At 29.5% G+C, this 121,040-nt stretch overlaps 14 protein-coding genes and 1 pseudogene across 19 annotated transcripts; 7 read left to right on the top strand and 8 right to left on the bottom strand.

Moving 5' to 3' along the window:
- Positions 1–661: 661 nt before the first annotated feature.
- LOC124945173 (basic leucine zipper 9-like) lies at positions 662–4,051 on the top strand. Its single transcript, XM_047485560.1, has 6 exons — positions 662–994; positions 2,601–2,691; positions 2,793–2,964; positions 3,062–3,137; positions 3,288–3,413; positions 3,492–4,051. The coding sequence occupies exons 1-6, from the start codon at positions 755–757 to the stop codon at positions 3,810–3,812; spliced, it is 1,026 nt and encodes a 341-aa protein (XP_047341516.1). The 5' UTR covers positions 662–754; the 3' UTR covers positions 3,813–4,051.
- An 892-nt stretch (positions 4,052–4,943) lies between these two features.
- On the bottom strand, positions 4,944–6,041 carry LOC124945732. Its single transcript, XM_047486219.1, has 2 exons — positions 5,844–6,041; positions 4,944–5,663 (listed from the first exon to the last, which is right to left on the bottom strand). Exons 1-2 carry the CDS (start codon positions 6,009–6,011, stop codon positions 5,094–5,096), a joined length of 738 nt encoding a protein of 245 aa, XP_047342175.1. The 5' UTR covers positions 6,012–6,041; the 3' UTR covers positions 4,944–5,093.
- Positions 6,042–10,623: 4,582 nt separating this feature from the next.
- Positions 10,624–16,172, top strand: LOC124944622 (eukaryotic translation initiation factor 3 subunit B-like). The gene is made up of 12 exons (XM_047484922.1): positions 10,624–10,765; positions 11,047–11,195; positions 11,297–11,534; positions 11,797–11,943; positions 13,056–13,184; positions 13,347–13,475; positions 13,571–13,654; positions 13,753–13,874; positions 13,965–14,163; positions 14,415–14,947; positions 15,323–15,431; positions 15,525–16,172. The coding sequence occupies exons 2-12, from the start codon at positions 11,074–11,076 to the stop codon at positions 15,858–15,860; spliced, it is 2,148 nt and encodes a 715-aa protein (XP_047340878.1). The 5' UTR covers positions 10,624–10,765; positions 11,047–11,073; the 3' UTR covers positions 15,861–16,172.
- A 383-nt stretch (positions 16,173–16,555) lies between these two features.
- Positions 16,556–37,071, bottom strand: LOC124945280 (gamma-glutamylcyclotransferase 2-2-like). Of its 2 annotated transcripts, none has more exons than XM_047485682.1 (9): positions 36,922–37,071; positions 18,122–18,244; positions 17,933–18,009; positions 17,677–17,733; positions 17,525–17,581; positions 17,395–17,438; positions 17,220–17,291; positions 17,060–17,139; positions 16,556–16,969 (listed from the first exon to the last, which is right to left on the bottom strand). In XM_047485682.1, exons 2-9 carry the CDS (start codon positions 18,228–18,230, stop codon positions 16,803–16,805), a joined length of 663 nt encoding a protein of 220 aa, XP_047341638.1. In that variant the 5' UTR covers positions 18,231–18,244; positions 36,922–37,071; the 3' UTR covers positions 16,556–16,802. The 2 variants fall into 2 exon arrangements, with proteins under 2 accessions (XP_047341638.1, XP_047341637.1); XM_047485681.1 differs by lacking the exon at positions 36,922–37,071 and adding an exon at positions 18,490–18,641.
- Positions 29,896–31,540, bottom strand: LOC124910082 (beta-amyrin 28-monooxygenase-like). The gene is made up of 3 exons (XM_047450704.1): positions 31,196–31,540; positions 30,503–31,109; positions 29,896–30,425 (listed from the first exon to the last, which is right to left on the bottom strand). The coding sequence occupies exons 1-3, from the start codon at positions 31,538–31,540 to the stop codon at positions 29,938–29,940; spliced, it is 1,440 nt and encodes a 479-aa protein (XP_047306660.1). The 3' UTR covers positions 29,896–29,937.
- A 13,125-nt stretch (positions 37,072–50,196) lies between the features above and the next one.
- On the bottom strand, positions 50,197–51,817 carry LOC124910083 (beta-amyrin 28-monooxygenase-like). Its single transcript, XM_047450705.1, has 3 exons — positions 51,470–51,817; positions 50,780–51,386; positions 50,197–50,702 (listed from the first exon to the last, which is right to left on the bottom strand). Exons 1-3 carry the CDS (start codon positions 51,815–51,817, stop codon positions 50,215–50,217), a joined length of 1,443 nt encoding a protein of 480 aa, XP_047306661.1. The 3' UTR covers positions 50,197–50,214.
- Positions 51,818–60,732: 8,915 nt separating this feature from the next.
- LOC124910560 lies at positions 60,733–62,183 on the top strand. The gene is made up of 5 exons (XM_047451226.1): positions 60,733–61,121; positions 61,195–61,288; positions 61,384–61,438; positions 61,543–61,684; positions 61,755–62,183. The coding sequence occupies exons 1-5, from the start codon at positions 60,966–60,968 to the stop codon at positions 61,830–61,832; spliced, it is 525 nt and encodes a 174-aa protein (XP_047307182.1). The 5' UTR covers positions 60,733–60,965; the 3' UTR covers positions 61,833–62,183.
- A 793-nt stretch (positions 62,184–62,976) lies between these two features.
- LOC124910557 lies at positions 62,977–69,199 on the top strand (annotated as a pseudogene).
- Positions 69,200–77,798: 8,599 nt separating this feature from the next.
- On the bottom strand, positions 77,799–79,256 carry LOC124910084 (putative pentatricopeptide repeat-containing protein At3g23330). Its single transcript, XM_047450707.1, has one exon. It carries the CDS (start codon positions 79,254–79,256, stop codon positions 77,799–77,801), a length of 1,458 nt encoding a protein of 485 aa, XP_047306663.1.
- Positions 79,257–80,340: 1,084 nt separating this feature from the next.
- Positions 80,341–84,225, bottom strand: LOC124944685. Of its 3 annotated transcripts, none has more exons than XM_047485011.1 (8): positions 84,069–84,225; positions 83,887–83,968; positions 83,236–83,473; positions 82,541–82,649; positions 82,093–82,138; positions 81,365–81,450; positions 81,017–81,075; positions 80,341–80,580 (listed from the first exon to the last, which is right to left on the bottom strand). In XM_047485011.1, exons 4-8 carry the CDS (start codon positions 82,562–82,564, stop codon positions 80,487–80,489), a joined length of 309 nt encoding a protein of 102 aa, XP_047340967.1. In that variant the 5' UTR covers positions 82,565–82,649; positions 83,236–83,473; positions 83,887–83,968; positions 84,069–84,225; the 3' UTR covers positions 80,341–80,486. The 3 variants fall into 3 exon arrangements, with proteins under 3 accessions (XP_047340967.1, XP_047340965.1, XP_047340966.1); XM_047485009.1 differs by having other exon boundaries at positions 83,236–83,483; XM_047485010.1 differs by having other exon boundaries at positions 82,541–82,678; positions 83,236–83,483.
- Positions 84,226–85,390: 1,165 nt separating this feature from the next.
- On the bottom strand, positions 85,391–90,656 carry LOC124944684 (cyclin-H1-1). 2 transcript variants are annotated; one of them, XM_047485008.1, is made up of 15 exons: positions 90,463–90,656; positions 90,219–90,361; positions 89,954–90,004; positions 89,187–89,265; positions 88,975–89,090; positions 88,821–88,894; positions 88,249–88,369; positions 88,106–88,174; positions 87,899–87,940; positions 87,295–87,372; positions 86,827–86,885; positions 86,653–86,737; positions 85,884–85,972; positions 85,744–85,798; positions 85,391–85,708 (listed from the first exon to the last, which is right to left on the bottom strand). In XM_047485008.1, exons 2-14 carry the CDS (start codon positions 90,276–90,278, stop codon positions 85,747–85,749), a joined length of 975 nt encoding a protein of 324 aa, XP_047340964.1. In that variant the 5' UTR covers positions 90,279–90,361; positions 90,463–90,656; the 3' UTR covers positions 85,391–85,708; positions 85,744–85,746. The 2 variants fall into 2 exon arrangements, with proteins under 2 accessions (XP_047340964.1, XP_047340963.1); XM_047485007.1 differs by having other exon boundaries at positions 85,391–85,798.
- Positions 90,657–93,565: 2,909 nt separating this feature from the next.
- On the top strand, positions 93,566–101,787 carry LOC124945894 (ATP-dependent DNA helicase Q-like 2). The gene is made up of 20 exons (XM_047486414.1): positions 93,566–93,797; positions 94,725–94,945; positions 95,340–95,486; positions 95,602–95,817; positions 96,356–96,460; positions 96,538–96,642; positions 96,722–96,844; positions 97,233–97,321; positions 98,319–98,355; positions 98,436–98,469; positions 98,832–98,884; positions 98,987–99,064; positions 99,139–99,204; positions 99,693–99,759; positions 99,857–99,910; positions 100,218–100,319; positions 100,591–100,655; positions 100,952–101,030; positions 101,153–101,376; positions 101,462–101,787. Exons 1-20 carry the CDS (start codon positions 93,731–93,733, stop codon positions 101,663–101,665), a joined length of 2,136 nt encoding a protein of 711 aa, XP_047342370.1. The 5' UTR covers positions 93,566–93,730; the 3' UTR covers positions 101,666–101,787.
- A 649-nt stretch (positions 101,788–102,436) lies between these two features.
- Positions 102,437–104,505, top strand: LOC124946129 (protein MOS2). Its single transcript, XM_047486695.1, has 2 exons — positions 102,437–104,014; positions 104,284–104,505. Exon 1 carries the CDS (start codon positions 102,513–102,515, stop codon positions 103,932–103,934), a length of 1,422 nt encoding a protein of 473 aa, XP_047342651.1. The 5' UTR covers positions 102,437–102,512; the 3' UTR covers positions 103,935–104,014; positions 104,284–104,505.
- A 5,580-nt stretch (positions 104,506–110,085) lies between these two features.
- LOC124945248 (F-box/kelch-repeat protein SKIP25) lies at positions 110,086–111,497 on the top strand. The gene is made up of 2 exons (XM_047485645.1): positions 110,086–111,106; positions 111,186–111,497. The coding sequence occupies exons 1-2, from the start codon at positions 110,202–110,204 to the stop codon at positions 111,409–111,411; spliced, it is 1,131 nt and encodes a 376-aa protein (XP_047341601.1). The 5' UTR covers positions 110,086–110,201; the 3' UTR covers positions 111,412–111,497.
- Positions 111,420–113,836, bottom strand: LOC124945249 (phytochrome-interacting ankyrin-repeat protein 2-like). 2 transcript variants are annotated; one of them, XM_047485647.1, is made up of 4 exons: positions 113,540–113,836; positions 113,203–113,459; positions 111,901–112,072; positions 111,420–111,826 (listed from the first exon to the last, which is right to left on the bottom strand). In XM_047485647.1, the coding sequence occupies exons 2-4, from the start codon at positions 113,323–113,325 to the stop codon at positions 111,612–111,614; spliced, it is 510 nt and encodes a 169-aa protein (XP_047341603.1). In that variant the 5' UTR covers positions 113,326–113,459; positions 113,540–113,836; the 3' UTR covers positions 111,420–111,611. The 2 variants fall into 2 exon arrangements, with proteins under 2 accessions (XP_047341603.1, XP_047341602.1); XM_047485646.1 differs by having other exon boundaries at positions 113,203–113,836.
- Positions 113,837–121,040: the final 7,204 nt, after the last annotated feature.

Genomic DNA, 121,040 nt, shown 5'->3' on the forward strand with positions numbered 1-121,040 from the left:
ATATTATATATATATTATATATTATATATATATATAGTTTGTAATTAAGTTTATATTCTTAAAGGTTGATTTATGTATAGACCATCAAAATAAGAGCACAAGTATCTCGCTCATTAATTATCTAGATCGTAGTTGTTCGATAAGGTCGATTAACTCCACGAGACGACTAAATACTTGTTCGATATGAGTTATTAATAATTCATTAACCAAAATATTAGAAGTCGACATTCTATTTTAAATTATTATTCTTTATTTTATTATTATATATTAATAAATTTTACGCGATGATTCGACTAGAATTATTTAAATAACTCAAACTAATCAAATATTATTTTGTTCTCCCCCTTATTCATCTAATTAAACAAAATATTAAATAATTGACATCTTAAACTTTAAGTCTATACCTCCTCGAAATCACGTAGATGGTTACTTTTTAAACCCGAATGTAAGTGGTAAATATATTTTCAAATAAATAAATTGTTATTTAGTGCATAAACAGAGATCCAAACCTAAAAAGAAAAAGGGTTTTGCATATGCTTTTTTGATTACTTTTATTTATTCTAAAGCTTTAACTCTAACGCACTTTGGCTTCTTTCTTTTATCTACTTTTGAACAGCACGCATCTCGCCTATAAAACAACACTTCCAGCTGTTATACTTCTTCCCTTTTCCTTCTCTCTCTCTCTCTAACTTAGTCCCTAAGCAAAGCGCAAGTACGTACATTTGATCTACCGCCGCCGTCGTCGTCGTCGATTATGGATCGGAAACCCAATCAAACGGCGGCCGGAGCCTCCTTGTTTTCTGCCGGAGCGATGAAACGCAGCGAATCACAGTTAGTTTTAGACGAACTTTACCATAGTAGAGATGGTATTGATAAGTTCCAAAGAGCCAGAGTTTTCTCCGACGGCCACGCTCTTATCGGTATCATCGATGAATCCTCCGATCCTTTTCTCGACGTCTGCTCCGGCGATCTCCCTTTTCACTTTGGAAAATCGGTTTGTTCTCTTAACCTACCTACCTAGCTAATTAATTCACTTATTAATTTTTGACAAAATAATAAATTATTTAATCTCTTGATATCAGTCCAGTTTTGGACCGACTGCATGTATCCAATTAATTATTCACCGTCTGATCAAAAGGCACTTCTGAAAAATATATATATTTTTTTAAGATGGGATGACATCAAATTATTTACTAATGATTATGTATTAGAGGCTTAGAGCTAATTAATGAAATGAAAAGATTGAGATAATGATGTAATTGAATTTGATTAAAAAAAGTTTAGGTGGAAATTTTGATTTTTTAATAACTTTGTAGATGAGTTTTAAAAAAATCATTTTTTTGTAATAAAAATAATTATAGCAAATAAGTGGACAGAATAAGTTTGAATCAAATTAACTAGCTAGTTAGCTTTGTTACATGTCCAGACCTTTGATTTGGGGTTAATTTAAGTTTTATTTGATTATTGAAAATATGGGTTATTTAGATAATTTTGAAAAAATTATAATTAAATAGTAAAAAAAAAAATAGATTAATTATGTGGTATTTTGTTGTTAAGATTATTCCTTTTTTTTTATAAAAAAAGAAGAAGTGATAGTTAAAGGATGAGATATTAAATAACCTGCATCAAACAAGGACTAAGTCTAATCAAGCTATGGTTGTTTTGGTGGAATTAATATGGCTTTTGTTATTTTTATTTGTTAGGTTACCCTATCTTAATTAAAATATAACTCAAAAATATTATATATATGTATATATTGAAAATATGATATCATAAACAACCGTTTCATCCGTCAACGGAAAATCAAACAGCCGTCTTTGTTTAGACAATCTTATTATGTATTTTTATGCTAAATTATTTTCAGAAATATGAATTCTTTATGCATAATTATTTTAAAAATATATCTTTTGGGAAAAGAATTATCATAAACACTGTTAATTAATATATGTAAAAAAATATAATATTTGTTTATCCTTATATTTAAGGAGGGTTCATAATTGATTTGTTAGCTTTGGTATGGGCCGGAATAAGCTGTAACTTTAAAAAAAATTATTATTATTAAATTAATATATATATATATATATTTAGTATAATCATTATTTATATGATTTTAAAGATCATTAGTAATCACTTAATTTTGGATGAAAACATTTAAATCAAGTGAAACTTTGGGGTATATATTAATTTTTTACACTAAAAGTAAATAAATAATTTGGATGAATAAATCTCTATTTAAAAAAGATGAAGATCATTAGAAATTTACAAGTACGAATTGAGTGACCACGTCAGCACCAGAAAGCGTGGTGTTTGTTTTGTCTTTTCTTGTATGACAAATAAGCTTTGGCCCCACTTGCATTTTAACTCAAAATTATTGTTCAGTGCAAACAAAATAAAATTACTTTTATGTTTTATTTTAATTTATTATAAACTTATAAAGTAATTATTTATAAGAACTATTTCCTATTTTTTGTGCTTATTTAATGGGGGGTTATTTTATAGGTGAAAGTGACGAGATAGATTATTGTCTTAAATATTACATTTATACAAATTTTAACATTGTCTTAAGTTAAAATTTGAAATGGATAATTATTTATTTATAGGAGACAATGCAATACTCTACATGGGTCAATGATTTCACCACCAATAGTTCATCCGTCTCACCAGCGGTCGATTCACCTTTGTCCGTATGTGGTAAGTACGACGTGGAAAACAGTATAAATATCGATGCGTTTAATTACTTTTGTATGCATAAAAAGCTCAATTTGTGAATTTGTTATTGTTGTTGTGTTCAGTGAGTAGCCTAAATTCTAACTCTGCTAAACCTAAAGGATGGGGAGGAAACAAAGCAACAACGGCTACTAGTGGTTCCTCGAGGGAACAATCCGAAGAAGACGAGGCTGAGCCCGAGGGTAATTGGCAGTGTGAAGAGAGTGCCGATCCCGCTAATGTTAGACGCAACAAAAGGTACGTACATTAATTGTTTCATAATTAACAAAAAAAAAAACATTCTAATGTTTTTGAAGATTGTATATAATTCATTAAAACCATTTTTTGTTTTCAGGAAGATGTCGAATCGGGATTCTGCTAGGCGATCGAGACAGAGAAAGCAAGCGCACCTGGCCGAACTCGAGCAACAGGTAAATGTAGCCAAGTTTGTGAGGTTATGAGTTAGAATCTATTCGTGACCATTTTAATATTTTTTAAAATCTATGGATTTTTGCATCTATTTTATCTTATATAATATAAATTCCACATTTTGATTATATTTTACTGATTTTCTTTTTTAGGTTGAACAAATTCGTGGAGAAAATGCGACTCTGTTTAAGCAACTCACAGACGCTAATCATCAATACAAAGATGCCACCACGAATAACCGTGTTCTTAAATCAGACGTGGAGGCACTGAGAGCAAATGTACAAAAGAAAAAATAAATGTTTTCTTCGATAACAAGTTTCTGTTTTCAAAATGTTTTTTTTGGTGTGTTTATGTAGGTGGAGCTGGCACGGGACAAGGTTGCTAGATTCTTGGGAACAACTAGCTTGAGTCATCTCCTAAAGAATCACTTGAACATTGTTGACGAGCCATTCTACATTCCCTACACATGTCCTATGGGGAACATTACCAACAACCATCGAGACCACGACGATTCGCCTCTAGGAGTCCCCACCCAAAGCTCGTCCATGGGACTCGATAACATTGAAAACTTCCATGGGAATTTCAACAACAATAATAGCATGATGAGTAGTACTGGTGTCAGCTCTATATCCGAGACTTGGCCATGGGAAGCTCGCCTCCCCGCATCGTCTGATTAGCTAGCTAGTCGCCCCTTTGGAGTTCAATTTCAGAGCGATGCCGGTCGTTAGTACTTAATGTCCTGGTTTGTAGCGGTTAAGTATATGTTGCTATTTGGTAGTGTCTATAAACACTACTTTTGGTTACACAACCTATATATGTTGCTATTTGTTTAAGGGTTTTATTTAAGTACTTTTAAAATATATGCTAATCTTTGTGGTTGTTTAATAATTAATCCAGGATATTATTATTTTGACAATAGCCCTAACTTGTTTATATATGTATATATATATTTTAAAGATAATGTGTGGGTGAGATGAAGCAAGCTTTTAGTTAATTCATGAAAATGGAAATTTTGTTATAGTATTACAATTTGTACTATATATTCAAAATAAATGAAGAAGTTGTATCAATTAGGTTGAGTAATATTGTACTAAATCAGGTATATAGTGTTTGGGAGGTTTACAACTTTTTCCAATTGAATTGACTATAATATTGCATAATAATATTCATAATTCAATGAGATCTTAATTAATATCTTATAATTTCAATCCTAGAAAATAATAAATAATCAAAAATATAATGGCCTTCTAGATTGATGGTGGACTATTATTATTACCTAATGACTTTATGAGTTAATTTACTAGTTCTTTTGTTTCTAATTGTTTATAAGTTAACTATAAAATGATTGTTTTTAAGAGGAAAAAAACACTTTTAAATCCTTTGTATGATTTGGTTTGTGTGACATTAAATTCATACTCAAAATAATAATATTATCAATATCCTTTTAAGGAATCACATAGAAGTGGTGTACATTTCATGATCACTAAAATACTTTCCAAGTTTAATGAAAGTGACAAGAGGTTGTCACCATATATACCTAATAAGTGCACCTCCTTAGATACATAGCTTTATTGTCTTTTTTGACAAACAATTATCTTTTATTATTATTTTTAATTAAGAAAATAAAATTTGTTATAAAATGAAGTAATTCTGGACCATTTTTTTAATTAAGAAAATAAAAGACCAATACGCCATTTAGACTTGTTTGGACTAGGCTAAAGGTTCGATCACGATCATGGTCCAAGACTTTCACAACACGGGTGAAGGCTCCCTTGTGATAGAATCAAAACCAAACCGGAATATAGATGTTGTTTCTTGTACTCTTGGTTTTATTCTCAAATCAAACTAAATTTTTACAAAATAAGGGAAGACAAAAGTAACTTCCAAAAGTTACTTTCAAACAAACTAATTACAATTTAGAAAAATACATATAGAGATTAGCTAGTTTCCTTAGTTAACTACACACGAGTTACGCCTTCTTCGCGATTTTCATTTCCTTGCATCTTTCCCTTGTAGTTACTATCAGCTAATTCATTTCCAAACACAACATCAAGATTATAAAGCACAGGCACAAGTGTAAGGGAACACAAGAACACAAGAGCCGGACCAAATATCCAAAGCAACACGGGCAAGGCTGCATAGAATATCCTATTCCCCACCGTATTCAAAGTGAACCCTCTCTCGAGCAGCTGCGACACATACTCCGGGCAGATTATAGGGTTGTGGACATTATCATCGGGAGGGCAGTTTATGAGGAAGTTCACCTGGTTGATGAACCGGATGGAGAGCGAGTGACACAAGAAAGAGAAGAGGAAAATGAGAAGTAGGGTTACGTATTTCAGTGCCACCATGAATTCTCCATGGGCACCATAAACGGAATCATTGAGCGGTTTCTTTAAGCTATAGGTGCTACTTATGACTGCGGCTAGACCACAACATAGGAGAATCGAGGTTGTGGCCATCAAAGTCGCTCCCATGATCGTGTTCCTCAATGTTTGCACCGCCAATATGTTCTTCTTATCGTTATCCTACATGTTATAATTATATATAAAGGTTTGGGTAGTAATTAAATAACCATGCATATGGGAGAATTTGGATCTTAAAAGGCCATGCATCTAGGGCTATTAATCATTTAAATTAGATTATATGAACTTGCACTTTTTTTTATAAATAATTTTCACTAGTATTGGCAAAAACCGAACCGATACCTTCATGATGGATGAAACCCACAAGCGACGACCGATGGCATTGGTTCCTATGACGGTGGAAAGGGGTTTGGTCCTAACCTTATTCCATAGCCACATATGATAAGCTAACATAACTGAGAGCCCTAGAGGAACCAATATCAAATCCAAGTAGCTTTTCTTCCATGCCATATTAAATTTGGCTTGGCTTCTAAGTATTAATTATTATTTACCCATTTTGGTTATGGGTATTATTTATAGTGGTGATGGGGAGAAATGTTCTTGGACTTGTTTCAATGCAAAATACAAAAGATGAAAGAAAAGGACAAGAGGTGAAAAAGATAATGACTCCACTTCCCATATAATGTGAGACTGTTGCTTGTTTTTTTCTTTAATACATTATTATTATTGTTACATAATAATAATAATAATGCATCTCCTTTATTCCTTTTTATTTACTAGATTAGCACGGCAATGGAATATGTTTGGTTATCTTTATGAATCCCTCATTTTATAATCTTTTAAGATTCTATTTTATTTTACTTTACTTTATGATGATCGATACACTTGTTTGGTTAAAGGCGGTGGGGGGCCTGGTCTAGTTCATTTGAGACCGTGTTTTTACTACTATTTTGAGGAAACTTAATTAAAGTTTCTCATCAAACAAACAAGACCTTGGAAATGATACTTGATAAATCACACATTTTCTTTTGGTGCTGTGCAACTTAATTATAGGGTGAGAAATAATATTGTAGTGGGGGAGGTTTAAGTGGAATCCTAAGCATTCTCCATTATTATCAGCTTCCTGACTCATCAATCATTTACTTAGTCTCTCATGTTTTGAATACAATTGTACATATATCTTAATTTTTAATATGGATATTGTTAAATTGCAATTAATTAGACAACACCAACTATTATAATATATAAGAAACTTATAATACGGATAGGGGTAAATGAGTTGAACCGCTCGGTCAAAATCTAATTCGAGCCAAGCTTGCTCTTTTAAGATTCAAGACAAATTCGAGTTTAAGTAAAACTTGTTTCATGACTCGTCGAGCTTTTTCAAGTCTAATAATATAATTTTTTTTATATATTTTACTTTTTAATCAAAATTTAAAACATACTCATAACTCATAAGACTATCTATGGACTTATTGCTTATGCGCCTCCTCAAAATCTAATTATCCAAATAACCCTATTTTGTATCTTGTTTTCCAAATTTCAAATTTTCAATACAACACATCATCGGCAGCAAACTGCGTCAGTAGCTCACTCCACTTTTCTTTCTCAATTTCTTGAGAAGATTCTCGACTTCCATTTGTATCTCACTCTACAGTCCACACAACACAACAATATTCCAATATGAATCCCGACTTCCACAACTATTTTATAAGAAGACCTCTATAGACTGTCCATTCATACTTCATCAACAAACTTAAATATAGATAGATGATTTTGTTTATATTAAATGAATTATAAATTTAGTTTTATATAAAAAAATGAAAAAATAACGTAATTTAATTAGACTTTAATCTTAATCATTAGATAACTCAATTAAGAAGAGTATTATTTAAGAGATCAAATGTGTCATGTTCACCATGACTTCAGTTGTATTAACTTTCTAAAATAAAAATAATAAATAATAAATAATAAATGGAATGTAACAAAATTATAATATGTCCTCAAACAAAAAGACATTACAATATACCGCTTCCTTGTCTCACTCAAGTTCTTGAATATGAGTTATGGAGCACGACTATATATTGAGTGACGAAAACTTTTTCTAAAACATGATTGTTTTTTTACATTACAACCATATAAATTATATATATACTAAACTAATCATAAATAATTACAAACTTATTCATTTCTCTATAACTTACACACACAAAGATAGATTAAAATTATATACAAAATAATATTTTATCACAATTTTTTTAAATAACCACAATCTACTTGAGAGTTATTTTATTATTTTATTTGATATAAAACTAATCGTTCTATTAGATCATAAGTACTATCCAATTTTCATAAGATACATATTTTTTTAAATAGGCCAAGTAAAACTTAAATTACTTAATTCAAGGACCTTCCATCTACAGAGCAATAAAATTCAATTGAGAATATAAATTTGAGTTCTAAACTCGCATACACTTTATAATAGGACCCTACTAATTTCAAATATTTAAACTTATTTACAAATATAATTTATATATTTTTTATTTAAAGGGAGTTTATTATTTAAAAAAAATAAAATGATCAATGCCTAAAAGACCAAAAATTAAAGTTAAATTTTCATTTAAGTTTAAGAAATAGTTATCTCTTCTTCTAACTTAGGGACCAAAATTGGTTCATATCCCTGGTCATCTTGAGTTTGAGAGCACAATATTGTTATCTATTAAAAAATATAACTTAATTTGAAATTAAAAAAATAGTTATTATCCCACTATATAAATTTAAAAGAATTTTTTTGGATAAGGGATATTCAAGATCATACATATAATTAATTAAGAAAACATTTACAGATCATGCACGGGGTCCATTAGATTGGATAATAGTAATAATAATAATAAGACTATTGATTGTAGAGGTCAATATATACTAACAACTAAAGTCACTTAAATACTAATAGTCAAATAAATATAATATATATATATATATATATATATATATATATATATATATATATATATATATATATATATATATATATATATATATATATTAGAATCTAGGTAGCCGCTGGAGGACCGGGGGTTGGACCGGTTAGCGGTTCTCACTCGGAGGGTGGTGATTAATCCGGTTAGAGATTAACACCGGGGTTTCAATACTACACAACCTGTCACAAACCCTTGAACTAGGTTCAAGCGCGGAAGAGGTTTGCTTTCAGGTTGAAGCGGTACGCTTGTATGATAGGCAGAACCGGTTTCGGATGATGAGAGTTTAGAAATTGATGGGTCGGTTTCGGTAACCTGGTGATTCGGCTTGGATAGAGTTAAGTTGGTTATAGTGGTACGGATCGGTTAGATAATGAAACCGGCAGGAAGTAAATGACAAAACAGATTTTATGGATGTTCGGAGATAAAACTCCTACGTCACCCTTTCCTCTCGAAACCGCGAGAAGGATATTCACTAAGGAATACAAGTACAATCCGATCGAGACTTATTTCCTGCTCGATGACACCCTTACAATTTATACCGGAATTGTAAGCTACACACACTAGCACTCAGGCTTTCTCTAGAACAACACAGTCTTATCACTTGTAGAATAAATGCTCTTAGAATTTCTCACTTGTCTCACTGTATGTTGCTTGTCTTTTGTATCACTTGTATGTCTTGTTTACTCTTCTTCAACTGCCCCTTTTATAGGTGAAATATGCCAACGGTCATATTTCACTACCTTGAATCTGATTGGCTGAGCAGGGGTGCAGAGGTTCAGTGATTCAGTGAGTCAGAGCCTGCGGTCATCTTTTCAGACCTGACGGTCAACCTCAGACCTGGCAGTCTGTTCTTCCGGTGTGTAAGACAAACCTGCTAGGTTTGTCTTTTACTCAATGTAGGCACTGTCTGTTTAGACACTTGTCTGTACTTGGAAGATCTCCTTTCTGACTTATCCCGAAGTGGAAAGATCCTGTAGGACTGTTTTCTGCAGCCTGCAGATTTTCCTCAGACTTGTATGAATATGGAAGTGTTCAGTCTGTTCCTTTGGTATCATTCTCAACAGATACCCGAAGTATATATATTAATGTTTAATTATTAATTATTGAACTGTTATCTTTATTTATTTGGTTTTAATATTAGTTTAAAATTTAAATATAAAGAATGTCAATATATTGATCAATACAATTCATATTTATTAATACATTATATACCAAATTGTAATTTAAATTAATAATATCGAGTAATTTAATTGTTAAATTTTTCATAATTGATGAATCTTTGAATTCTGTACAAACTAAAAAAATTATAAAAAAGTAGTTGTTATACAGAATAATCAGAAATTAATTAGTTTAATTTTTTACTTGTAATTTCTATATGTTTTAGATTTTATAAAGAGTATATGTAATTTAAAACAATTTAATTGAATGAAAGTTATAATTACATATTAGTTTAATTATTAATTTTATTTTATTTAAAAAAATATATTTTATATTTATTTATTATTTTAATTTAATTATAAATTATAATATAACAATGCAAACTTATTATATGATTTTTATAAAGTCCTAACTAATTTGATATATATATTTTTTTAACATTATATTATTAAATTTATTATTATTATAATCTTACTATTTTTTTTTAATATTTTAATTTTAAATAATTTAAATGTAATAATTAACAATTTATTATATATTGTTAAAATAAAGTATACTGATTAAATTTTAAGAATAGATTATTTTTTAGCGTAATATTAAATTAATTATATAATTATTTAAATAATATAATAATATACTTATTAATACACCTAAAAATTATATATGTGATAAAGTTTTTTCTTACAAAATTTAAAGTTAATCAAATGATAAAATGTTTTATTATTAAATATATTAATATAAGTAATATAATAATATCTTTTAAAAAGTAGTTACATAAAGAATTTTATATATCAATATATTATTATTTATTTGACCACATATTTAAAATATTAAAATAGATATAAAATTATATATAAATATATGGCTTATTTTACAAAATTATATAACTACATGTATTATAATAAAACGTGTTATTATTTATTGTGTTTTTTTTTTCAATGATCTTCATACCCATATGTTGTTGGATCACCCGACCCATAACCTGCTGGCCCATATTTTGCCCTAAATCCTAACCCTCTTAAGTAAATGTTGACATAGGAAAATCGGCTACTCCCCTTTAGGTTTTCTCTCTCAATCGGCCGAATCAATCAGTTTTCTCATCTTCCTTAGCAGAGCAGATCCCTGGTAAGACCGCCTCCCACCTATCTATCTATTCACTGTCTTTGGAGAAATTTGTTTCTACTCTTTATTTCAATTCCATTCATTTTTCTTTATCAGTTTATAAGCCGTGGATCCTTTGAATTGTTGTATCTCTATCTCCAGTTAGTAGTTGTAATCTTTTTTCATATGTTGGGGGTCGGATTAGCTAGCGAGTATTTTACAAATCGATTTACACTAGCTAGGTACACATGCGGGTTTACTCCATTGTCATTCATAATTCTTATTCTCATTGTTTCGACCTTCAGCTCTGTAACACATTCCTCTGACAATCAATGATGGGTGATATGGCACTGGAAGATATTACTTCCAGAGCTACTGCACTTGGGATTGATCTTTCTCAAGTTGATTGGTCCTCCATACGCCTTCCTCCAAATGAAGATTTTGGCATCATTAGGTAACTGATAATAAATAGAAATGATGTATTTGTGAATTCCAATGTTGAGCTTTTGTTGGTGAAATACAGTTTCATTGTTGATTTTTTCCACCTTGTTTCAGTGATGATGATGATATCAAGAATCAGGATGCTTTGGAGTTTGATGATGAGCTTAATAACATAATTGTTGTTGACAACCTTCCTATTGTTCCAAAGGAGAAATTTGATAAGCTTGAAGGTGTTATTCGTAAAATCTATGGTCAGATTGGTGTGATAAAGGAGAATGGGCTTTGGATGCCTATTGATCCTAATACCCAGAAAACACTTGGATACTGCTTCATTGAATATAACCTTCCTCAGGTAATATCTTTACAGTCAGTACACGTTCTCAATATGAACTAGAGTTACTCAGTCTTCTCTAATAAAACTCACATGTCATATATCTGGTATTGCATAATTCTGATTTTTACTATGATATTCTTGCATTGGTTACGATTCATTTATGGTAAAGATTTGCAGCAATTTGAGTTTAAGTATCTGATTGTGCTATGGGATTATATTCCAGTTAAGAGCTAATTCTACCTCACATACTAACATGTGTACCAATATGCTTTCATTATAGGAAGCTGAAGTTGCTAGGGAGAAGACAAATAACTACAAGTTGGACAGGTCACACATATTTGCTGTCAATATGTTTGATGACATTGAGAAGTTCATGAAGGTTCCAGATGAATGGGCCCCTCCTGAAAGCAAGCCATATGAACCTGGGGTGAGCATTTTGATTTCTCCGATGGATATATCCCTTTTCAACTCTTCCTTTTTCTTTATTTTCTGTGGATATGTTAAATATTTATGTGGTTATGTTTAGGATAGTATATACGGATAGTTGATTCCAAAGAAACAAATTTACTATTAATGACAAGATAACATAGAATGGATTGAAACCCATTTCTCATTGATTTTTGACTGGGTATCATTGCTCTGCTATAGTTAATTGCTGATTACTAGATATTTGGCTAACCTTAATTGATCTTTTGACTCTTGTAAATCTATTATTCTTCAAAAAGTTTTATTCTTGTTTACATGCTCATATATAAGTGTTTTTGCAATATACTTCTTGAAGTGCATTCTTTTTCATTTATGTTTTATTCATAGAATTTTAGGTTAGTGAGTGATAAAATTGCTTGTTTTTAATTAATGTGGATACAAGTTGGATGAATCGGGGCAGAATACTAAACAGAGTATAAGTGCAAAATACAATGGGATAAAAGCAAACACTATTATGGATACCTTTCTCCAACTATTTCCACTAGGTATACTTTAGACTTTAGTTAATTATTCATGACAGTTCCCAGCTCATTTGGTTGTAAATTCTGTTCTGGTTTTACTTTTCTCCTTGCCTCTGGTTTCAGAGGGTTTCGTTTGTATCAAAGAACAAGATATTATATACCCCCATGTAACTTACAGCTGTTAGAGAGAAAGAAACAAAACATTTGTTTACAAGGAATACAACTGCATTATGTATGGTAAAATGATTAAACTTTGATTTCCTGGACTAAAGTTTAGAATTCAACCTTGTCAATACCTTTACATTCATTTGGTAATCATCAAGGATGTTGATTCTAGTTTCTGTCAGGACCTGAGGCCCATTGAACTTTTGTACAAAGAATATTGGGAGTTGTAAAAAATATACTGCTAAGCGTTTTCATCTTTTTATTTTGTGTAGCTTCTACTTGTAGTTGCTAGACTTGAGATTTATTCTGTCTGGTTTAAGTCTAGGTCCAATCTACTGGTCTAACAAATATATATTTATACATATCATTTTTATGCCTACGAAGAATTTTTAAAATTCATAACTGTCACCTTCATTCATCTCTACAGGAAAATCTGCAACAGTGGCTTGCTGATGAAAAGGCGAGAGATCAATTTGTTATTCGTGCTGGCAATGATACTGAAGTTCTCTGGAATGATGCTAGACATATGAAGCCTGATCCTGTTTACAAACGCTCAGTTAGTTTTTATATTCCTCTTATTTTGTTTGTGTTAGTGGATAATTTTTATAATCCTTTCAAGTGCGTCATTGGATTTTTAAGGGAATATGTGATCTGACTCTGCCGTGTTGAATCTTTCTTTTTTAGTTGCTAGTCCCTAACAATTCAACCCTTTTTGCAGTTTTGGACTGAAAGTTTTGTTCAGTGGTCTTCACTTGGAACATACCTAGCAACTGTCCATAGGCAAGGTGCTGCTGTTTGGGGTGGTGCAAGTTCCTTTAATCGATTAATGCGTTATGCTCACCCACAAGTAAGTTCACTCCCCAGTATTTGTTTATAGTCTTTTGTATGTTTATTATAATTTGCTTCACCTGCATCATTCATTGTTTTTGGTATTAACTGCAGGTTAAACTGATTGACTTCTCCCCTGGTGAACGCTTTTTGGTCACTTACAGCAGCCATGAACCTAGCAATCCCCGTGACACACATGTGATAATTTCTTCTCTTTTTTATATTTTATTTTATTTTAGTTTCTTATTATAAAATGTAGATCATAATTATATCTATAACGTTACATTGTCTTTCAGAGGGTAGCTTTGAATATTTTTGATGTGAGAACTGGAAAAGTTATGAGAGATTTCAAAGGATCTGCTGATGAATTTGCAATTGGTGGGACAGGTGTTACTGGAGTTGTATGGCCTATTTTCAGGTGAATGCATCTTTTTGTATATAAAGGGTTCCTCTTTAAATTTGTCACTGTTTTCTCTTCTAATGCTTAATAATCTTATTAATGATTCAGATGGGCCGGCGGAAAAGATGACAAGTATTTTGCTAGGATTGGTAAAAATATTATATCGGTTTATGAGACAGAAACTTTTTCACTTGTTGACAAGAAGTCAATAAAGGTTGAAAATGTTGTGGACTTCAGTTGGTCACCAACAGATTCCATTCTTGCACTCTATGTTCCAGAACTTGGTGGCGGAAACCAACCTGCAAGAGTATGTCCAATGCTCTCTTGAAATAATGATATTACCATTTTCATTGAGCCTATTTGGAATCTAGTATTTTGTTACAATCTTCTATATCACAATCTCATTTTAAAATAGCCAAAGCTAAACTATAATGTTTTTTTTGTTGGTGAAATATATATTTTTTAGATTAATATGATTTTGGCAAACATAACAAAAAAACATATTTTTAACAGAGCCCATTATCACCAATTTTTATTTTGATGGCGCATTGATGACAGGTGAGCCTGATCCAGCTTCCTGGCAAAGAAGAGTTGAGGCAAAAAAACCTCTTTAGTGTTAGTGATTGCAAAATGTATTGGCAAAACAATGGGGAGTATCTTGCTGTTAAGGTTGATCGTTATACAAAAACAAAGAAGAGCACATACACTGGCTTTGAGTTGTTTAGGATCAAAGAACGGGACATACCCATTGAGGTTTTGGAACTTGAGAATAAGAATGATAAGATTATTGCATTTGCCTGGGAACCAAAGGGCCATCGATTTGCAGTTATCCATGGTGATGGCCCTAGGCCTGATGTAAGCTTCTATTCAATGCGAACTGCCCATAACACAGGACGGGTGTCAAAACTGACAACTTTGAAAGCAAAGCAAGCGAATGCTTTGTTTTGGTCACCAGCTGGTCGCTTTATCATACTTGCTGGTCTTAAGGGTTTCAATGGTCAACTGGAGTTCTTCAATGTTGATGATCTTGAAACCATGGCAACTGCTGAGCATTTCATGGCAACTGATATTGAATGGGACCCTACTGGAAGGTATTCTTTCTTTATTTCTTTTTCTAGAACATTAAGGGTTCCTTAGACCCAAATGTGGTCTCCCAAACTATGAAAACCGGATTTTAAATGTCTCAAAAATAAATGTCAGAACAAACCACATTATCTGAATATTATGTACTTGATATGTAAATTGATTTGATAAAATGGGGCTTAAATTCTACTTTACCCCCTTCTAGTAATGAAATTTGATTGATTTAAGGGGTTAACCTTTATCTTTTGTACCCTCTTACAATATGACATAATTTTTTTCTGAATTTAAATTATTAAATGATTTAGATAAAAATTATCAAATCATTAAGTGATTAGCTGAGTTATCAAACACTCTCCTTATTTATCAATTTAAATGTTAAACAGGTATGTAGCAACATCAGTGACATCTGTTCATGAGATGGAGAATGGGTTCAACATCTGGTCTTTCAATGGAAAGCTTCTATATAGGATACTTAAAGATCATTTCTTCCAAGTATGTTGTTTAAGTTAAATATGCTATTCAAATGGTTTAATTTTTTCTTCTTCTTCTTCTTCCTAACTAATATTTGTAATAATATTTTTGAAGTTCCTGTGGCGGCCAAGGCCTCCTTCTTTCTTATCTGCTGAGAAAGAAGAAGAGATTGCTAAAAACCTGAAAAAGTACACCAAGAAATATGAAGCCGAAGACCAGGATGTGTCTATGCTGTTGAGCGAGCAAGATAGAGAGAAGAGGAAGACATTGAAGGATGAATGGGATAGATGGGTTAATGAGTGGAAACGATACCACGAAGAGGAGAAGTTGGAGAGGCAGAAGCTGAGGGATGGTGAAGTTAGTGATGAAGAAGAGGAGTACGAGGCAAAGGTGGTTGAAGTCGAAGAACTGTTGAATGTTACTGAAGAGATAGTACCTGAACAAGACTAAACTTTTTTGATAAATATTCATATCAAATTTGAAGCTCCATCTTTCGTCATTCCCTGAACAAGACTAAAGTTGGAGAAAATAGAGGATCTGTTTCTTGGCGAGAAAGAAGAGTTGTGGGTCCAAGTTTTCTTTCTTTGCTTAAATTGCTTCTGCCCTTTCCCCGCCTTTCATTTCTGATTGAATTTGATTCTTCTATTTGTCTGTCAAGTAGAAGTTGTTCTTAGATTTATGTTTATGATCGATATATACTCGATGTTTGTAACTTTTGGGAGATTATCTATGATTTTGGATCAAATAATTCTGTTTGTTTTACTTTTGTTTTTGGTAAAAACAATTTATTTAATGCTTAAAGTTTTATCTCTTTTGGCAGAAGTAAAATTACTCAAAAGAAGACGTAACCATTCTTACCTTTTTTAAATTCATGCAAAGTGAATATTCACAAATCAAACCTACTAAAATATACTAGGGATTGGAAAGATAAATGATCCTGCAATAGTACAAGTGTTGGAATCAGCCTTGAAAAAGATAAATGATCCTTACTTTGTGGTTACAATAAATTAGGTTAAAGTTTTGAATCTCATTCATTATTGGTTGATTAATTTATGTTGATTGGGTTTACATTAAGTTATGTCAATTTAATCTTTTACAAAAAAAAAAAAATCAAGAAGAATAGTTGTATGTAACTATAATAGAACAACAGCAAAATCTTTCTGAATAACATTTTGATAGAATACCTTTTAAGTAAATAGAGATCTCTCTCTATTACAAAAAATAAGCATAACAATGATATGACAATTGCTTATAATAAGACAATTATCATACTTGCCTTCATCTACCCTCCTACTCTTCCTAGTCAGATAAATGGAAGATCAATAAGATCCCAATATTAAAAATAATGAAAGTTAGCCTCTTCTTCTGCTGATTCCTTGGTATTTTCCATTATCAGGAGTTCATGGAAATAGCTTCTACAAGTGGTAACAGTGGAATACTGTCCACACTCATCCTCATAGTCATGTTCTTCTCCATTGAAGAAGAAGAACCCACTTTCAAAGCAGCAAGGACCTTCCTCACTTCAGACGCCAGCTTTATCACAAAGTCATCTTCATGACCTACATTGTTTTATTTTCCACAAATCTAATCAGAACCCATGGTTATTATTGATACAATCTAAATCATTTTTTTTTTCAACAAAAACCTACCAATATTGAACAAGGCCTTCTCCAATAAGAAGATATAGTCTCTGTTATTGCCACAAGGACCATGAGCTGTAGCAATTTGCCTGGAATTTCAAAACAGCATAATATAAGAACCCAAAGATCAAGATTCCAAATGGAGTCAATAGAGAAGAATTTGAATTACCAAGCCATTTCCTCCAATGGAGCAGGGCCCAAGTAATACTTGTTTGATTCTTTATCAGGTGTGGATGTGAAACTGTAGAATGTTAATTAATAACAATTTGTCACTCATCCATATTTGAATCAATACATATATATATATGGTTTGAATAGTTTCCTATTTTAGTTCAAATACTTACACCATGACTCCTGTAACTGCAGCCCTTGTGTCATCATCCCCTTCCTATGAAAACAAGGAATGTGCAGTTAAAGTTAGATCATAATGATGGAAGAGACGAAACAACATTTCAAATAAAACCAAGAGATTACCTTATAAAAGTCCACATATGTCTTCTGATCATATTCACACTCCCTGCGCTCAAGATACTGCATGTGCAAAAAATAGACTTGTAATTTGTAACAATGTCATTTAATATCTAGTTTAGGAATATGGAAATTCAAACTTTTAACATTTAAAATACCTCCATTGCCTTTCTTTCCTCATCGGGAGATCCTCGCACACAAAAGGCTGCGCCCCACTGTCATTTCAAATTCACATATTAGAAACATATATAAATAATCCTATTTGGAATTCACAATCCAAATGATCAAACCCATGTTCAGTTGGAGATTCCAATATAGGCCCAGATTTCAAATATTGCAGATTCTGGTTTGAGTTTTTATGATTATCTGAGATATTGAGATTTGCAACATTTTGAAAAGCTAAAGGTCACATACACAGACAGATCCTTCGCTGAATTCCAAGGTGCAAGTTCTTGCAGGTCTTTCAGGTGTTCCCCTGTGATCGATGCAGGCTGAGAAATAGACAAAATGATGAGCAAATCAGACACAAACAAGATGAACAAATACAGAAATATGGAATCAGATGTGTTTCTCTCTTAAGTGGAAGCTCACTCACTCACTTACCAAGATCAAACACTCGCTTGTAGTCCTTGATGAAACCAATCACCTTCTCATCATAATCAAATCCAGGGTTCCACACCAATGAACCATAACCAAATACCCAAAAGACCATGTTTGAAAAGGTATCTGAACAAAGAACATAATGTTAGCAGATGCATTGATTTTCTTTTCTTCTTCTTTCTAAAGTGCACTTAGAAAGTTGAAACGTAAAAAGAATTCAAACAAAATTGAAGCAAATTGAACAGGGAAAGGCCATAAGAGGCGAACTGAAAAGCTGCGAAATCAAAAAATTAAAATGAAAACCTAAACAAAAACATACGATCAAATAACAATGGAAGAAGAAAAGAAAACAGAGATATGATCGAAATTACCTTGCAAAGATGCTAGTTCCCTGTTTGCGATGGCAATGTGTGTAATTGAAAGGAAAAACGTAACGGCTACCAGGGCTCAACTCGTTCTTTTGACTCGGAAACCCTAGAGCCCTGGAAATGAAATGAAAATTCTGAATGATGCAGATAAACTGAAATGGATAATCGATTTATATATAGAGAGGAAGAATGATGGATGCCGCGATTGCGTCCAGATTCGTAGACATGAATGTAAAATCGCAAAATATGCGTCAACATTCATGGGCCACCGACGCCCCTCATTATGGACTCTTAGATTCGACATTAAATCATCATTTTATTTATTTATTTATTAGTCAATACTGTTTTTAGTCCAAATTTAACTTTTAATAAAAAAATAAATAATAATTTTATTATCTATACTTGTAATATGGAAGAAAAAAATAATTAATGTGATATATGAAAAAGTAGTTATTTGATTTCACTTAATAAAAAACTATTGCTTTAATTATATTCCCACATTAGAAACTAGATGTAAAGATACTTAATTGGATTTGATACATCTAATATGTCCATGAACTTGGACATGTTTTTTTAAATGATGTACATCATTTAAAAAAAATACAAAAGTTATCAATGTCGTGATTGAATCAATTAATTCCGAGTTTGTGACCTGTTTAACTTGGTTAAGTAGCTTCAGTTTAAACATATTAAGGATTGTCCAACAAAACTCAGTTTTAAATCTATTATTACTCACAAGTCAACTGGTTGAACTCACTTCTAATATATTCATGTATTGTTATAAAAAAATCTTTTTTCAATTGATATAATGTTTTATTACTTGCACTTGAAAAAACTATTTTTAAAAACTGTTCACTTAAGTGAATGTAACCATAATTTGAGACGTCATTCATTATCATGAAGGGAGAGTATGTGTGAATTAAATACCACTATCAAAGTGGAAACGCATGTGAATGCAATATGATCAAACTTATTAAAAAAAAATACATTAATCCAGCTTAAAAGCGATTCAAAACTCATTATATTATCTTTGGTTTTCGTTTTCGATTAATTTGGGTCAATGGCTACCATAGTATAGGAAGATTAGTAATGATGACACAAGTTGGAAGAAAGTAAAATAAAAATAAGAATTTGAAGTACACATTTTTTTACAAGAAAAACATTAATCTGAATACTCATCTCTCAAAAATTCTTTTTTAAAACAACAAACAAGGCACTTAATTTTGGCTTTTGAGCAGCTTGCCTTTATTTACCTTTTTTTAATACAAACAAATTATTTAGACCTAGACTTGCAAGCCGAATTAAAACTGGGCCAGATTTCGAGCAAAACTAACTGGGCCGGATAACGAAGCCTTATAGCCTGTATTAGGTCTAAGGTCCGGATTTAGCGGTCTACTAATGTTTTGGCCCCTTAATTTTGGGTTGAGGCCTATGACTCGTATGACTTTGTAACCACTATTAATTCTACTTTATTTTCTACTTCATATAAAAAAATTACTTTTAAAATTTTTCAAAATAACAAGAGTTTAATTTATATAAATATTAGTTATATAATATTATTATTTATATATAATTAAGTATTTTATAGATTAATAATTTCAAAAAATATATAAAATTATTTATAAAAATTATATAATTAAGTAATGATATTATAAAAAAATATTTTATAAAGTTAATTATATTATTTAATTAATTAATTTATTTATTTTTAAATAAAATTGTATAAATCATAAAATTAAAATTATATATAAACTTGTAAAAGTTTAATATTATCCCTATAATATTAAATTTCAAAATTCAACAGGTTTTAAATTTATAAATTATATAATTAAGTAAATGATATTGTAAAAAAAAAATATTTTATAAAATTAACTATATTATTTAATTAATTTATTTTTAAATGAAATTGTATAAATTATAAAATTAAAATTATATATAAACTTGTAAAGTTTAATATCATCCCTATAATCTTAATTTTAAAATTAACAGGTTTTAAATTTATAAATTATATAATTAAGTAAATGATATTGTAAAAAAAATATTTTATAAAATTAATTATATTATTTAATTAATTTATTTATTTTTAAATAAAATTGTATAAATAATAAAATTAAAATTATAAATAAACTTGTAAAATTCAGGTTTTAAATTTATAAATTATATAATTAAGTAAATGATATTTTGAAAAAATTATTTTATAAAATTAATTATATTATTTAATTTATTTATTTTTAAATAAAATTATATAAATCATAAAATTAAAATTATATATAAACTTGTAAAATTCTATAATTTTAAGTTTAAAAAATTAACAGGTTTTAAATTTATAAATTATATAATTAAGTAAATGATATTGTAAAAAAAGAAAATATTTTATAAAATTAATTATATTATTTAATTTATTTATTTTTAAATAAAATTATATAAATCATAAAATTAAAATTATATATAAACTTTTAAAAGTTTAATATCATCCCTATAATCTTAAATTTCAAAATTCAACAGGTTTTAAATTTATAAATTATAAAATTAAGTAAATGATATTGTAAAAAAAAATTATTTAAAAAAATTAATTATATTATTTAATTTCTTTATTTTTAAATAAAATTGTATAAATCATAAAATTAAAATTATATATAAAATTGTAAAAGTTTAATATCATCCTATAATATTAAGTTTAAAAATTCAATTTATAAATTATATAATTATAGTATAGTTAAAATAATAATAATTGGGTGTTGTTTTTGTCATAGTATAGTACATTCAACCTCTTTAGGGGTTCATATGACTACAAATTTATTTAAAAAAAAAAACTGTTTTAAATTAAGTAGTATCATATAAATTAAATATATTTATTGAATATATATATAAAGAAAATTAATAAGCATTCTTAAACTAAAAAGATACCCATTCTCCATCTCATGAACAGATGTCACTGATGTTGCTACGATGTCACTGATGTTGCTACATACCTGTTTAACATTTAAATTGATAAATAAGGAGAGTGTTTGATAACTCAGCTAATCACTTAATGATTTGATAATTTTTATCTAAATCATTTAATAATTTAAATTCAGAAAAAAATTATGTCATATTGTAAAAAAAAATTTCAAACTTAACTGGTTAAAAAAATTTATGATAAAATTAATTATATATCAATTACTTATACATACTTATAATATAAATATTTTTAAGAAATATAATTATTGTATTTTATTATTTTTTAATTTTTATCAATATTATTTATTATTATAAATTTATGATAATTAAAAATAGGGTCCAAATGGGTTGGACTTAAGTAGGCTGAAAAAAGATATACAATCGTGTTATAGGAACTTTCAACTATGTAAAAAAGGAGTCTTTTTAATCTATTTTCTGAAAGATTCTGACTTTCGTGCTTTGGTGTGTTTTAGTAAATGATGCGGAGAAGAGTAGTGATATTGATCCGTATTTCAAATACTTCGTACAGTACCTAATAAATTATTAGATGTTCTTCCATCTCCAACCGTCCAAAGGTAAAAATCTTTGGAATATTCTGAACTACTCAGATATAAAAATGGCGACTAGGCTCCTCTCTTCTCGAGAATCCATACATCCCTTATCAGTGTATGGACAGCTATCTCTCGAGCACAGGTTTAGGTTCGGCCTCAATGGAAAAAAATGGATAATAAAAATGTATAGGATAAATAAAATTTAAACATATAAATAAATTATATATAAAAAACTAAATATAATAATTCACTTTAATTAAAAATGAAAGGACCAAATTAAATGTTTAAAATAAATTATATAAAATAAAGTTAAATATTCAAATTAAAACATGTTTAAATTTTAAGTACCTTTTTAATTTTTAATTAATATTATGGGTATGTGAAAATAAGACCCGCAAATATGCGTTTTTGGGAGGTAGAAAAGGGGAAAAACGCATAATGAGTTTGCTGATTGTAGTTGAAAATCCATTATGGGTATGAGAATGGTGTAGTGTTGGAGATAACCTAAGTAGCTACAAGTCAATTATAATTATTGATTTTAGGTTAGGCATAAAGAACATTTTGTAATCATTTATAATCAACAATTTATATTTTACCTATTTTATAAAATTAATTATATTATTTAATTTATTTATTTTTAAATAAAATTGTATAAATCATAAAATTAAAATTATATATAAACTATATTATTTATTTTATTTATTTTTAAATAAAATTGTATAAATCTTAAAGTTTAATATCATCCATATAATCTTAAGTTTCAAAATTCAACAGGTTATAAATTTATAAATTATATAATTAAGTAATTGATATTGTAAAAAATATATTTTATAAAATTAATTATATTATTTATTTTATTTATTTTTAAATAAAATTATATAAATCATAAAATTAAAATTATATATAAACTTGTAAAAGTTTAATATCATCACTATAATCTTAAGTTTCAAAATTCAACAGGTTTTAAATTTATAAATTATATAATTAAGTAAATGATATTGTAAAAAAAAATTATTTATAAAATTTATTATATTATTTAATTTATTTTTAAATAAAATTATATAAATCATAAAATTAAAATCATCACTATAATTTAAGTTTCAAAATTTAATGGGCAAATGACCCAAAATCTATTTAAAATCTATACCTGCCATAACCAAAATAAAGTATTTTGTTATTTTATATTTTGTGAAAATATCTATACTTTTGTAAATAAAAATTAAAAATAATATTTTTTTTTCTGTATCAAAGGTAAAGTTAGTAAACGCAATAAAAAAAATACTTTGAAAATTTATTAGAATAACTGAAAAGATATCTAATAAAATAAAATATAAGGTAAGGAGTCTGGACTTTGGAGTTACAATAAGAAGGGTTGGTTGTGGAATTTTAATAGTTTTTAAAATAAAATAAAATTTTCATTTAAAATTATAAATTTTTAAAGTTTTTATTAACATCTAGAAACAATAAACAAACACTCTTTTATTAATTATGAAACTTTATTTATAAATATTCAGCCGTGTATATTAATTGCTATATAAAAAATAACTCATATAAATAAATTTTTAATTTATACTATCTATTAACTCAATTTTATTACTTTTAGCAGTAAAATATATGAGAAGCTATAAAGGAGAGAATGAGGAGGGAAAATAGAAAAGTGGGAGGAAAGAAAGAAAAAAAAGAAATTATTTAATTTTTTCAACCAATCAAATTATATTCCTTTTCACCCAAACTCCCTTCCTAATTATTTCTCAAAATATATATATACACAACAATTATATATCTTTCAATAAAAAAAATATTTACTGTTTAGTTAATTTTTCTCTATCTTTTTTTCTTCCAAAAACTAAGATTTGTTTCATAGAATACACTTGTATGATTCCTTTTTATTTTTTCTTTCAACTCTGTGTTTAATATACATTTTTAACCATAATTTTTCCTTGCAATTTCTTATATCACATAATTTTATAAACAAGATAACAACAAAGTCATTATAGAAACATTAAATCAAATCCAATCAAAATAGAGGAGACTGACCAATCCTTATCTTTAATCTGTAATTCTGTATTTTACATATGAAAACTTAGTTTGAAAATTAGCATCCACTAAAGTTTATTATTTTAAAAAAAAATTAACACTATTCTCTATAGTCATGTCAATACAATCTAAAATCAACTTACCATAATAGATTAAATTTGAACGGAATTATGCACTCAATAAATGTTTAGAGGATTATCAGCATTTCCGAATTATAAATTACCATAACTCAACTAACAACTAACAACCGACCATTCACACTTCTTAATTGAGGCCTGAATTTTAGGTAATTTAATTAAGATTGATGTCGAGAAAGTATAGTACTGTCATCATCACTTTAATTAATATAACGAGAAATTTAAATAAATATGAATAGGGTGTGGCAGGTTAGACTTTTTGGACATGTTTAAGTCATAATTGACTTATATATATGGTCCAGTCAATTTAAAGTATACCTTACAAATTCATTTCATCCCCAAATTTTGTCAAACCTTTCTCAACCACATTCTTAGATGTTAGGTATTTAATTTTTTTTGATCCAAATGATAAAAAGATAATACTTTATGTATTAAATTACTTCTCCAATGCAAACTTTCATTTGTATATCCGCATCATATATATGAGATGCGATGAAATTGAGAAATTCTTAATATAATTGACAAGATCACAAATAAAGATAAACTTTGTTACGTCGAAAGAGTTATTGAAAGAGTGAGTAGAAGTAGAATTAGTACGAAATGAACTTATTTTGTGGAGTTTACTATAATGGAATGAAGTGAACAACTAATGCCCTTTTAGAGTACACTAACTTTGATTATCGAGTTCTTAATTATTGTGATGTTTTTATTTTTATTTTTTTGTCTTTCTATTAACTCAAGACAAAGTATGTTCAAACTTAAGTTGTTTTGATTTTTCTAATCATTTTCATACCATCACTAAAAAAATAATGTTAATTTTTCATCAACTAATAATTAAGATTGTTAGTTAGAGCTAGTTTGATGTCTGGATTTTAGTATTTTATTTAATACAAAAGACATTTATATTAAATCGCTATCTTTTTAACTTTGAAATCTCACTTTCAAAATGAAAATGACAAGAGTCCGTCCAACCAAGAGACTAAAAGTTACATATTTATTTCTCATTTGAAACATCTTAGGTAGAAGTTAGAGATAATAATTGTGTGATTTTACTAGTTTTCTTAAATTCCAAAAATAATACTCATTTGAATTTTGAACAACTAAATTAATCAATCAAAATACTAAAATATTTTTAATATATTTTTATTAAATTTTAAATTTAAATATTTAATATTCATTTTAGAAAAATTCAAAATTATATACTTTTTATATTAAATATTAAAAAAAAATACATACACAAAAAAAAAAAAAATCCCAAGATCAAACCTCTTAAAAGATGAGGAAGACTATAAGAATATGGTGGAAGAAAGTATGAAAAAAATATAGAGGAAATAAAATCTAAGATAGAAAGTATTATATATGTTACTTAATCAACTCAATAAAGTATAGATGTTTGGTGTAAATTGGCTGTAACAAGTAGTAAATTGAGTTTCATCTATATACTGTACGTTTTTTTTATATTTAATATTATATTTAAAGTTACATAAATTATTATATTATATTTGACTTATAAATTTTTATATAATATTATCATAATTTATAATATAATACTGTGATTTTACTTAAAAAAAATTTAATATATTAATTAGATATTAATTTAGATAATAATGTTATGATTTTTTTTAATTATGTATATATTAATAATTTTAATAATATTTGTTCGTTCAACTCTAACATCTCAATTCTATGTGTTTTCAAACATGACCAATATTATATTTTACGTATATATTATCTTATCTTATATTATAATACCACTAAAAACGTTTAATATTTAATTAGTGAGATAATTATGTTGACGAGAATATAGTAATTTTCTAAAATAAAATAAAAAAGTCATCTCAACAATTGTCCTAACTAGTTATATTTAGTTCTTTTTATTTATTTCAGCATCATTTGCTTATGATCTTCTAGACTAATGAAAAAACATTATAATAAAATTAAGTTATTACTGTCATTTAAATAAGTTGGATAGAAATGGGTTTAGATATTATAGTTTGATGTGTTCTCCCTAAATAATATATATAATTTTCTAATGAAAATATGATATTATATAATCTAACATAGAAATACTAAAAGATTGTTTGATGCAAATTATTAGTATTTTTACTCAAAATTTATATATATATTTAATTATTAAATCATTTAATTGATCACATAAGACAAATTAATAGATAAATTCTCATAGACTCTCATAAACTGTTTTTTTATGAGTTATATCGTTTAGTTGGGATTTTTATGATTAATTAAATTAATGAAATAAGTATCAACCTTAGGTTGGTTGAAACTAGGAAAGTACCAAAATATATTAATTCTCCACTTGCCAGTTAATTTATTGTTTCTTAACTGGTCAATAAGGGCATGCTATTAAAAAGTAGTTATTTTCCCAAAAGGCCATTATAGCTTTAGTTTGTCAAAAAAACCTCACTATTTTTTTTTATAGGAAGTTTCAATGAAACTTTCATCAATAACCCCTGTTTAGTTGCTCATGGTATTGTATGATCGATCGATCAATAATTTAGGATTTTGGGTGGTGGTTGACGCGTTATAAATAATCAATAGTTTTGATCAAGAACGGAACCAAAAATTAAAGTCAGAAGGAACTTGAACTTAATGTAAGACAAAATTTCAAAAAATATATGTCCCGGAGAAAATTAAACTCAAAACAAAGTACAATCAACTTTTTGATCAAATTGAGATTTTTCATTATCTATAAAATTATAGAAAATAAGATAGTTAAATTAGTCACATTCATCTTTTATTTATAAATTAATGTAGATAATAAGTTTACAGCGTTTGAAACTGTTAAGATAAAATCTAATACATCATCGTTATTATTATTAATATATATATATATATATATATATATATATATAAATTTGGCATGTAATAAAAAAATAGTTGGGTACGACATTCCTCACATAAATCAATTCTTAGTTCTATATTTATTTGCATCTAGTCTAATTAAATTTACTTGGTTTGCAAGAAAGAATAGTGTCTTTAATTAATTAATTAATTAATTAATTATATATAGTACTTTACTTACTTTGGTGTGATGGAAACAGAAATGTACTTACAAGATTGTGGAATGACTTGACTAATATAACATCTCCTTACAAAATAGTATATATGCTAATGAGAATACTAATGTTCCATATATAGACTTTGAAATATTGACCAGAAAATTAATCATCAACAACTTTATTTCTATTTTTATCAAAATTAACCATTTTTCCAATTTCCACGCCTTTTGTCTAAAATAATTACTAACTAATTACAAAATTCAATTTTATATTTAAAATTATATTATTTATGCCAAAATTATATTATAATGAAACGAAACTTTGTTAAAATAATAATAATTGGGTGTTGTTTGTGTCATAGTATAGTACAACCTCTTTCCTTATTGAGGTCATATGACAACAAATTTATTTAAAAAATTGTTTTAAATTAAGCAGTATCATATAAACTAAATATATATATATATATATATATATATATATATATATATATATATATATATATATATATATATATATATATATATATATATATATAAAGAAAACTAATGAGCATTTATTAGTAGAAGTCAGCCATTTAAATTTTAAACTAACAAGGGTTGACATTGTCAAGAAGCTACAAGTCAACAATAATGGGTTTTATTGGGTCTAGGGTTAGGTATAAAGCATATATGTAACTTAATTTGGAAGAACATTTTGTAATCATATTTCCCAATATAGTTTATATAATATTTTTTTTTTCAAAATTCACCGTTTCCAAAAATATCTGTTTCAAATTTAAATATACTAAACAATTGCTCTCAAACAAAATAATCTTACAAATAAACTCCACATAACAAGATTCCTACACTAACCCTAGATAAATGATTGGAATAGTTAATTTGGAGGAGGGTTAATTTGATTTGCACGAAAAAATAATAAATTTTTTTCTACTCTTTTTCTTTATATTTTTTCATTTTTATAGCCAATAATGTTTACCCTCCCAATTTTCCTCTCCTAATTATTTATCTATATTTTATTAGTTTGTTATTAAAACATATAAGTTGAAGTCATATATCATTATTGATTGGTGGTAATGGGTGTAAAATGTCTAGGCATGCTAGTTAACAAAAATAAAAAGACAACCATAAGAGATTTCAACACTAAAAATTCTACATTCCTGACTTTAATGGAAGTCTGAAATGTGTCAAATTTATAGTGTAACTCATCATCCTCTTGAATCAACTATCGATAATTGTCACCGGTAAGCTATTACATATAGTATCTAACTAATTAGACAATAGCCCATTAACATATTACAAAGTCAAATAAGACCTAATTAAATTAAGACCTAACCCAAGTAGAATGATTGACTCATCTTTGATGCTATGAACATTACCCGGGGACTAGGGCAATAATTCTGGTTGGTAAAGGATCACCCACATGAACTCGTCGGGACCATAACTCTCATAGTTACATTTGTAAAATCCATAAGTAAATCTCATTTTAAGAATTACCACCGGTTACAACTCTCGTCGGTACGTAACTTTGACAATTCCCTTCCAACCTTCTGTCACAATATTCAGGGACAGACCTAAAATTTATAGTTGGTGTGTTTGAAAAAAATTTAGGATTAACTTAAAAAAATAGTAAGAAAATTTTAGATTAAACGAGGTTATAAAAGTAAGTTTTACCATTTTTTTAATAATTAGAAAAAAAACATTGAATTATATTAAATTTTTTATTAAATTAGGGTGATGTCACGTTTCTATCGTAATATATATATATATATATATATTTATTCGGGATGGGTTTCAACCCAACTAACCCTACATAGATCCGTCCTTGCCAATATTAATTTATTGCATTAAATCTTTTAACTTATGATAAATCATGCTTTAAAGACAGTTAATTTTGTTGTTAAAGTATATTATTTTTTAGTAATCTTTCAAAAAAATCTCATTATTATTTAGAACTTAATAATAATTCAAAAGGGACAAACTATTATTATATTTTTTTTAAGTTTATTTTATCATAAAAGAATGCCTGATTTATCATTTTTTATAAATATGTTTTTTTGTATTATCTTAACATGTACACTAATTAACCCACCAATCTCTTATTTCAATCTGATTCTCAAATCATGTCATTTATTTGGAATTTACTCAATACCTTGACAAACTAAAATTATTCATTTACCTATTAATTTCTAACCAGAGATATCCATTCTTTCAATATATGCTATTAATATACAGGTATGTAAATTTAATAATTAAAAATTTTCTTTAGAATGATCGAGATGTGATCAGATAAACCGACCTGTACGTTAAGATCTTGTTGAAGAAATTAGAACGAATGAGTGAATTATTTACCATATATATACACTAATTTACTAATAGATTGAGTTGTGTACTTATAATAATAAAATGATGACTATAATAAATTACAAAAAATCATTCAAGCTCAATCATAAAATGTAAGAACTCAGTTCGAGCTAGTAGACTCTTACTGAACTTCTTTTACAATAATTATTAACTTTATTTAAAAATACATTTGGCCAGATTTCTAGTACATTTGCAAAAATTATTAGGATGATTACACTTACAAATTGAGGTAATATATTAAACTTAAAGTCTAAAACATTTTCAAAGAAACCAGTACATGCATGTTTATGACCACTATGTATATGAGTTTCAACAAACAAACTAAAGTGTTTATGACCATAGCGCATTCGAGTTTCAAGTAGATACGACTATGAGAACAACTCGAGAAACCATTACAATAGGCAATTTAGGCTTTTAGAGGATAAAGGCGAATTGGGAGGCCACCTTCTGGGACGGGCATAGGATCCACGATGATCTTATCATCGACAATAACTTTTTCCCACTTGTATCTCGTGACTAGGTTGTGCATGAAGGCGAGGATCTCCAACCTCGCGTACTCTTTACCGGGACACATCCGTGGCCCCCCTCCAAAGGGCACGTAAGTGTATGGTGCCGGTCCACTACCTTCGTACCTCAATGGGTTGAAAGTATCTGGCTCGGGGTAATATTTAGGGTTTCTATGAGTCGAGTGTGCGCTCCAATAGAGCTTCCATCTCTTTGGAATGGAGAAACCGGAGTAAGTGAAATCAACTATGGCTTGACGAAAAGCACCTTGAAGGGGAGGGTTAAGTCTCAACACCTCGCATGCCACATTCCATGAATATTTCATCTTTTGAATATCATCCCAATTCAATAGTTCTCCCGGTGCCTTAGATTTCGCTATCTCCATTTGTTCTGTTGAGTTAAAAATAATTCAATTTCAATCATTTAATAAACAACGTCGACATTTCTTTTAAGATTGATTGACTTACCTCTAATAACCTCGGCATAGACCTCGGGCAACTCGGCGAGATATTTTATGATGAAGGTTATTGTTATACTAGCGGTGTCGTGTCCTCCAACCAACAATCCCAAAATCTTATCGGCAACATCCATGTCATGCATGAAGTTTCCATCGTCGTCGGCCGTCAACAACATGTGCGACAATATGTCTTGAGTAGGAGACGCCTTGTTCTCGGCTAAGTCGATCTTCCTTTGCTTGATAACGGCTCTAAGATCCTTTCGAATTTGATTGGAGGCCTTAATGGCCTTGTTGAAAGGCGTCCCGTGGATGTGTATGGGGACAGAAAAGATCCCCGAGGCGAGGAGGTTGAAGGGCTCGGAGAACTTAGCGACTTGATCGGGATCCTCAACGCTGATGAAGAGGCGACACGCGAGCCAAAATGTGTACATCTTGGCAAGTGGAAACACGGTGACCTCATCGCGGTTAGCCCAGTCAGATTCAAGGTGGCGACGGGAGATGGAGTCCATTATTCCAATGTAACGGTGAAGGGCCTCCGCCCTTAGAACATGCGGGAGGAGCTTCCTCATTTTCTTCATCTCCTCGTTCGATGAAGTTTGAGTTGACGATGGAAATATCTGTATCAAAACAATTTATTTTATTAGATATAATCTGAATTCAAATGAAATATTATTAGTACTGATGAGTCGAGTAAATTATTAACCTTGTCAATAGACGTGGGCCACCAAGCGGTGACGAGTTTGTTCTCGTTCGAGAACATAAACTTATTGCCCGCAGCTCCACAAAGGACGATGGTATGCTCCCCGAAGAGGGAAGTTTTAAAGGCATGAGGGGAGAACATGGCCATTCTTTCTTGTATAAACTCTTGAGGGTTTCCATTCCATCCTTTCTTGAGATATTCCAAACTCTCGCCGAAGATCGGCCATCCGGTGGTCCCGGGTGGTAAGGAACCGGCATCAGACTTCGACCTCAAGAGCCTAACCGTGAGGGCTGTGGCTATGAGGACACATACTAGGGGGAGGACGTCCGAGAGGAGAGAAAATTCCATTGTTGGAACTTGATAAAGAAAGAAGAGTGTGTTTTGAAATGAATGGTTGATGGTCCATATATATAGCGGTTGTCAATTTTTAATAAATATGTACATACTATTGTCAGTGGCGGACCCAGAAATGTTTTCTCGGGGGGGCCGAATACATAGTAACGTAGCATTTTTTTGGCGATCAAATAAATGCATTTTTTAATTAAAATTTTACTTGATAATTACATAAAATACTAACAAACACAATTATAAAATACTAATAAGCACAATTACTAAATTATTCTTGTCCATGAGTCAGTACAAAAGAAGACAAATTTATTCTACGAGATTCCATTTGTTGAAAATATTGCAATATTGGCTCATTTTCAATTGTTGAGAAAATATCATTTTCAACATATACAACTAAACTATCATTCATCCATTCATCTTCCATTCGATTACGCAAATCAGTTTTCACGGTCTTCATTGCAGGAAAAACTCTTTCAACGGATACAGTTGCAACTAGTAAACTAAAACCAACTCCATCAATCGATAAATCAATGGAAAAACTATATGTTTTTTCTGTTATAACCAATTTCTGAGCAAAAATTTCCAAGTCTTCAATTGAAGAAAATTGAGGATCATCTCGCAAATTAAATAAGTAAGCCCGAAGTTGTTGTTCCAAAAATAAATAATCACTGCCTGTGAAATCTCCAGAATAAAGTTTGGCAAGACGAATGAGTTTACGAATATCAAATTTGGAGAATGAATTTCTGGGATGAAGACATGATATGCAATCAAGTAATTATGTATTAACTTCTGAAAAACGATTATTTATTTCTTGCATAATCAAGTCAACAACCTAGCATTAAATAATAAATAATAACTATTAATAGATAATATATAATAACTATTAATAGATAAGAAATAATATTTATTATACCTGACAAAAGATTTCCACACGATAATGATGAAGATTAGTGATGAGTTCTCCTTTTCCTCTTCGCCTACCATTGCTATCAATTATCATATGCTCATTCATATCAAGTATTGAGATCGATTGTAATTGACAAAAACTGTTAACTTGGTCCAAAATATCATGCCATCCATCTTCTCTAAATTTTTGTAATTGATTTTTCGAACTCGCAATCAATGACATGGCTTGAACTATATTTTGATCTCCTCTTTGTAGGCAAAGTGATAACTCACTTGTAATTCCCAATAAATTTTTAATCAAATATAACACAAAAACAAATTCATAAAAAACTAACTATATAAAAAATATGAAAATCTAATTTAATATGTTTCAGCCTAATTTTATGAGAATATAAAAAAAATAAAAAATATTAATAAAAATAAAAATACAAAAATAATGTAACTATTTTAACTTGTTTATTAATATTAATTAATATTTTATAAATATCATGCCATCCATCTTCTCTAAATTTTTGTAATTGATTTTTCGAACTCGCAATCAATGACATGGCTTGAACTATATTTTGATCTTCTCTTTGTAGGCAAAGTGATAACTCACTTGTAATTCCCAATAAATTTTTAATCAAATATAACACAAAAACAAATTCATAAAAAACTAACTATATAAAAAATATGAAAATCTAATTTAATATGTTTCAGCCTAATTTTATGAGAATATAAAAAAAATAAAAAATATTAATAAAAATAAAAATACAAAAATAATGTAACTATTTTAACTTGTTTATTAATATTAATTAATATTTTCTTATAAATTTTTGAAATAGTTTAAAATTAAGAAATATAAAAAACTATTATTATTTTAATTTTTATATTTTACCCTCATAAGTAATTTGTATTATTATATTGAAATAAATAAAAAATAATGTATAATTGTTATATAAATATAATTTTAAAATATAAGTAATTTGTATTATTATATTGAAATAAATAAAAAATAATGTATAATTATTATATAAATATTTTTTATACTTTATTTATATAAAATTATGAATTAGTTTATAGATAAATTATATTTTAAAATATGATAAATAAATTTAAGGTGAGGCAAGGTTCGAACACCTGACTTCAGGTTCACTGTTGAGCTACAAAGCCAACTAGACTAAGAGTTATTTGTTAAATATATATATATAAACAAATTATTGTAAGGTTGGGGGAGGCCCGGGCCCCCCAAAGCCCCCCTTGTAGGTCCGCCACTGACTATTGTTACATTTGAAAACGGGAAGAATGTCAATTTTACACACCAACTTGTAAAAAGGTGTCAAATTTACTTATTAAGTATCAAAATTCTATTTATAAATACTAACTTGTTAAAAAGTGTCAATTTCATTTAAAATAACGGAAATATTAAACACAGTCAATTTTTTTGCCATATGTAATATCCATTTTTTTTTAAAATTGACATTACTTTAATTATTTTTCAATTTAAATAAAACATTAAATCTTTCTTTATTCATTTTTTCTCTCTCTTTATCTCAAAATTATTCATTTTCTTTGAACTTTTCTCTTTCCATTTCCATTTCCATCTCCATCTATATAGGGATCGATTAATTATTTTTCCTAAAATGAAACTAATTAATGAAATTGAGGTTTATTGACCTCTATCTCTCTACACATCATATTATCATATTATCGTATATTATTTTATCCACTTTTAATTCAAATGGAAAGAGATAAACACAATCTCTTTATATTATAAACCAAAAATAAATTATATTAAGTTAAGTTTTATATCTAACCAAACCAAAAAATATATAAAATTAAGAATTGAACTACAACAGGTTCAACTAAAAGGAAATTACATGATTCAAAATTAATAGATTATATTAAATTCACAGTAAATTTTTGTCACACATAATTCATTTTGAATCATGTAATGTCATTTTAGTTGAATTTGTTGTAGTTCAATTATTAATTTTACAGTTTTTTTAGATAGTTATAAAGACTCAATTTAATAAAAATTATTTTTGATTTATAATATAAAGAGATTATGTTTATAACTCCATTTGAATTAAATTAGGGATAGAGGTTGAATGATCTTATTACAAAGATATGGCCTCAATTTCATTTTAGGAAGGTACTTATTTATGCATTCCCTATGCATATTAGAGAGGAGATGAAGAGGGAAGTTAAGAAAAAAAAATGGATAATTGTGGGATAAGAGAGAAAATGGATAAGGACAATTTTTAATGTTTTGTTTAAATGAAAAAATAATCAAAGTAATGACAATATAAAAATAAATAAAAAAATATGTGGATATTACATGTGGCAAAAATTTTGACGGTGTTTAATATTTCCGTTATTTCAAATAAATTTGACATTTTTTTACAAGTTAATAGGTATAAATAGAATTTTGATACTTAATAAATAAATTTGACACCTTCTTACAACTTGGTGTGTAAAATTGACATTCTTCCCATTTGAAAACACTTTTATTTTAGTTAGAAAAAAAAAGTTATTTATATTTATATATTTTAAAATAGTTTACCTATACAAAAAAAAAAAAAAAAAAAAAAAGAAGAAAAGAAAAGAAAAGAAAAGAAAAGAAAAGAAAAGAGGTGTTTCAAATTAAAAGGTCATTCCCATTTTTTACCTCAAAAAAATCCATTTTTATTTTTAACATTTTTTATAAAAATTTTCCTTTTTTACACTTATTAATCTTTTCCATTTTTTTTTCTTTTTCTTCTTCCTTTTCCCTCTTATCTCCCCTAGTGATCCTCTCCTGGTCCCCAATACCCAATCCCAGCCCTCCCCACTCACTCTTTCTTTCCCTTTTTCTTTACACTGCGACCCCATCACTCCTTCCCCAACTGCCAGCCACCCCGCGACGCCCTTCCCCCAACTGCCATCCACCGCGACTCCCCTTCGCCTAACTGCCAGTCACCGCGACTCCCTTTCCCACAACTGTCAGCCACCGACTGATGCTGAATCCAGCTGAGACCAATCGACCAGCATCAAAATGGGTACGTTTCTTTCATTTCCATTTCATTCCGTTTGAAATGATGTGTTCCCCAAAATGGGTACGTGTGGATGCTGAATCCAGCTGAGACCAATCGACCAACATCAAAATGGATACGTTTCTTTCATTCTCATTTCATTCCGTTTGAAATGATGTGTTCCCCAAAATGGGTACGTTTGAAATGCTGTCAAAATGATATGTTAATGTATGCTTCACACGTCCCACGATCCACGCCCAAGCCCCACGCCTCACGCCCAAGCCCCACGCCCCACGCTCAACCCCCACTCCCACGATCCATTTATGGTAGGTTTTGTTTACTACACTAACATTTAAATTTCTATCAATTGTAGATTCCAATTTATTTGTTAGCTGATTTGTTCTATATGATGGAGAGTGGCTGAAAAATGATGATGGTGTTAGTTCTTTTGAATCAAGTTCATTAGTAGGTGTACATCTATCTTGAAATACTAAATATGACGAATTAACTGAAATTGTCTATGATGCTATTCGTGTGGACAAAGTGAGATATGATTTAGTGTTGAAAGTGAAGTATAATTGTCTTTTTAAAAGAGCCCCTCTTGCTGTTATCCGATGTGATAAAGATGTGATGTTCTATGTACAACATATTTCGACTTCACTCCAAAGTTTCGCAATCCTCTTTGTGTATCTTTAGTAGAGAAGTCACTACCTTCACATCCAACTGATGAAATTCAAAGAGAGGAGGTTCCTGAATTCCCTATATTTGAGCATGATGATCCACGCCCCCAAAATGACATACATCATGCAGAAGATGAAGAACAACAAGTCTCATGTTTGCGTCTGAGTGAATTGGTTGCTAATACCCCTCCTTTTGAACCCCGGACAGCCATCAATTTCCTATGAGGAAAACATCCATCCATATTGAGGAACCAATCCAGGTTTAAACACATGCTCAATTAACCCTTGAAAACGGATTGGAAATGAATACGTTTTTTTTTAGAACAAAAAAGAACTTCAAATGAGGGTGCATAGATATACAAATCAGACACAAACAAGATGAAATGAAATCTGATGCGTTAATTCTCTCTTAAGTGAAAGCTCACTCACTCACTTACCAAGATCAAACACTCGCCTATAGTCCTTGATGAAACCAATCACCTTCTCATGATAATCAAATCCAGGGTTCCACACCAATGATCCATAACCAAATACCCAAAAGACCATGTTTGAAAGGTATCTGAACAAAGAACATAATGTTAGCAGATGCATTGATTTTCTTTCCTTTTTCTTTCTAAAGTGCACTTAGAAAGTTGAAACGTAAACAAATTTGAAGCAAATTGAACAAGGAAAGGCCATAAGAGGCAAACTGAAAAGCTGCGAAATCAAAAAATTAAAATGAAAACCTAAACAAAAACATACGATCAAATAACAATGGAAGAAAAAAAAAAAGGAAATGAAACGGAGATATGATCGAAATTACCTTGGAAAGATGCTAGTTCCCTGTTTGCGATGGCAATGTGTGTGTAATTGAAAGGAAAAAACGTAACGGCTACCAGGGCTCAACTCGTTCTTTTGACTCGGAAACCCTATAGCCCTGGAAATGAAATGAAATGAAAATTCTGAATGATGCAGATAAACTGAAAATGGATAATCGATTTTATATAGAGAGAGGAAGAATGATGGATGCCGCGATTGCGTCCAGATTCATAGACATGAATGTAAAATGTCTAAATATGCGTCAACATTCATGGGCCACCGACGCCCCCCATTATGGACTGTTAGATTCGACATTAAATCATCATTTTATTTATTTATTTATTAGTCAACACTGTTTTTAGTCCAAATTTAACTTTTAATAAAAGAGAAAAATAATAATTATGTACTTTTATTACCTATACTTGCAATATGGAAAGAAAAGAAAAACCTACATGTATGTAATATATGAAAAAGTAGTTATATGATTTAACTTATTAAACAATTATTGATTTAATTATATTCCCACATTAGAAATTAGAAACTAGATGTTAAAATAATTAATTGGATTTGATACACGTAATATGTCCATGAATTTGGACTCTTTTTTTTTCTTTCTAAATGATGTACATTATTTTAAAAAATAAAAAAGTTATCAACATTGTTTTTGAATCAATTAATTCCGAGTTCGTGGCCTGTTTAATTTCGTTAAACTCGGTTTTAAATCTATTATTACTTACAAAGTCAACTAGATGAAAATCGTCATTGACGATTGAAGGTTGAAACGTAATTTCTCGTTACTCAAGTGAGCATCTCACTTCTAAAAGATTCCTGTATTAAAAAAAAAAATAATCCATTTACATAATATTTCATTACTGAAACTTAACAAAACTATTTTAAAAAATTGGCCACCCAAGTGAAAGGGAGAGTATGTGTGGATTAAATAAATACCACATTATAAAAGTGGAAACGCATGTGGTTGCAATATGACCAAACTTATTAAAAAAAATTACATTAATCGAGTAAAAGCAACTCAAAACTCATTATATTATCTTCCGTTTTTGAGTAATTTGGGTCATTGACTACTCTAGTATATGAAGATTAGTAATGATGACAAAGTAGGAAGAAAATAAAATAAAAATAATAATTTGAAGTACACATCTTTTGACAAGAAAAACATACTCATTTCTCAAAAATGAATTTTTAAAACTTCTAAAAAAAACAAGGCAAAATTTTGGCTTTTGAGCAGCTTTATTTACCTTTTTTTTAATTCCAAAATTTTATTTAGATCTGGACTTGCAAGCTGAATTAAAAGTGGGCCAGATTTCTAGCAAAACTAACTGGGCCGGATAACTATAGCCTGAATGTATAAATAATAAATCCAGGTCTCCAGATTTCTAGCAAAACTAACCGCTAATGTTTTGGCCCATTAATTTTGGGTTGAGGCCTATCACTCGTATGATTTTTTAACTACTATTAATTATATTTAATTTTTTACTTAAATATAAAAAATTAACTTGTACTTAAAAATTAGTTATATATGATTAATATATAATTAAGTATTTTATATTTTAACAATTTTAAAAAATATATAAAATTATTTAAAAAAATTATATAATTAAGTAAATGATATTGTACAAAAATAAAATAAAATTTTATATTAATTAATTTATTTATTTGAATAAATAATATATATTTTTAATTTATAAATATAAAATTATTTTTTTAAATAAAATTGTATAAATCGTAAACTTAAAATTATTTATAAACTTATAAAATCATACAAATTTAATATCAACTTAGGTTTTAAATTGGTCAACTGGCCCAAAATCTTTAAATTGGCCAACTGGCCCAAAATCTATATAAAAGTCTAGTCCATAAGCCTTTTGTGTTTCTTATACAGTGTGTACGAGGGAGTGAGAATTAGGGTTGTGCAAAAAAACCGGAAACCGGTAACCCAACTGAATCGATAGTTAACCGATTTCATTTTAACGGTTTATTGATTAATCGGTTCTAGCGGTTCTGGTCAACCGAATTTTTACCGGTTAAACGGTTCGATTTCGATTTACCTATTTTTCTAACGGTTTAACCGGTAAACCGGTAATAATTTAATTATATATTATTATATTTTATGATTTGTATTAGTTATTTTATAAATAATATTTAATAATTTATAAAAAAAAATTAATTTTTTATAAAATTATTTAAAAAAAAAAATTAATTTATATAAAATTTTACAAAAATAAATATAAAAAAAACTAAAATAATTTTTTTAGATAACCATTATTTTATTATAACTTATCGATTTTACTTCCCGTTTTATTGGTTGAGAAGGAGATTTAATCATATTTGTTTAACATAATGAATTTGAATTTTCTTAATAAATATATAAAAATTTTAAAAAATTAAAATTATATATTATAACATAATCCTAAATATATCATTACAACATATTATGATAATATAATATATTATAATAGAGACAAGAAAGTATAGAGAATAGTATAATAGGAAAGTGTAAACAATAATTTTAAAAAATCATTTCATAAATTTATTATTTAAATTAAAAAATCGAATTATCAGTGCAGGGTTAAACCCGGTTAACTGACCGAAACCGACCGAAACCGGTAGAACCAGAACCGGTAAAACCGATACCATTAACGGTTGATTAACCGGTTTATAAAATAAAAGGTAAAACCGGTCTTAACCGGAACAGTTTAACCGATTTACCGGTTAACCGGCCGATTGAACACCATATGCTGGAGTGGCCATGTAACCAACCTAAAGTATTTTGTTATTTTATATTTTGTGAAAATATCTATATTTTGGAAATAAAAATAAAATTTTCTTTGTTTGTATGAAATGGCTGTATGTATGTGAGTTTAAAAGTTACATCTTTGTAAACAGTAAGAGCAATAAAAAAATCACTTTGAAAATTTATTAGAATAATTCAAAAGATACCTAATAAAATAATAATATATGGTCAGGAGTCTGGACTTTGGAGTTCCATTAAGGTTGTGGAATTTTAATAGTTTTTAAAATATATAAAAAATCCATTTTAAATTATAAATAATATAAAATTTCTATCAATCAAAGGTTCCTTCTTTGAAACAAACACTCTTTTATTAATTATGAAAATTTATTTATAGATATTCAGCGTGTATATTAATTGCTTTTAGAAAAGAAACTCATATAAATAAAAATTTAATTTATACTATCTTTTAACTCAATTCTATTACTATTAGCAATAAAATACATACACAACAATTATGTATTTTTCAATAAAAAAATATTTACACTATCTAGTTACTTTTCTCTATTTTTATTTTTTTTTCTAAACAAATTAAGATTTGTTTCATAGAATAGACTTGTATGACTCCTACTTATTTTTTCTTCCAACTCTGTATTTAATATACATTTTTAACCATAATTTTTCCTTGCAATTTCTTATATCACATAATTTTATAAACAAGATAACAACAAGGTCATTATAGAAACACTAAATCAAATCAAATTAAATCAAAATAGAGGAGACCGACCAATCCTTATCATTAATCTGTATTTTACATAGGAAAAACTTTATTTCTTGTAATTAAATATTACTTAGTTTGAAAATTAGCATCCACTAAAATTTATTATTTAAAAAAATTAACACGACTCTTTATAGTCACGTCAATACAACTTAAAATTAATTTACCATAATAGATTAAATTTGAATGGAATTATGCACTCAATAAATGCTCGAAGAAATATCTATCGATGTCGTTCTCTACATTTCAGAATTAGAAATTACCGTAACTCAACTAACAACTAACAACTAACAACGGACCATTCACTCTTCTTAATTGAGCATGGATTTTAGGTAATTCTAATTAAGATTGATGTCGAGAAAGAATAATATTGTCATTGTCACTTTAATATGATGAGAGATTTACATAAATATGAATAAGGTATGCCAGGTTAGACTTTTTGGACATGTTTAAATCATAATTGACTTATATGGTTCAGTCAATCTAAAGTATACCTTACAAATTCATTTCATCCCGGCCCACATTTTGTCAAACCTTTCTCAACCACATTCTTAATTAGAAGTCAGGTATTTAAATTTTTTTGATCGAAATGAATCATAATAAAATGTTAACACTTTATGTATTAAATTACTTCTCCTTATACATAATGCAAACTTACATTTGTATATCCGCAACATATACATGAGATGTGATGAAATTGGTAATATATAGATATATAATTATATGGTTTAATCTCATTCATATAATATTTCACATTTTATACTAAATGAAAATTTGTTTGTTTTTTCAATAAAATAACATTTTTTAGAATGAGACCTAACCTAAACTAGCTAATACTAAAATTGTTTTTAGTACTTTTGTAATTGAGAAGTTCTTAATATAATTGGCAAGATCAAAAATCAGGACAATCTCCGTTTTGTCGAAAGTTATAAAAAGAATGAGCAAAATAGAGATCAAGTTATTACGAAAAGTGAACAACTAAGAGTGAACAACTTGTGGAGGAGTGAACTATAATGGAATGAAGTGAACAACTAATGCCCTTTTAGAGTACACTAAGAGTATGTTTGATGAGGGGAATTGGAATTGGAATTGACATTGAATTCTAATTCCAATTCCATGAGAATTGGCATTGAATTACAATTCAATTCCTATGTTTGGAAAAATTATAGAATTGTAATTCAATTCCAATTCCCATGTTTGGGAAGATGATAGAATTATAATTCAATTCAAATTCCTATGTTTGTAAAATAAAATATCGGTTCAAAATGTTATCATTTTAAATATGTTTTCATGTTTTTGACACGTTTAATACGTTTTTGATATGTTTAACACGTTTTTGACATGTTTAACACATTTTTACACGTTTTTGACACGTTTAAACACGTTTTTGACATGTTTAACACATTTTCCCACTTAAAACACATTTTCACACGTTTAACATGTTTTTCACGTTTTTAGTATGTTTAACACGTTTTTGACATTTTTAATACGTTTAACATGTTTTTCACATGTTTTAACAAGTTTAACACGTTTTTAACATGTTTAATATGTTTTTCACACATTTAACATGTTTTTCACGTTTTTCACACGTTTAACACGTTTTTGGCATGTCTAATATGTTTTGCACATTTTTAACACATTTAACACGTTTTTTCACGTTTGGGAACGTTTAACACATTTTCACACGTTTTTCACATTTAACACATTTTTCACACGTTTAACATGTTTTCACGTTTTTGGTACGTTAAACACATTTTTGGCATGTCTAACACTTTTTCACACGTTTTACACATTTGACACGTTATTCACGTTTTGGCACATTTAACACGTTTTTTAGATTTTTCACACGTTTTTCACGTTTTACACACGTTTTTCATGTTTTTCACACTTTATTCACGTTTTCACACGTTTTTCACGTTTTTTCACGTTTTTCATAAGTTTTAACATGTTTTTCACATTTTACACACATTATTCACGTTTTTGACACATTTAACACATTTTTGATATTCTTAATACGTTTAACATGTTTTTCATACGTTTTGATAGGTTTAAAACGTGTTGCGTTACACGTATCAAACATGTGTTAAACGTGCCAAATAAATGATAAACTTGTTAAACGTGCCAAAACGTGAAAACGTGTTAAACGTGTTAAAAACGTGTTAAATGTGTTAAAAATGTGTCAAACGTGTCAAAAATGTAAAAAACATGTGAAACATGTCAACAACATATTAAACGTGTTTAATGTGTTAGAAACGTTTTAAACATGTTAAAAACATGAAAACGTGTCAAAAACGTATTAAAGTGAAAAACTTGTTAAACATGTCAAACGTGAAAAATGTGTTAAACATGTCAAAATGAGGTAAACGTGTCAAAAACATAAAAAAAAATGTGTTAATAGTGTCAAAAACGTGAAAACGTGTTAAACGTGTCAAAAACGTGTTAAATATGTGAAAAACTTGTTAAACGTGACAAAACGTGCAAAATCTGCCAAAATGTAAAAAAATATGAAAACGTGTCAAAAACGTGTTAAACGTTCCAAACATGTGAAAAACTTGTTAAACGTGCCAAAACATGTTATACGTGTCAAAAATGTGGTAGACATGTCAAAAACGTAAACAAATGTGTTAAATGTGTCAAAAACGTGAAAACGTGTTAAAAGTGTCAAAAACGTAAAAAACGTGTTAAATGTTTCAAAAATGTGAAAACATGTTAAACGTGTTAAATATGTGAAAAACTTGTTAAACGTGCCAAAACGTGAAAAATATGTCAAAATGTAAAAAACATTAAATCGTGTTAAACGTTCTAAATATGTGAAAAACTTGTTAAACGTGCCAAAACGTGAAAAACGTGTTAAACGTGTCAAAAACGTAAACAAATGTGTTACATGTGTCAAAAACGTGAAAACGTGTTAAACGTGTCAAAAATGTAAAAAACGTGTCAAATGTGTCAAAAACGTGAAAACGTGTTAAACATATCAAAAATGTGTTAAATATGTGAAAAACTTGTTACACATGCCAAAACGTGCAAAATGTGCCAAAATGTAAAAAACGTGTTAAATGTGTCAAAAACGTGTTAAAAACATGAAGATCATGTTAAACTTGTTAAAAACGTGTTAAACGTGTCAAGGACGTGTTAAATGTGTCAAGGACGTGTTAAATGTGTCAAGGACGTGAAAAACGTGTTACATGTGTCAAAAACGTATTGAACGTGTCAAGGACGTGAAAACGTGTTAAATGTGTCAAAACGTGTTAAACATGTCAAAAACGTGATAGACGTGCCAAAAACGTGTTAAACGTGTTAAAAACGTGAAAATCATGTTAAATGTGTCAAAATGTGTTAAACGTGTCAATGACGTGAAAAATGTGTTAAATGTGTCAAAAACGTGTTAAACGTGCCAAAAACGTGTTAAACGTGCCAAAATATGTTAAACGTGTCAAAAACGTTAAAAAACGTGTTAAATGTGTCAAAAACGTGAAAACGTGTTAAATGTATCAAAAACGTGTTAAAATATGAAAAATTTGTTAAACGTGCCAAAACGTGCAAAATGTTCCAAAATGTAAAAAACGTGTTAAACGTGTCAAAAATGTGTTAAAAACGTAAAAATCATGTTAAACGTGTCAAAAATGTGTTAAACGTTTCAAGGACGTGTTAAACATGTCAAAGACGTGAAAAACGTGTTGAATGTGTCAAAACGTGTTAAACGTGCCAAAAACGTGTCAAAAACGTGTTAAACGTGTTACAAATGTGAAAATCATGTTAAACGTGTCAAAACGTGTTAAACGTGCCAAAAATGTGTTAAACGTGTCAAAAAATGTTAAACGTGACAAAATATGAAAATATGTTAAACGTGTTAAAAACATGTTAAACTTATTAAAAACGTGTTAAACGTGTTTAATGTGTAAAATACGTGTTAAACATGTCAAATATATGAAAAACGTGTTAATTTTAGGATTATAATTCCGACCTAAAAAAATTGGAATTGAGAATTACACTATATTAAATTTTATTGGAATTTTAATTCTAATTTCAATTCTTAATATTAAAGTGTCTAACAAACATAAGAATTGAAATTGGACAATTTTAATGCCAATTTCAAGGTTATCAAACACACTTAAGGTAAATAGTTATATATTTTAGTCTAATTGAGAGTTGTCAAAACTTTGATTATTGAGTTCTTAATTATTGTGATGTTATTATTATTTTTATTTTTTATTTTTTTATTTTTTTGTCTTTCTATATTAACTCAAGACAAAGACAAAGAATGTTCCAACTTTAAGTTGTTTTGATTTTTTCTACATACCATCACTAAAATAATAATGTTATTTTTTCATCAACTAATTAAGATTGTTAGTTAGAACTAGTTTGATCATGTCTGGATTTTAGATTTTTTTTTGATAATTTTTTTTATATTAAATTATTATCATTTTAACTTTGAAATCACTTTTAAAACGAAAATATCAAAAGTCTGTCTAACTAAAAGTTAAAAGTCACATATTTCTTCATCATTTAAAACCTCAACATAGGTAGACGTTAGAGATAATAATGGTGTGATCTCTATATATATAATGATGCTTAATTTTTAAAGTGTCCGGATTGCCGGGTCGAGAGCTGTGGTTAATTTAGATATATGTGAGAGTAAATGGATACTTGGGTCGGATTGTGGGTTGACTCGCTCATAAACTTAAAACGGTTAAAAATAAAATTAAAAATGTTATAGATATGGTTCGAACTTACAACCTAACAGAACAAGTACAACTTTTTAACCACCTAGGCTAATAACACTTTATATTTTAAATTCAACCAAAAATTTGATAAACGCGTGACATTTTAACAATATAAGTTCAACTTTTTAACTAACTAATCTCTATATATATAATGATGCTTAATTTTTAAAGTTTCCGGATTGCCGAGTCGAGAGCTGTGGTTAATTTGGATATATGTGAAAGTAAATGGATACTTGGGTCGGATTGTGGGTTGACCCGCCCATAAAATTTTTACCGTAATATTTTTTTCACAATTTTTTATATTATTATTCGTGCAAATGCACGAGATACATGCTAGTTTAACTAATTTCCTTCCATTCCAAAGATAATACCCATTTTAACTTTTGATTAATCAGTCAAAATACTAAAATACTTAATATATTTTTATTAATTTGAAAATTTAAATATTTAATATTTATTTTAGAAAATTCAAAATTATCTATATACTTTTTATAGTAAATATTTAAAAAATAAATACATAAAAAAATCCCAAGATCAAACCTCTTAGAAGATGAGGAAGACTACAAGAATATGGTGAAAAAATGTATGAAAAAATATTGAAGAAATAAAACATAAGAAAGAAAGAATTATGTTACTTAATCAACTCTAAAAAGTATAAATATTTGTTGTAAATTAGCTTGTAACAAGTAGTAAATTGAGTTTGAGTTGTTTTGTAACGTTTTTATTATATTATATGATTGACAACTTAAATTTAATTAGGTTAAAACGTTCAAATTCGACCCACTTTTTAAAATAACGAGAAATTGTATTAAATATTATATTTAGAGTTACATAAGTTATTATATATATATTATATTATATTCTACTTAATTATAAGAAAATTAATAAAATCAAACAACAATTATCCTAACTAATTATATTTAGTTCTTTTTATTTATTTCAGCATCATTTGCTAATTATGATCTTCTAGACTAATGAAAAAAATGATATTAAAATTAAATTATTACTGTCATTTAAATAAGTTGGATAGAAATGGTTTGATGTGTTCTCCCTCAAATATAAATATACTTTTCTAATGAAAGTTTGATATTATTCTAACATAGACGTACTAAAAGATTGTTTGATGTGAATTATTAGCATTTTTACTCAAAAATCTATATATATATATATATATATATATATATATATATATATATATATATATATATATATATATATATATATATATATATATATATATATATATATATTCAATTATTAAATCATTTAATTTATCATATAAGATAAATTAATAGATAAATTCTTATAGACTCTCATGACTCACCGGAGAGTCCTTTGTAAGTATAATGAGATAGTTTTTTTTACTTCACTAAGGTATCCCCGGTGGTAAGAGTCGACTTAAGAGACCAAAATGTCACGGGTTTAATTTCATCTAGAAGCACTTTGAGTTTAAGCGGGGACATGATTGTGGGGTGCCATGCTATTTCTCCTTTATTTCCAAAAAAATAAAATGAGTTAGTTTTTTTTATCACAAATATTGATAATCTTTTTAAAGATGTTTACATTAACTATTTTTTTTTATGAGTTATATCGTTTATTTTCGATTTTTATGATTAATTAAATTAATGAAATAAGTATCATCATGCTAAAAAGAAGAAAAAAAAACAAAAACTATAACCAACATAAAAGTAACCCTAAACTCTCCACGAAGAAATTAGTAACGACAGATATGAAGGTTGAAACTAAGAAAGTACCAAAATATATTAATTCTCCACTTGCCAATTCAATTTATTGTTTTTTAACTGGTCAATAAGGGCATGCTATTGAAAAGTAGGTATTTTCCCAAAAGGCCATTTATAGCTTTAGTTTGTTAAACAAACCTCACTATTTTTTTTATAGGAAGTTTCAATGAAACTTTCATCAATAACCCCTTGCTTAATTAGTTGCTCATGGTATTGTATGATCGATTTCCTATACGTGATCATGATTAATTCAATGATTTAGGTTTGGGTGGTGGTTGACGTGTTACACATAATCAATAGTTTCAATCAGGAACGGAGCAAAAAAATTAAAGTTAAAAGGAACTTGAACTTTATGTAAGACAAAATTTCAAAAAAATATATGCCATGGAGAAAATTAAACTCAAAACAAAGTACTCCATTTATCTTAGACATTCATATTTTAAATTCCACAATTTAGAGCTCTTTATTGTTAATGTTATAAATAATGAGATAGTTAAATTAATGACATTGATATTTTATTATTTATTTATAAATGTAATATAAATTGTAAATTTACGATGTTTGAAATCGTTAACACAAAATCTCGTTTGGTATAACTTTAACAATAAGAAACGAACAAGGATAAAATCTCGGCCCCAAATAAGGAGCTCAAATTGCACCATTCGATAATTTATCTTACAAACCACTGTACCAACTAATACATAATTGTTATTATTTTTAATATATATATAAATTTGGTATGTAATAAAAAAAATTAGCTGGGCACATTCCTCAAATAAATCAGTTCTTAGTTCTATATTTGCATCTAGCCTAATTAAATTTACTTGGTTTGCAAGAATGAATAGGTGTGTTTAATTAATTAATTATATATATTTGACTTTTGTGTGATGGGAACAGAAATGTACTTGAAAGATTGTGGAATGACTTAGACTAATATAATATCTCTTCTCCTTTACAAAATAGTATATATGCTAATGAAAATACTATTTCACATGTAATGTTCCATAATATAGACTTTGAAATATTGACCAGGAAATTAATCATCAACAAATTCATTTCTATTTTTATCAAAATTAACCATTTTTCCAATTTCCACGCGTTTTGTCTAAAATAATTACTAACTAGTTACAAAATTCAACTTTATATTATTTATGCCAAAATTATATTACAATGAAACGAAACTTAATTTGTTAAAATAATTATAATTTGGTGTTATTTGTGTCATAATCTAATATTTTAGCTACTAAAATATTTTTATTGAAAAAATATATATTAATTAAGAAAACTATTAGCATTAATTTAGTAGAAGTAAACAATTTAAATTTCAAACTAACAAGAGTTGACACTGTCAAGGAGCTACAAGTCAACAATAATAGGTTTTAATATTGGGTCTAGGGTTAGGTATAAAGAACATATGTACCTTAAATTGGAAGAACATTCTGTAATTATGTTTCCCAATATAGTTTATATAATATTTTTTTTTTTCAAAATTCTCAGTTTCCACGATTCTCTATTTCAAATTTAAATGTACTAAACAATTGCTCTCAAACAAAATAATCCTACAAATAAACCCCACATGACAAGATGCCTACACTAACCTAAATAAGGTTAAATATTGTATTAGATTATTATTGATCAAAAACATACAAATTGAAGTGATATATCATTATTGATTAGTGTTAATGGGTGTAAAATGACTAGGCATACTAGTTAACAAAATAAAAAGACAACCCTAAGAGATTTCAACACTAAAAATGGCAGCACGTTCATTCGTCAAACATTTTGCTTAGTGAAAATTCTACATTCCTGACTTTATTAGTGGAAGTCTGAAATGTTTCAAAATTCTCATCATCCTCTTGAATCAGCTATTGATAATTGTCCCCGGTAAGCAGTATCTAGTTAACTAATTAGACAATAGCCCATTAACATATTACTAAGTCAAATAAGCTAGACCTAACCAAAGTAGAATGATTGACTCATCTTTGATGCTATATATGAACATTACCTAGGACTAGGGCAATAATTCTGATTGGTAAAGGCTCACCCACATGAACGTCGGGATCATATCTCACATCGTTAAATTTGTAAAATCCATAAGTAAACCTCATTTTAAGAATTACCACGGGTTACAACTCCGTCGGTATGTATCTTTTCTAATTCCCTTCCAAACTTCTAATGAGGTGCGACAATATTCAAGGACGGACCTAGAATTTATAGTTAGAGTGCGCTTGAAAAAGTTTTAAGGTAAACTTTAAAAAATAACGAGAAAAATTTAGATAAAAGTAAGTTTAACATTTTTTTAATAATTATATAAATAAATAGTGAATTATATTAAAATTTTAAAAAAATTTAGAGGGTGATTTCACATTTTTATAGAAATACAGAAATAAAATAAAATAATTTTAGTTTTTAATTTTGTTGAGGTGGACTATAAACAATATTAATTTATTGCATTAAATCTTTAACTTATGGTAAATCAGGTTTTAATGACAGTTAATTTCTTGTTAAAGTAATTTTTTTTTAGTCATTTTCCAAAAAAAATCTCATTATTATTTAGAACTTAACAGTAATTCAAAAGGGACACAACCTATTATTATTTTTTTTTAAAGTTTATTTTATCATAGAAGAATGTCTGATTTATCATTTTTTTTAAATATGCTTAATTATTATCTTAACATGTACACTAATTAACCCACCAATCTCTTATTTCAATCTGATTCTTAAATCATGTCATTTATTTGGAAATTTACTCAATACCTTAAAAAACTAATTATTCAATTACCTATTAATTTCTAACCAAAGATATCCATTCTTTCAATATATGCTATTAATATGCAGGTATTCAAATTTAATAATTAAAAATAATTTGCAAGATGATCCACTCAATAAAACTGATTCAAAATTCTCTTTAGATTGATCGAGGTGGGATCAGGCTAATAGAGTTGTGTTTATTATAAAAAGATTACTAGTATAATAAATTACAATGAAAAATCATTCAAGCTCAATCATAAAATGTAAGAACTCATCTTTTACAATAATTATTGACTTTATTTAAAAATACACTTGGCCAGATTTCTAGTACATTTGCAAAAATTATTAGAATGATTACACTTACAAATTGAGGTAATATATTAGACTTAAATAGTCTAAAACATTTTCAAAGAAACCAGTACATGCATGTTTATGACCACTATGTATATGAGTTTCAACAAACAAACTAAAGTGTTTATGACCATAGCGCATTCGAGTTTCAAGTAGATACGACAATATGAGAACAACTCGAGAAACCATTACAATAGGCAATTTAGGCTTTTAGAGGATAAAGACGAATTGGGAGGCCACCTTCTGGGACGGGCATAGGATCCACGATGATCTTATCATCGACAATAACTTTTTCCCACTTGTATCTCGTGACTAGGTTGTGCATGAAGGCGAGGATCTCCAACCTCGCGTACTCTTTACCGGGACACATCCGTGGCCCCCCTCCAAAGGGCACGTAAGTGTATGGTGTCGGTCCACTACCTTCGTACCTCAATGGGTTGAAAGTATCTGGCTCGGGGTAATATTTAGGGTTTCTATGAGTCGAGTGTGCACTCCAATAGAGCTTCCATCCCTTTGGAATGGAGAAACCGGAGTAAGTGAAATCAACTATGGCTTGACGGAAAGCACCTTGAAGGGGAGGGTTAAGTCTCAACACCTCGCATGCCACATTCCATGAATATTTCATCTTTTGAATATCATCCCAATTCAACAGTTCTCCCGGTGCCTTAGATTTCGCTATCTCCATTTGTTCTGTTGAGTTAAAAATAATTCAATTTCAATCATTTAACAAACAATCGTAGACATTTATTTAAGATTGATTGATTTACCTCTAAAAACCTCGGTATAGACCTCGGGCAACTCAGCGAGATATTTTATGATGAAGGTTATTGTTATACTAGCGGTGTCGTGTCCTCCAACCAACAATCCCAAAATCTTATCGGCAACATCCATCTCTTGCATGAAGTTTCCATCGTCGTCGGCCGTCAACAACATGTGCGACAATATGTCTTGAGTAGGTGACGCCTTGTTCTCGGCTAAGTCGATCTTCCTTTGCTTGATAACGGCTCTAAGATCCCTTCGAATTTGATTGGAGGCCTTAATGGCCTTGTTGAAAGGCGTCCCGGGGATGTCTATGGGGACAGAAAAGATCCCCGAGGCGAGGAGGTTGAAGGGCTCAGAGAACTTAGCGACTTGATCGGGATCCTCAACGCTGATGAATAGGCGACACGCGAGCCAAAATGTGTACATCTTGGCAAGTGGAAACACGGTGACCTCATCGCGGTTAGCCCAGTCAGATTCAAGGTGGCGACGGGAGATGGAGTCCATTATTCCAATGTAACGGTGGAGGGCCTCCGCCCTTAGAACATGCGGGAGGAGCTTCCTCATTTTCTTCATCTCCTCGTTCGACGAAGTTTGAGTTGACGATGGAAATATCTATACGAAAACCATTTATTTTATTAGATATAATCCGAATTCAAATGAAATATTATTAGTGATTAGTCAAGTTAATTATTAACCTTGTCAATAGACGCGGGCCACCAAGCGGTGACGAGTTTGTTCTCATTCGAGAACATAAACTTATTGCCCGCAGCTCCACAAAGGACGACGGTATGCGCCCCGAAGAGTGAAGTTTTAAAGGCATGAGGGGAGAACTTTGCCATTCTCTCTTGTATAAACTCTTGAGGGTTTCCATTCCATCCTTTCTTGAGATATTCCAAACTCTCGCCAAAGATTGGCCATCCGGTGGTCCCGGGTGGTAAGGAACCGGCATCGGACTTCGACCTCATGAAGAGCCTAACCGTAAGGGCGGTGGCTATGAGGACACATACTAGGGGGAGGACGTCGGAGAGGAGAGAAAATTCCATTGTTGGAACTTGATGAATTAAGAAAGAAGAGTGTGTGTTTTGAAATGAATGGTTGATGGTCCATATATATAGTGGTTGTCAATTTTTAATAAATATGTAGCTAGATACTATTGTTACATTTGAAAACCCTTTTATTTTAGTTAGAAAAAAAGCTATTTATATTTATGTATTTTAAAATAGTTTACCTATACAAAAAGAAAAAGAAAAAGAAAAAAAAAAAAGTGTTTCAAATTAAAGGGTCATACACACATGAATATGAATATATGATACCCACCTACTATTGATGCCTTTCATAAATGAATAAAGACCAGAGGACTATTGATATTTTAAACTTACTCTTCAACTTCCCTGCACCTAATGTCAGTTTGAACCCTAATTAAATAACCTAGACACTAGATACTTATCATATAAGAAATAAAACAAGTTTAAGTTATGACAAAATAAATACTATTTAAAATGGTACAAATGTTTTTTATAAAGAAAAAAAGGTTCATAAAATAAAAAACAGTTAGACGGAAAAATGTCTTACTAAGAATAGAAAAGGTAATTTTTTATGTTTTTAAAAAGTTCTGAAAATAATCTTTTAATACGGCAGACGAAATGATTAACAATTAGATATTTTTACACTTCTGTCATTAGGGGTCAATAATAAAATAATGGCAACACAATTTTTTTTGGGTAGATATTTGTTAATTGGTATTGCCCAAATTTTGTTGATCGGCATTAAATTGGTCATTTTTTATTTTATTTTTTATAAACAGAAACAAAACTATTCAGAGGATGCAACGGGTTATTAATTCCTCCTCTTGAAAAGAATATCATAAATAAGCTCAAATATATTCGGAAATATTCTATTTAGACATAAATTTGTCAAAATATGTCCTATTTATCGAATTAACGATAAAATTAACATTATTAAATTTTGATTTATTATTATTATTACCACCTAAACTCAAACAAAAAAGTTGACCCTAGAACCGCCGTATGAAGACATTACATAAATCACAAAATATGGATACAACAATTTATCTGTATGAATAAATAAATTGAGTAACAGGCTAAAATTGTTCTTAAAATAGCTTATAAGAAGTAGAAGAGTAACAAACTGGTACACTAATCTAGTTAGACAGAAGGAACACCATTAAATTTTGATTTAGATGTATTTAATATATTTTAACTTAATCATATAATTCACATTTTAATTATAATTAAAAATAAAGAAAATTGAAGTTACCAAAAATGATATCAAGGGACACTAATCATTGAAAAACTTTTTTGAGTCCGAACATAATATAGCTCTTTTATCTGATATGTACCAAAATGTTATTTTATTGATGTATTTGAGAATTACAAATTAAGAAGCAAATGTAAGAAAAAATAAAACAGAAACATATATAGGAGAAAATGAAAACAAAACAAAAACATGTAGCTACCAAGATAATAACATCGACTTCAAATTTATGGTAGGTACGTAAACTAAAACAATTTGAATGGTTGTTTTTTATCACAAAAAATACGATTGATAAGCAAAACAATTTATTGGTTAAACATTAATCATTAAAATATTAATTTATAGTATAATTACAAAATCTTTCCACTAATTGAATAGGGAGAACAAAAAACTTAAGATAAGCTTTATACGTACAAATCAATAAGGAATAAACAAACAAAACTGCAAGCAACTCAATTTTATATTTCATTTTTAATATGAAAATCTCTTAAATTTATCTTATGAATAATAGTATAAATCGTTTTGAACTTATTTTGGATAATGTGAAATCAATATTCAAGTTTGTTGTTCTCTTTTGAAAACAAAAAAAAAATGGTCCAAGTAAGAGTGCAGATTTTATATATATAACTATTTATGAAATAACTTGCGACCAAAATTGAACTAAAAAGTTATTAGTAGGGACGACCCAAGATTTAAGTTTGAGTGGGTTTGAAAAAATTTCAGAGTGAGTTTAAAAAAATAACGAGAAAATTTTGATTATAACGAGTGGATAAAGGTAAGTTTTAATATTTTCTTAATAATTATATAAACAAACAGTTAATTATATTGAAATTTTTTAAGAAATTAGTGGGTATTGTCAAATTTGAACCGTAAATTTTGTTTTTCGGAGTAGACAAAACTCTAGTTACTAGACAAATACAATTTGAAATAAACCCCAAGCAATGCCCATAAAGTCTTATGTCTTTCTGTACCAATTCAATCGGCGATTAAAGACCATTCTTTCTGTAATACTTAAAATTTAACAAAAAGATAAATGGAATTTTAATATAGCAAAAATCCGAAACTTTTTAATTGTTTGACAATAAAAGATTGTAAGTAGTGATAATTTTGAAAGGTTGATCCTCAATTTCCTTTTGGAGATAAAAACAAATGAATTCACTCTATGTGTAGATATATTAATCTTTTTTACAAACTCAATAATTCAATTATTTTAATTTAATTATAATAACATGTACCAATAGGCGGTAAAGACTCGGAACTAAATGATAAATTACCAAAATTTATAACTCAAAGTCATTCTAACATAAATATATAATATCAATTAATTAAAATATTTTCTCTCCCTCCAATCAAAAATAAATCTAAAAAAAAATTGATAAGTCATTTCTCCTAGACCCTTGGATCATTGTTTTTTTTTTCATCACTCACATGTGTGGTTGGTGTTGCATTTTCTTCTTAACATTACTTTTTAGTCGGATTATTTTTTATTATTATTTTGGAGTCTAAAACAAATTTTTAATCGTTGGTGGGTCGTTTATTGTTCATACAATTCGATTAAGATGATGGTAATCATTTCACAAGCAAATACTCGTCATTCTCTTAGAGGCAAAGAAGACAAAAATAATTAAATTTGAAGTTTTTTTTATTAATTTTTTAATAAGAAGTTATTGGATTTAATATTACATATAGAGACACTCTTACAAGTATTCTTTTAAAATTTGTATAAATTTTTCATTATTTGAATCATATGTGTAGATGATCTATTATAATTTGGCATAACCTTTTTCGGTGATGTTTACCAACAATTGGCTAAATTTTAACTGTCGCTCAAACTATTTAGTAGAGATTCTTATTTTCGATATTATTCAATTAATTCGTTCGGTTTTGCTTTACTTCATAAGTCACCATTCAAAACTCAATAGAAGTTGTCTGGCATGTAATTCTCAACAAATTGCACGATTGTTGTTGAATATTTTTTATTATAAATTGTTCATACAATTAGATATCTAGATTATCAATTGTTTATCTTATTTTGTATTATTTATTAAATGATTTTTTATTTGTAACTTTAAATTAAATTTAATGAAAATTAATTTTTTATAAAAAAAATCTAATTAAAATAAATAATAAAACAATATTTATAATTCTCTATATAAAAATTAGTAATAATTTACGCGGACACGCGTATTGACGAACATAATTTGAAATTCTCACAAACAATATCGAATATGAATGAATAAATCAGCAAAGACAATTCTTTCTTCCAAACCGGTCCCACCAAGGCCACCACATTTGACTTGAAGACTTGAAGTTTGCACATTCTCAAAGTAGAAAAACACCTAAGGGCAATGTTCGAATTTAAGTTTTTTTTTTAAAAAATGGTAATATTGACAATGATTTTGAAGAACAATATTTGTTTTTTTAATAAAAATGTTCGTATTTTAGTATTTTAGTTAATAATTGAGGAATATGATGAATAAAATAAATAGTGAAATTATATTTAATTAGTTTGTGTTATTTAAATAATTCGAACTGAACTCAGTGTTTTTTCAATTCATGTTAATTATTAAAGAAAATTTAATAGTGTTAATATAAAATGATAAAATAGAAAAAGTTATTTTAAAATAAAATGGAGAGTGAAATGATGTTGTTTGATTATGTTAGTTGCTTAAATAACCCAACCAAACAAAAAAACTCTTAAATGGACAATAACATGAAAATGACCAATCTGCCATCCATGTTCTTCACTAACACAATTTTTAAAAATCGTGAAAAATTATTATTAGATCTCATTATTTTCTTAAACGTCAAATTAATTAACATTTTTTAATTATTTAATTAATTACCATTAGTTGTAAATTGAAATAGTAAAAACAAAACTTGTATTATTGATTCATGGGTTGAGTGCGGTTGTTTAAGCTTAAAATTAAAAGTCAAAAAGTGGGTTTTCTTTAGTACAAAAGAAAATAAAAGAAAATAAAAAGGAAAAATAAAGAAAAAAAAACGATGAAGTGTATAATATGGAGTCCACACAGTTAAAGGGTAACTTTTAGATGGGTCATGTAGACATTATTGGAAGTCAATGAATTAAGAAGACTTCTTAAGTTTGAATAATAAGTTTTCAAGTATATATATTTCACGGAAGAAATTTGAAAATTAAATTAATCAATGAAATAAGTTATATATCTTACTAAAATATGTGTGAATTTGTTTGATTTTTAATGATTTTTTTTATAATAAATAATAATTTAAATTCCAAAAACATATAAGGGAAATTAAACTATTTAGTATAATTAATATAATAAATTAAACATTTATCTTCATAAGGGGTTGTGTACTTACTAGTAGAAAAAGAGGTATCAGTGAGGACGAAAACCGTTACTGAAAATATCGTTACTGATAAGTACTGTATCGAAAATTTTAATAAAAAAAAATTATAACTTTACCATATATATACAATTATTTCAGTAACATAGATAATTGAGTAACATACCAAATATAAATAATATATCACAGTTTTGGTATGACATCCTATATACAAAATAATATTCAAGTTAAAATAATTATATTAATTTTTAAAAGTTAAGCTTTTCTAGTTAAATTAAAATCGAATATGTTTAAAGAATAAAATAATTTATTAAAATTATAGAGAAATAATATATACTTTTAAAGTTGAATTTTAATTTTTTAGAAAATAAAATAAATTTATTAAGATTTAGAATTGGTTGTGAGTTTAATTAATATATATATATATATATATATATATATATATATATATATTTAGTTTATAAATACTATACCGAAATCGATATTTTCAATATTTTACGATAAAGTATTTTTAATATACCGAAAATATTAAAAATTTTCCTACTCTAATACAAATAGTTGGCTCTCAAAATGCAATTAACTAACATTATATTATTCAAATAAGTATATAATTAAATTTAATATTAAACTAAAATAATGATTAATCTTTCAAATTTATGCATGATACTTTATTTTTAATAATATATAGTTAACTTAGAAATTGTTACAATTAAATTATTTAAAATTAAAATATTATAGTAAGGAAAATATATTAATAATAGTCCATGCAAACAAAAATTATGTCAAATGTCTATTCTGAAAATTTATCAAAATATTATTAATATTGTATAAATTAAAATTTATCATATATTATTTCACCTACATTTAAATTCAAGTAATAAAAAAATCTGACTTAAATCTAATTTTGTGAAGTTACCATTCAATTGTCATATGATTTAGAACAGGGATTATGAAAGAAAACATAGTTGTTATTCTTTTATAAATAATTCAATGACACAAGTGAATATTTTAGTTTTTTTTTTTTTTTTTATATTTGAGGAGATGACCCTCAAAAATGTCTTAAATGCGGAAAGTGCAGAGTTTAAAAAAAAAACCCGCTGGTGACCCCTTTTACTGTTTTTGGACGAAAATGCCTTTTATTTTTTTATTTTTCAAAAAATTTTAATTATGAATTTTTTTTGGACGAAAATGCCCCAGTTGCGTCACGTAATCGCGAGACGAAAAAAATTGAAAAAAAAGAATTTCGGTTGCGTCACGCAACTTCAGTTGCGTTACGCAAGGATATAATTGTTATTAAAAAAAGATGGTCACCAACGCTATTTAATTTATGCTCCTACACTATCAGTTATTAGGCCTATCAGTGGGGTCGTTTCCCCAAATTTCCCGTTTAAGGAAATGCCTCATGCTATTTTTTTTTTTGAAATAATATTATTTTTATCCTTAAAAAATGATTTACATTTTTTCTAAAATTTGTTTACATAGAAATGATATATATTTTATTCTAACATTTTGAAAGGTTAATTTGTATTATGTTTATATTGATTATTGATCTTTTGACTACTAATATTGACAATTAATAATAGTTGTTGTGACCTACATTTTCTATCTGTTTCCTATACTTTTCTTATTCATTGCATTGCCACTTCCATAATGCCCCACTAACCTTTAATGTCAACCAATTGTAGCATTATGTCTTTTATGATATTATTTGTGTAGAACGAGAGATATATCATCATGATGCCAATTTTGGGCATTAGTTATGACGTTATAATGATAATTATCACTAGTTGGATAATCTATATATTGCGTCATTGGTTAAGATTTAATGGGATTGACTAAACGAGGTCTTTGAGTTATGATTCTCAATTGTTGTAAATAAATTTGTTTACAAAAATTAATATTTGTTATGATTTTTTTTTAAAATATATAACTCTTGAGTTAGTTTAAATGTTAAGAATTGTAAAAAAAAAACCTAAAAATTACAAGTTTGATTTACATCCAAATTGTGTTCATTTAAAATTGGAATAACTAGGGGAGTGAAAAATTGTAGGGGCAGCAAAATGATGTGAAAATTGACATGTCATTATAGAAACTAGCATTTAGCCAGTGCATTTGCACGAATAATAATATAAAAACCGTGAAAAAAATTACGGATAACATTTTTTATTTTATTTTTAACCGTTTTAAGTTTATGGGTGAGTCAACCCAGAATCCGACACAAGTATTCATTTACTCAACATCATTATATATTAGTTATTTAAAAAGTTGAACTTATATTAATATTAAAACGTTCCGCGTTTACCAAATTTGGTGTTAAATTTAAAATATAAAGTCTTTGTAGCCTAGTTGGTTAAAGAGTTGTACTTGTTTTGTTAGGTTGCAAATTCGAAACATACCTCTAGCAATTTTAATTTTATTTTTAACCGTTTTAAATTTAAAAACGGGTCAACCCACAATCCGACCCAAGTATCCAAATTAACCACAGCTCTCGACCCGGCAATCCGGACACTTTAAAAATTAAGCATCATTATATATATAGAGATTAGTTAGTTAAAAAGTTGAACTTATATAAATATTAAAACGCCCCGCGTTTATCAAATTTGGTGTTGATTTTAAAATATAAAGTCTTTGTAGCTTAGTTGGTTAAAGAGTTGTACTTGTTTTTGTTAGGTTGCAAGTTCGAAACATACCTCTAGCATTTTTAATTTTATTTTTAACCGTTTTAAATTTAAAAACGGGTCAACCCACAATCCGACCCAGGTATCCAAATTAACCACAGCTCTCGACCCGGCAATCCGGACACTTTAAAAATTAAGCATCATTATATATATATAGATATGATGCTTATTATTTTCTCTTTCTTTAATTTTAAATTGTACATGTCACTTAAAATATTTTATAATTTTTCTTTTAAACTTTCTTTTATTTTAAAAAAATATTTAATAATTTTTTTCTCTTTAATTTTTTTATTATTATAAATATTTACTTAATTTGCTTTAACTTTTTTATTATAAAATTATTATAAATTTTTATTTAATTTGAAATTGAATCATTAAAAGATAAATTATTCAAACTTAAACTAGAAACTAAATGTAACTCAAATTACTAATATTCAACCTATATAAAAAGAAAAATCCTATAAGTTATAATATTATGGGTGGGTTGAATTGAATTTTTAATAAATCTTAAAAAAAATATGAAATAAAAAAAATGAATAAAATTTAAAAAAGAAATAAGATAGAGAATTTTTTAAAAAAATAACAGTTTAATATATATATATATATATATATATATATATATATATATATATATAATTCTACTTATTATTACTTAATAATTTTTTATATTTATCTTCTTATTCTCTCTTATATTTATATTTATTGATTTATTATTTTTTTAATTATTACTCTTAAAAATATATAAATTAATTAATTCAAATATATAAATATATAATTACAAATTAATAAATAAAAAATATATATATATAAAACAAATTCTTCGTAAATATTCTCATTTTGTTTCTGTCTCTACTATAGAATTTATTTAAAATAAATAAAAAATAATAAATTATTGAGAGAAAGAAATAATTAAAACGTACTTATAGTGGCATATATAATAATTTAAAAAAAATATATTTATAATAATAAAAAATTAAAGATAAAAATTATGAAGTGTTTTTTAATAAAAAAAATATTAAATACTCCGTATTTAAGAAGAAAGTGAAAATGTAAATATTAAGAAAAGAGAAATTATTAATTGAGATAAAAGAGAAAAAAAAATATATATACTTAGTCAACAAGTTTAATGATTACTTTTTGTTACAAATATTTGGCTCCTTATCATTACTTTACTTTACTAGGTAAGTATGTGTTATCTTTTAAAAAAAAATTAAAACATATATAAATGTTTAAAAATAATAAAATTATGGGTTTTTTTATTAGGTTTCAATTAATTAAAATTTCTGAACATTTTCTTTTTATCTTATTGGGTTTTTTATTCTTAAATAAATAAATAAAATATTAATGTCTCAAATTTAACTATCGAATTAAACGATTATCACGGGGAGATGATTTAAAATTCGATAGATAAAACTTATGATAAATATGAATATTTTATTTATTTATAAATAGCACCTAAATAATAAATTAATTACATATAATTTGAACTGAAACCAAATTATAAGTCTGAAAAGATGGACTCAATTAACCCAATATTGAACTTAAAAAAATAATAAAATAAAATATCAAAACGAGACATAAATATCAGAAGATATTAAATACACAACTTAAACTTTATTTAGTTCCAAAATGAGAATTAAACTTTCAAAATCATTAAATCCAAAAAGGTTAAAGTATAATCCGCCTCCGTCTTCCTTCGGCAGCTCTTCACTGCCGCCTCGCCTCCGTTTCCGTCTCTCCTACTTCCGTCTCCCATCGCCTCTGGATTTGATCCCGACAAAGTCCCCATCCTTCCCTCAATCCATAGAAGAAAAATCGATTCCAAATTTGCAGAAACCTCTTTCGATTTGGAAAATCATCAAAGTTCGTAGATAGATCGAGAGATGGGGCGAGATCAATAACCCCCTTGAAAATGGATACGCGATTCCGGTACGTAGTAGATGATCCATACTCTGATGCCGTAGACATCCACCACGTCGAAGTTCGTAAGAGTAGTAATGGTAGATTCTTCAATGCTGCAGTATTTCTCGCTGCAGCATCTTCTGTTGCCTTCCACCTTCCGACAATGGTAAATTCTTTAATCGCTTTCTGGATTTTTACTTCCCTTTACTAGATTTTGTGTTAATTTGTTGATTTCACAGGTAAATGAGAGATTGATTCCTCAATCTCTGTACTGGGTCTTCCTATTTACTGCTATTTTCATTCTTAAATGGGTTCGTCCTAAGGTTGTTAAAGGTAAACATATGAAGAACAAAACCAGTCTCTTAATTAACCAAGATTGTAGTAGCTGCTTTACTTGTTTGATTCATTTTGTCAATCAATGCCTATAGAATCTGTTGTGATAATGCCAGCTTTTGGAATCCAACTAGAAACACATTACACCAGGTATATCATATCATATCATATCCAACTACTAAAAATGAATACTTTTGTTCAATTCACAATTTCAAGATTCTTTTAACAACTTGTGATCTATTTTCTCTGGGTAGGGGAAGAACCAACCGTCGATTCATTCCCATGCACAAGATTCTAAAACCTGTTCTTGCTGAATGTTTAACACCAATGACATGTTATTGGACATTGTCTCTGCTTATGCATGGGAGGGAGGAAGAGCTTATTCTGGTTTTTAAGGTAAACTGATGATGTTATTTCTAATGAACATTCTTCTTCCATTCTCATGTTTTCCATTCACATTATCTAGGACCTACGGCCCCCAGTGGGAATTTTAGTGCCGGTTTGGAAGGCTTTATGTGCAGCAGCCACAGATACATGTCGATGAACTAGTGTCCTATTAACCTCCATCAATCTGACATTCCTTGTTTGAAAAAGATAGTCATTTGCCCAAAACCTAACAACAAACAATGATATTGTATAGAGACAGGAATATCTTAGGATGGCAGCACGATTTCAGCCTGTACAAGAGTGATTTTGAGTGACTTCCAAAATGTAAATTAGTCTACATACAAACCTTTATATTGAATCATTGTATTGTTCATCTAATTGTGGGTGCGCATTGTTATCTTGAATCAAGTTCATTTCCTGGATAATTGTGGGTTATTCTGATCAAGAATCTGCTTTCTTTTGCTGAACAAATGATGGGTTGTAACTCAGTAAGTAGTACATTATGCTAATGGTGTATCTTTGTAAATTACCATTCCTTTATGAGAAAGATTTGTTACACAGCTTGGATTATTTGATCTTCTATTTGATCTGAAAAACACTAATTTGTCTTAAGAAGCATCCATGTTTAGTTAAATTTATTGAGAATTTAGACATTTTCTTTTGAAACCTTACAATTTAGAGCTCTTTAGAACGAGGTCAAAATGACACGCACAATAAGTTAATCGCGTTTGAAATCGTTAAGACTTTGTTTTGTATAACCTTAAATATAAGTTACCCAAATTATAAAATTTGAAAAAAATTTAAAATCTCAATTGACCATAAACCAATTTTGTCATCAAGGATAAATTTTTGTTTTGTTTATGGAAGCACATTCAAATTTGAGGTTGAATTAATGCTATTATATTGACTATAATAAAAATTACAATGACCTTTAAAATAATTTAGACAATAATTTGAAAAATATTATATTATAATCTAGATTATGATTCATAAAATATTTTTACAAATATCATGTCAGCCATTGTTTGGTTTTAAACAAGAGTTTATTCTTGTGACTTTTAATTTAATTTATAAAAAATAGTTAATTATAATTATGATTCATGTCATTAGTTAATTAAATAAGAAAATAACAATAACTGACCTAAAAAAAACTCCTTACTCAATATTCTCATCATTATTATTAATTTAATTTATTTTATTTGATACGTTTCAGATATATAAAATGAAAATAATTAATAAAATTTTCTAATAATTTCATAGAGTGAGAGCATTTTGCTAAGGAAGGGAATTGGCTAATATTGACTAATCTGGACCGGAATATCTAGACCGGCGTTTCAAACTAGTTTCCGATTCGAATGAAAGACTCATCTTAGTCTAGACTGCTTGAGAGAAAGGCTTCGATCGATCTCCAATGATTCAATTTCTGTAAAACGCTAAATTCGTCGTCGTTTCGTCGGTGAGTCTGTTCTTCCTTCTTCCACCAGTTATTACTTATTTAGATTTGTATATACCTCTGCATCTGCGGTTTATGCTTAACGGTTTGATGTATTCAACTCATGTATCGTATCCTTGTTTCACTTTTCTTTTCCATTATTATGTATATTGTTTTAGAGTGACGGAATCGGACTCTCCTTGTGTAGGTTGTGATTGAAAAACATCTAAGTTCAGAATTATGAATGTTCATGTTACGAAATCAATATTGGATTCTGAAAGTCTTGATTTTCTTTTATTGCAGAGTAATTTCAGTACTGGAGTTTAATCTACTTGTAAATGTATGATTTTTTTGTAAATTATGTATGTATTGACAGATGGTAATCATTTTTGAGTTAGACCTTACTAATATAACCATTTTGTTTTTGTTCAATAACTTAGTTGTGCAAGCATTTTCACAGTGGACTGCATATTAGATATGGAAGTAGAACCGATAATATGATTGATAGTTATGTCATTTGCTTGTATGTGGCCTATATAGCGATTAGCTAGTGCAATTTATCCTTTACTTACAAGATGCAGGTGTCAATTGTAAGCACTTGTAAATGTATCTTTTGTACCCCGGCTTAAAAAAAAGATGTACTTTTAGTGTAATTGTGATGTAAAACTCTTGAATCTCATAGGTTTTTCTTTACTTCATTATAAAGATGTATTTTATATTTTACGGCTTAATTTTTTTAAAGCTGACATAAGACATACAAGTAGTTCTTTGTTTTAAGTTGTGTTTCCCTTAACCTTTGAAATGATGTAGTTACTGTTTGTTTCTGTATCTTGTTTTAGGTTCAAGTGTGAATTGTCATCTTTGAAGCATTGCAAGCTGCTAGAGAATCACAATCATTAGAAAGATGGGTGTGAAACAAGCAATAAAAAGCATTGATGCATTTCCGCGTGCAGAAGATCATCTTTTGCAGAAAACCTCGTCAGGAGCACTTGGTACTGTTTTTGTGTATTTTAACTTATTTTGTTGATGCAGTTATACAAATTTATGTTTCTCTTGTGATTTGTTAAATTCTATAAGCCTATTGAGGTTGATAATGGTCATTTATTAATTTGCGCGTTTATATTCTGAATAAGATTTTCTAGTCAACTATGGTTGATGCATTCTCCAATGAGTCCTTCACAATTTCACATTTCTATAGAACAAGCAGTTGCAACTTATTTTTCTGTTATGGTATGCCTTCTAGTATGATGATCCTGGGTGTATCTTATGATCTGATAATCGCTAAATAGTAAGAAGTTAGATTTATAAAACTAATGAAGAAAATGGAAATAACTTATGTTTTTTTATTGAAAAGGGAAACATCAATGAAACTTACCCTTGGGAACCCATAGTCATACAGTATCTCACATAACCTAGACAATGGTTGTTAAGACAGTAACACAATTCGAAATCATTGAACAATGAGCATCATAACATCATTTGCAAACCCTTAAGCTTGTTTACACTTTCTGCTATCGATATGATCAAGAAAAAATCCTAACCTTCACCTACAAGACACTTAAAGCATACTCTAACCAAAATATTCTCTAATATGTTCCATAATTATACACCAAGGAAAACTGAGTAGCATGGTTAGGTTTATTCCTGGACTATTGCATTATGGAAAATATGTTATTGTTTAGGGAAAGGGACGATGGGACACTGCGTGTAAGAAGATGGCAAGAGAAGCTTATCGTACCTTGAATGTGGAATAGAAGGGACAATATTATTTTATTTTTATTTCTTGCTGTGCTTTTCCCTCCCCTTTGTAATGTTTGAACGCATCTTGCGTTTTTTTTTAATAAAAGGTTGACATTTTTCAAAAAAAAAATCAAACTATACATACTGATTAACACATGTTTTTATAACCATATGTTAGGATTGCAGCTATATATTGTTAAAGCAACTCCTTACCGAGCAAAAACGATGTTGGTTTATTGTGATTATTCTAATGTAGAATAGCTGTTAAGTTTGTTTGTTATTCCTTCTTTTGAGTGGTTTGATTCTTATGAGTTGTTTTTGTCAGCTGATAGCTGACTGATACTGTAACATCAGACATTGGATTAAGACCCTCTGATGATGAACAGTATGTGGAACACTTGAGCAAACTTTTTGTGTAGTCTGTACAGTACGGGGTTTTGTAGACTCTCCAGGTTCATTATCTGGGCCTGTCGACATTTGTGCTTTTGGAAAAAATATTTCTGTCGTGTTCACTGAAATAAGAGAACAATATATCTATGTTGACTGAGTTACCCGTCTTATTCATATTGTTTCAGATTCTTGATTATCTAAATTAACTATAGTTATTTATTGTGGACATAGTCTCAATCTTGGGCCTCGGAATAATGGCGACCTTATTTTTCCATGAGCTGGGATATTATCTCACCACAAATACAGTGCACCAGGTTTGTGAATTTCTTTCATGTCATATTTCCATAAATTACAATTATATAGCCAATATGCTTTTGGATATGAGATCTCTAATCTTAAGAATTAAAAAATGGCAGATGGCTGTTGATTTGAAACGTGGAGAGACTCTTCCAATCCATATTAACGTGACATTTCCCTCTTTACCTTGTGATGGTTGGTTGTTCAGCTATTTTATAATTGCTAGACTTATATATTGATACACATTCCAAGTCTTTAAAACATATTTTAAGCCCTCAAGTATTTGTTTTCTGCATGTGAAATTTTTGCAGACATTATGATTTGTTCATATTTTACTTGCAGTGCTAAGTGTTGATGCTATTGACATGTCTGGAAAGCATGAGGTTGATCTAAGTACAAATATATGGAAAGTAAGAATTGCTCTTACTTCTTTCTGTATACCTTTTTTTCTCTTGAGTTATCTATGCAGTTTAATATATCATATTATTGGCATTTTAAAAGAAGAGTATGGATTTGTACTGGTTATCCTCCTATGCATGAATCACTTACACTTGTTTTGATTTTTTTAATTGTTATTTTGATTACTGCATTATAATTTCTACTAGTATATTACTATCCCTTTATGGGATCGTAGTACTCGCTTCAAGTTGATATACAATAATGCATTAGTTACAAATATTACCTATTTCAGTTTGTATGCTTGTTTTTCTTGTCTGTTCAACATTTGAAACTTATCTTTGTGTGTTTTCTTCCTTGACAATATGTTCCATCTCATGAATTTCCTATCGTGCAGCTCCGCATGAGTCGTGATGGGCACATTTTAGATGCTGAATACTTGTCGGACCTTGTGGAGAAGGAACACTCTTCCCATACACATGGTAATGCTAACAAAGCCTAACATTTAACACACAATTCATCTTTTGATTGAGAAAAGGCTGATATATCTTTTATTTTAAACTCTAGTTGGACAGAGCAGTTTAGTCATCCTTTTATCTTAAGGCTCTGGATATTATTTAGGAGCAAGAAATTACTTATAATCTAGAAAACAAGATTTGATGAACTGAGGCAAATGTAGTTTTCTTTAGCCTAGCAGAAGTGTTCACAAAAACAAGCTTGTTCTACTTAATAGAGTGACTTAAAACACATTTACAGCTGTTTCCTTTTGATATATCAAACTGAAAATCTGTTGAATCTGAAGGAATTCCTCTTAGTTTACTGTTAAGCTACTCGTCTCATTTTTATCAGAAAAACTCTCACATTATCTTCTCAGGAGAGGATGGTAAAGATCACAAGGATGATTCAGAGCACAAAGATCAGCATACACATGGTTTTGATGAAGATGCTGATAAAATGATGAAGAAGGTGAAACAAGCTCTGGCTAATGGAGAAGGGTGTCGGGTATGGGTCTAATCCTTGTTTGAGGTGGAAATAAACTCATAAAGATGATAACATAAATTAGTGTAATGTGGCTTGCAGGTATATGGAGTTCTAGATGTCCAGAGAGTTGCGGGGAACTTCCATATTTCTGTTCATGGTTTAAACATTTTTGTTGCTCAAATGGTTAGTTTATCTTGAACGAATGTCCACATAACATGTTTCTAGATTAGGTGTTGTCCATTTAACATGTTTCTGTTATTATGAGAACTATACGTATACAATATAAAATCTAGGTTTGACAGTACCTTAGTAACTGCCGATAAGATGTGCCGATAAGATGAGAGATTAGAGGAATAGAGAATGAGAATAATTGCAGATCTGCAATTGATAGGAAGAAGAGATTGAATTAGAAGAAGAGATTAGACGATATGTAGAATGGGAATAGGAAGAGTTAATCAGGTTACCTGAAGAGTCAATTCATCAGTCGTTTCTATTCCAGTTCCGCAAGTATTTAAGGCAGAATCATTCACCCTTTACATGACTCTCTAACTGCCTTTGCCAGCTGGCAAGGCCAGCTGTTACTGCCCATTATAACTAATGCAGTTGCTCAACTGTTAGAAGACCTTTCATATGCTGTGTAACAGCTTATTCCAAACTAAAAACCTGCTGTGTGAATACAGCTTATTAACAACGAAATTACCGAAATTACCGAACTTGCCGACTTCGTTAACAATCCGTCGACTTATTAAGGGTTAGAAAACCTAACCCTAAAATCCTCTCGTAACAGTTTCATGTCAGGATATGTGTATTTTAATTATGTCTTGGACCTATATCATTTTCACTGAGCGTCAGACAAAGTAGTAGTAAGACTAGGAGAGAAGTGATGAACATAAATAGCTGGGAATAAATTGCATGAGTATGCTAGTCGATGTGTCACAAAAATCATTCTTTTGGTGTGTGATCTGTAACAGCTGGAATTACCCAAAATTCATTTTGTTAATGTTAGTTCAGTAACTATTTAGAATATAAGTTAATTCATATTGACGTCAAAATCTTCCGTGAGGCATAATACAAGATCTAGGGTATAGTCAGTTGGAATTCATATTGATCTTATTTACTAGAATATGTTGTCTTCAGTCTTCACCCATTCCCTTTCTTTATCAATTATGATATCATGTTTCCAGACTTTTGAGATTCTTTGCTTGTTATGTTTTTTTTTTCCGATTCTTAGCAATTTGTGATTCTTAGCAATTTGTACTTAAATCTTTCTGGTTCCATTTTAGTTAAGATACGATAATTGATGGTTTTTAGAAGCATTCTGACAGATATTCGGAGGGGCTATCAACGTGAATGTGAGTCACGTTGTTCATGATTTGTCATTTGGGCCAAAATATCCAGGAATTCACAACCCACTAGATGGGACAGAACGGATACTACACGGAGCAAGTGGCACATTCAAATACTATATAAAGGTCAATTATTTTGTTAATTAATAATATGTTCAACAAATATTCTAGGACAAGAATTATATTGAAACTGGTCAAATAAAAAGTGTACATATATAAACAAATGTGGTTAATTTCTGCAGATTGTTCCAACTGAGTACAGATACCTATCAAAGGAAGTTGTACCAACTAATCAATTTTCTGTCACGGAATATTTCTCTCCCATGAACGAGCATGACAGGACTTGGCCAGGTATCTTCAATCGTCAAGCTTACAGTTTCTGGCTCGAAATTCACACGATTCTTCAATCTTCTGTATATGTTACTTACTATGTTCGTTATTATTACTCTGGTTGTGTACATACAGCTGTCTACTTCTTGTATGATCTTCCCCAATTACTGTTACGATCAAAGAGGAACGTCGTAGTTTCCTCCATTTCATTACTCGGTTATGTGCTGTCTTGGGCGGAACATTTGCCTTGACAGGTTTGAGAACATCTTTTCACTTCCATTAGCATAACATTTCACCGTTATAAATGAATCAACTTATGGACCTCACATTCTCTCAACTTTTTTCTGTTTCGCAGGATTGCTAGATCGATGGATGTTTAGATTCTTGGAGGCAATCATGAAACCAAACCACAAAACTGGTATGAAGTGAACATTAGCATTAGACATTTTGATAGATTTTTCTTCCTTCTTCACATTGTTTGAGATTTGAGATGATGTTTTGGATTAAAAAAAAATATTTATAGAATGTACTTTAATGATCTTTAATGTTATATGTCACTGCACCGAATGATCACCTTGATATATATAATTATTAAATCTAATAGAGTATTCAATTAGAGAGAACCAAACAATACCACTCAAAACCTAAAAACGAAATAAGTGTTTATATGGGCATAAAATCAATATTAAGTATACTTGAAAAGATAGTTTAATTCCATCCATCAGAGGACCTACCTTAGGGTCCCAGAATAATTTTTAAAAAATTCAAAATTCTCTTTTTCATTCATAATTTTTCCCTATAGATATCATTAAAAAGTTCATCTTAACTATAGTTTTAAATAATTAAATTTTTCTTTCAAAAAATAATTAAACAAAATATGAATACAAATATTATTTATCTATAAATATTTAGATAAAATTAATAATATTCAATTTAATTAATTTTAAAATTGGTTTAGTTAGTAAAAATTAAGAATTTAAACTTAATGTTAATCTATATTTTATTCTTTCGGCACATACACGTAACTCCTCAATTGGACCCTCATCTGCGACTCACACTTTTTCATATGCCTCTTTTATTCTCTCGATAAATTACTCACCCAAAACTAATCGACCTCAATTGATGACATACCACTTATCTCTCGTCAAACTTAATCATAACCCCCAATGACCATCATATTGTGACTCACACTTTTTTATATATATCTTTATTCTCTCGGCAAAGCACTCACTAACCCTAATATTGTGACTCACATTTTTTTCCATACATCTCTATATTCTCTCGACAAATCAACTTCACCGATCTTAGTCAATATCTCTTTACTTCTCACTTCAACAAATCAACAATCAATTCTCAATTGACCACACCTCTTTATCCATCATTCAAAATTAACCACTAACCCAATTGGACCCTCAATCTTGGACTTCACACTTTTTCATATGTCTCGTTCATCTCTCGGTACCGACAAACCACCCACCACCTGACCATCTATTCTCGTGACCTCACCATTTTAATACTCGTAAAATCAACCACTAATTTCGATCTCCACCCCACTCGACAAATCAACCACACCCGATCTCAATCTCGTGACCTTCATACTTTTTAAATGTTCACCAAACACTAACACTAATTTCGACCTTATACTTTCAGATGACTCGGTTTGCATTTGTTTTGGGAAGATAACATAATTAAGAAGAAAAAATTAATTATTATGTATTTAACCCATTATTAAACATACTTTATTATATTATACTATAATTACTATATATATATATATATATTATAATGTTATTATATATATAATTATATATAAGACAATATATTTTATTTGATTAGTAAGAGAAAAATATATAAGATAGAATATATTTATATAAAATATATATAATACTTATTATATATATTATTTAGGCGCCCTTTAAATCCTTAAATTATTTCAATTTTAGAATCATTATCTATGACCCGTCAACTTTTTAGTTAAACATAACGGGTTTAAGCTTAAATATTATTTTTTATATATTATCTTTAATTATTATTTTTTATATTTATATATATAATTATTAAATCTTTTGTATAATATATAAATAAAATAAATATTTATTATTATTTTTATATACATATCTATATCTATATAAAATAAATTTTAAAATAATTATATAATATATATACATATATAATTTATATATTATCTTTAATCATTAATTTATATATAATATTTATATAATATATATTTTAAAAAATAATTTGAGGGTTAAAATAATTGAGTAGTTGGGATGTCACCATTATTTTAAACCTCAAATTATTTTTTAAATATATAATATAAATTTTTATATATATATATATATATATATATATATATATAAATTAATGATTAAAAATAATATATAAAAATTATTTTTAAACTTTGTTTTATAAATAAATATATATATAAGTATAATATTATATATATATATATATATAAGAGATTTAATAATTATATAAATATAAAAATTAACCATAAAAAAGATATATATATATATATATAATATTATATATATAAGCGATTTAATAATTATATATAAATATAAGAAATAAGATTAAAGATAATATATTAAAAATATATTTTAAGTTTAAACCGTTATATTTAACCAAAAATTTGACGGAAGTGTAATCGATGACATTTTTAAAAATTGAAGTGACGATTTGTTTTAAATATTTATTTGAAAACTAAAAATAAGTGATCATAATAATTAGAGGGTCACCGAGATAATTTGTCCTATAATATATATATTATTTCATCCTATATTTATATTTATAATATTACATATTATTTTATTTATATATATTACAATTTTAAGCATCATATCATATTATAGAAAAGGAATCGAATTAGCAAGCAAATATCTATATATATTCGGTAACATTCATTAAGACATAAATTAGAAGAATATATAGGTGTAAAAGTAAAAAATTTGTTTGATCCGAAGAATATGGATCGATTAAGCGAATTGCCGGAAAGTCTGATCGTGAACATCCTCTCTCGACTCCCAACCAATGAAGCTGCAAAAACAAGGTTCTATCCAAACAAAACAATGTGACTAAACTACTACTGGACTCACACATGTAACAATATCGAATTGACCATTAATCCCAATTACGACAACCTGGCCCATCACAATCAATCATTCGAAACCTTGAAGAGATTCGTGACAAACTCCTCCTCATCCCCATGACTTTGAAGGAAAACCATCAAACACAATTAACAAGCTAACTTTCAACAATATGTTTTTGAGAATATTGATTTTTAATCATTTTTTTCTTGTTCAAATTATAGTTTAAGAAGATGATAGTCCACTTGGACAACTTGAATCATTTTCGAGTATAGAGAATCTTGAACTTCATATGCACCCTACTAACTCTATTTCCGTCGGATTGTATTATCTCCAATAATTACCTCGGATAACTAAATTGGTAGTGAATTTGGTGAGTGATTAATTTTTTTTTTTTTGTAATGGAATTATGTTGTTATTTGTCTAACTTGTATTTATGATTTTCAGAACAAGTGTTTTGAAGAAAAACTACTCTAGAGATGGTAAATGTAGAATCAACCCAATATTGGCTCATCTAAAAGAGGTGCAGTTGTGCAGATTTACTGGTTACAAATAAAGAGATGAATTTGACGAAAATAATAGCGGAAAAATGCAACTTCTATTACTAAATTGATTATTAAATTTGAGATTGAATACGACAGAAGGAGAAAGAAATGTATCCAAAGGAAGATTCACGAGTTTACCTTGGAATTTAAGGGTGAATCCAAATTATTTTCATGGAGATTTAATAGCTAGCTTACTAATATTATATGATTTTTGTGTTGATTAAACATTTTTTTTAATCGTTTTTCGTTATACATGTTCATTTTGTTTTAACATAGTTTATTCTCTTCTTACCTATAATAAACTTATTTTGTTTTACTTGATTTTTATTTTTGATGTCATATATATACTTTTTGTCTATCATAATTTCCATTAAAATAATTTCCATTAAAAGTACAATTTTTTCATTCTAAATAACTAAGATACACATTTTTATGTTTAAAAACATAATAATTTTATTTTAAAATCTAATTTGTTTATTAAATGGTTGTCTAAGACTTGCCCAAGATAAATAAATATATATATATATATATATATATATATATATATATTTTATTTTACCAATTAATTAATAATATTAAGTTTAATTCCCTCTAATTCCAACCGATACTCTTTTGGGCCTTATTTGAGGAAGTGGTTATTGACTTTTCTTTCTTTTTATTTTATCCTAAATCTAATATAGACTACTTCAATCATCTAATTAATATCTTTATATATTAAAATATTAAAAAAATAATATAAATTAATTATTAAATAAAAATTAGAGAGAGAAAGGATGATTTTGTAAAAAATTAAAAAAAAAACTTTTAAAAATAAATTTTCATTTATTTAAAAAATAAAATCATTCATGATTTTGATTTAAATGAATATCCACCTAACAAACACAATATTAGCAAGAAAATACATTTTTTAATTAATTAATAATAACTTGGAGTAGTTATAAAAAAAAATGGAGAAAAATTGGCACGATTTTAGATAATAGTTAACTAAATTTCCTATATTTACGAGGTTTAATATTAATTTTTTTAAGTGCTATCTAAATTTTTTTTAAATTTTTTCTATATCTTACCATTTCAAGTCGCTTTAAAATAACAAAATACTATTTTATTTTTATTAAATTTAAAATTTAAATATTATTAAAATATTGTAATAATTTATCTTAAACAAATTTTAAATAACCAAGTCTTTCTTTTTAATTAATAAAATTAATAAAAATCTTTAAAATACCAAAATTGATAATATATGCATTATAAAATAAAATCTTTAAAATAACAACTACCATATTTATTTGGGATTTAAGCAACTATATATATATATATATTCATTCAAACATAATATTTTCTTTCATATGAAGAACAATATGGATCGATTAAGCAAATTGCCAGAAGATATAATCATGAAGATCTTATCATTCCTCCCAACCAATGAAGTTGCAAAAACAAGTGTTCTATCGAAACAATGGACGAATTACTGGACAGAGATGCCCGACATTGAATTATCAAATCACAACAGCAGTACTCTCATGTGCAGAAATCCGATCACTTACAATCAATCATTAGAAACTTTGAAGAGATTAGTTGATAAACTCCTCATCCCCATTGAAGGAAAACCATCAACCACAATTAACAAGCTAAGTTTCGACTGTATAGAAGGAATCTGCCTTCCTCATTGTCATGGAAACTTACTCTTGATTGTCTTCTCCAATGGATAGATGGTTAGAAGCTGCATTATCAAGAGGATTAACCGAACTCCATATTAACTCTTATCCATTTTTATTTCCTCTCATGTCAAATGTTGTTTTTACAGCCAAGAATCTTCGGATTTTACATCTGGGTAAATTGTTTCAGTTGTTCGTGAATGCCATGCCTAAGTTTGATCTCCCTAATCTCACATTCCTTTCAATGGAAATCCTAAACCCTTATTCCAGTACCATTGAACAACTCTTCACCCCGGAGAACTTTCCTGCCTTGCAAATCTTGCACTTAAAGATCGTCTTTTTGAATTGTGGCAAACTTATTTACAGTTTAATGGTTACTTCTCCTACTCTTATGAACTTAAACTTGTGGTGCAAAAGTATAATGCACATCATCATAGGGTTGTTCTTGATACACCTGTTTTGCGAAAACTTACCCTTTTGGTTGATTCTGATCACTTGTGTCTACATGCCAAACCTATGCCTGAGTTGAACATGGTATCAACAAACACATGTTTTTCTTACCAAATCCCTGTAAGTCATGAATTTTCTGTTTTTCTTTTGTTTTTTTTTTACTGTTTTTAATCAGTTTTTATTGTTGAATTTGTAGTTTAAGAGGGATCGTCCACTTGGACCACTTCACTTATTTTCGAGTACAGAGAATCTTGTACTTAATATACACCCAACTAGGTGTATTGCCACGGGATTGTATTATCTCAAATATTTACCTCGGTTAACTAAATTAGTAGTGAATTTTGGTAAGTAATTTTTATATATATTCAATTTTCCTTATGAACTATTGTTTTTTATTTGTTTAACTTGTGTTTATGGTTTATGATTTTCAGAATGAGTATTTGAATAAAAATCTTAATATAGACCGTAGATGTAAAATCAAAACTTTCTTACCGAATCTAAAAGAGGTGGAATTGTGCAAATTTTCTGGGTCGGTCAAAGAGATGGATTTGATGGACGATAATAGCGGACATATGCAACATCTATTACTAAATTGATTATTAATTTGAAGTTGAATTCGACAAAAGGGAAAAGAAATGTATTCAAAGAAGATTCGACAGTTACCATGGAATTTAAGGATGAATCCGGGAGTTATTTTCGCGCAACTATAATAGCTAGCATGCTAATATATGACTTAACATGTGCTCGATTAACAATTTTTTTTCAACCTTTTTTTGCTAGTTAAATTTTTTCTTGTGTTAGTATATGCATGGTCATTTTGTTTAAACATGATTCATTCTCTTCTTACATCTAATAAACTTTTATTTTATTTTTACTTGTTATATATATAATAAAAGTAATGATAGTGAAAAATTTTGTGTAAGGAATATATTGTGAGTAAACTTGAAATATAATGGAGAAAATTTTAATTTTTTAAGTCCACTCAGGTGTCAGATTCCAACCCGGTTAACCGCGACACCAAATTCATGCTCATATACTATTTCTACTTGTTGACAACAAAATTGTACTAATTTTTTCAATTAATCATCTTAATTAAATTATATGATAAAACTTTATCTCTTTTAAATTGAATATAAACAAATCAAATAAATTTATTAATATTTTTTATTCTAAACTTTTTATCTTTTATTATAAGATGTTAGCGTGAATTCATAATGAATCGTAATATTGTATCTTTTAAAAACTACTCTACACTTGAGTTACCTAATTAAATTATTTTTTAATCTAAACTTACATTCACATGTCATACAATTGAATTATTTGAACATAAATGATTTCCAACTATGAAACTAGGGATTAAAGTTGTGGGGATTTGTGAATGAGGTCCTTTTTTTGTCATTTTTTAAAATTAAAAAAGCAGATAAAGAATTAAATTGAAGAAACATATAATAAAAAAAATTAAGCCATGTTACATTTAATCATTATAATGTATAAACAAAAATAAAAACTTTTTCCTTAATTGATCCGTAGTCTCTGTTGATATGTGAGCTGGATATAATTATTTGTATTGTTCGTTAATAATTAAGATTAGGATCAAGATAATTTGTAGCAATAATAAATTAATAAAATTGAGAGTTTTGTAATAAATAAATAAATAAATAAATAAACATTTTAATATCTTTTTCAATAAATAAACACGGAACTCTCTGAGTACTCTCCACGCCGCTACAAAGAAGAGGTCACCGTTGAACTCCAAATTCTAAATCACACTTTGAAGAAGCGGTTGGTTGATTTGATTTGATTTGATTTTCCGATAATGGAATCCAAGTTCCTCTGCTCAAGTTCGTCGTTCTCCTTCTCTTGGCGACTCCTTTAATTGCTTCTGCTGTTCTTGATGATACTGATATCAGATACTGCAGTAAGTTCATTTTCCGTCTTTGTTTCCTTGAAAATAGATCTCATGATGAAGTTACGGAAAGATGAATGTCGAATTTAATTGATTCACTAGATTTTCTATAATTTCGTGTGTTCCGATGATGATGAGATGAATCGCTTGGTAGAGTTGATACTTAACTAGTTGATTACTTTGCATGATGCGATTGACGATTCTTTCATAGATTTACATAATTGAGATTTTTACTGTGTTATTTGTTCATAACTCAGCTAAGAAGGCATATCCAGTTAAGGTTGATGATGTGATTATAACTCCTTATCCAGTAAAGACAGGGGCATCCTACTACTTTCACAATCAAGGCTTCTACTGGTAAGTTCTTACTTAAATCAAGGCTTCATCCATGCATAGTCTATTTTATTAACTGTTCTGATTATGACCTAATTTTCTTGTCATTTTTGGTTTCTTCTGGTATTGTATGATTAATCAAACTTTGTACTCTTATAATGTCAGAATCAGATCTATTCTATGACAGTAATCTCAACATTACGTTCATCTAATAATTGATTACAGATGAAGGCCTAATTGGTGGCAACTTGATTCTTGAAGTTACTTATTTTGGAGTGAAAGTCCACTCAGAAACTGATGACATTTGCGATAAAACATCTTGCCCTATTCCAGCGGGAAAATTCGATCTATCTCACACACAAACGCTGCCTATAGTCACACCACCTGTAACATCTCTTTCATTATTTGAGTGTTTAATTGTTCAATGCATTTTGACATGCTTTTATGCAAGTCCTGGATTTTAATTGATTGAAGTAATGGTGTTTTGTTCAGGGTAAATACACTCTTACAATGAGGTTATCAGACCACAAAGGTTCTCAGCTGACTTGCATTAAGTTCACCTTCATCATTGGATTTGGTTCACCTGCTGTAACCGACATTTGAGGAGAAACTCGAAACTCTCCCCCGAATCCAGTTTGGTGGGGATTTATGCATATGTAAGTAATAAGAGACCATTTCTTGTGTTTTTTTTTTTTTTTATAATCTATTTCCCTGTTAAAATTGTAAACCACCCTTTAGTTTGTAATCAGTGTCCACGACTAATTTTAAGCTTTTATCGGAATAAGTAAATGTGTTTGTTTATGTCATTACTATGTATTCCATTTTCTATATGATATAAAAGATGTGGTTTGTACTACAAACCCACCTTGTAGACCAAAAGTCTCGTATTCGATTTTCAAAAATTGGTCATGACTGAGGTCACCCAGGGCCACAAAACAAAGTGGTCAATTGGATATATCAAAGTTTTATTTTTCATATTTGTAGTGTAAGACCAAGTTCAAATATATAGTGTTTCCAAATAGGATCCATCTTTCTAGTAAGAACTGGTTGATTTGTTATACTATCTAGAAAAGTCTATATTTGATCTTGAAAATAATTTCTATAGATCATGATTTAAAAATGAATGTGCATAATGAATAAACCAACAAATTTAGAAAAATCTTATATTTTGACTATTTTGAGTGAGATCAAAATTGTGACAAAATAAGAGTTTCTTGCTCAATAGTTTAGTTTATTTCAAGTAGCAACCCATGATCTAGCTAGTTGTTTATTAAGGCCTCTTTCTTTCATAAGATCCCTCGTCTTGGATACTTCCTCCCATCTATTATTATTGGCGAAATTGTTCGACAAAATCACACAAGGTTGTTCAAGTTCCACAAGTTTCTCCGAAACCCATTTCGCCATCTCAACATCTTTGTGAACCAAAGAAGAAGACAAACACGAACGCAATATGATGCCAAGACCCAACAAAGAATTTCGCTCCACAAAATCCTTCATCTCCCTAAACCTTCCGGCTCGACCAAAGAGATCCACCATACACATATAATGATCAACACACGGCTTGAACCCATAAACTTCTTCCATTAATCTAAAGTACTGACAACCTTCTTCCAACAGACCCGCATGACTACACCCAGTCAAAACCCCAAGAAAACTCACCTCGTTTGGCTTAATTCCCCGACAAAGCATCTCCTCGAAAAGTCCAACCGCCTTCCTCCCATCTCCATGAGAAGCACAACTAGACAACATTGAAGTCCATAGCACAAGATTCCGACTATTCTCGAGCTCAAAAACCGACCAAGAAACATCCAACTGTCCATTTTTGGCGTACATATCAATCATCGACGAACGCAAGAACAAATCCATCATATGCCCGTTTTTCACAATATCTGAATGAATCTGTAAACCAAAATCCAATAGCCCCGCGTTTGCACAAGCAGAGACTACGCTCGCGAGAGTGAACTCATTTATCTCGACCCGTTCTCTAAACATGTTAATAAAAAGTTTTAAACCTTCTCCCAACAAACCATTCTGAAGATACCCTATAACCATTGAACCGCACAAGTTTCCGTTAGTAGCTAAAGAAGCCTTATCCATCTTCCCGCATTTGGAGTACATGTCGACAAGAGAATTCCTTAAAAACCCGTCGAAATATGTTCCGATTCTCAGCATTCTAGCATGAATTTGAAGACCTAATTGAAGAATAGACATTGATGAAGCCAAAAGTAAAGCAATTGAGAATGTCATAGTATTGAAACTCGATCCAACTTGTACCATTTGATAGAGAAGATCTAATGATGTTTTCCCAAACCCATTTTGTAGATGCCCACTAATAACTGTATTCCAAGTTGCAGTATCTTTAACATTCAATCTTCTAAACAAATCCATAGATTTTTCCATGTCTCCAGATTGAAGATATACACCAATCATTATGTTCCATGAAACTGTATCTTTAACAGACATTGAATCAAACACCTTCTCCGCATATTCAAATGCAGAACATTTGACATAGAAAGCAAGGAGAGAGTTCTCCAAGACAGTATCGAAAGCGACATCGAAACGTAGAATCCGGGCATGAATTGTCTTGCCAATGGGAAGTGGATTGGACATAGAACAACAAGATTTTAAGATGGTTGCAAATGTCAAGTTATTAGGATGAGATCCTTGAGCTTGCATGTTGGTGAAGAAATCCATTGCTTTTGTTGAAGAGCCATTAGCAGTAAAGCTGAAATCATGATGGTCCAAGTTTGTACATCTCTTGAGGCGTTTCATCAAACAGTTTCTGTGCATGATACACATTAGAGGTTGTGTATAGAGAAAGAACATGGTGCACACCTCGTAGATGTAGAAAAGAAGCGTTCTTGAGAAACTTGGCATGGATTGTCTCGGCATAATAAAACTCTTTCCTCTTCTTCCTCAAATCAAAATGGGATTTCTTATGATCATCTGTAAAGAAGGATGAAAACCTTTGAGGGCTTACATTTGTGAAGGTGTTCTTCTTAACGAGAGGAGGACGTAGAGATGGAATGTCAAAAGGTTTCCAGCTTCTTCGCATCAGAGCAAAAGGCGACTATCATATACTTCAATTACGTACCATTTATTTATTTAGCAAGATTTGTAGCCTATGTTCATACGAATGTATTCATCCCATTTATTTTAAAAAAAAAAGAAATTATTAGATTGGTTAGATTATTTAAATTTAAATTTATATAAAATTTAAATTAATGTGTTTTGATTTTCGAGTTCACTCGTTTTAGTTTGAAATTGTATTTGTTGAACAATAATTTTTTTTTTTATAATTTATAAAGTTAAAAGGTAAATCGATATTAATTAATATTTTAAAATGATATATATATATTTTTTTTAATTTAAAAGTTAATATTATTTAAATTATATTTTTTTAATTTACCAAATATGTTAGGTCAACAAATATCATAATATATATTTAAATTTATTATTATATATTTTTTCTAAATAGAAAAGGTTTAAATTATAATCCTATATCAATTCTTTAGAATTAGAATTTCACTCCTTCAAACATACTTTAAAATGCAACAAAATTCTAAAACACTTTTAATTGCATTTATTTTTAATAAAAAAAAATTGTAATAAGTTAAAATTAAACTTTTATCATGTCATAATTCAAACCCACTTGGTAAGATTAGACAATAGTTTGAGTAAGCAATTGAAATGCCTATTTTCATAATTGTTCTGAACGCGACGTAACATCATCTTTAACTAATCTTCATAGGTGCGACATCTAAATATTGATATATGCTTACTAAAAGAAAGACTTGCTTTCGCATCAAGAGATTTGTAAACTTTTTACAATTTTCTATACGTATACACTCATATTATATATGCTTAGCATTTTCTTTGACAAATACAATTAGGGTACTACAGCCCCTGAATATAGAACAAAGTCTAATGTAATTGTTGCTTAATCCATTTGTCATAATCCTGTAGAAGTTGTCGAAGTAGTAAAGGCACAAGCCTATCAAGTAGAGCTTGCATCATTCTGCACCATCATCAAGTCAATTCATTCTAATTTTATTGCCTTAACAACAAACAAGCACCAGTAGCAGTTTCTCAAGTAACACATAAAAATAATTGCAATCTTCTAATAGCTTGAGCCCTAAATATTATACAATATTCTATTTATTGTTTGATTGATTGAAGAGACATAAACTCTACAAGTGTGTTATAAGAATGTATTATATAAAACACTTTTTTTATTTGATTGGTGTATTATCTTTTAATTATAGTAGTAGTAATAATAGTCAATGGTATAATTAGAAATTGGGAGGTATCTTGTATTATTATGTACAAGTTCATATACATGAGATATAAATTGAGATAAATAGATGAAATTGATTTTTTTTGCTAAAGTTTTATAATAAACCTTGTAAAACAAGTAAGAAGTAAATATTCAGCTTTAAGTCAAAATTACTCACAAATTGCCAGGTCCCTCAACAGCTGAAACTGGAAGCATGGTAAATGGCAGTGTATGGATCTGCAGGCCATTAGCAAAGGCTAAACAACAAACTAAACCACAGAAAATAACACAAATACAGTGTTTTCTAATGTTTAAATAAATCACAAAATTTCTAGCCAAAAGATATTGGTTTATGAATGAAGACCATGCAAAGTGTTAAGATTCTTGCTAAGAAAGAATCTTTTATTTGCATAAACAATCAGAAGTGTGTTAAGGAGATCATCTAAGAAACCAATTTGGCAACAATAAGTTGCATCAGTAAAACATGAAAACAACAATATTTAAACCTTTATTATAGAACATATACCTCAAGAGAAAGATTCAGCTTCACATCGACATCCAGAAATTCTCCAGAATCATTTGTATCCCATGTTATGTGATTTATTAAAGAAGCTGCAGTTCAAAGTAGTCAAACAAACAAATGGATAGGGTGGTTGTGGTGGGATGATTCTTCATTATCAATGAGTACAAACATTTTTTATAGAATAAAAAAGGGTGATTATATGAGCTTCGATTAGGTCACCTATTTATGGCCCAATAATTTTCATATGAAAACTGCAATTTTGCGCTCTTTCTTAGTACATAAAAATAACATGTCTACGGCCAGGTATTAATTTTCATTTATCTCTCATTGTTTTAAAGGGTGGGGAACCTCTGGTTGGGAGGTGTTTAACATCGTTGATGAAATCATCAAGAATTTTTTTTTTATGTTGGTTTCAGCCTACTTTATGTTTGTTTTTGGTTTTTTTTATGATTTTTGTTTATGTTATTTCACAGACACATTTTGATTTTTTTTTTTTATGTTTTCTTTAGGCATGAGAATAGCCTATTTTTTGTCCTCTTTCTAAGGCATGTGTAGTCTCTTTGTGCATACTTTAAGAAAAACAAGGAATATAGGAGTTTCTTGATGGAGTTACTTTCCTCTTTCAAACACGGTGAGAGAAAAAGCTGAATCTACAACTTTACTAACCACAAACCAACAATCGCTGACTATTATAAATTATAAATAGAGTTTTAGCCCATTTGACCACATACCTGAAAATCTTTCATTTTGGCGTTCCATAGTTTTTGATCCCTCAAACTGCAATAATCTTCAGTATATAAGTATAATGATATATGCCATATATCAAATTATGAATAACATTAAGTATATATTAAAATCCTAAGAGTTGTCTTACACTTCATGTTGTATTTTGTAGGAAGAAGATTTTCATGATATTACTGAATCTTTCTAGCTTCTTTACAAGGAGATCTCAATGTATAGATGATACAAGATAAAGTAATACATGAGAAATTATTTTGTGTATTAAAAAAAGGACAAGATAGCTCATAGGACAACAAATATTTGTAAAACAATAACAAAAGCTTTCAACTGGAAAAAAATGAAAAAACTTATTCAGAATTTAGAATATACCAAAGCCATAAGATAGAAAATGAATAATGACTCAAAGCAGCATCTATCAACATAAAACTATAATCTCACCTTGCATGATATCAACTCAACCATACAATCGCAATCGGTTGGAATTATTCGCAAGTCCACTACAGGGGCCACTTCAAAGTCCAGAAACCGAATTTTAGGAAGCTTACACCTGAGGATCCATTTTGGTTGGGTCCATATCTTTAGATAGAAAATATGTGGACATCAAAAGTTATGACTAACATAAAAACAGAATCAGATAGTAGATGGTATTTTGTACAATAGCCATAGCTTTTCAAGCATTCATAATTAAGCTTATATCTGATGTAAGCTTACATGATTCTGCATCAATAGAAAAATACAACAATATGGAACTCTTCTATCCGCAAAAGTAGAATGTACAAAATTTAATTAGGAGGAGCATTCAACCTTGGGTCATTTTTCTTAGTGCCATTCATAAGTTTCAGTTAAAATCCCTTACAAATGAAATCTGCACGAGCCTTTGCCTTATTGTCTAAGAATTTCAATTCAATATGCCCCAGAAGTCGACTTATAGAGATTTGCACTTGTATAATATTTGTGAAGTTCGACAAAACGGTTCCTCCCTTGGAAATACAAAGTATCAGTGATACCCACAGTTCAGAATTTCTTAACATGCATATGAACTATGAAGTAGTCCAGATTTACACAAATATTTGGAACGAAATCATCCAGAATTAGAAACAACTTAATTGAGATGATGAAAGGAGAAGATTAACCTGAAAGTATTAGAATTAAGAGGCTGGTAACTTTGTAAAGCGTCTTTATTCAAGATAGATTCAATTCCCGATGAATGGTTCAAGAAGTCTCTAATATGATATACTTTATTGTTCCCAAGTATATCAGTGTAATTTGGAAGACTTAACCTATCCCTCTTTTTTTGCAGCTAATTTAGCTCTTTTGAAACCAGATTGAGATGGATATGCTTCATTCACAACAGTGAGACAATTTCTTCTCCTGAAACAAACTTTAAAAGAAGTTGTATCATAGCAGATAAAGCAACAGCCTCTATCTATCATAGAAGGAAGACGATAATATGGAAAAAAGAAATACTAAAAACTCTTCCTTTCTTTTAGTTTTCAAATAATATTTCAAATAGAGACAATAATAGATCAGCATCCAGGAAATTCAATAGCCTTATTAGGTTGGAAGTTAAAATTGAAGGAATATGAAATTAAGCAACTGCATCATAAACATATAATATGGCTTCTTTATTATTGTTTACTCCATTTGACCTATTATACATCACTATTTATTACTCCTTTTAGCTTTTAAGTCAATCAATTAATTAAAGGAGTATCAAATGAGCTAATAGACTGCGATAATGATTTTTATCTCAAATTAAACATAGTGTTATACTATTATTATACCTTCTGGAGGGCAGAATAACAATAGAGGAGATCCATATTTTAGCATAACCTCCATTGTATATGAAGCTAATGTTGTGCAATTCTGCGAAGATTATATCAATCAATCAATCAAAAAGGGGAAATTAAACAACAAAATGAAGTAGCAGAGTTACTTGTATGGCATTGCTTGTAGAAGAGCTTACATCTCATAAATAGTGTCTGCTAATGGTAAGGAATCAATCTGTAGTATGTATGTATGTATTCATAACATCTCATTCCTCAACATGAATTTGGCGAGCGTCGGATTCTTCGGACCAGAAAATGCAATTATTACTAAAAACTTCATCGCAGAGAATTATGGGTTAGGATCCTAACATGTCAGTCGAGTGGTTCTCCTTTTTACCAGAAAATAATGATAAATGTATACCCTCAAGTTCTCTGTGTTCTTCAAATATATCTCTACTACTTTTCTTTTCGGATTATTCCCTCCCAACTTCTCAATATTTAAATTTGTCATTTTTTCTCTTTTCAATTTTTCAATTTAAATCGTTTGTTTGTATCTTTTAAGGCACAATTATTCTTGTTTTCCAACTTAATAATTTTGTATCGAATGAGTACTATTATAATTTTAGAAATTTAAAGTGTATTTTACAAATGATTAAACGAATGTCTTCCTACTTTTACTTTAACATAATAGTTTATTTTTTTTAATTAATTTTTTTTTCAACCCGTATTCGACGATTTTGAACACTACACAATGTTACGTGGTTAGAAGTTATTTAAAAAATAAATAGAAAATCTATTTTTATTAAAAAAAAAATCAAATCTTTTATTAGATTACACATTTTGTAGTCATTAAAACTATTAACAAATTAGAATGCGAAAATCTCGAAAATAATACAATTTTAAAAATACTTTCAAAACGTTTCTAAATATCATTTTCTTTTAACTTGACAAATTAATTAGAAAAACATAAATGATACTTATAAGAAAACAACACAATTTGTCTATTTAAAACAATCCTAGAATAGTTCGATCTCAAATGTCACAATTCAAAGTTAATGCAACATTTAATAAAAACGAAAAGTTAAAACCTTATGAGTTAAATAAGATCTTTTATCGTTAAGAAAACATGAAAAAATCTATCAAATCATGGCTACAACACAAAAAATGGTATAGGATTACTAAATTTATTGTAGTGCTTGTATTTTATTTTATTTTTAAAACCAAAATTCATTCTTGAGAAGAAACTATCACTATTTTCAATAAATTCCAACTTTAACCTGCTTATCTATTTTTTTCAGTGAGGCGAACACAAAGCAAACACAAAGCAATCGACCAAAAACGCTACAGAAATATTAACATCAATATGATACTATGCCTTTATCAGTCCTAGCCTATTCACAAAATCATTGGCTTTCACGATCCTTGTGTTGCTTGTCTTCTTTGCTTTTTATGTTTACTCTGTAACACTCTTTATAAGAAGAAGAAGAAAAAGGTGGTCTTTCATGGTTTCATATATAGGTTTACAAGGCATTGAAACCCATATTTGGAGAATCTCATCAATCATACTTGAATCAATGTTAGAACTAATTTTATTCAACTAGTTAGTACTAGAAACAGTAGAAGAAGCTTAATGCATAAGTATAAAACAGGTGAAAATTAAAAAGAAGAGTTTTTTCAATGTTGCCTAATACTGTCTAATCCAATACTTCCAACATTAACAACAAGCTCTATAATAATCCACAAATTCCTCGCATTTGGTCATTTTATGAGACATCGTTAGAAAAAAAGGCATAAGAGACTCTTGATACGACCCTTGGGCATATTCCAAGGAAGGATCATATATATACCTTGGTTGGAATCAATGACTAACATTTATCAATGCAAATCACTTGATCCCTCTTTTGATCTGTGCTTCCTTTTTTTACTCCTGAGCAAAGAAATCATTCATAATAAGAGGAAGAGAAAGAGTGCACGCATAGAAGATAAAGAGTGCATATATATATAGATCGTACTTGTCATGTGAACTTCGTTCCTGACATGATCTAAGCTTTCTATTGATGTGTTTCATGTCCGCATCTGTAAGATTCTTGATATTATTCACCTGGATAAACAATTAGCAACAAGCTCAGGAGAATAAGTCGATATTAACTTGCTTACATAACAGATGCATTCTAGGAGATGAATGTATTCACTATAAGTACATTTGTATGTATTATGGAACTTAAATTGCACATGTAGTATTGAATTATTTAATAAAACAAAAATCTAGAGACCAATGTTCTAATTCCTCCTTTCTCCCAAAGTTACGCAGCTATTTTGTTGTAGAGATGGAAGTTAACCCTTCTGTTCTTTTTGAAAACACTTTTTCAGGATGAGAATCCAGATCCATATGAGAAATTGTCAATAAATTTATAAATTTGTGTGCAACTAAGTTTTGTTTCCAAGCGTGATCTCATATGCATCCACATCTTGATGAGATACCTGTTTAGAATAAAAAGTGTTTCCAAATATATTTCTGATTTGATTTTATGCCTGATTCAGCAAATTAAGGGTTCACTGATATGTAAAGATGATAACTCAGAAAATTAATTGTTCATTATTAAGTAAAGATGAACTAAGTCTTTTTCAAAAAAAAATGTAAAGATGAACTAAGTGATGATAAGTGGAGTTAACAAGCATAGCTAGTTTTTACTTTCAAAGACTGATTTTTTTTCATACTAAAGGCATTTACATCATTAGCAAATGAAATTTTAGACACATTTGAATAATGACTCCATTTACCAAAGTGTCTATGACATTTAATTTATTGGTCAACTCAGATAAAGTGTCTGAAAGAGACTGGCGGGACAAGAGACTCTCAAGATATCTGCACAAGATACAAGATATAAGAAATTGTTATATTTAGAAACATATGAAGATGGTGAACCAAAGAAAATTCGGAGAAAAGCTTCAAACCCCTCAAAGGAAAAAAATCCATGCATCTCATTTGACCTGCGCAAAACAGCCAAAGCCAGCTGCACCATTAATAGATAAACGACTTGTTAAATACTATTCAACAATAATTTCATATAAAGAGTTCAAGATGATTAAAACAATAACATAAACAACCAATGATTTGCTCCACATTATTCTTTCCAATTAGATTGGTTACTCTCTATTTTTTTCCAAATCATTTAGAACATATCAGCAAAGAGATACTACTAACAAGCTTCAAAAGAGATACTCTGATAATTGCTTAACAAAGTTTTGTGCTAAACCCACTAAAGCATGCAAAAATGTGCATAGACTTGATGACATTTTTACAGTTGCAATTTTGGTTCAGATTGTAACACAATGATAATTCATGAAAGTCTTCGTTAGTTTCTCTCAATAGCATAAACAAATTATACTGATTCTACTGGATGCTTTTCAATACATCAGTACCTGTCCAGGAGGAAAGAGAAGTGGTGCATCAGTGAGCATGATCTTATCTGCTTCCATATTTGCTGTTTCCATAATAACCTGGTAGGGAAAAGATATCCGATGAGCATCAATCTGATTAGGCACATATTCTCTTTTTGGTGAGTTGTTGCAAATCTTTTAAACAATAAAATATTGTACAGAAAAATAAAAAAGTCCATCCCTTATTTTAGAAATGAAAACATTTAAAATTGGTTAAGAAATCTTGTTGGCCATATATTTCAATTGATAGAAACTATACACAGCCAAGTAAACCAGCTTTACATCTGCTCTATTTTAAATAACAAATTTTGGCCACTTCAAAGGCAATTTTTTTACTCAATCTGCATCTGTATATAAAAATATGGTAGATAAAAGATTGGATGATAAACTAGAATTGGTAAACAAAAAACATGATAAATTGAATAAAAATAGACATGGCTAGAAGGTTAAGATGGGTGGGCAGCAGTAAAAATATTGTTGAAAAAGTTGAACTATTTATATTAAAAAGAAAGCGCCAATAGAAATACAACAAAGAAGAATTGCAATCATTCAAGCTCAGTTTCTGAAATTGGAAAGTTAACATTACCTTCAGAACTTGAATCTCCTCATCAGTTGCATGGAGAAACTCCTTAATGACAATAAAGAATCTCATCAGTCATGACATATGAAACAGAAAATGTTAACCATCCAGTAGTCAACTGTTAAATAGAACTGAATTAACAGTTCCTCTGCTGAAGGAGTTGTCCAAAGTTTTGAAAAGGATCGGGAAAGACGTATAGGTCACTAAACTAACCTCCAGATCAGTAACAAAACCTTGAAGTGCCCGATATGGTGCATAAACGATAAGGTCAAATCCTAGACTCTGCACATGAGAATAAAAGTTTGAATACATGGGAACAGAAGCAAGCTTCAAAATACAGGGTAGCAAGTTCATGCCTGATAAACAAGCATCTCATTGTTGAGGATTATTTGATGATCTTGTTCAATGCCCTTACCTAGCTCCTCTGCCGAAACATGGTTTTCTTCAGCCTTACAGGCAGCATATATGCAAGTTAACCTGCACATACAGTGATATATCTGATTCTATAGTTTCCATTAATCAAATTGCTTTCACATGCGATGATTCATGGACCTTATACATGTCTATGAATCAAATCAGTGAGGATATAATTGAATATATGCAGTAACATAAAGAAAACAATGGATCCCTTCTGTTAGCCTAGCGGCAAAAAGAGGTGGATATCTCCAGCTTCTCTAAGGACCTGGGTTCGAGCCCGTCAGGCGGCAAGTTCCGCTCACATAGATAATTGGTTAAATGTGTTAGCGGTCTATGTGTTTAACCCGCGAGGATTAGTCGCACTCCGAAGGAGATCAGAAATCAGAGTTCTAAAAGAAAAACGATAGAGTATTTCCTACCAGGATTTCTATAGCTATTTTGAGTAATATGACAACAAATATGCATCAGCTATTGATAAGGATAAAACAAATTAGATCATAATCATTCTTACATGATTTGTTTTGGGTGATGCTCCATAACAGACCATTGCAGATAAAACCTTTTGAAGTATATAAGAGCTGTTGCCTGCAGAGGAATCACATTTTCAATAATGCCACTTCAACTCCTATCAAGACCAAGAGCGATAAAGACAACAGGGAAATAACCTGAATTTTACGAGGAAATTTGAAGGCATCACAGACATCTTGGATTTTGAACTCATAAAATGCCCTCAGAAGTTGTTCTTCCTCAGGCTTTAATGCTTTTGGACGAGAATGTTTATCTATAATGCAAAGAGAAAACAACATAATGTTATTTTCCGACTAAGGCAAACTACAAAAAAAAATGAAGAGTCTTGTGCAGAAAAAAATGTATTTACCATTATCTTTAACATCTACTTGAGGTTCAGGATATGACCATGATCCATCAACATCTACATCCAGTTTGGTCGATCCATACTTCCAAGATGAAAAGTGTGAGCATTGTTAAACAAATATTGGTAAAATAGCTAGTGTCTTTTGGTCCATATGTACCTAATGTAAATCTAGATAGATAGATTATTGAAAGTGAATACATGTGTATACTATCATCTTACTTGGATAGATATCATGGGGTGTATCATGTATGTCATGAGAACAGGCATATTAATGCTTCAAATTTTCAAATAGTAAATAATCATCTTTAGGAGATTGCAAGATTTTTTTATGCATAAAAAAACTATTATTTTTAACAAGATCTGGCTCAAGCAATTGAGCAAAGTCTCCTATTGAATTGCTCATAATTCTTCTTTAAAATGTTGTTGAGCATTGAAACAGAGAAAAATGGCTAGAGGTGACATTGATTTTCTAACTGTTTGCCTTCACATTGGAGGCCTAATTTACATCTTTACAAACATCATACACCAGAAATGCAAAATATGGAATAATAGATCTCAGTCTGATAAGATATATATCCATGCCCTCAAGTGAAGTAAGGCAATACAGAAGTAGTTTTGAATTGAGAATAAGAGCAAGATAACCCATTAAAAATACTTAACATGTCACCATCTATGTGAAACCAAAAACAAGAAAATTATCTATCAATAGGTAAAGGCAAGCAAAACAACATCATATACAAGAATGAATAAAGAATTAGTTTCTTGTATACCTTCTCAAGCGACAGTTTAGCTCTTTGGTTGGCAACTTTACACTTGTCCTTCTACACAGAAAGAACATTTAACACCATTGATGGTCAGTGGAACAAAAAATATCATCAGACCTACTTCTCTAACCACTTCTAAGCTGTTTATTTCACTTTCAAATATAATGATCCATGTGCATTGCTTTTTATATAGAAAAAAAAAGCATCAAGAAATTGGATGTTTAAAAAACACAAGAAGAATAGAGATTGAAATGAAGGTGGGGATTCTTACCAGGTCGTGAGGAGTGAATAGCCACTTGGCTCGGTGGGTCGAAGTGAGAAAATTAGCCATACTTGTAAATTCAAACCCGTCTTTCTTTATGTTCCTGGGTTTAACTAACTAAAGTTAAATCTCAAGATTCCTTCGACATAAATCTGCAACATATTATCATCAAAAGCTTAAAGTAGGCATATGAATTAGAACCAAAGGTTGCAAAGTATATTTTTTTGATTTTCTTGAAGGAGAGAAAGAGTACCGGCAGAAATGCAGTCGGCAAGGGAAGGAAGAAGACGGGTCTTCGATGATCTTCCCGAAAGCGAAGGGCAACCGTGCCTTGAGGGTCTGTTTGGAACTCTTAAAAGCTCAATTCTTTTATATTTACTGCAGAGGATCGACCAAAGCGGCGGAGGAAAGAAGAAGGCAAGAGCCAAAAAGTCTAGATGGCTCTTGGGTTTCTTGGGTTTCTGTTCCTCTTGCCTTACTATAAAATGGATTTAGGGAGAATTATGATTTTGAATTAATTAAATATAAATATTAGTATTTAGATGTTTTAAATAGTTTTATAACTATTTGATGCAATAATAAATTAATAATTACTATAAAAAATACTCTTAAAAATGTTTTGAAGATATGAAAATTTATTTTTACTTAAAACGGTATAATATTAATAGTAATGGAACAAATTTGAAGACTTTGCATTGTCTCTAATCCATATTGGAGAATTCCCTTTAGATAGTTTTGTGCTTTTTAGGCTAATTTTGAACCATTGGACTAAATACTTATATTTTTTTAAAATATTAAATTTAATTAATAGGAGGGAAATTGACAAAAAAAAAATAAAATAAAATAATAGGTCATCATCATTTAGCTTTAAGAGAAAGTGAGGAGAAATAAAAGAGATATTTTTAAATTTTCTAATCAATTAAATTGTAGTTATGACACAAATATCATTATGCATAATTTACGTCAACTACATATTAAGTCGTGAAAATTACTAAATGTAAAACATATTATAATGGTTATTTTTAGCTTAAGTTGAATTAAGAGTTTATTATAAAATCGTGTTAGTTTTTTAAATTAAAAAATAAAACTTAAAAGTTTAAATTTTTGTTTAACCCAATTAAAATAAACTTTTAAGTTACTAGGTATAAACCAGAAAAGGAAACCCAATTAGGTTTAGAGAAATTGTAATGCAACTATAAATTTTAATTACTGGCGTGTAGACGTTTGATGTGTAGACACGGGTTGCGTTTCAAGTTGTTTAGCATTTTACCTCTTTGCGTAATGCATTATATAATTCATGGGATACATTATACATATTCGCATGACTAACTCAGTATTATTTTTACAAACATTATTAAACATGATTTATTTTTAAAATTTCACCTCTTATTTATCACTTTTTACTGTTTTACATCTCTTGCTTTATTATTATTTCTAAATAATAATTATACCCTATTATAATAATATTGTTTACCCTCTCTTATGCCACACATACTTTTATGTCCCTATGTAAAATATTTGACCATTTGAAAAATTACCCTGAGACATTTACCTAGTTTTGTGCTCATAGGTATAGTTCTGTACTTATGGTAGAAGAAAAATAAGGATAGAGGAAATTCGCAAGAAGTCAATGTAATTTAGTTTTCAAATAATCCATATTCAACAACTTTTTTCAATATTTTCATCTAAAAAAAATATTGATTATATGAGAATATAATTTTATAGGAATAAAAAGTTCTTAAAATAGTAGTTATTAATAGTCTAATTACAACTTATTATAACATAAACATTGATTATATATTAATAAATTATTTACACTCTACACAACCCAAAATGCTAGAAACTTGGAACAGTGTTGTGTTAGGACATGACAACCTTAATAATGTAATTAGTGTATATTTCATTTTTTAAAAACAGTTTAATTTTTAAAAATATAATAAAAAATAATAATTGAGTATAAAACTACTATTTTAATCCTATTTAATAAGAGTTTTAATAATTGAGATAAAATAATAAAAATATTTCTAAAAATAACTTTCAGGGCGAGTATTTACTTAAGAAGATCGATATCTTGTAAAGCTGGGGAGGAAAGAAGAAGACAACAAGTCTAGATGACTCTTGGGGCAAGTATTTTGTGTTTGTGTTCCTCTTGTCTTACTATAAAATGGATTTAAGGAAAATAATGATTTTGAATGGATTAAATATAAATATAAATATAAATATAAATATAAATATAAATATAAATATAAATATAAATATAAATATAAATATAAATATAAATATAAATATAAATATAAATATAAATATAAATATAAATATAAATATAAATATTTAGATGTTTTAATTTTTAAATAATTTTATATTTTTTTTTGTGATAATAAATTAATAATTATATTAGATGAAATTTAAAATTATTATAAAAAATACTCTTAAAATGTGTGGAAGATATGAAAATTTATTCACTTTAAACGTTTTAAATATGTATATTAATGGAATGAAATCAAAAAATTCATTTGTATTTTTCGCCTCTATTAATTTCGAAGTATTCTCATTTTGAGCTGATTATACAAAAAATCGGGCCTTAATTTTGAGTTTTGTTATAATTATGTTACCCAAATAATTTCTTTTTTAAATTTATAAAATTTAATTAAATATCTTAATTCTCAATTAAATTGACAGCCAACGGGAATTGGTTTTCCTCGATAGGATTTGGTTTATCATAAAATTTGATAAATATATATTTTTTATAATATATTATATTATATTAAAAATTAATATTATTAATAAAATATATATAATAAATAAACATAATAATAATGTTTGATTTAGTTGTTACACAAATATTATGTAACATTATACCGTGAACTACATATGGAAGTTGTGGAAATTGCTTTAAATTGGACAGTTTATATACATATTATAATTATCATCTTTTAGATTAAGTTAAAGTAAAACTAAAGATTATGAGATGCATATCATTTTTCATCCATCTATCATTTATTTATTTATTTTTTAAATAAAAAATTATATAAACGAAATTTGTAATATAACCATATATTAAAATTTGTATGATTTTTATATAAAATATAATGAATAAATAAATATATTAGTGATTTAATATATTTAATTATGTTTATAGTGTTTGGGATGAAATTAGGACAGGCTGAGGTTTGAGACACAAATATCATCTTCGTCTCATTCCGTTCGATTTTAGAAAAAAAATGTCCCAAATATAGTAGTTCGGTTGAGTTGATATGCGGAACGGTTTCAAAGGGTCATTCTTACCTTTAAAAAAAAAAATAACTTCAAATTTTAAATTTTTGTTTAACACAATTCAAATAAGCTTTTAGGTTTTTAGGGAGAAAGCGAGAGAAGGAACCCAAATAGATTATTAAGAGTGGGGACTTAGAGCAATATACGAGAAAAAGAAACAATGGATGAATGAGATTACCAGATAGAGAGGAGACATAAAGCTGATAAAATACTCGCAAGTGGCAAGTAAATAAGGTCAGCCTTCTCCCATGGGGACAACTGACGCAATCTTAGAGGAGTTGCTTAATGTCGAGGTCGAGCTGCAAGATGTCCAGGGTTGGGCCTCCCTCTCTCTTCCTCTCTCTCTGTTTCTGTGAAATATATGCATATATTGCAATCATGGTTGCTACGCAATGGCAAAAGGAGATTCCTTAACTTGTTCATGGGTCTTCTAATGAATATGAATGTCACTTGTATTGATATTGTATCCTAAATAAAGGACGAAAATGTGTGAAAATGACAGATTAATGTTGTGAGCATTGTTAATTCTCTTCTATTTTGACAGAAAAGCTTCCCCTGTTTCTATTTCAACACATTGCTTTAATGTGTGATCAATGTCAGGGAAATTAGGAGGTTTCAAAAGTTTAATTTTTGTAACTTTTCTTGATTTGACATTGTAAACTTTCTGAACCAGCTTACACTGAGTAGAACTACTGTAAGCACAAAGATTTTGCAGATGGGTTTTGGGGCAATCAAATTGCATATTTTCAAATGATTTTGTTTTGCCTTGATTTCATTATTTAGAACCATGTAACTTTCTTACTGCGGGTAGGAATTTAACCACCTTTAGCCTAAGTTGCAGATTATGGTTCCATTATTATTAAATATGTATCAATATTTCAATTGTAAGAATGACATTTTTAGGAAAAGATGGATACATTTTAATTGGATCGTTATTCTTAAGTGCATTATATTTTTGTTTCCAAAACATCCATGCATAGATGGATATTTGGAACTTGTTGGAATGGCTCGGCGTCAACTTATCTTGGGAGGTAGAGTGATGATATTTTTAGGATCATGGAGGCACAGATGTGTTGAGGAAAATCATGTCAATAGGAGATATTGTCTGTTGATTCAAGAATTTTGACTCCTATGATTACTTTTCCTCTCCTTTTATAGTTGACTATGTGTTCATGGATACTATAGTATTTGATCACTAATCTATTATTGGATATCATCTGATCTTCGTATATTCCCCCTCAGATCAAATAAAAGTATTGCTTAATAAGCAAGACAAGCTGTACGATAGACAAACTGAATTGAAGACTTTGCTCGAAGGCTGTGAAGATGCCAGAAGTGTTCGTGATGAAGACACCAGTACTCCTGTGGAGGATTGGTCACATTCATTTGCTTGGGATTCTAATGCTGATGATGTTAGATTTAATGTTTTTGGCATAACCAAATATCGGTCAAATCAGAGAGAGGTTGGTAAAATCACTTTCAGCATGTTCAGTAGCACCCTTATTGTCTCAATTTAAACTATATTATTACTGCAAAGTTTACCCCTTTTCAAAAAAAAGTATCTCTCTTATTGTCCAACCTCTATTTTTCCGTTTACTTTGATTCCTCTAAATTGTTCTTATCTGTTAGAGGTTTGCCCGTTTGATTGTTTCTGCCGCCTAAATTCAAATACATATTTAACTGGCACAAGATCCTGCTTATATGCTGTCAATTTAGGCATATGCAGCGTATTTTCTAAGTAGTTAAGTTGGTTTGGGAATTGGGATGTTGTATTCTTGTTTAGTGTTCTCTTCTTTTTGAGTCACCCATCTTCTAAGTATGTACATGAATGTCCAAATGGACCTTCTGTTGTGGCAGATTATAAATGCAATCATGTCTGGGAGGGATGTTCTTGTGATTATGGCGGCTGGTGGTGGCAAAAGTCTTTGCTACCAGCTTCCAGCTATTCTAAAGGATGGAGTTGCCCTTGTAGTCAGTCCACTGCTTTCTTTGATCCAGGATCAGGTAAGTCTTCTTCTGTCATCAAGATTTTTAATGCACTTACTTACATGTACTATTCTCTTTCTTCAAACATCAGTTCAAGTAAATAGTTTTTTCTAAAGAATAACTCTTATATCAGGTGATGGGTTTGGCTGCTTTGGGCATCAAAGCATTCATGCTATCATCAATCACCAGCAAGGAAGATGAGAAGTTCATATACAAAGCACTTGAGAAAGGTGAAGGAGAAATGAAGATATTGTATGTAACACCTGAAAAAATATCAAAGAGCAAGAGGTTTATGTCAAAGCTTGAAAAATGCCACCATGCTAGTCGTCTTTCTCTAATTGCAATCGATGTGCGTGGTAAAGTAACTAGATAACCTGGTGTTATGCTTTCATGTCTCATTTGCAACTTTTATGCAGTTAGTGAAGCCAATAGCAAAAAAGTCAGTTGTTCTTTGGTCCAGCTATGCCCACATGAAATTAGCAGGATTATTGTATTGTGTATGGGAAAATCATGGTCTTAGGTTATAAGAAAGTGTAGCATTCAGCTTCACACTCATATTATGTGTTTATCTTTTGATATATGTAAAGACTATCCATAATCATAAAAGCAAGCCATATACTGTTAAGTCCTTCAAAATGCCAAAAGCAGGTCAAAGTAAAGAAAGAAACCAATAATGTGAACAGCCTACATTTTGAAAAAGCCATATGAATGGAAACTCTCAACTAAAATCTGTATTTTTTATTTAGAATTTGCACTTTAAATTTGTAATTGGCTATGTAAGAGATGTTGTCATCATCATCATCATATATATATATTCTTTGAGCAATCAATTGAACATCCTTTTTGTTTCAAAGTTCAAGTTGCATTCTGGTTTGTTAACTTTGTAGGAGGCGCATTGTTGCAGCCAGTGGGGTCATGATTTTCGACCAGACTACAAAAACCTTGGTATCTTGAAGACTCAGTTTCCGAACGTTCCAGTAGTTGCACTGACTGTATGGCCCCTTTAATTTTTGATATATTCAGATATGATATGTCGTGAAACTGTAATGCCGTGGTTATCTCATCTCAGGCAACAGCTACTGAGAAGGTCCAAAAAGATTTGATGGAGATGCTACGTATTCCAAAATGTGTCAAGTTTTTCAGTACTGTTAATAGGCCAAACCTATTTTACATGGTAAGCATTCTCTATTAAAATTTTCAATTTCTACTTGTTTATGTTTCTTACACCTATCACCATCTTACTGATGTCACAGGTAAGGGAGAAGTCATCAGTTGGAAAGGTGGCTATTGATGAAATTGCAGAATACATACAAAGTACATATCCAAACAAGGAATCTGGGATAGTATACTGCTTCTCCAGAAAGGAATGTGAACAGGTACATCTGAATGTAAAATTTGTTAATGTTTTCAGTTTTGGTGTTGTCTATTTTCTTAAGAACAGGGCAAGAATATTCAAGCATCTTAGATGCAAGAGTGTTGCATACCAGCCTAGAATTCTAGGGTGTATAAATGTAGATGAGAAGAAGAATGACCTAAGCCCCTGAGATGAGTAAACAGATTCATATAATTTCATTCATAACACACTGCTACAATACAATCCTCTACTATTTATATCTACTTATACTTTCCCCTAGTACATAACAATGATCTAGAAGTCCATTTATGCTAGATAAGGGTATGCTTTGTGACTGTTGTACCTAGGCATGTTGCCTGCTAGTTTATTCTTCTGGATTTTGGTCAATCTAATAAAATCATAAGATACAGGTTGCTCAGGAACTTCGGGATAGAGGAATTTCAGCAGATTATTATCATGCATATATGGATGCGGATCATCGAGAGAGAGTTCATAACCGGTATATTCTCTCTTTGTTTTTTCAACTGCGCATGTTAACATGTCTAAAGTAATGCATGACATATGCTCTTATTACATATATATTTATATTTAACTGACATCTAACAAAGTATATAATATGAAAAGAAGGCAAACCATAAATGGATGAAAACCATGAAGAAAAAGAAATTGTGCATAAAATATCAATTCAAGCTACCTCAAGGGAAATAATATCTCAATTCCATAGAGCTTACATTTTCTTAAACTGCTACGAATGTCAAATTTTATCTTTTGAATAGAAACAAAGGGGAATTATCATATATTTTCCTTCTACGCATTGTGTGTACTAAAATGAATTGCTTACACATGTCTGTAGAGGAAGTGAATTCATTTTCAATATGATTATTGCATTAGCTTCCTCACATAAGCATATATTCCTACTATCTTCCTTCCCAACAGACATGGAAAAGCTGATTCGTACCTTTTGGAAGTCTTTAATTAGTATTCACCGCATGTCCTGCCTTTGAAATCATTTCAGAAAGTCTCTTCACTTTGTAAAATCTTTCATCAGTTCACACTCCAAAAGGTCATTACCATTATTGTTTGAACAATTTCCAACATGATTTCAACATATTCTAGATCTAAGTAGAAAGAATATGAGAAAAGTTATTTTTAGAAATCAAAGACCCACTTCTAATATTCTCCTCATTGTTGTAAAAAGCATCATAGTCATGGTTGGCATGCTTACCACGAAGTTCTTCAGATCATCTGCTCAGACTATTAGTTAAACTAGGACGTCAGCCTTTGCATCTCATGCATAATCACCTCCTTGATATTCTTTGAACTGGACAGTTCTTGTTCCCTCTTCTATTATCCTCCTGACACAGATTTAACTATTTAACCATAACACATTTCTGATTTAAAGTACTTCTTATGTGAGACTCACTTCTATAAATTGCTGCTTCCAACATGCTAAGGATTCCTCTGTAATCTGAGGTTTATTTTTGCTCTATACACAGGTGGAGCAATAGCAAGTTGCAGGTGATAGTTGGCACTGTACGTATCAATCATGTCATATTGATTCACTTGGGAAAGTTAATGTAGGAGTTCATTAGTAACCATGATAACCTTTGCAGGTGGCATTTGGAATGGGTATCAACAAACCAGATGGTTAGTGCTGGTTACATCTCATTTTAGTATCTGGAACTTGTTGCTTTTTATTTGGCCATGCAACTCAAGTTGCAGATGTTTGTGATCCATATGGGTCCTTTATGCAAGGTTCTTTTGTTGTGGATCTGTCCGTCCTATAACAGTTGTTTGAATAAACTGTATGAAATACAGCTCAAAGTATTTTTTTTAAAGTGTAGTTTTGGGTTAAGTGCTTCACATATACCCTCTTTGGTTATGATTGTACACTCGAGTGCACAATCACACACAAAGAAAAGATGAGAAGGAAAGACAAAAAAACTAAAAACGAAGTGCTAATACTCGTGTTCTTCAATGTATCTATATGACGTTAAAATCTCCTGCAGTTAGGTTTGTCATCCATCACAGCCTCAGCAAATCAATGGAGACATATTATCAGGTCTCTCTCTTTCTCTCTCCCTATATGCACCTCATCTCATGTCTCATATGTACATATAACTACCACTAATTCCCTTCAGATTTAATAGCTTCCTCCTTGCAGGAAAGTGGCCGTGCTGGAAGAGATGGCCTTCCATCTGAATGCCTACTATACTTTAGGCCAGGTGATGTACCCAGGCAGGTAAACCTTTTCTTCAGTTCTGTAATTGTTATTTCTCTGACATTGTTTCTTAAGATCATAATGTGTTTGAACAGAGTTCAATGGTCTTCTATGAAAATGCTGGACTACAGAATCTGTATGATATTGTTCGATACTGTCAGGTAGTATATAGCCTTATTTGGTTGTTTGTCAATTCAACAAGTTGTATACACAATTTATACCCCAAGTTTTCATGCATTGATGATTTAAACATACTTACTTATACTGATTTCAGATTTATTAAGCTGCATTTTGTTGCTTGAGTTCTTCTCTTAAAAAGTTATTATGTAAGTCTGTGGGAATGGAATCTCATGGTACATGAGGAAAACATGTCCTTGTCTCACTTTTACGATAATGGACAAATGGAGCTGTATCAACCCCTGTAATAGAAAATACTATGGTTATTTGACCTTGTAACGAAATAAATAAATAAATGGAACTTCATAGTTACTGCCCAACTTAATTTCCCTAGACAGGGATTTCAGTTTGTCTATTGCAACAATCAAACTAAAAACTGGTATTGCTCTATAGTGGATTCTCCACAGAGTGTATTTTACAACTGATAACTGCTTCTGCCCATGACTAACAATGAGATACCATTTTGTTTCAGTCTAAAAGAGAATGCCACAGAAATGCTTTCTTCCGACACTTTAATGAGTCATTACAAGATTGCAATGGTACTGCTATCTGCTCCAAGACTCTGGAATTATTTGTTTGTTGTTTTTCCTATTGGCCTTGTATAAAATTCTAAAGCATAATGTTGAACTGATTCAGGGATGTGCGACAACTGCACAATCTCAAACGAGGTCAAGGAGATTGATGTCTCTGGTAATTTCCATGTCTGAGAATACTTCATTCTTTGTGCATCATGATGTTTTTCAATTGATTTTCATTTTTAATATCATACTTGTTCACCCCTCATAATCTCTTGTATTTATATTTGATATTGTTCACTTTCATTCATAATTGTGCATTGTATGATCCTCTCATCTAGTCCTGATCTTGTCTGCCTTATTATGCAATAATATCATAGTACCTATACCTGCCACTGAAATTTAACCCTGTATTTCCATGTTTTATACATTTGATTTTAGTCCCTTTCACCCGTGTCTAAGTGGATGGTGCAAGTTTGCAGGGTATGTGAAGGTTATCATAAACTTACTTCAAGAAATCCAGGAGAGTGACCAGAGAATAACCATGTTGCAGTTGGTGGACAAGATGAAGATCAAACAAAAAGGTACCTATTACTATATGATTTCAACTTCGCTCCTATAAATGGATTCAAGCCTTAAAAACATGTTTCATATGGGTCATCATCATGTCCATAATACAAGCCCTCCCATCCAGCAATGTGAAACTGAAGAAAATGAATGATATTCTATTTGCAAGACAAAGCTAGCTCATCCTTAAATTCTTTATGAATCTTAAATTTTTATCATTTTGTTTGCTGATTAATATCAAAACTCTTGTGAAAAAGGCCATATTTACCGATCATTCTGATTCTTCAGGTTCTGAACTAAAGCGCGATGAAGCAGAGCAACTTGTGATTAAACTCATCATAGATCACATTTTGGTGAGGGCACAAAACTCATAATTCAATATATACTTATTAATTTCTTGACTTTGTGCCATTTGTCTGGAATTTTGCCTTTGCCTCATTTTTAGGCCTTTAGTCTTGTAATTACTTTATTTCGTTGTATAAATGTATTAATGTTTAGACTTGTAAATAACTTTTTTTATAGTAATATAGGTGTTTTTTATAGTAATATAGGTGAAATAGTTGATAGACAAGAAAATATATAAAAAATGTAAAATGCAAAATATATATTTTTGTGCATCTGTTCTTTCATTTGAACTGTTGACTTTCAGAAAGAAGAATTTCAGCATACAGCATATACCACCAATGCTTATGTAACCCTAGGACCTTTGGCAATGCAAGTATTGCATGGTATGCATCTTTTTTCTTTATTTTTTAAGGGATTCTCGTTTATACTGAAATAATAATTGCAGTTGGTTAGTTGGTTGTTCTGCACTCACAAGTTTCGGATACATTATAATGATGATGAACAGGAAAGAGGGAAATTAAGCTTGAGGTTTTCAGTGAACAGAAGAAGAGTATGGGTAGTATAATGAAGTCATCCAAACATAGCCTAACATCGTCAGGATTGGAGTATAAGCTCGATGAACTTCGAAAAGAGCTCTCTTCTAATGATGGAGGCATATTTCCTCATTCAGTGTTATCCACTCAGCAGATCACCATGATAGCTGCACAGAGACCAAACTCAAAAGAACAGGTGCTTTCCTTAATTACAAATTCTACTAAAACTGTTTTTTTCTTTCTTTCTAATGTATAGTTTGCAAAATTGTATGGTTTTGCAGCTGGAGAAGATTATAGGAAAATTGAAGACAGATAAGTATGGTTCGAGGATACTTGAAGAGATTGAGAAAAATGAATCCGATCCCCCACCCGAGAGTTCATTGGCGTGTGAAGGAGACAAAGATGGTGGCAGAAAGAGACCCGCAAAGAGGCTGAAAACCAAAAAGACTGTCGTCGTAGTTGAAAGTAGTGAAGATGATTTTTGACCACCTCAGTTTAATGCGCATCTTTTAATCTTATTAAAGATTTTGACATTTCAAAGCTGTTTATTTTTTTTTTATTTGAAACTATTAATAGTATTAAAAAAAATTGTCCCAAGAGTGAGCAAGTAGGCCACAATTCAAAGTTAATTTAAAATTTGAGCTTAAAGAAAATCAACCCAAAGATATGTTTTGTTATTGCATCATTTGAAAAAAAAAAAATTATACTCAAATATAGAATGAAATAATTTTTTTTTATGGATGATGAGATCTATTTTTTAAACAGGTTGAATGTATTTTCTTTTCTATTGATTAAAATTAATTGTTTAATTAAATTGAATTGATTTTTTTTTTAATATTTAAATGAATGGACAAAATTAATTAAAATTTGTGGTGATTATTTGTAATTTTTAAAAATAGTTCTAGCAGATATGTAGGGTGTTAACTGTTAGTTTTTGAGTTTCTCAAGTTGGATTTTTCGAATTTTTATTATTTTAAATCAATTTAAAAACAGTAATGAATTTTAATAAAATCGAATCAATTCAAATTTAATTTTCGGTTCTAATTCAAAAAAATTTGAATATTGAACACCGAATAATTTGATTTTTTTTATTTAATTTTGAATTATCTAAACTAAAAAAATATATATTTGAATTCTAATTAATTCAAAATTTTGATTGGAAAACCAAAAATAAAATTCACTGTTTTGTCCAAAAATCTAAAAAATGGAACTTATTATTTAAAAATATTAGAATGTGTTTATAATATTCAGCGCATAGTTTTTGACTCTCTCCTGTTAAAAGAGAAACCTTTGCCCTGATCTCTCTCTCGGTCGCTGCTCTGTGGATTGACCATGAAGCTTTCCTTCACCAAGTCGTCTTCAAAGCCCAAGCATCAACAGAATGCTTTCAACGGCGGTAGCACCGTAAACCATGATGCATCATCGGCGGCTACAGAGAAACAGTTCGTCACAGAGTTCGACCCTTCTAAAACCCTAGCATCCAATCAACGTTCACACAGACTCGTGATCCCTCCTAAGGAAAACGAATGGAGACCCCTCAAGAAGATGAAGAATCTCGAATTACCTCTAGGATCTACCGACGACGACGGAATCGCTCTCCAATTCGAGGTGGCCACCGACACGATTGGGAACGGCGAGGGTTCCAATATGTCGTTTGGTCTCAATCTTCGCAATTCGTCCAAGGATGATGCGGATGTTGTCGCCGTTGGACAGTCGAAACCTTCCTCAATTGAGACGCTGATGATGCAGAAATTCAAGGAGGATATGAGTAATTTGCCCGATTCTGTTATGGAGGATTATGACGAGATGCCGGTTGAGGGTTTTGGAGCCGCGTTACTTGCTGGATATGGATGGTTTGAAGGTAGAGGTATTGGAAAAAATGCTAAGGGAGATGTGGATATTGTGGAGTATAAACGATGGACAGGGAAAGAGGGGTTAGGGTTTCAATCAGCTGAACATGTGAATAAAAGGGAGAAACAAGATGGTGTGGAATACAAAGTAGGTCAAGAAATCAGAATCATTGAGGGTAGAGATGCTGGAACGATAGGTAAGGTTGTAGAGATAGCTAATGATGGTAAATCTGTTGTTTTGAGGCTTCCTAAAATCAACGAGGAGGTGAAGATGCAGATAGTGGGTATTGCTCACTTGGGTTCTGCTGAAGAAGACAAATGTTTGAAGAAGCTGAAGGAATCGAAAGATGAAAATGGTGCAAGTTACAAAGAAAGTAGTAATATTAGTAGGGAAGAGAAAACTCGTGTTGATGATAAGAAGCAATCGAGAAGGAATGGAGAAGGGGAAGAAAGAAGAAGAAGAAGTAGTAGTTATCAACGAGAAGAAGAACCAAAGAAGAAGCCCTCTTCTTCTTCTTCTTCCCCTCATCGTTCCCCCTCTTGGCTTACCAGTCATATTAGGGTAAGAGTGATTAGCAAGAAGTTGAAAGGAGGTAGGGTATACTTAAAAAAAGGTAAAGTATTGGATGTTGTTGGTCCAACAACATGTGATATATCCATGGATGAGACTGGAGAGATACTTCAAGGTGTGGACCAGGTGGTTCTTGAAACTGCACTTCCTCGAAGGGGTGGTCAAGTTCTGGTTCTATATGGAAAACACAAGGGAGTTTACGGAAGCTTAATAGAGAAGGATAGCGAGAATGAAAGGGGTGTGGTTAGAGATGCTGATAACCATGGTCTTGTTAATGTTCGGCTTGAACAGATTGCTGAGTTTATTGGAGACCCTGAATCTTTAGGATACTAATTTTGTGCTGTAGAAGGAAGGAAAGAAGGAAGGAATTCAGCATTTTTAAGAAGATTCAAAGCCCTGTCTATTTCCCAAAGGTAATTAATTTCACCTTTTTGATTGTTATTGGAATTAAAACTTATTGTGTTTGTTTTTATCAATGATCAAGGAATTTTCAAGTTATTTGAATTAAGTGTTTTTAAAGGTTTTAAAACATTCAATGAGATGGTGATTATGTTCTTGTTAGTGTGCTTGATTGATTGATTATTAGCATGTATAAGTTGAACATTGTGAAAGTTGTGTTTTGAAATTCTCAATGAGATGATTTTCTTGATTACAATGGAAATTACATACGACCTATTTGCAGGCTTGCTGATTGATAGATAGATACCATTTGTGGCCCGGTGTTTTTTTCTCTTCGACGACAAGGTAATATGTATCAAAATCAAATTAAATGGCGTTTCCAATTGTTAGAAGAAGATTGTAACATCATTATTTGCTAATACGAAACTGTGTAACTGTTGTAAGATTGAACCTTTGGAATTTTCATGATTTCACTTGTGCTGCAAGAGTTGGTCATTTATTTATATATGTGGGCAAAATCTCTAGGTAAAAATAAAAGTTATATGAGGCAATACATACTTGGAATTAGACATGGCAATTTAGCCCTGACGGGTTGGGTACACGAAGGAACTGAAAGATCGGTTTGGGTAATTTATTTGCTTTTCGGTTCGGGTAATTTTGTGTCGAACCGATCGGTTCGGTTCTGGGTACCCTAAAGAAATTTCAATAATTAATTTTTTTTTTTTTTTTGGGTTCTCACTACTGTTCCGTGAGCCTTTCTCCTTTGCATTTCAGTAGAGATTTTTTTTAATGTATATTTTTTAAAATATTATTTATTTTTATATTATATAATATAGAACAGTTGGTTTTATTTTATTAATATAATATTTATAATTGTTTTTATTAAATTAAAACTTAAAACATGTTAATTAGTAATGTATCATGGAATATATTAAAATTTTATTCAATTTCATCCCAATAATGTTTAAAACGTAGGTAAAAATTAAAAATATATTAACTTGTTAGGTAAAAAATAAATTGTTTAAAAAAACTGAGTCGGGTCTGGTATCCATCAGTTAGCTATGTTGTTTTATGTTCAATAGATCATCAAAATACACTCTTATTTGTAAAACAATATTTGTTTACAAAATAAATCTCTTATAAAAAAACTATAATAATATTTTAATCATTTCAACTAAATAATGATAAGTTTGAATGGCTTATTTAGAATTTTTCTTCTGTTTATTTTAGAAATAGAAAAAATAAACGGATGAATTTAAAGATATTTATGTATTGTCAAATTTCTGCAGAGTAATGAGAGATTTACTCTCTTTAATTATTAAATTTTAAAGATATTTATTTATTTTTTAAACCTGAATTTTAGAGATATTTAATTGGCTGGTCACATGAATTTTTTTTTCTATTTTTAAGAGGCTAATACATATATAAATCCTTTAAAATGTGAATTTATTGAATTTCTTCCTTAAGAGTAGATATAAATCCTATAAAATATGAATTTATAGAACTCTTCTTTAAAGTAGTTTTGAAATAAACATTTTTTTCAAACAAATAAATTTAATTATTATTCAATATGTAATATTTTTAAATAAATTATTCCTCTTTAAATTATTTAGAATTTTTTTAATTTTCGTTCTTTCATAATTTCTATATATATGTTTTCTTTTCAATTTTTCTGTATTTATAGCTATTTTTTTATATTATATTTTATAATCTTTTATTTTTTTTTATGTATTTTCTAGAAAACTTATCTTATTTGGTAATTATTTTATTGTAACCTGAAAACAAATAAAGACAAAGAAATTGGAAATTTTATTTTAAAATATTATTGAAAGATTTTTTTATTTGATAATATATTTTATTTAAAAAAATAATGTCTCTTTAGTTAAAAATTAATAAACAAATATTTGTTTTGAATTAATTTTTTTGACATTATATTACAACAAAACTTTCTATAATCATCTAAACTTGAATCTAATAACAGTAAAACAAAACTTTCTATAATCATCTAAACTTGAATCTAATAACAGTAAATTAATAATATAGTTCATTTACTTACTAATAATAAGAATAAATTAATAATATAATTCAAATTAAGATAAAAAACACTTAAACAATGCATCATCATCAGATTAGTAGTTAAATAAAAAATTAAGATAATTATAATTTAAGAAAAATATATAAGTGTAAAATATGAAATGAGTAATGAAATCTTTAAGAAAGGATAAATAATAATAAAAAAATTATATATGGTGTAAATAAGAGAAAGAATGGGGATATTTAAAAAATATTAAAGAGAAATAAAAAAAAAGTGATAACTAATTTTATTTTGTTAAATTGTGACATAGAATATTATTTACACATCATCTAAAGTGTCAAATTTAAGTTTGATATATATATATATATATATATATATATTAACTAATTTCTAAATAATGAAACATATCTTCCAATATTTTTAAATCAAATATTTTGTCATTTTATCACTTAATTCATCCACTAAAATATTAAAAAAAATAAACTAATAATATTATTTTCAAAATAAAACAAATTAAAGGTGACCTAATCCTAAACAGGCCTAACTTAATGTGTATGTATGTGAACCCATGCTCCTCCTTAAGGACAGCCAGCCTCATAAATACATAAAGACGCGTTTGGTTTTTTCATTCAAGGGACCACCCCAAAAAAAATTATATTATTATATTTGAAATCTAAAGAGAACAATAATCTCAGTTGTTTTATCAAATATTATTATTAATTTAATCATACTTTTCAAAATCATTAATGTTAACAATCCATCATTAATTTCTTATAGTTATTATTAGTTTGCTATCAAATCATAATTGAAGGCAAAGATGAAACGTGACAGGTATGCATGCAAAGGTAAACGACAAGAAATCAACTTTTTAGGTGCATAAAAAATAAAAAGCAAACATTAATTTTATTTGACCCCACTTACTTTTATATTATATATATATATATCTCACAGGCATGCAATCCGAGACCACCAAAACTATAGGAATATTACCTTTTAGATAGACGAATCTACTACTTTTTATATAATATTATTTTTTTAATAAATATTTAAGACAAACAATTTTTATATAATTATTTATTTATTTATTTTCATTGAACGCGGACAGACATAAAGCAAATAGGGAAAGGGGGAAGAATCTACTCGCAAGAGAGACAAGTCCCTTAGGCGTACAAAACAGGCAACATTTATTATTATTATATTTAAACAATTTTAGAAGACCCACTCATAATTAAATAATATATATATTTTCAAAGTCATATATATATATATTGATGAAGAATGAAATTAAAAAATAAAAATATGAAAATAATACAGACAGGTTATGGAATTCATAAATATTTAATAAGAAACTACGTACTAATAACAAAAACATTTTTTTTTAATATTTTAAGTTAAAATGTTATTAATATCATTGTTTGAGATTACATTTAGAACTTGTTTGAATAGGACTTTTTAAAATAATTTTAAATTATTTAAAAAATACTCAAAAATCCTAATTAAACATCATTTAATAACCTTTTTTATTCATTACATCGTTCATAAATGTGGCCATAATAGTTTAAACATATTGTCCAAAATAACCTAATCATTTAACCATGCACATTACCCACAAATACACGTAAAAATACACGTAATCATTTAATCATGCGCAGAATTTATCGTCTCAATACTCGAACCTAAGACTTCTCAAGAAGACTTGAGATATTCATCTCTTGTTACCGTTGGACTAGAAAAGAGATTAAAAATGTGATCATAAGGGGTTAAACACATCGCTTGCAAACACACTTAACCATTTAATTGAGCGCATCATTACGGTCTCAAACTCATAACCTTTCAAGGAGGACGACGATATTCAATTTATTACTCAAAATACTAAAATATCATTTATTTTATGTTTTTTAATTAAAAAAAAACTAATAGACCGCAGCGTCGTGAACCCGTTTTAACTAAAGTAACATTAAGATGGAATGAAACCTATAACATTTTTAGTCTCTTAAAAAAAATAAAAAATATTTTATTATTATATATTAATATTTTAAAAATATTTTATAAAAGTATTATTTTATTTAAAATCAACTTTACTCAATATTATTTCAATAATCTATATTTATTATAATAAATTCATATTGAACAAATACACCGTATTAATATAAAATAATGTCTTAAATTGTATTAATATATAAATGATAAAATAATAATTTTTTAAAATATAAAATATTTTAATTAATATTTCAGAGTTATAATGAATAGAGTGAATGAAATTAATTTTAAAAAATATATAACAAACTCTAATATATTCAAAGATAATAAATTTCAATTTAAATAAAATTAAAAAAATCAATACATCAAACAAATATGTAAACAAATATAAATGGTTTGATTTAACTTAAATATGTTTATTTGTAGTTATATATATGAACTGGTCATACAAACTTCTCCCTATCATGCATACGCTTAATCTGGATCAAGCACCAGCTGTCACAAGTGATGACAATATAAAATAGACAAACAAAAACCTTTTATGTTTTATTGTTTTTTATTATTATATTAATGTATCACATGCTTATGCTTTTGCGATGCCACGTCTCCCTTCCTTTAATTTATACCAAAATAATAATAATAATTGTATTTACATTGAATTATAGCGCAAATAATAAATGTAATTGAAAATATAATTCATACAAACAAGCAATATTATAGTTAATTTTTTAGAATACTTTGAAGTAAAGACTTTTTCTCTATTAAAAAAACAAAATAAAAAAAATTGTTTTTTATGTGAAATGACGGTGTTAGTGGGTTTGTTGTGATTGAAAACAAAAAGAACCTAAATTTATGGAGTATGACTTAAGACTTGTTTGGATTGTAGCAACCTTCCCCTTACTTTACTCATCCACTTTTTAACTAATCATATATATTAATATATATATTATATTGGATGCTGTGGACTTTATTTTATAAGGTGAACATTTAATTTTCCAGTCTAGATGCATCACCTTTTTATACATAATTATTATAATTGAAATTTTATGTGGTTATAAAGAATTTGATTATATGATTTGTTTTAAGAATATTTAAAAAGTAAAAGGAATTAAAGAAGAGAGAGGGATCACATGGGATAAGCACTTGCATATTTGCATGGTCCAAAAAACACCTTTTTTGAAAGGGTGGTTGAATCTTTATTATCCGAATCAAGGCAACTTGCATTGCTATTATTAGATATCAACACCTTGTTTTAAGGGATTGTTGATTTTTTTTTTTTTTTATCATTATTATGGTTTTCTCGTGCCTTATTTGAATTGGGATTTAGAAAAAAAATAATGATGGTTAATGATTTTGAGGAGGTAATGATTATTTTTGATAAAAATATCTAAAATGTATGACTATATATAAAAACAATATGTATTTTAATATTTTGGTTAATGATTTGAGTGGTGTAATGGACGAGATAAAAGTAAGATGATATTTAATTTTGTTTGGATTTAAAAAACCCAAACTGACAAATGTTCTTAATATAAAAAATTACACTTAACTTTTATTTAAGACGTTTTAATTGAGAATCAAATAATGACATTTGATTTTTTAGTAACAATTTTTTTTAGGTGTTCAATAGAAATTGCGTCGTTTTTTTTGCACAATAATTGATACCGCAAATCTCTGCCCAAAGTTAGTATATTCGAACTAAGTTAGTTCAATCTCTATAAATAAAAAGTTATTTAGATAAAAATATATAATTTAACAATTTTACACTATTAAGATGGTCTTTTTAGATTTAAGAGACTAAAATATTATGGGTTCAATTTTACTTTAATGAATATTAAAACGAAGTAAATGTAGAGTGTCAGTTAGTTATGAGTTAGTTCTCCATAGTAAAAAAATAAAAAATAATTTTATGTGACTTGTAATGGTTTGATTGATATTCATTATCCAAGACTAAACAAGATTTTTTTTTTCAAATTGTATATTAATATTAATATTATTATTACTACTTCACATTGGTGATAGGTCAAGTTGGATTTGTATTATAAGATATTAAAAGCTTTCACTCTTAATTACATAAAGCTGACAATTCAGTCCCAATCCAACCACTCTCTCTCTCTATAACCTCCATCTTCTTCTTCCTCCTCCTCCATATACCTCTCTCTCTCTCTATCTACAGTCTTCCTTCAATGGAAGACTTGACCTCTGGTTCGAAGCGACGCCGTTTAGTCGACTCCATGAACGACCAAAGCCAACAGCAATCTCTTCTTACAGGCCTACCAGATGACGTTGCACAGCTTTGTCTAGCTAGGGTTCATCCATCAAATCTCTACTCCGTCTGCCGTTCATGGCGCCGGCTAATCTACTCACCTTCTTTCCCTCCATTCCTATCTCTATACGCCGTTATGCGTTCCACTTCCAACTCCGATCCAACTCAATTTCACGATTCCATCGATTTCTTCTCTTTTGATCCGATCTCTTCTCATTGGCAAACCCTGCCATCTCCTCCACCTATCCATTTCGTCCTCCGTCATCCCTCCTTCATTTCACGTAACCTTCCAATCCAATCAGTCACCGTATCAGGCCGTCTCGTACTAATCGCCGCCACAGCCCATCAATTCCTCCCCGCTCTTCCCAATCCGATCGTCTTCGACCCGTTAACTCAAACCTGGGATTTCGGCCCGCCGCTGACCGCACCTCGTCGGTGGTGCGCCACCGGAGTGTCCGGCGGCGCTGTGTATGTAGCGAGTGGTATAGGATCTCACTATAACTCTGAAATTGCTAGGTCAGTCGAGAAGTGGGACTTGCAAAACGGGAAGAATCGTGGGCGGCGTGGATTGAATTGGGAGAAATTGGGGATTCTTAAAGATGGGAAGTTTAGTAGAGAAGCTATTGATGCTGTTGGATGGAGAAAGAAGCTTTATATGGTGAACGTGAAAGGAATCGCAGCTAAAGAAGGAGTTGTTTATGACGTTGAAAATGATCGATGGGAAGAGATGCCTGATGGGATGATCTGTGGATGGAGAGGGCCGGCTGCCGCCATGGATGAAGAAACAATCTTTGTAGTGGACGAGGCAAAGGGAATACTAAGGAGGTAAAAACTATAAAATAATAATTCCTTATACTTTGATTCAAATGTCAAATAGCCACTTAAACTTTGAGAAATTTGACAGATATGAAGGGGAAAGTGATTCGTGGGCAGATGTATATTTAGACGAGAGACTAAAGCAAGCCGAACAAATGACTGCAGCCAGCGGGAGAGTTTGTGTGGTTTGCGGGGACGGTGGGATTTTGGTTGTGGATGTGTTGGAAAGCCCGGTTACCTCGTGGATTGTCGAATCTCCTGTTGGTTATCAACCAGTGTCCCTTCATATACTGCCGAGGATGAGTAATATTTGATATCTTATATTCATTGTAATGAGATTAAATTGCTCACAAAATAGCGTTTTACAATCATTATTCAATACACAATCATATTAAAGCAAGCACTGATCAGTTTAGTTTGGAAACATAGATGTTCAAAATACACACTGAAAAACTCAAATAGGTTTAAAATCCAATCCATTGAAAACATATCAGACATTCGTGGAGAGGTTCAGCTAATCGGAACTGTAAGAACAGTCTTCACTTGAAGATGAATTCATGCGGTGGATGCGCTTCTTTTCCTCATAAGCCCATTCGAGACCGTGGCAGTAATGAACCGGAGGATTGAACCTAATGTCATTTATGTCGTCGGGTAAAAACGCACCATTTTCCACCAGGAATTTCACTGCAAGCTTCTTCTTCTCTTTAGCTGCGATATGGAGTGGAGTCCCTGCAATATATTTTTGTGCATTAAAATACAAATTTATTTGATCAGACTCAATAAAATTATATAAAAATACTCACAGCCACAAGAACCCTTTGTTCTTGCATCAATATTTGCTCCACGTTCGAGTAATTCGTCCATAACTTTGAGGTGACCACCTTCCGCAGCAAGATGAAGAGGAGTCATGCCTTGTGATTTATTGCCAGAAACAAGCACGTTCACATCCATTCCTTCATTAAGGAGACGTCTCACCTACCAGACACAATATTTACAATCAGAAGTTGCATTCTTTGACCATAAATAGAAGAAGAAACAATCATCTATTTAAAAGAAGACCTAAAGAAAGAGCGACTATAAAACATGTCACTATGAGAAATGTCAATTAAAAAATAATCTTTGGTTAAGAAGCTATCTCACTTACAACCAAAAACCCATTTATTTAGCAAGGAAAGAAGACACAACAAACTACTTTAACATTGCTTGATATCATTCACATAGGAGAAGCTTCTGTAAAGATTTGTTTCAGCCAGAAAATTTTGATTTTCTCCAGATTGTATAGTAAACAGAGATAGAAAATTGCAGTTATCAAAAACAAAACACAATTGATTATAACCACAGACAGTTTGATAACATTGGCATAGATATGGCTTTTAACAAGCCAGGAATAGATATATAAATGCACAACTTACACGAAAGTGTTTTATGAAAGTATATATCTTCACATATACTGTTACAATTTTGATTCCAAGAAAACCCATTTTACGGGATACCAAAGTGTCATAACATCTTTGGTCTACATTGCAACACACAAACCATAAGGATCAGGAATAGTAATACAGTGTGTATCTTCCAATAAAATGCTAAGTACTGAGGTAGTGATATAAAGTTTAATTCACAAACCATGAAGATCATGAATAATTAACTCAAGATACAAACAACTACCTTATTAGAGGTGACTAACAAATGAAATCTTGCAAGTACAATGCCATAGTACTTAATTATGTAGGAAATGACTAGTGAGTAGCAGATAAGGAAAAACAAAAGAAGATTTAGGTCAGTTTGGTTAGCCAAGATTCATGCATTTCAGTACTCAATGCTAGTCCTACCACAACCTAGTTAAGTTTCCTATTGCAATCCATTCAGAAATACGTTTTAATCTATATAAATTTGACTAACTTCATGTCTTTGATAGAAAATTGAAAGAAAAAAAAATCAATCTATTATAATTGACACACCAAATCAGCAGCATATATTAAACCCCTATCACCATCATACGAATTAACCAGCTTACTTCACTAACTACCCCTACTAATGTAAATAAAAACAACCCTTAACCAGTACAGTTTAGAGCAAATAGTATAACCCTTGGCAAGAAAACAAACCTCTCTCAGATCACCCTTTTTGGCACCTACATGAAGAGGAGTCCAACCCCTATCATCTCTATCACCAGCAGACTTACTCCTGCGCAGGCTTCGCCGATAATCATTCAACAAATTCAGCGGCATTTTATTAAACTCCTTATTGAACAGAAAATCACTCCAAGACCAAAATAGTTCCAAGCAATAATAGATTATCAAGAAAAACGTCAGCAGCTATATAGAGTCTTCACAAACACAAGATTGATCTTCTCCCCGAACTACTGCAGAATACTGGATACTAAATGAGTCGGACAAGATATCGAAATCGGAATATGAATATGAAACTTAACAGAAATTTTACATGATCTAGATGAACACTAACGAAAAGAATTAACGAGAGGAATGATTTGCAATGTTGTATGGAGCAAACGGATTCAATCCAGGGCCAAAGACACGGAGATTTAGATGTTTTCCAGCGAGCGATGAGAAGGACACCAAAGATATAATCATAATTTTGAGCGACGATCTCGAGTTTCAGAGTTTTATTAGCAAGAGAAGAACTAGTCCGATCAAATCAAACAAGAACTCAGACAAATCCGGACATAATCGCTGGAGGTCGCATACGCGAATTGAAACCCTAGATGGAAGCGAAAGGAGGATAACACAAATAATACAACGCCGTAGTATTTATATGTGGAAAAATATAAACGCGTTTAAATGGCAATTTTGTAATTATTATATTTAGATAATTAATAAGTTTTTAATTTAACATATAATATTATTATTTATTTCAATAAAATAAAATATACTTTTTTTTCTGAATGTATTATTTTTAATTTAGGACGTTATAAATTTATATATAAATATTTATTGTTATTATTTAGTTAGATTATAGTAAATACTTATTATTATTATTATTATTATGAACTAATATAATTTTATTAATAATTAATATAAAACATAAAAAATTATATAATTATATTACAATATATATTTAAATATATACTAATATTAAAATTAAATGTAAAAATATATGTAAGGAGTTAGGACTCAAGAGTAGATTTGTAAGTTTGTTTTCATTAAATAATATATTTTAAAGACTTAATATCCTAAAGAAGGTAGTCATCACATTTTATCTATACTGTTTTTAATGGATAAATATCTAAATCAAACATAGTTTTTGATTTATAAGGAAATGTTTTTAAAAAAATTATTTTTTGCTATAGAACAATATACCTAGGTCACATCTTATGGATATGCACTTTGAAATAATTGGAGTAATGCAAATATATATTATAATATATCTTATCAAATAGTAGATGATTAATATAAGATTATTATTATTTAAAAAAAAAAATTATGATAAATACAAATTTTGATTGGTCATATTTTATTTTCTAAGTTGGGCTTAAGTTTAATATAATTCATATACAGATCTGTTCATGTCTTTGTTTCTAATGATATTGGTTGAAGAAAAAAAAAAGGAAAAAATAAATTATCTCTAAAATTTGTGTTAAAGTGTTTTTCTTTTTATTATTAAAATAAATATAAATTATGTTCACATAGGAATGCATATGTTTTGATTGAGTCTGTACACATGGGAATGCCTATGTAAGAATTGTAATAAGTTATATAAGATAGCTTGTTGATTAGGGTAAAATAGTTTTAATTATAAAGTTAGTTTTATTTGTGTTATTATATCAATAGTTTAAGGACTATTTTTGTAAGAGGTATATTGTATAAGTTAATAAGATCGGGAGATGGCCCGTAGGATCCATTACGTTTTTCATTTCTTGTTCTCATATTCAAAAGCATTACACAATCTTCTCTATTTGATTCTGAAAGTTAACATGGTATCAGAGCAGGATGAAGTTTCTTCTGATTCTGATTCTTCGTCTAGGTCTTCTTCTAGTTCATCAGATACTATGATGGATTCGGAAGAAGAAGTCACTCAACAGCTACAATCGGACAAAGATCAAGATCCGTAAGAAAAGCTATTAGGCAAGACGGAAGAAGATAAGAAGAAGAAACATGATTCAAAGGAAAAACAAAAAGTAAAGAGAAAGAAGAAGAAAAGAAGTCGAGCCAAGAAAGCTGAAGAAGAATTTCTTTATGTGGAAAGCAACGATCAACCAGGTATGGCAATTGTGACTGCACATTTTACAGGACAAAACTATCTTAGTTGGAGCAGAAGTGTTGGAATTGCGCTTACTGCTAAATCCAAACAAGGGTTTATCGATGGTTCGATTTCTTGTCCAAATAATGATGATGATCGATACAAATGGAACAAAGCAGATTCACTTGTTCTCTCTTGGATTTTAAACTCACTACGTGCAGACATTAAGGAGGATTTTATTCACACTGAGACCACCATGGAGCTATGGGAGAAACTTAAGAGACGATATCAAGTCAAGAATGAACAAAATTCATTCCAGTTACAGAAAGACATAAACTCACTAAAGCAAGGTGATTCTCCTCTTGAAAAATAATTTTCTACTATGAATAGATGGTGGGATGAGTATCGTTGTATTAATCCACTTCCAAGATGCGACTGTAAGATCAGGGTTAACAAATGTTGCCAAGTTTCTGATCAAATTGAGAAGGAAGAAACAAAAAGAAGACTCTCTCAGTTTCTTACAGGATTAAATGATTCCTATGAAAACATTCGAAATCAGATTCTTGTTTCTGATCTTGCACCTGATATTAATCGAGCTTATTCAGCATTATTATCCGTTTAAAGACAGAGAGTGATTAGTGATGTTAATCATGAATCAAATGAACATTCGGCAATGTCTTTTGCAAAAATAAGACATCTAATGATTCAAGGCAGAGTAAAGGAAATGCATTCAAGAACTCACTACAATGTACTCACTGTGGAATGAAAGGACACTTAAAAGATGACTGTTTTCGAATTGTTGGATTTCCTGATTGGTGGAAAGGAAACAAAGGAGATCAAAAAGGAAAGAAGTTCAGTAACATGACAGCAACTGTTGTGAATCTAATATTCACAACAATGAGGATTCTATTTCCAAAGATGAGGATGCTATTTCCAAAGATGATGATTCTATTTCCAAAACTACTGAGGGTTGAAATAGACGTAGTTATATCTTTTAAGGGTTATTTTATAATTTGTTAGTCTATAAATAAGGATAGAATTGTAAGGAGAGGGATTATATTTTTAGTATTCTAAATTGTTATACTTTCTCTTTCTAATTATTAGAGCCGTCGCTCCTGGTAACCCTAACCCTAATAAACTCCCAATTTCTATTCAGTCTGTTCTTCTATTCATTCTGTTTCTTTTATCAATCTGTTCAATCTGTTCTTCTACCTATTCTGTTCTCATTCTATTCTTTTACTCGTTATGTTCTTCTTTATCTATTCTACGAAACTATTATTGTGAGATTTATATCGTGATTGACAGTAAAGTCACGACAAGTGGTATCAGAGCTTACGATCCTCGGACTTCCGCTGAGAATGGTGAATTCACGTAGCAAAAGTAATGAAGAGATGATCCAGAATTTGACTGAACGCATCGAGACGATGGAATCACAAATTAATGATAAGTTCCAGTTACTGCAGCTAGAGAATCTCAAAAATAAGGAAGAAACTTCTCGTGACTTCGAGATTATGCAGAAAGATAACGCTGAAAAATTTGAATATATAATAAAGCTGTTGGAATCCAAGAATTCCAACACAAATAATAAATCAACCGAAGACAAAGGAGGAGGTTCAAACAAACCTCAACTACAACCGAGATTTGGATATGGAACAACCCCTTATGAGAGAGATGGGATTTACAGAAGGTCAGACAAACAGTCGGTCGGACAAAATTTTGGAACAACTGGGACTCCTATCAGTAATCAGAAGCAAACGACATGTCCTAATTCGATACGGACTGCGGGAGGTATATCTATTAAGCAACCACGGATGGATTTGGACAAATTTAATGGTTCAAACCCTAGGGGATGGATCAGAAGAGTCAATAAATTTTTCGATCACTTCACCATGCCTGAAGAAGAAAAGGTAAGCTACGTGTCTTATTTTCTTTCTGGTGAGGCTGATGTGTGGTTCTACGATTATCTGATAGATCATCCATTACCAAATTGGGAAGAATTCTCTGAAGAGGTGTTATTAGCATTTCAAGAAGAGGGACACCAAGATGTGATAATAGAATTTAATCAGTTGAGACAGACAGGGACTTTGAAAGACTATATCTATCAATGGCGAGAGCTAAGAGCATTGGTTGTAGCTAAATGTTTTCCACAGAACGACGAATACTATGTGAAGAGTTTCATGGGAGGCTTACGACCTGAATTGAGAGAGGTTTTAAAGATGGCAGGACAAGTGACATTAGATCAGGCAATAAAACTAGTTAAGGTGAAAGACGAATTCCTCGAACCTCTTGGTAAGGAAAAGAAATTGTTCACCAAATTGTCAACTCAGACCTCAAATGAAACACAACCAAAACCTCCATGGAGTAATAACCAACAAGGTACGTTTAAACCAACTATTAACGAAAATACTACTGAAATACCAGTTAGAGATCTCACGTTTGCAGAAATGAGAGAAAAACGTGCTAAAGGTATTTGTTTCAAGTGTGACGGAAAATATTCCAAAGATCACGTTTGCCCCAATCGTCATCAGTTATTCAATATTGAAGTAATGGAAGACGAGATAGATGACTGGTTTAAAGCTAAAGAGGAGTCCAAAGCCGAATATATCTATGATGACTGTCTTAAGGCTAAAGAGGGGGCTAGAGTCGAAGGAGTTAATGACGGGGGTTCGATTTCAATGCATGCTCTTAATGGGAGTGCTAATAATGCCACGCTCAAGAAAAGGAAAATCACTATATTAATTAATAGTGGCAGTACGCATTCGTTTATTGATGAGGGTACTGCATCTCAGTTGGGTTGTGTTCTAAAGGAGACAATGCCTATGGGGGTGACTATTGCAGGCGGAGGCAGAATATTTAGTCGATTCTTATGCACAAATTTGGCTTGGAAAATGCAGAGTCATGATTTTCTACTAGACTTCCGAACGATCAAGTTGGGAGGTTATGATATGGTTTTGGGAGTTGATTGGATGACTAAATATGGACCAGTGAGCCTTGATTTCGAGGCGAGAGTTATGAAAGCTAGGTTATCAGGTGAGAAGATTCGACTGTCGGGTGATAAAAAGGGCAGTTCCTTTTATTTAATGACAGGTGACGACGTAACTCGTAATGTGAAGAAGGGTGACGATTGTTTTGGGGGTCAACTATTTTTTATGAATGTTGAGTCTACAACTCTGTTATCAGCCCAAATTCCTGAATTCTGTAAACAGTTTCCGATGCAGAAGCCACGTTCGAAAAGGGCAAGGAAGTTCTTAAGGGGAAGGGGATGTTGTGAATCTAATATTCACAACAATGAGGATCCTATTTCCAAAGATGAGGATGCTATTTGCAAATATGAGGATTCTATTTCCAAAATTACTGAGGGTTGAAATAGACGTAGTTATATCTTTTAAGGGTTATTTTATAATTTGTTAGTCTATAAATAAGGATAGAATTGTAAGGAGAGTGATTATATTTTTAGTATTCTAAATTGTTATACTTTCTCTTTCTAATTATCAGAGCTATCGCTCCTGGTAACCCTAACCCTAATAAACTCTCAATCTAACCCTAATAAACTCTCAATTTCTATTCAGTCTGTTCTTCTATTCATTCTGTTTCTTTTATCAATCTATTCTTCTATTCAATCTGTTCAATCTGTTCTTCTACCTATTCTGTTCTCATTCTGTTCTTTTACTCGTTCTGTTCTTCTTTATCTATTCTACGAAACTATTATTGTGAGATTTATATCGTGATTGACAGTAAGGTCACGACAGTAACACCCTTTAATTTTGAAGAGAAAAAAATCAAGAACAAGGAGATCAAGGAACATTGATTGCAGAAACCATGGAAACATTGGCTAATTTGATGAAGCGATTTCAGAAAACTAGTGATATTGGATCTTCAAAATCTGGAACTTCTTCTAACAAGTATAGTGCAGGTTTGTCTTTAACCTATTCTAATACAAAGTTTGATTGTGAAAATCACACAATTTTAAACTCAAACCAAAACAGAATCAAAAACCATTTTTGGATTATTGATACAGGAGCTAGCAATCATGTTTGTTGTGATAAAACTGTTATTTCCAAATTAACTGAAATGGTTAAACCAATTTCTTTATATTTACCAAATGGTACAAACATTTTGGTAAATTATACTGGAGTTGTTGAATTAACAAAAGAAATCACACTTTTTGATGTTTTTATGTTCCTAACTTCAACTATAATTTGATCTCTGTTTCACAAATTTTGAACTCTAAAAGAATAAAATGTGTCTTCAATAACAAATGTTGTTTGTTACAGGACCTTGAATGTGATAAAATCTTAGCAAAGGGAATTTTATATAACAATTTGTACTTTTTAGAAACTGACAATATCATTGATAGAAACAATTATATTGATAGTTTTACTTGTAATTCTGTTGTTGATTCTGGAATAATTCATGTAAGATTGGGACATCCATCTGATGAAGTAATAAAACATATTTTTCCTGAAATTGTTGTTGATTCTAAACCGTGCGATGTTTCCAATAAATCTAAGATGCATCGTTTATCTTTTGATAACAGTACTACAAAAAGTAAATCTATTTTTGAATTAGTTCATGCTTATGTATGGGGTTCATACAAAAAAGATTCATATATTAATTGTCCATATATGTTGACTTTGGTTGATGATTTTAGTAGATGTACTTGGACATTTCTTTTAAAAAGTAAAAATTTTGTATGTTCAACACTTCAAGATTTCTGTGCACTGGTCAAAAATCATTATAATACTAATGTTAAAACTTTTAGAACAGACAATGGTTCTGAATTTGTTAATATTGGATGCATGAACTTGTTTAAATCTTTAGGTATTCTTCATCAAAAGACATGTGTCTACACTCCCAACAAAATGGGGTAGTAGAGAGAAAACATAGGCATCTTCTTGAAATTGCTAGGTGTTTTATGTTTCAGGCATGTCTTCCATTAAAATTTTGGCCTTTTGCCATTCTTATGGCAACTCACCTAATTAACAGGTTGCCCACAATAGTTCTTAAATGGAAATCTCCTTTAGAAATTCTTAAAGGTGAAAAACCAAATCTTGATAATGCTAAAACTTTTGGATGTCTATGTTATTATTCAAATAATCAACCAAACAAGTCTAAGTTTGATGTTAGAGGTATAAAATGCATTTTCTTAGGCTATCTGAATGATCAGAAAGGGTATAGGGTTTGTGATATAGAAAAAGATGAAATTTTTGTTTCAAGAGATGTTATTTTTTATGAAAAATATTTTCCTTTTTCAAAAGATACAAATCAACCTGAAAAATTGAATTATATGCCTTTTTATGATAATACACAGTTTTATGAGGATGAAACTGAAAGTATAATTGAGTCAAGAATAAACAAAAAGAAACAAGATTGTCAAAATTTTGAAAACAAAACAGTGACAGAAAAAGATGAAACTTCAATATCTCATGATGCAAATGAGATTGAGAATAATTTTTCTGAAACAGAATTTTCAAATTTAAGAGGTGATTTCAACACAGAAAGTCCTATTGACAATTTAGAAAATGATGAACTTAATCTAGTTAGGAAAAGTGAGAGAGTTAGAACAAAACCAGCATGGAGTAAAGATTACATCATGCATATTTCTAAGTCTAATTGCCCTCCTAATACTTTCCCATTTATTAATCATTTATACAAAACAGATAAAAAAGATTTTTTTATGAACATAACATGTATTGATGAGCCTAAATCTTATGCAGAAGATAGCAAACTACATGCTTGGCAATCT

The sequence above is a fragment of the Impatiens glandulifera genome, chromosome 7 (genome assembly GCF_907164915.1).
Source record: "Impatiens glandulifera chromosome 7, dImpGla2.1, whole genome shotgun sequence".
NCBI lineage: Eukaryota > Viridiplantae > Streptophyta > Magnoliopsida > Ericales > Balsaminaceae > Impatiens > Impatiens glandulifera.

Coding starts and splice junctions, on each gene's coding strand:
- LOC124945173 (XM_047485560.1), top strand. CDS start 755: ATGGATCGGAAACCCAATCAAACGGCGGCCGGAGCCTCCTTGTTTTCT. Junction 995..2,600: donor CTTTTCACTTTGGAAAATCG/GTTTGTTCTCTT, acceptor ATTTATTTATAG/GAGACAATGCAATACTCTAC. Junction 3,414..3,491: donor TGGAGGCACTGAGAGCAAAT/GTACAAAAGAAA, acceptor GTGTTTATGTAG/GTGGAGCTGGCACGGGACAA.
- LOC124945732 (XM_047486219.1), bottom strand. CDS start 6,011: ATGGCATGGAAGAAAAGCTACTTGGATTTGATATTGGTTCCTCTAGGG. Junction 5,664..5,843: donor GGGTTTCATCCATCATGAAG/GTATCGGTTCGG, acceptor TATAACATGTAG/GATAACGATAAGAAGAACAT.
- LOC124944622 (XM_047484922.1), top strand. CDS start 11,074: ATGATGGGTGATATGGCACTGGAAGATATTACTTCCAGAGCTACTGCA. Junction 13,185..13,346: donor ATCCTGTTTACAAACGCTCA/GTTAGTTTTTAT, acceptor CCCTTTTTGCAG/TTTTGGACTGAAAGTTTTGT. Junction 14,948..15,322: donor GAATGGGACCCTACTGGAAG/GTATTCTTTCTT, acceptor AATGTTAAACAG/GTATGTAGCAACATCAGTGA.
- LOC124945280 (XM_047485682.1), bottom strand. CDS start 18,230: ATGGTCTTTTGGGTATTTGGTTATGGTTCATTGGTGTGGAACCCTGGA. Junction 17,439..17,524: donor CATATGTGGACTTTTATAAG/GTAATCTCTTGG, acceptor TTGTTTTCATAG/GAAGGGGATGATGACACAAG. Junction 16,970..17,059: donor GAAGGCCTTGTTCAATATTG/GTAGGTTTTTGT, acceptor AAAACAATGTAG/GTCATGAAGATGACTTTGTG.
- LOC124910082 (XM_047450704.1), bottom strand. CDS start 31,540: ATGGAATTTTCTCTCCTCTCGGACGTCCTCCCCCTAGTATGTGTCCTC. Junction 31,110..31,195: donor GGCCCACGTCTATTGACAAG/GTTAATAATTTA, acceptor GTTTTGATACAG/ATATTTCCATCGTCAACTCA. Junction 30,426..30,502: donor CTATGCCGAGGTTATTAGAG/GTAAGTCAATCA, acceptor TTAACTCAACAG/AACAAATGGAGATAGCGAAA.
- LOC124910083 (XM_047450705.1), bottom strand. CDS start 51,817: ATGGAATTTTCTCTCCTCTCCGACGTCCTCCCCCTAGTATGTGTCCTC. Junction 51,387..51,469: donor GGCCCGCGTCTATTGACAAG/GTTAATAATTAA, acceptor GTTTTCGTATAG/ATATTTCCATCGTCAACTCA. Junction 50,703..50,779: donor CTATACCGAGGTTTTTAGAG/GTAAATCAATCA, acceptor TTAACTCAACAG/AACAAATGGAGATAGCGAAA.
- LOC124910560 (XM_047451226.1), top strand. CDS start 60,966: ATGGATACGCGATTCCGGTACGTAGTAGATGATCCATACTCTGATGCC. Junction 61,122..61,194: donor CCTTCCACCTTCCGACAATG/GTAAATTCTTTA, acceptor TTGATTTCACAG/GTAAATGAGAGATTGATTCC. Junction 61,439..61,542: donor CTAGAAACACATTACACCAG/GTATATCATATC, acceptor TTCTCTGGGTAG/GGGAAGAACCAACCGTCGAT.
- LOC124910084 (XM_047450707.1), bottom strand. CDS start 79,256: ATGGATTTCTTCACCAACATGCAAGCTCAAGGATCTCATCCTAATAAC.
- LOC124944685 (XM_047485011.1), bottom strand. CDS start 82,564: ATGGTTGAGTTGATATCATGCAAG. Junction 82,139..82,540: donor TTGAGTTGATATCATGCAAG/GTGAGATTATAG, acceptor AGATTATTGCAG/TTTGAGGGATCAAAAACTAT. Junction 81,451..82,092: donor CCAAAATGAAAGATTTTCAG/GTATGTGGTCAA, acceptor TTTGAACTGCAG/CTTCTTTAATAAATCACATA.
- LOC124944684 (XM_047485008.1), bottom strand. CDS start 90,278: ATGGCTAATTTTCTCACTTCGACCCACCGAGCCAAGTGGCTATTCACT. Junction 86,886..87,294: donor TTCTCTTTCCTCCTGGACAG/GTACTGATGTAT, acceptor TTAATGGTGCAG/CTGGCTTTGGCTGTTTTGCG. Junction 85,799..85,883: donor GAACGAAGTTCACATGACAA/GTACGATCTATA, acceptor TTCTTTGCTCAG/GAGTAAAAAAAGGAAGCACA.
- LOC124945894 (XM_047486414.1), top strand. CDS start 93,731: ATGGGGACAACTGACGCAATCTTAGAGGAGTTGCTTAATGTCGAGGTC. Junction 98,470..98,831: donor GGGTATCAACAAACCAGATG/GTTAGTGCTGGT, acceptor AATCTCCTGCAG/TTAGGTTTGTCATCCATCAC. Junction 101,377..101,461: donor GACCAAACTCAAAAGAACAG/GTGCTTTCCTTA, acceptor ATGGTTTTGCAG/CTGGAGAAGATTATAGGAAA.
- LOC124946129 (XM_047486695.1), top strand. CDS start 102,513: ATGAAGCTTTCCTTCACCAAGTCGTCTTCAAAGCCCAAGCATCAACAG.
- LOC124945248 (XM_047485645.1), top strand. CDS start 110,202: ATGGAAGACTTGACCTCTGGTTCGAAGCGACGCCGTTTAGTCGACTCC. Junction 111,107..111,185: donor GCAAAGGGAATACTAAGGAG/GTAAAAACTATA, acceptor GAAATTTGACAG/ATATGAAGGGGAAAGTGATT.
- LOC124945249 (XM_047485647.1), bottom strand. CDS start 113,325: ATGCCGCTGAATTTGTTGAATGATTATCGGCGAAGCCTGCGCAGGAGT. Junction 112,073..113,202: donor AAAAGGGTGATCTGAGAGAG/GTTTGTTTTCTT, acceptor TGTGTCTGGTAG/GTGAGACGTCTCCTTAATGA. Junction 111,827..111,900: donor AACAAAGGGTTCTTGTGGCT/GTGAGTATTTTT, acceptor AATATATTGCAG/GGACTCCACTCCATATCGCA.